Source organism: Diadema setosum, chromosome 14, assembly GCF_964275005.1.
Source record: "Diadema setosum chromosome 14, eeDiaSeto1, whole genome shotgun sequence".
NCBI lineage: Eukaryota > Metazoa > Echinodermata > Echinoidea > Diadematoida > Diadematidae > Diadema > Diadema setosum.
Window position 1 is genome coordinate 34,848,660 of NC_092698.1, and position 121,896 is coordinate 34,970,555.

General features: G+C 38.4%; 2 protein-coding genes across 6 annotated transcripts; one reads left to right on the forward strand and one right to left on the reverse strand.

Annotated features, from left to right (window-relative positions):
- The first annotated feature begins 51,880 nt into the window (after nucleotides 1-51,880).
- LOC140238048 (methanethiol oxidase-like) lies at nucleotides 51,881-83,778 on the forward strand. The gene is made up of 10 exons (XM_072317971.1): nucleotides 51,881-52,018; nucleotides 56,600-56,775; nucleotides 63,619-63,804; nucleotides 65,791-65,917; nucleotides 68,311-68,493; nucleotides 71,499-71,680; nucleotides 74,496-74,574; nucleotides 77,894-78,015; nucleotides 80,692-80,903; nucleotides 82,457-83,778. Exons 1-10 carry the CDS (start codon nucleotides 51,997-51,999, stop codon nucleotides 82,653-82,655), a joined length of 1,488 nt encoding a protein of 495 aa, XP_072174072.1. The 5' UTR covers nucleotides 51,881-51,996; the 3' UTR covers nucleotides 82,656-83,778.
- A 3,067-nt stretch (nucleotides 83,779-86,845) lies between these two features.
- On the reverse strand, nucleotides 86,846-120,963 carry LOC140237718 (paired amphipathic helix protein Sin3a-like). 5 transcript variants are annotated; one of them, XM_072317644.1, is made up of 25 exons: nucleotides 120,871-120,963; nucleotides 107,763-107,999; nucleotides 106,751-106,889; nucleotides 105,783-105,967; nucleotides 105,272-105,437; nucleotides 104,211-104,396; nucleotides 103,078-103,296; nucleotides 102,220-102,465; nucleotides 101,356-101,478; nucleotides 100,745-100,831; nucleotides 99,958-100,076; nucleotides 99,473-99,591; nucleotides 98,979-99,193; nucleotides 98,227-98,384; nucleotides 97,837-97,917; nucleotides 97,520-97,652; nucleotides 96,975-97,158; nucleotides 96,388-96,498; nucleotides 95,571-95,677; nucleotides 94,661-94,847; nucleotides 93,854-94,020; nucleotides 93,218-93,400; nucleotides 92,740-92,912; nucleotides 91,075-91,522; nucleotides 86,846-89,888 (listed from the first exon to the last, which is right to left on the reverse strand). In XM_072317644.1, exons 2-25 carry the CDS (start codon nucleotides 107,951-107,953, stop codon nucleotides 89,646-89,648), a joined length of 4,170 nt encoding a protein of 1,389 aa, XP_072173745.1. In that variant the 5' UTR covers nucleotides 107,954-107,999; nucleotides 120,871-120,963; the 3' UTR covers nucleotides 86,846-89,645. The 5 variants fall into 5 exon arrangements, with proteins under 5 accessions (XP_072173745.1, XP_072173743.1, XP_072173744.1 ...); XM_072317642.1 differs by having other exon boundaries at nucleotides 102,205-102,465; XM_072317643.1 differs by having other exon boundaries at nucleotides 103,078-103,299.
- Nucleotides 120,964-121,896: the final 933 nt, after the last annotated feature.

Here is a 121,896-nt window from a genome sequence, read left to right on the forward strand (position 1 = left end):
GGAAAAAGGTCATACTCATACCCCAAAGATTAAAACAGATTTAATGAACAACTAAGTGATGCTCGTTGGGAATGCATAATCCAGTGATGTCTGCATCATTCACAGTTTACGAAGTATTATGTGCCTGTTCATTGTACATAGGCAATCAATCTCTTCATCATCATGTAATGGCAATCTGTGTACCGGTTCATGTACTGCACAAATATGCAATAGTATGTCATTGTATTGCGAGCTCTCTGTATTGACAGTGATACTGTGGTATGCCTTTACCGCGAGTAGCTACTGTAAAATGAGGATTGTTTGCATGCATTTTAATTTTGCGAATTTCATGAGCGCCGACATTCACAAAATTAAAATGCACACGAAAATTCTTGCCTACACAATATGTATTGGATGCCAGTTACAATTCACAAAAATTTCATGCTGCGAGAAAGGCCATTGGCTGCAATTCACGAAATCTTCATGCTGCGAATATATCATATTTGGATGGCAGTGGATGGGATATCAGGGAATATTATGCAAGTTAGGGCCAATATCGCACAAATCAAAGATGAGTGCAATATTCCCCCGTATTCCATGAAAAATAGCAATCATAATCACCTACTGTACGAGCTGAAATTTTCGCGGTGGTTTTATTTTCGCGAATTTCGCGAATCGCCTTTGAACCGCAAAAATAACAACACGCGAAAATAACAATGCGCGAATAACTAAGTTCAGTTAGACCCTCACAACCACGAAATTAACAACAAGCGAAAATGTCCTCCAAGTAGCAATTCGCGAAAATATCTGTACGCGAAAATTTCAGCTCATACAGTATGTTAAATCATTATATAGAGAAGGCCTATAAACATCTGTAAAAAGTAGCTACAAGGTCCAAGACTTTGAACGAGACTGATATGCCGCAAGGCCCCATTCACAGTGATGGGCCAGCCCGAGGCCTGCCTATGTTGCAGTACTCGGCCCCTACATTTTCGTGCGTTTACATTGCCTTATTGTGGAGCTGCACCCGACGAGTAAAGATTACATTTGCACGCTCTTTTTTTCATCGTAGTGGCGATCTTCATACATGCAATTTTTTTTTTTTCAGCGATCTCCACAGTACAGCTGAGTGGGTTTCGCTGCGCATTTGGGTCCAGTTGCATTTACATTGATCAACAAAATGCCATCCTCACTTTTGGTATATCTACTGCCTTTTGATTTTTGTGTGTTTGCATCAAAGTGAAGGCCAGCCTTTTTGCCCACTGTAAACGGGGTCTATTTTATATGACTTGCACTTGTACCTGTAGCAAAGAATTTGGTCATGCAGCAAGCGTTCACACAGCAGGCAAAACAAAACATGGTGTATTAGTGCTCGGCCACTTTACTGCGGTAGCCTGGATGTTGAATTACTGCATTTGCCTTTTGTGCCTCATTGAATATGCTTCGCAATACTGTGCATGAAATTGTAGCAGACAAAAAAAAAAAATGTGTTTAATGCACTGCTAAAATGATATGGATGATAGTGTTCCTATGCAGCAGTAGTATTGAGCGGGTCAACAAAGGGCTTGGTTAATTGTATGCTGTGACACGCAGTCAATCAGTCCACAAGAGCATTGTTGAGGGGATTAGCACTGTGTTATGATCAGGTGACCATTAGCACTGTGATACGGTCAGGTGACCTCCTGGATCAATCATTTTAACCTTTGCCTCTATCGCAAGACCTTTGCAAACAAAATGTCCAGACCACGAGTGTATTGGATTGATGGTCAAGCGTCGTGAGCTGAAGGTCAATTTTATTGATTTAAAGGATTGAACAGGGTGAGCAATGTTTTGAACCCCTATCTCAGTCACTTGAGTTGGGCATTATGGTGTCACAGCTGGCATGAAATTTTAGGTCATCTACATTTTTTTTTGTCAGTGATTTTCAGGAATTATTGAATATTTCCTTTCATTTTTGCCAGGCATCAGTGGCAAAAACATTTCTTTTGAAAACACTTGAAGGGATGGTTTAGTTTTGGTTGAGACCTGGCTTCAGATTTCAAACTTTTTTTGTAAGATAGTGAGAAACCTCTTATGAAATATGAAAGAGCATGTAATTACACAAGGAATTCAAAGTTTATTTGATGAAAATTGGTTTAAAATGGCTGAGATATCTAAAACAAGCAATACTAATAAGAAGTGGGGCCCACCTTTGATCAGGATTTTTTGTTTTACTTTGTTTTTTTTGTTTTTTATGTCTTAGCCATTTCAAAACCAATCTTCATCAAATGAACTTTGAATTCCTCTTAGAATGGTATGCTCCATAACATTTCATAAGTGGTTTCTGAGTATCTTGCAAAAACATATAAAGCTCAATCCTCATCCCCACCAATACCATATCATCCCTTTAACAGTACCTTGTTTCATTCTGTTCAGATGAAAGCCAATCTGATACAGTCAATCATTCAGCTTTCATTCCGCTTTGTCTGATATAGACCCCATGTATTTCCACTCCAGCCTACAATACCTGTACAGAAAATTAGAACTCTGTAGAATTGGTGATTGAAGGCTACCAACTTAAAGGAGGCTACCAACTTAGAGGGATTGTATAGTTTTGGTTGAGAACTAATTTCAGGTTTCTAACATTTTTTGGTGAGATAATGAGAAATCTCTTACGAAATATGAAAAAGCATATGTAATTCCCATGAGGAATTCAACATTTATTTGATGAAAATTGGTTTTGAAATGGCTGAGATATCCAAAACAGAGCGATTCTAACAAGTGTGGGACCCACACTTTATTATGATCACTTTGTTTTACTTTGTGTTTGGATATTTCAGTCATTCCAAACCCGATTTTCATCAAATAAACTTTGAATTCCTCTTAAAATGGTATGCTGGGTACTATTTAATAAGTGTTTTCTTGGTATCTCGCAAAAAGTTAAAAGCCCAATTCTCATCTCCGCCAGTACTGTACTATCCCTTTAAATGCATTAGTGACCAAGTCAAATATATATTGAACACATTTGCTAATTATTTAACAGAAAATTTGAGTCAAAGCAAGCACCACTGCCATATTATTTTTGTCATCATCTTGTCAGTTTATGCAGATTCAGCTTGTAATATACTCCCTCTCCACCCCTCCCCTCTACCAAGAATGTGAATTTGATACAAATTATATACTAAAGTATCAAACATTTTACCTCTCATATTGTTATGGGAACATTGATTGTCAACATGATGCTCAAGATCAGCCCTAAGACTAGTTAAGTGATCCAGGTGTTCTATTTCACTCACCCCCCCCCCCCCAGCACTCACATTTCACAGAACAGTAGACCATGCAACATGAGTATAGAAAGTGTAAATGATGCAGACTGCATAATGTTATGGCCAGACGGGATCAGAAACCTTTCATGTTTTGATTGTAAGAGGATATTGATATGTGCAGGCGATTTACTATTTATGGTTAATTGTATGCATGAGGCAACTTGTAATCAGGATGTGTCCATTTTTAAATCAATCATATGGGAACAACCAAGTGCTATGTCTCTTTCCATACCCACACTCCTCAACAGGATACAGTCATTACATTATATGCATTTGCAAATTTGTATTTGCAAGTTTCATAACTTTATCTACAGTGATTGTCTAATGTTCACTTTGTGAATCTCCAGTCTGTGCTGTTATTTCCCTGATTTGAATAGTACAATGTTAACTTTGGGGTAAATCCCTGTGAAAGCCAATATTTGCAGTCTGCTTCTTTTCTCATGTCATGTAATGACAATTTTCCCCAAGGACACTTTAACAATATTTAGGGTGGTTTCCTAGTGATTGGCTGTATGAAGCAATATTCAACGTGGACTATTACATTTTCTGATCCAAGCAGGCACATGTGAAGCAGACTTTGTTGACACGAGGAGAGACAAGGGAAAAAAGGTTATTGCCTACAATATGCAAGGTGCTTTTTTTTTCCCCCCTTCCTTCCTGACTGATGGTGCAACTTCGCCATACGAACAATTCCAAACTAGATGATACACAATACACAGATACAGGTTATGAGTGTATATCTGTGTGTGTGTGTGTTTGTGTGTGTGTTTGTGTTTGACTGTGAGACGGAATGACAGATTTATTGTAAAGAATTGCACCACGTATCAAGTACTACCATGCATTTAAAATGGATGTATAATGTATTGCATTTACGGTTCATATGTGACTTAGTTTCTATTGTAGATTCATGTGGTTTGATAACTGATAGGCCTGTCTCACATTAATTTCCATATTATGCATTGGTGATGCCCTGTCCCGCACATAATGTTCTAGTCTGGGCCTGAGAGTTTTCCTGCCAAGACAGCGAGATATATACATTGTCTCATCGCAGTGTCAAATGTCACACCAGATAAATGCTTTTCACACGTTCACATTATCCTCTCGGACCGAGTCTGCAAAAGAAAGAAGAAACATCTAAATCATGTCTCATCAGAGCCTTTCAAACTAAAATTACCACGACAACGTCCTGGTAACAGTAATCTTTTTTTACCCTGCCTGTTAAAATGGTCTCTGCAAAATGTTGCTTGGACATTGTTGCAGTAACTGGGTATTGCCAAATTCTACCTTAGCTAGCTAGGGTAATTACCCTGACATTACCCAACAACCCTTCTATTATAGTGTTCCCATGGTAACATTCCTTTGATACACTCATCACTCATATGCAACATTGCAGACAGAGAATGATAGACGCACTGCACATTGATCACATGCATGGATTGTAACCACTGATCTCTACGTAGTTAGAGATCAGTGGTTTAACTACATTTTTCTACGTGCGCAATCTAGAACAATAAGCGGTGCTCGCCATTGGGTGTGGTGGTCGCATCAGTGGACACACCCCCTTCGTGAAAACCTACCCGAAGAAGGCTTTTCAGTGTGTGCATGCCTGTTAAAACGGTACCCCTCACTCTCTCATGCAATTTTATTGCCCCAGGTGAGGAATTTTGTTCTCCGGACGTTGCCCTGATATTGTTGGAGTAAGGTCTGTTCAAACAGGGCTTGACTCTTGATCATACCATTGCCAAATGCATCATTATATGCAATGTGTCCATTTGACCTGTTTCCAAGTTCCCCAGAAGAATAATGATGTTGCATATAGGTACATGCAGATTACAATGGCAGGGAGATGCTGTTTTAGTTTTTATACCCCCGCCACACATAGTGTGAAGGGGTATATAGGAAGCACCGTGATGTTGGTCGGGCGTTCGGGCGGTCAGTCGGTCGGTCTGTTGCAAAATCTTGCGTCGTGAACTCCTCCTACAGTTAGAGTAAATGATAATATTGAGGTATAGATGCGCAAGACGTATTTTTTGTGTTTGTCGGACAATGCGTTGCCATGGTAACCATAATTTTACCAAAACCTTGTGGATTGAATAACTTCCATAGTATTTAAGCAATCAATTTCAAAATTGGTATCTATGATGATCCATAGGTGTAGTTATGCAAAACACTCTTTTTGTGTTTGTACTTGACAAAACGTTGCCATGGTAACCGCATGTTTTCTTTGAAATCGTGTGGAGTGAACAACTTCCACAGTTTTGAAGCAATTGAAATCAAATTTGGTAGGCATTATGGCCTTGAGGCATAGATGTGGAACACAAAATTTTTGTGTTTGTCGGACAAAGCGTTGCCATGGTAACCATAATTTACCAAAACCTTGTGGATTGAATAACTTCCACATCATTCAAGCAATTAAGGTCAAATTTAGTATGTATGATGATCGGGAGGTATAGTTATGCAAGACACCAGTGTGTTAATGAGGGAGTTCATCGTTAGCGCATGTCTCATTTGATCCCTACACCACAATCTTTCAAATAACATGGAAAGGACCTGTGACAGAGCATTTTTTGTCGAAGCATGCCACCTTTGTAATCAATGTCAATGAAATGCGTGAGCAGCTTTTGTTAAACATTATTGATGAATCACTTTCACCTGTGAGTTTTTTAACAAGGTAAAACACACAACTTAACACTCCAAATCCTCATTTGCCTGAGGATTCTTTTCGTTTGAAAGTCAATGGCAAATACACAAACATTCTCATTTGACCTTTATTTTGCACATGCGCAAATCGCAACCGTGAACTCCCTTATATAAGAAAAATGTGTTGCCATGGTAACCACTCATTTTTGTATCAAATTGAACCGTTTAATCTATGAAGGTGAAATTTGGTGTGTATGATGCTCTTTAAGTATAGTTTTGCAAAATGTCCTTTGTATTTGTATCGGACAATACGTTGCCATGGTAACCGCATGGTTTTTTTTAATCCTGTGGAGTGAACTTCTTCCACAGTTTTCAAGCAATTGAAACCAAATTTGGTGGGCATTATGGCCCTGAGGTATAGATGTGGAACACATAATTTTTGTGTTTGTCGCACAAACCGTTGCCATGGTAACCACAATTTTACCGAAACCTTGCAGATCGAATAACTTTTCCATCATTCAAGCAATTAAAGTCAAATTTAGTATGTATCATGATCTAGAAGTGTAGTTTTGCAAGACAGCAATGTGTTAGTTTAAGGAAAATGTGTTGCCATGGTTACCACTCATTTTTGTGTCAAAATAAACCATTCAAGCTATGAAGGTCAAATTTGGTGTGTATGATGGTCTGTAAGTGTAGTGATGCTGGGGGAAAGCATGTTTCCATTTGCTGTAAGTTTTATACTCATTGTCAACTCTGTAATTGTACAGTCAACTAAAATTATTCTGTTTCCAATTCGACAAATGCACAAACTTGGTATTAACGTCATTGCCCTCATGACATCACATACTATAAAGCAACACTAGGGGCGGGGGTATTAATCACCTTCAGTGATAATTAGGTGATACGCTTTTAGCGTATCACCTATTGTGATTGTCAAAATCTGTCTTTTTTCTTATTCTTCTTTCTTTCTGGCCTATTTTGTGTCGTCAATATCTCAAGAATGACATTACGGAGTAACATGACATTTTCAGTCAACATGTCTCATGACAATATCTAGCCACAATAAGGTTTTCATGACAGTAACGTATCTATGACGTCATCTAGGCGCCATTTTGTGATTTTCGGACCATGTTACATGATCGATCATAACTTCATAACTAAAGGTCCTTTCTGTATCAGTTTTTGTGGACATAAAGTTCAGGTCACGCTCTATCTTTCTTTCTCTGGTGCTAATTACCTAGGACGTCATCTAGGACGCGTAAGCGCGCGTCAAACATTTAAAAGGCTCAAAACAACTTTCCAATGGGAAATCTCGAAGTTTCAGACAATTTTAAGCGTTTCAAACAATTTTGCGCGTGCGCGTCCGTCCGCGCATTTTCGCGCGCACAGCGCGTCAGTAACATGAAAATGCACATTTTTTGACTGATCTGGATTCCTGATACTTTGAGTAACAATATCCATTGATTTCTGATCGATTTTGACAAATAACAAAGCAATGCACTGGCGTCAAAGTTGAAATTTCGCGTGCGCATCTATGTGCAAATATAGTGAAAAAACATGTCTTTGTTTATTTCGCCATAGCTCTTTAAAACGTCAGGTGACCCTATGTTTTTATTGCATATTACAAAAGCATATGAATTGAAAATAACGTTTCAAGTATCATTATTTCCATAATTACAATATGACGTCATCATATCGTCATCTGAAATCAAAAAAGTGGAATTAATTTTTTTAAGGTACTGTTTCTGACATTCATTTGCTCGTATCTCTGTTGTTTAAGCTCAATATTATCCCAAATTCAGATATGTTGTACTTTGAACATTTGCCTTTTAAGTCCATGTCATGCTTTTGATATTTGATGACGTCATCATACCTTAAATTGTGATTAAAGGTAAAGACGCAAAATCGGAGAAGTTTACGTGTATTGTCTATGGGAGGTGATTTTTTTTAAAAGCATCAATTGACTTAACAACGTTTAAGCACCTTTATCTGAGCTGATTTTGCTTCATTTCCTCTGAAACTTTAATATGTTGTAGCTGAGACAATAAGCTGCAGTAATCATGCATTTTATTCTTTTAAATCTCCTCATCAGATTGACAATTTTGCAGTTTAAAACTGAAAATGAAAATGGAATGTGGACAAAACGATTCCCCATGTATCTTTCACATACATAAGTTTACGTTCCCCATATTTTCTCGTCGAGAGGTATGGCCGAGTGGTTAAAGGCGCCGTCTCAGAGACGTGAGATTGCGGGTTCAAATCCCACAAGATCACGAAACATTTTTTTTTTTATTTTACTTTTTTTTCTTCAATTTTGTATTACATATTCGTCCATGTAGAAATCACGTTCGTATATAAACGCACCTATACACACACACAGACACACACACACGCCATATCCCTCTTTTTTGTGTGTTGGAGACCACATTGCTTCGACTGCAGCAACATTTTGCAGGTTGACTTTGTCAAACCGATCATAGTATGTAATGACGACGACTGAGGTGTTGTACTTTGAACAATTGTCTTTCAAGACGATGTCATTGTTTTGTAATTTAATGACGTCATTACACTGAAAATTGTGATTAAAGGCAAGGTATCAAAACCAGCCGATTATAGGTTTTATGTCTGCGGGACGTATTTTTCCCAAGTTGCCAGAAATGGCATAGTGACCTCAGTCGTTACAGGGCCGCTTCTCCGTCTAGCAATGCAATAGATGTTCACCAGGCCACGTTAGTTGAGTGGGCATTGACTTTCCCCCTGTTATATCTATACATTGTTTTTTTTTTTGTCTTACCATTTCCGTGGATGACCCGTGGCCGAGTGGTTACAGAAACGGTTTCGCATGCACGCTCAATATAACTTCAAGGTGCCTATATCACATTCTTTTCTTTGTCGATCACAGATGACCGTCATCTGATGACCACAAGCGTATCACCTAACTCGTCCTCAATGTGACGAGTTTTCATGTCTCGTGCATTTTGATGTTGCAAATGGTGCAATTTGATGCATGTTTTTGCGCGTTTTATCGACGTGAAACAGTCCCACTTGTTTAAGATAGCAGTATATTTTAGTGTAGATTATTATTGAACAATTTGCCTATAAAATGGTATAATTAGGTGATACGCTTTTAGCGTATCACCTATTGTGATTGTCAAAATCTGTCTTTTTTCTTATTCTTCTTTCTTTCTGGCCTATTTTGTGTCGTCAATATCTCAAGAATGACATTACGGAGTAACATGACATTTTCAGTCAACATGTCTCATGACAATATCTAGCCACAATAAGGTTTTCATGACAGTAACGTATCTATGACGTCATCTAGGCGCCATTTTGTGATTTTCGGACCATGTTACATGATCGATCATAACTTCATAACTAAAGGTCCTTTCTGTATCAGTTTTTGTGGACATAAAGTTCAGGTCACGCTCTATCTTTCTTTCTCTGATGCTAATTACCTAGGACGTCATCTAGGACGCGTAAGCGCGCGTCAAACATTTAAAAGGCTCAAAACAACTTTCCAATGGGAAATCTCGAAGTTTCAGACAATTTTAAGCGTTTCAAACAATTTTGCGCGTGCGCGTCCGTCCGCGCATTTTCGCGCGCACAGCGCGTCAGTAACATGAAAATGCACATTTTTTGACTGATTTGGATTCCTGATACTTTGAGTAACAATATCCATTGATTTCTGATCGATTTTGACAAATAACAAAGCAATGCACTGGCGTCAAAGTTGAAATTTCGCGTGCGCATCTATGTGCAAATATAGTGAAAAAACATGTCTTTGTTTATTTCGCCATAGCTCTTTAAAACGTCAGGTGACCCTATGTTTTTATTGCATATTACAAAAGCATATGAATTGAAAATAACGTTTCAAGTATCATTATTTCCATAATTACAATATGACGTCATCATATCGTCATCTGAAATCAAAAAAGTGGAATTAATTTTTTTAAGGTACTGTTTCTGACATTCATTTGCTCGTATCTCTGTTGTTTAAGCTCAATATTATCCCAAATTCAGATATGTTGTACTTTGAACATTTGCCTTTTAAGTCCATGTCATGGTTTTGATATTTGATGACGTCATCATACCTTAAATTGTGATTAAAGGTAAAGACGCAAAATCGGACAAGTTTACGTGTATTGTCTATGGGAGGTGATTTTTTTTAAAAGCATCAATTGACTTAACAACGTTTAAGCACCTTTATCTCAGCTGATTTTGCTTCATTTCCTCTGAAACTTTAATATGTTGTAGCTGAGACAATAAGCTGCAGTAATCATGCATTTTATTCTTTGAAATCTCATCATCAGATTGACAATTTTGCAGTTTAAAACTGAAAATGAAAATGGAATGTGGACAAAACGATTCTCCATGTATCTTTCACATACATAAGTTTACGTTCCCCATATTTTCTCGTCGAGACGTATGGCCGAGTGGTTAAAGGCGCCGTCTCAGAGACGTGAGATTGCGGGTTCGAACCCCACAAGATCACGAAACATTTTTTTTTATTTTACTTTTTTTTCTTCAATTTTGTATTACATATTCGTCCATGTAGAAATCACGTTCGTATATAAACGCACCTATACACACACAGAGACACACACACACGCCATATCCCTCTTTTTTGTGTGTTGGAGACCACATTGCTTCGACTGCAGCAACATTTTGCAGGTTGACTTTGTCAAACCGATCATAGTATGTAATGACGACGACTGAGGTGTTGTACTTTGAACAATTGTCTTTCAAGACGATGTCATTGTTTTGTAATTTGATGACGTCATTACACTGAAAATTGTGATTAAAGGCAAGGTATCAAAACCAGCCGATTATAGGTTTTATGTCTGCGGGACGTATTTTTCCCAAGTTGCCAGAAATGGCATAGTGACCTCAGTCGTTACAGGGCCGCTTCTCCGTCTAGCAATGCAATAGATGTTCACCAGGCCACGTTAGTTGAGTGGGCATTGACTTTCCCCCTGTTATATCTATACATTGTTTTTTTTTTTGTCTTACCATTTCCGTGGATGACCCGTGGCCGAGTGGTTACAGAAACGGTTTCGCATGCACGCTCAATATAACTTCAAAGTGCCTATATCACATTCTTTTCTTTGTCGATCACAGATGACCGTCATCTGATGACCACAAGCGTATCACCTAACTCGTCCTCAATGTGACGAGTTTTCATGTCTCGTTCTAGTTGTTTCTGATCGAAGGAATGGATATAGTTACTTACATCCTGCACCTGTTTTGCGATCAGGCTTGCACACCACTTACTTGAAAATAAAGTAATGAAAACACACAATACAAATAATAATGAATGATGAAATAATAAGTTTTGAGAGTGAGTATTTTTTTTTTTAGGGGGGGGGGTGGTAGAGTGTTTGCTATACAATGTAAAATTTAGATGATAAAACCCAGATAATTTTTGAATGGGTTTTTGCAAATGTTAATAGGTCGAATGTCAAATGAGCTTCCACACAGGAAGCTTCCTTCAAACTAATGTCATCAACTATATATATTTATTTTTTTTGCTTCGTACATTTTATTATTTTGTCTTGAGAGAAGTGTTCTGAGTAACAGGTGATGAGCGATGTCTGTGGAGGCATTTGTCCCTCACTTGTTTGTTTTAGTGTTGATACATTTTTCCCTTGTCTTATCAGATATCATAGACTTAAGTCTTCTATTATCTCTTATCTCACATTGCCTCCCCATAGGATCCATCCAAACCTCTTCCCTTTTCCTTGACTATTCCCTCCATCGTTCTCTCTCACTGCTCAATTGCTCACTTCCTTCTGTAGACAAGTCCAATATGTTGAGGAGAGGCTGTGATAGTACAAATATAGCACTTTTATGTTGACATTTAACTGCTTTGTAAATGTATTTAGACTAGCATATCATGCTAAACAAGTGTTTTTTTTTTATTGCAGTCGTGAATCACAACAAACTCTTAATGTGAAATATATTTCTCCAAGACTGTTTTGCTTGTTTGATTGACAGACTATGGACTTTGTGACTCAACACTGTTTAATGGAATGCCATTTGCAGTTTATTGGTTAAATAGCGAAGATATTTACTGTCGGTATCTGAGTGTACCATAATTCGAAGCATTTCTTTTGCGATTACAAACAAGTTCTTTTGTAAGTGTGAAACCCCCTCATAGTCATTCATTCAGATCAACCCAGGGTCAAAGAGTTCTTGATCAAGCCCTGTTCCTGCTGAGGAATCTCTAGCAATCAATCACACCCACATCATCTGACATTTACAGCTGTTCTGTAAGGCACACCACAACAAGAAATGAACATCACAGTGACTTTGGACTTATAGAACTAGTGATATAGTGATGTCTTATTCCACTCCACATTTTCTCTACTTCCAGGTTTGTTTTGCCAGAAAATATTCTTAATTTTCACATTAGAACAGTGAGAAATACATTGTTGAGTTGATGCATTGTTGAGTTGAATTGAGTTGTTGAGTTGAGGTTTATTTAACATTGTAATATAGATTTTTTTTTCCATCTATGTCCCACTCGAAATAAGTACAGGAGGCTAACAGTTTCTTTGACAGCATGCAATGAATACTGCAAAGTTAAGGGGAAAAAAAGAAAATATAGGCATACACCTAAATGATATCTCTCTTGAAAATTTTGAAGTTTTCTTCAGAGTAACCACCCCTGATACCAGCAGGTTGAATGTGCCAGAGTACATGCATACCAGTAGCCTTCAGTGTGGTATTGTGGTTTTGCTGTCTATGACCAATTTATGTCTCAAAGTCTAAAAATATATGGAGTTATATGGGATGCTACAATTCTACATGCCTGTTTGCCTTTAATAGGCAACTAAAACTCACTGTGGGAAATGATGGATGAGCACTTGCTTGGTTTATATGTCCATTGGGCAAGAAGGAAAAGTACTTTTTTATTTTGTGATACCCTGTAGAAATTTTGGCTGTAATACAATGAATATAAACCACACACATAGTTATCTAAACAGAAAGAGGTGTCTCTATTTAAAAAAAAAAAAAAAAAAAAAAAAAATGTCACCAGTAGCATACACTGGCACTAAAACCATCAATGTTGTGCATATACACTATAAATAGATCTACAATAACAACAAAACCCAAAACCAACAAATCCTGATGCCATGACTTATTATTTGTATTGCAGACTCTGTGATTTCATGTTGGGTTTCTGTTGTTGATGTATGGTTCTTAATGGGAAGGTTGGCAGCTTTCAAGTGTCACAGACACGGTAATCTACTGACCTCATGCAAACGTGCTGAGGAAGGCATGGCTTCGCCTTGATATCATACACAAAGTTTTGAATTAGGAGACCTGAGCAGTGGCCTCCCTATAACAGTTATCAGGCTGAAAAATAGTTGACATGACTAACATACACCCCAGTGTGTCAATCAACAAATGCTGCATGCTGGAAGGTGTCTGGCAAGACTGAATGCATTCTGTAGGAAAGTGTGATGAATGAGAGCTTTTAAGGCATTAATGAATGAAAGGAAAGGTAGGTGCATTTCATGCTTCTTGGACATATTCTACTCTGAAATATTTCATTGAGATACTCCTTTCTGCCTCATGTAAATTAATTGATGTAAATGATACATTAATGTGTTAGCTTTACATTAATGTTATGATTATTTAAATATATAGGCCTACATGCATGTGATTGTACCCAGTTCAACAGAGCCGGAAGGATAACCCACTTATTAATTTGTTTACTATTATTATCATTTTTTTTTTTTGCAGATGAATATAATTCCTTATTGTGATAGGAAATATATAAGGAAGGATGAGATTGCATGAATATGTAGAAAGATGTAGAAAGGTGAATGAATGAATGAATGAATGAATGAATAGATTTTGTCATAAGCACTAACATCTTAAAACAAAACAAAAAATCGGAGCTTTTGCTTCCTAAATCTGCTGTTCTGCAAAGTGCAGAATTGACAAGTTTCCCCCACCCTGCAGGACGCTTCTTGAAAACATTGATATCTTGCCATGTCTGTATGTAAATGTCTCCCTGATTTTGGTATCATTCTTGCCCATTGAAATGCACATAACATCCAAATATCTCCCCCATCGCTCTTTAGAATCTCTCTCTCTCTCTCTCTCTCTCTCTCTCTCTCATTTTGCTGTGTGAATGTTGACCGCCCTGTACCATGTTTGTTGGGTTTGGTTTGTTTTTTTTTTTTGGATTATGGTATATGTGAATGTCAGTAATAAGTAAGTTTACTTGTTTTAAATTTCTCACTTCTATGAATTGTAATGATGGTGCCAATCTTTTCATTATATCGTGACATCTGTGGTGAATATGCCAGGGATGGATGATGTTCCCCACTTCTGTAGGTGTGAAAGAGAAGTATGTTATCTATGATTGGGGGGTGTTGAGACTTGCCATGAATTAGACATGAATAGACTGCAGACAAGTGGATAGACAGATGGACAGACGGAAAGATAGATGAAGAGAGGGATTTTAGAGAAGGAGATGAAAGGAATAAGACAAAGCTCTTTGAGCAAGCAGTTGCCCAAGCATGCAGGAGGGAGAGAAGAAGGGAAGGGGAGAGGGAGAGAGATGAGATGGAGGGAGAGATGAGGGAAGAGAAGAGAGACATATAATAACAATTAGAGCTACAGGCAAATGGATGATTCTCCTCTACAGAGATAATCATTGCTTAGTCTGTATTTCAGACACTATTTGTAACATGTCGCATATGCTGGCATTGTAATACTGTAAAACATGATATTTTCGCGGCATGAAATTTTCGCGAGTTGCCTCTAACATTCAATGTGCATGGTATAGACAAGAACTTCCACGTGCATTTCAATTTCACGAACCTTGGCTCTCGCAAAATTTGCGAAATTAGTGAAATTAAAATGCACAAGACCATTCCTCGTTTTACAGTAAGTCTTGTAAATCCAGTCAAGAATCTCTGCATTCAACCATTGTTTTGTCAGTTATCCTTATCAGTATTCCCTTTTCTTCCTCCCCCTAGAAGTGAAATTGAATTCAATCCATGAGAGCGTTTTTGGCAGCCATGCATCATACTATGATATGTGGCTGCCAAGAATGTTACTTATTCATTATTCATTTAATGTTATAATAGTGGCCATTATCCTTTAACACAGGTTGCTGCCTTTGTTTACTAACCCTCTCAATAATTCACTTCTCTGTTATGGGCAATTGGTTTCAGAGTTGCAAATGCCACATGAATGCCAATGACATTTAGCAGTCAAAATATAACTGGTTTGAATAGTTCCAATTTTATGTTCATTATATGTCTCTCTGAATGCTGTCTCCTAATGAGGATCTCATTGTAAAACAGCTGTAAGAAGACTAGCTGACACAACTAACTATAGGACTTCCCCTCCATATAAACAGATGTCATCTTGTTGCAACTTAATTATCGTATGACAATTTTCTTTTTCTCTTTCAAAACTCAAGTCAGGCCAAATTGAATTGAATTTTGAATTGAATTTATTTCTCATATTTCACCAAAAAATAAGATAAAAATGAAAAAGAACAAACAAATGCATAACATATCACTGGAAAAAATTTCAAAATCATCAGATTGTAATACAATTCAAAACATTAAAAAAAATGTATTGCTATAAAACTAAAATATACAATGATATCAGGACGAATTGATAACACAAGGCTATCAGTGAGTGGAACCAAAGCATTACGTCCAATATGAATAAAAGTGTGACAATGACAATGAGGTAACATTGTCTTCATTATCAAGTGATTGCCATAGATTTGTACAACTGGAGCAGAAAACTTTTTTTTTTTTTAAATAACTTGATGAGCACTTGTTTTTGAGAATTTTTTTTTTTTTCTTCTCCAGATTAGGGCTTATGACTGTAGGATAGCTTGTGTGGTAACATGTCCCTACTTTGAATTCATCCTCAAGTCATCTGTTTAACCCTTTAGCCCCTGAACCCTTATGAAAAATCTAGTATTGCTTGCAGCTGCCCTGGCACATAATATGCTTGATGTCCGTGTGTGTGTGTGTGTGTGTGTGTGGGCGGGTGGGGGGAATATACGCTTTAATGTGTGTGTGTGTGTGTGTGTTTTCAGGGGTTACAAACAAATATGTGAAAATGTGTATGTGTCTTTGCTTCATTCTTAAAAATTCTATATCATCCTGCTCTGCTGTGCAAGTTCATCCTTATCAAACTTGATAAATTTATCCAAACCCATGCAAAGGAATGACATTTACTGTATCCTGCAGTGGCAAATGGTTGACGTAATAAACATTTACAGTGCCACAAAAAAAAAAAAAAATGTTTTTGCTAATTCCATATTTTGTTGGAAGTTGCTAGGCAACTACTCGTATATGAGTGGAAAAGGGGAATTGAAAACCCCTTCTCAGCAGTGTAGTTATTTGAAACTTGGCAGTTTTATTCAAGTTTTTGCCAATGTCCATGCTGGCTTTCTGGCTCACCAGTTTTATTCTGGTTTTTCATCATGTGACATCCACTTTTCAGTGCAGGAGATAGCTTGTCTGCACCACTGATCTCGAAGTAAGAATCACACAGATCAGTAACCCTAACCCTAACCCTCCATACAAAGACAGGGGCCAGACCCCCCCCCCCCCCCCCCAAAAAAAAAAAAGAAACAAAACAAAACAAGGAAAAATCAACAACAACAACAACAAAACAACATGAACAATAATGAATCTGGCCTTTCTGGCAGTGTAAGTAGTACATAGAAAAACTGTGGCTTTTGCTAGTCCAGTTTTTGTTTTCTTTTTGTTCTTTTTTTTTCAGTATAAATGACCCTGTAGCAAGAAACCTCTAGATGCGAATGGGTTAAACTTCTATTTGCATCCATCTCCATTAATTGTCAAACATCAGCCATGAAATATTCTCTTTTCAAATAGACAACCTTGAGTACAGTATCATCAGGGAGGTGGGCCTTTCATCTCCCTAGTATCATCAAGACCTTCAATACAGGGGAGTGCTGAGACATGGCGTAAACAAGTTGTGAAAGAAAATAACTGGAGCAGAGGTCCATAGCACATAACTTAATTTCAGCAAATAATTTGATTGCTGGATTAAATTCACTGCCAGTGTCATTTTGTGAAGAGACATTGGGAGGACCTTATCTGCTATATGTATTTTGGAGATTCGTGTATTCTGTTTCGTCTTTCTGCCCCAGCCATAGTGCCAGGATCATGTTACTTTGGTCATTATTTGCAGGCACGTAGTCTTATGCCCTGTGAGTTTTACCCGGTGAACATTGCAATTTTGTCATACAGGGAGTGATATTTCACTGTGCATGATGGCATCTGGGGAGTGTATGGGATAAAACAGCAAAAGATAAGAACCCATGTTATTGCATCTTCACTTTGAGTTGATAAGTGAGTTGGAATGTCTTCAGGCCGACATCCATTTCCTTGTGTAGAGAGGAGTATGTGTTTGATTTTGGATATTGTAGAGCCATGGATGAACTGAAGGGTAGACTATAAAGCCGAACTGAGAAGACAAAAGTGCATATGATATGATGTTGTCACCAAGAAGGTATGGACTGGTGACTTTTGCATGTACACACACACATGCAAACAAACCAAAACACACTTACCAACTGGAACACATAACTACTTTTGGCATACATTATCCAGCTTTCATAGAGTTCACAAAGATACTGTATACAGCCACATCATCACTTTAATAAAAAATAGAAAAAAAAAATGATACTTTTGCCAGGAATTGCCTTTATATCTGAATGAATTGCCAAGCAGAATTTTTCTTGAACATTCCTTACTGATAGTACATACTCAGAAATAATATTATGAAAAAAAATGATGATAACATGCAAGACGTAATGAGTGATTGTCGACAATATTAGAACTAGAAAAGCACTCTGAGAGCGCAGACCTCCGCCAAGCATGCAGCTCATTTCCACCACTGATCTTGTTCTTCCATAGAGATATCAGTGATTTCAGTGCACCCATACGTACTTATAGCATTGTGTGCTGAAAGTCGCCAGATTTCCCCAATATAGAAGCCTTTGTTACGTCATAAACCCTCATCTGCACGGCGCGCCTCGCCCTAGCAGAAACTAGAGCACGCACTTTAGTGCGCGCATGCAAACCTCAAATACGTGCAGCCTGAACTCCCAAGTTCATTGACCCTACCTGCCAAAATAGCAAAAATCCTTCATAAATTCCCCAAAAATTATTGGATCACTACCAAAATCTAATCATCTGTTACTTGTATCATTCTAAATCTTTCCTGCAAGTTTCATCCAAATCGGTTAAGTACTTTTTGAGTTATTTTGCACACAGACAAACTAACTAACTATCAAAAGAACGAACAAACCAACGGTAACGAAAGCGTAACCTCCTCCCTTGGCGGAGGTAATAATTTATGACTAACAGTGCTATGTAGGTCCACAATACCTTTGTTATGTGTAACAGAAAGAACAAGTTTAAAGTAATGATACATAGTTTTGTTTCCTCAGCAATAGGAGGCTGAATTCCTCAGCAACAGGAGGCTGAATCTTTACAGTATGCATTCCTCATGGCAAGTAAACTCAACTTTAAAGGACAAGTTCACCTTCATAAACATAAGGATTGAGAGAATGCAACAATATTAGTAGAACACATCAGTGAAAGTTCGAGGAAAATTGGACAATTGATGCAAAAGTTATGAATTTTTAAAATTTTTGTGTTGGAACCACTGGATGAGGAGACTACTACAGCTTGTGCTGTCATATGCGTATAACAGTATAAGAAAATATAAAGAAAATTCAACATATTTTCACTTTTTTCCGCATAATAAAAGACCACTTGACTTGCCTCTTTCTAAAGGCAGGGGGAATAATATTACCCATAACATATGTCGGTAACGAGTCAAGGGAATGTGTACTTTTTTCAAAAGATGAAATTTTGTAAAATTCTCTTTATATTTTCCTTATATTGTTGTACGCATGTGACATCATACACTGCAGTAGTCTTCTCATCCAGCGGTTAATGCACAAAAACTTCAAAAATTCATAACTTTTGAACCGATTGTCCGATTTTCCTCAAACTTTCAATGATGTGTTCTACTAATATTGCTACATTCTCTCAATCCTTATGTTTATGAAGGTGAACTTGTCCTTTAATCCATGGACACTGTCTACACACAGCAATCAAATAACAGCATGAGCAACCATCACTTTACCCATTGGCCCGAATTCACGAAGGTGGTACAAACAAAACCATGGTTTAAACCATGGATAAAAACCATGGAGTGCCAAGTGTCGCATGGAATATTTCGTCACGAAATTAGTCATTTCGTTGATGAAATTATTTTGTAACAAAATGACAACATTTTGTAACTAAATGAACATTTCGTCCACGGTATGATAATTTCGTTAACGAAACCTGTTATTTTATCTACGAAATGACCAATTTCGTAACGAAATATTCCGTGCGACACTTGGTGCTCCATGGTTTTTGTCCATGGTTTAAACCATGGTTTTGTTTGTACCACCTTCGTGAATTCGGGCCATTGTGTTTGTCTCTGAAAATTTAAATGAGCCGAGCTGCAGATGCAATTTTCTTTAAAGGGTTTTTGTGGAAGCATACAGGTATATTTTGATAGATTTGTGATATTCCATATTGAGATTTTCATGTACATTTTCATGTGATGACTTGAGATGTAAATTGAAGCCACATTGTAAGTTGACATCTTCCAACAATGCCAGTAAAGGCTGGTACCTTTCAGTCTCTGTGATGAAGTATGCACTTAGTGTGATTGGTGCTTGCCAGGATGTTATGTATTCCTTATTTGTCACAGTTGTCAATTTTATGGTTAGTGCTTTACAAATACAGCAGTATTCATTACGTAGGATAGTCCCTAATGATAATGAAAGGGTTAAAGTTATGTGTATCATGATAATTTTTTCTTTTTTTTTTTAGTGTGAACAGGATATGGTATGAAATGAATGTATTGCCTTCATGCTCTCCAATCTAAATGACACAAGCAATGGGTTTGCATGAATGAAGAATACAGGTGATCAGTATCTGATGATCCCAGAGTAGTGCAATCATGCTTTATGCCTGGTCTGTCAGCAGCTCTCCCCCATAAGCATGCAAAATGAGATGCCATGCATTGCTTCATTGAGTCCCCAATCACCCCTCCCCATCTCCCTCAACCCCCCCCCCCCCCAAGCAAAGAAGGAGGAGGTTATGGGAAAAGACATTTGTGATAACTGTTTGGGTTGTGATGTTGATGGTCGTAACCCTTTTGGTACATGTGTAACATGTTTCTGACAGTATGGGATTCACAATCAGTGCAATGTCATGTCAAATGGGAAGTTGACTTCTGTCCAGGAGTGACCATTACAACAGAGCACACTTCATATCTTTGGGTCACTGTCCATTCTTTCTTGTTTAAGATCATGCAACTCCCCCTTTACAGTCAAAAACTATATGTTAGCACTGGTAACAATTTCAATGGAAGGGTCCAATGAAGTGTCCTCTTTACTATAGTGTATGCATATTAATAGATGCCCTTCATGGCTTGGACCTGGTAACAATCTATTTAACTCGCCTGTTCCATTGATTACATTTCAGTAATCTATGTTCGGTTTGCAGATTCTGCTATGAAGTATCAAGTGCAACGGCTGAAGAAACATTTGAGCCATTTCACACAAATACTGAGGAAAGGTTGTCAAAATATGAATGCCAAGTTATTCAGCATAGCATCTTACAGACATCTGAGAATAGCCATAGTGGTCACATGAGTGTGATGTCCCTTGCAAAGTACTTATTAGTTTTGTATGTGTAAAAAATATCACTAATCTAAATGTTTTGAAGATTATTTTTCTGCTAGACTCTGTCCAAGACATGTGTATATTATTTTGTTCTCCCTATTGTACAAGACAAGGGGCATTGAATCTGACATTACATGGTCTGGAAAAAAAAAATGTCTTGGCTTATTATGTACGCAAAGCATAGATATATTCTAATATCTGTGTGTACTTTTGTTTGAATGTTATACTTTGCCTGCCTTAATTTCATTACCTCATACAAAACAAATTCCACACATGAGTATGCAGATGAGAAAGAATACAAATATTTTTAAGTATGAGATTGTCACAGATATAGGATTGAAAATGTAGTGGATTGATGTGATTTTGTAGGACAAGAATAAATCAAGGTTAGAAGTGAAAGTTTCTGAAAAATAACCTGTCAGTGATGTTGTTATGACTATACTCATCTTCAAGTGCTTTTCTTGTCTAAACTCTTCAGTGTGGGCTTGTTGATGTTTCCTTCATTATGACAGCCAAAAGAAAACCAGTTTTGCCTGATCTTTTCCCATAGTATGTTCAGACCCTAATCCTGTGTTGGAAGCCACATACTGTAAAACTAGAAATTTCCATGTGCATGAAACTTTTACAATTTTTTTGAGAAGACATGATTCGGCAACAGAAGATGCATGCGAAAGTGCTTGTCTACACAATGCATTGAATATCAGTGGCGATTTGCAGAAGTTTCATACCACGGAAAAGGTTGTCGGCTCCAATTCACCAAAGGATTATGCCAGTAATGTTTCTGGTTTTTCAGTAATCAATGGCCAAAATGTTGTTGTTTTTTCAATCAGTCATGTTTTGATTAGCCAAGAAGGAGGAAATTAATGGAAGGACTGTTGATACTGAGAATTAAGAGCAGTGGGATGTAGTGAGACACATTGAATACCATGATTTCATTATTACATCCATTTAGACAGTCTCTTATTTTATGGGTGTGAAGTGGGCTCTCTGCGGCAAGCAATTGGGAAACTGTGTAATGGGCTGGTTGCACAGAAGAGAGTGTGAAATTCATTGATTGAACGAAGGGCAATAATAGGTATGTGTAGGCAGGAACTAACTGTGTATCACTCCAAACACATACTTCACTACACACTTTGTGTGTCTTCACACACACAGCAAGTGTGTGTATGTGTGTCTGCCTCCTCTCCGTGTCAAATCTGGTAGGATACTGAAGTATGCAAGAGGGTTCATTGTAGAGAATATCCCTATGTGGTTGTGTTGGCACCTCTCTTGTTGGTGTTGTTGCTGTTATTGTTGCTATTTCTGAAAGAAACCGCAGAATCCTTTGGCGTGGAAATGTCGTTGCCATGGAAGTTAAGATATGGATGTTAAGGGAAGTTATGTTGTAGGAAGTTAGTTGTCAAATCAGTGTTTACAAAGACCATATGGAAGATGGTTTGATAGGTTGCTGACTGAGCTTGGGTAGGACTACTGCAGGAAAAATGATCAAGGAGGTTCGGCTATACTAAAAGGCTTGCCAAACACCTCCTGTGGCTGAAATAGTCTTCAAATGACTGGCAGTGACTCGACAATATGCCCATGTGATTGTGATTTTGCATCACATAGGCCTATTCCATTACACTGAATGATGGCAGGGAAATGCTGGCATCAGTTCAATAATTTATATTTTAAGGGAAATATGTTAAAAGGAGAATAATATTGTGAATTTTGATGCAGTAGCTCAATCATTCGCTGCAAGTGTGGCATAGATGAAAAAAAAAAAAAAAAAAAAAAAGCAACCACAAAAACCCCATGTGGTATGGATGGTCCAAGCCAGGGTTTGATTACATTCTCAGAGGGCTATGTCAAACCAACGAGGTACTAGGCGAGCAAACTCATGTTGGAGTGAACATACTGGAGAGGATATGGCATGTTATATATATGGGATTGAAGCAAAGTGGCTTATATTATACAGAATATAAATTTTGTATGGGACCGAGACGACACTGATTGGGGTGGGGCTATGCCGTGCCATATCCCTCCCTCCTACTGCCATAGCATGATCCAATATTATTTTCAATATCTGGTTGCTTTTTAGTCATCTTTGAAATTTCCAATTAGTTTCAATTTATTTTCATGAAGACCAGGAATCATTCCTCACACACACACACACACACACACACACATATATGCATATAATACATATCATATGGAGAGAGAGAGGGAGAGAGGAAGAGAAGGAAGAGAAGGATAGGAGAGGGGAGAAAAAAAAAGACTCAGAGATAGAAAAATTATGCCCCCTTTTGCCTTCTTTGTGTGTATGAAACCTGGATCTGCAAGCCAAAATCTGAACAGTTTAGATAATATACAGTACCATGCATACAATCATGATGTTCCTTAATCCCTTCCTTCCGCCACTCTTTCACCTCCCCCCCCCCCCCATTCTAAATCTCTCCCTCCCTCCTGCTCCTCTCTCCCCACTCCCTTTCTCTCCCACTCCCTTTCTCCCCTGTGTGGTTCTCTCTCGCTCTTTTTCGCACGTAGACTTGCACGTCTCTCACTGCCGCAGACAACTGCGCTGCTGATTGTCCCTGTAGTGTTTTTGAAGCAGTGATTCTGAAGGGGTTAATGTCGGCCAATTCCCTTTGTGGCTGTCTCCTTCTCTCATCTTTCACCCAGACAAGCCATCCCACCCCCCCCCCCCTTTTCTCTCTCAGCAGTTGGCTGCAGACTGTACACAGAGGATTTGATGACTGTGTGGTAAAATTGCCTGAATATAGAAGGCATTGCGCTGTGAGGAACGAGTCTGCCACTGACTGGATGCGATGTAATCATGAGTGTGGAGCTCCTGTAGTACGTGAGTCACACCTGATGCATCTTAAAGGAATTAACCTGTTCCCTACGAGACTCTGAATTCCCCATAGCCTTTGTACAGGATCCAATGGTTTCAGAAGGCAATGACTTATATATAGAGTATGTCCTTAAAAGAATTACTATCAGATTTTCACATTGATAACACCCAATATGATTTAACTGTCTAAATGCTACTTCAGGGTCTTGGAATATAACAGCTTAGCTCTATTTTGCAGGAAACCCCATTCAATTTGTCACAGAGAAATGTGGATTGTTGTAAAGCATGATGTCATGAGCCTGATTCTTCCAAGTTTAGCACTTGGATGCTCTTGTGTGTGAACACAATAGACAGAACTTGGAGGGAAGAGATTCGTGACATGCTCTACAAAATCCCTCATTTCTCTTTGACCAATGAAGCAAATCGAATGGGGCTTTCTGTAAGATGTGGACAATGAGTTATAGTTTTGTACCCTGAAATTGTATTTGGATTGATTCACTATTTTTAAAGTTATCATTGCGGACGGTCCCATAGTAATCTTATCTATCTATTTATTTATCTATCTATCTATCCATCTATCTATCCATCTATCTATCTATCCATCTATCTATCTATCTATCTATCTATCTATCCATCCATCTATCTATCTTTCCATCTTGCTCACCTTCATCAGAAGATGACAGACATGTTAGGGTTAGCTGCATTGTCATTCAAGTTGCAGTTCAGACTTAGACTCTGATACCACAAATCAAAATCTTAAGGGCCATTCACATGCCTTTTTTCCTTTTTGCTAGGAAAAATATTTTGTGATGATTTGCAGTGAGAATGCTGACCACAGGAATATCCTGATTATTTGTCACATGCTTTCCATTGGATGTTTGAATTTCTCACCATGACCACAGATCATGCAGCTAGCCACCCCTCCCAGCCAGGCTGTTGTTAACGTCATATTGCTGTATTGCAGGCAGCATGCTGCCATGAAGCTTCAACATGTGTTGAAGTTGAAGTTCTTAAAAGGTAAAAGGGTCCCCCCCCCCCTTTTTTTTTAACACAACAGCAACTTCTTTGGTACTTATATTGTACATAAACATATATTTTTTTACAAGAAGCAATTTTTCTTAAAAAGTTTTCAGGGCAGTGCAAACAGAAAGGTATAACATCACTATATTCTTGGATAATATCATGATGTTTATGTATGTCTTTATTCCATTTTATTTCAGCAGAGTAGTCCTTTCAGCTCTCTCAGAACTGCTCTGCCAAGGGGCCTATAGCACACATACAAAATACAATTTGAGTGAAAAAACCCCAAACAAACATATATTCAAACATTGTAACAAAGAGGAAACACAAATACAGGCTTATGAAGAAAAAACATACAAAAGCAAAACAAGAGAATTAAAAAGTTGTACACAAACCATTTACAAAGCCTCATGAAAATGGGCCTGCCCATCAAATTGTTATTCTAATGCAGTTAATATATCAAGCAGATGTCTTGTCCAGATGGAGAGTTAAAGCTGTCACTTTAAGCTGCATTAGTCCATTTCAATATATATATATATATATATATATATATATATATATATATATATATATATATATATAATATGTGTGTGTGTGTGCGTGTGTGCATTTTTTTTCAAACAGGATATGTAGGACCCTATTGTGTTTCAACATGTTTGGTGACATTCAGGGATTTCTGACTGTGCAACAGGTATAACCATGTAATAAATGTGTCTGACATAATGCAGGAACCTGATATGCATTCATAATACAAGCTGTAATTCATGGCATTTAGTGAATGATATCCATCCTAATGTGTCATACATGTTACCTCTCTGCTGCTAAATGAAAATTTGAAAGTTCATTTTGCCAGGAGAAGCCCCCCCCCCCCCCCCACACACACACACACTTTTTTAGCTTTCTAAAAAAGGAGAAAAAAAAAATCAGAAAAAAAAAATCACAGCACCTTGAACCTCACATTCAGCACACCCTGTTTTGTATGTTGCCTATTTTAAGAATTAAGGATATTTATCTTACTTAATGTTAGTTTCAGACAAACAGTTGGAAATGAGGTTGCATTTCCCCAAATGATGTGTAATTGCTTTGATACAGTTCCTATACTCCTGAAAGCTTTGTCGATAATTTAAGTTTTGATGTCATGCAATGAGATAGTTTCCAAAGTAATATCCATTGTGATATATGTGTAGTGTCATCATGTTTCACTTGATGGATGATGTCATTGGTGCCAGTGATGGAAATTTTATGAAGGAGTAGAGTGTCCAATAAACATGGTTCTATTTTGCAGGAAGCGCAAAGTACATCTCTATCATACCTTTGCCATAAGTAGAGCAAAATTAATGGTGTCTGAAATCAGGGAGGTGAAATGAAACTTCCCTGCTGAAATTCAGTAAGCAATCACAAGCTGGATATTGTAGTCTTTTATTACCAATGTAAGCTTTTTCTTCACAACAACAACAAAAAAATGAAATGGAGCACAGGCAAATAAAATACATTGTACCCGATAATATGCTGTCAATTCACTAAATTATGTGGAACTGTACATGGTAAGTGAGATGTCTGTATTAAATGACGAAAATCATTGGTTGCAGGGCTGCCAACATTGGAAACTAGTTGAGAGTGAGACTCCCATAGGCCAATGCTATAATTTAGGAGTCAAAATGAGTGAGATCGATAGAAATGCATGCAAATGAAATAAAGTTTTAGAGTGAGAAAGGACCAAAATGAGTGAGTCTCACTCTCAATGCGTGAGAGTTGGCAGCCCTGTGGTTGTTTTCAATCATATGAAGATGTAATTTATGGACATTGATATTTTATATGGTCACTGATGATGTAAGTTACTCATAATATCATAACTGATTTGAAAATGTTAGCTGTGCTAAGAGGAATAATCAGGCTGAGTTTACAATGTTTCCTAGTATCACAATAATTAGGAAATGGAGTCAAATCACACAAATACTTTGAAAAGAATTACTTTCCATATTTTCATACATGCATTCAGGGTTGTGTTTGAAATGGTTTCTAAAAGTTTTCAAGGATCAGACTAGACAATCGAGCATAGATATAGCATTCCTCTTGGAGTGTTGACAACAAAATATTCATTGTTCTTTTTATTTCTATCTTGATATCATAGTATATAGTGGAGGAATTTTACTCCAACTTCATGACTCTAACAAAGAATAACAGGCATTGAGTCCATATAGTATAGGTTTGACTAAATAACTACATGCAAGTAGTTTATATCTTATGTCCATCATGTATCAAGCCTAGCACATTGCAGGATGTTTACGGTTTATGTCACAATAACCATTGCTGTTGTGTATTGTATATGTTTCATATTCAAAAGAAATGTCAACAAGTTCAGGCATTTTCATTATGGTGTCAAAAATGTGTGAGCCAGGAATCAAATGAAACTAGCATATCATTAGGCCCGTTCACACACAAGGGAAAAAGTGCGATTTAAAAATCGATTTTCTTATCGCGATCAAAATTTCGAAATTTTTTCCAGTGTGGACAGAAAAATCTCACTAATTACCGCGATCCTTATCGCGATCCAACTCGCACTATTAGTGCGATTTTTCAGAATAATCGCGATTATTTTGCCAAGCGTCGTGTGTGTGAGCGCGATCGAGATTCGGAAATCGGTATTTTTTGTCCCATCGTTCGTAGCGCGTGCGAAACTCTATTGAGACTGCGGGGTCAGTCTTCGGTCATGCAAGATTCGCGCATGCGCAGTTTGGCCACTGATCGTTCTTTCCTTGCTGCGAAGTGCGATTTTTCCCTGTGTATAAACGGTCGAAAAAAAAATCGAAATTTGGATCGCGATTGAAATTTCGATTTTCGTTGTTTGTGAACGGGCCTATTATGACAGAAAGTCATGGGCATTCATGCCTCAGTTTCAGATAGTGACCCTGTAGACAGCTTTGTTGTATTACCACCGTATTTAGTTTACGAAACTGCATCTTTCTCTTGCCACTGCCCTCCCCCTTCATGTTCTGTTTTGTTTTGCTTTGCTTTTTCGGGGGGGGGGGGGAGGAGGGCAAGTTATCACTTGTTAACTGGGTATTAGAAATCTGACAAGTATTTTATTACCATCTTGATACCATATTATTATACACTTTTGAACCCTCCGTCACTCTATGCACACAAAATGCAACCCCTCACCAGCTACTACCAAGGAGCTTCAAAGCCCCTTATCCAATGTACTACTACTTACCAGACAATACATGCTGAATCAATCCTGATTCATTTGAAAAAGACCCTTGACAGCAGTAACCCATGACCCTGTCACATCCTTTGTCATGAATTAATGCTATATACTTCGCTTGAAAGGAGATAGTGTAGTGATAAACTGGGAATAAACATGAAACTAGACAGTGGTGGACCAAGACCTCATTCACACACTCAGTTCAAGTTTAACACCATCATATAAATTGACTACATTTGATAGCTAATGTACTTTGTCATTATAGGGCACTTACTGGAAGAGACAAGATTCTGGTTTTATGCTAGCAATAATTACTTTTTAATCATGCCATGATGCAAATCTTATCTATTTACCAGTGCTGTCATGTCTCTGGGTCATGTCACTTGTATGTCAGGAAGAAAGTTTGGTTTGTTTGTTTGTTTGTTTGTTTGTTTGTTTGTTTATTTTTAATTCAGTCAACTCAGTAAAATGCCACAAAGGAAGTGCCCTCTTCACATTGAAATGATTCACGCTGAAGTGATGAGATGTGATCGGGGCCATGCCATGTCGGAGGAAGATGGGGATTATTTGACACTGTTCCTTGACATCGACCGTGCCTGTGTTTTAGTAGTCTGGATTTCAGCCATTTCACAGAATGTCTATCGTCAGTGCAAAAAACGACAACGACAAAAGAATCGTCATTACTGGTCTGATCTACCAGTCATAATCTTCTTGGAATCGTGCCAAGCGCTCTGCAGATGCATGAATCTACACTGTGCTCTACGGAAGGTGTTTGACTATCCGAGTGTCTACGGACTAGACTAATTTTGACATTGGTAGAGAGCATGTGTGTATACGATGTGTATAGTAACGAGAAGTGTCTCGCCAGTAGTCTACTCTGCGTTTATTTGTGCGAGGATTGTTGGTAGGGCCGTAAAGACGACAGGACATACCACGACGTATCGTGTGGCGAAGCGACGATTCCCCTATGAGCTCTCCTACAGCTGCAAGGTGGCTAGTCTTTGCTCAAAGAGAGTTTGTTTGTTATGGTCCAACTGCCAAGGGCCTGTAGTGGGCCAGATAAGAGTCGAGACGTGAAACTACAACTAGCATTTATTTTAGTTATCTATTGCATATTAGACAAAGGGAATATGAGCAGGTAGAAAGACATACCTACAGAAAGAGAGAGTGTTATTCAAGTGAGCAAGCTCGAACGAGATTAGTTGGAGGAAAAGGGTGTTATGTGCTGATTGTCAACAGCCTGCAGAACGTTGAATATGGCATGGTCAACACAACTGTAATAAGTAGTTATAACAAAGACTTATCATTTCTGTACACCACGTGTGCTGGACCATAACATAATAGGTATCCATTGCCATTGTGCATGCCATATTATGAATATTAGTATAATACTTCACACAACGGGCGTATTCTCTGAATGAGCGCCGTGAAGCTGTATTGAAATGGGTCCCTTCGGTACCGTCTACTTTTGTTATTTGTCCTGAAATTTTGGTAATAGAAGCAAATTTCATGGCACTTTTGGAGGTTATTTGGGAGATCTGGAGAGAATTGTGCACATGATTATGGGGGGGGGGGGCATCTTGTGGAGGCTGCATATAGTCTGTTGGTCTCCCGTAACAAGTGTTTCTTCTCTCCTCCATATACAATGACAAATACATCAACTCGAGTATTTGCATTCCCCTCTCTATCTATCTATCGATCTATTTGTCTATCTATCTATTGCCTTAAACTTGAGTGTTCAATGCTCTCAGACCACTGTCAGTACACTTTCCAAATCAGAAAGCTATCATGTGCTCTTGAGATAGTTTCCTCTCTCTACTACAGTATACAGACACACTACTGTAATCTGTGAGGAACGCGCACGCACGCATCGGTGCTTGGCTCTGATCGGTTTTGTCACTGTCGAGCAGGAGCTGTGTTTACATGTCAACTAGAATACTGTCCGCATGCATTCATGGGGCGTCCTCCCATAGAGAGCGGTTTGGATGGGTTTCACACTTACTTAAAGCGTGGTTTTGAACGTGTTTATAAATACGATATACTAGTCGAGTTAATAGTTAGTTCATGGTTTAATCTTGAAAGCAGAGTCAATTACATTTCTCCAAGTAGATTTACAGATCATGTGTGGCCAAACGTGGTCTTCCTGTTAAATGAGTATAGGACTAGAGATTGTTTTTATCGCTAAAACATGACTGTTAAAAAAAAAAAAAAACTCTTCAAGAGTATAAGACGCGTCAGTGGCTGCACATGACCTTGTATTCATTTTCCACGTGGTACGTGCGTTATCCCAGATTGAGACTGAGAGTTCACGAACCTGTGTGCTTTATTGACAGAGTTCTAACAACGCTGGTGTGTGATGATGAAAATAGGCCTATATCGATTGCGGATCGATAGCCATCGATGAAGAGGGCGAATCAATCTGTGATCCAAAGAGATTTATACCAAATTTGTAAATATCTCTTTGGTGTGATCACTCCTCAGCTGTGCGCATAAATTTATGTCGTACGTAACAAGTCTAAAACCACCGTAGTACCATTCTGTGCAGTGAGCGTTGTATTGTGACCTCATCTCTTGCTCGACGATTTCCATGAGAGCTAGAGCACAACAGATTCTTTGAATGCTACTGAAGGCTCTCTGTCCTTGGTCTAATGAATTTGGCATATAGTGACTGCCTTAGCAACTAACGAATTTCCATATGGAAAATAATTAACATGACAGCGTGAGTATATAATTTCGTGATTCCTAATTATTGTCTTCCTCACTCGTATCATCATCATCATGCATCATAGGACAAGTCTACCTTCTGGACTGTCCCCCCCCCCCCCCCGTAAACTCCTCTGGATTGCGCAATCATACCGCAGAGCCGCATGAAGTGGACTATGAAAGAGATTCAATATAATTCAGTTCAATTCAGTTGTTTTTCAATTCTCATTTTTTTTTCCAACAAAACATAACAGAATAAATCAGGAATTATATCATAAGCATTATACTAATACAACGCATACATTAGAATATGCGGAAGATCACATACATACACACATACATACATTTATGTATACACAGAGATGCTTTGGTACGGACTCCTTTACGACCAATAAGTGTTTGCGACTACGTGAAGTGATTAAACGCCGGAAAAAAATAAAACAATCCATGCGATGTCTTGTGGAAGAGCCTATATACCAAAATAACTACAACTACAATCCAGTTGGATCACGTCCAAATTTACACTGCAGTGAGCACGCTAAACATAGTCTTTATATCTAGACACGATGTCTAGTTCCTGGTACTATTGTGAGTCTTGAATTTCTGATTGTATGCTTTTGTTCTTTCCACTAGTGTCGGGCTAGTGATATCATATTTATCATATTACAATCAGTCAGTCTTTCTTTCCACAGGCTGTGGGTGACACGACATTAAATTTTGCTCCTGCGTTATGCGACAATTAAGTCCAAGGTTTAGGGTTGTGGTACTATAGGGGATATGTTTAATTTGATGTGAGGATTAGGATTAGGGTAAGGATTTATGTTTTGTAGGTGGAACATGTTTGGCTCAGACTGATAGATATTTCATGGGAGCAATATCGTCGCAGGAGCAATTGTTATGGAACCGTATGTACAGGAAGGTCTGGCATCAAATGAGAAACCAGGGAGGTGAGAAGATTGCCTCCCTGGAGAAACAAGGTACAACGTATTTCCGCAGACTGTGTAAGGCCTGTGCGCGGCAATTGTATGAAATCGTGCACATCATCCGATGGAGCTTTTAGGCTGTGTTTCTACGGAAGCTCCTTGGCGAATTGCTATAACCAGGGCGGTGGCTATAACCAGGGATGTGGTTCCCTGCTTGTAACCAAGGAGGGGCATGAGAGTACATGCTAGGAACAGGGAAAGTGCAAGGTATTCCAAATTTACCCAATCTGTTTGGTCAATATGCCCTTTGATTGTTATCAAGTGACTCGTCGCTGTAGGAGGGAGACACTATTCCTCCATGGTACCAATTCCTGCATGACGCGGGTCTATGCCTGAAAGGCCAAGAGGAAAGAGCGAGTTAGCTTTGCCCAGGGTCTGTCCCGCTTGTGATGACTATCAAAGCTTCTTTCGCTTTTGAGTAAGAAGTGAATTATTTGTTTTGGCGAACGATCTAAGTCGTGCTCGTTCTATTTTTCAGGGTTTTTTTTTTCTTTAATTGCCATTCTTTGCGGGTCTCCATGATTTAGCGGAAAAAAACAATAGTCAGTGCACTCTTGGGCGGACAGTTTTCCATGGGATGACACTATAAACAGTTTGCAAAGTGATACTCCAACTAGACCTTACTTGACCCCCAAAAGCATGATAACGATATGATCGCGGATGATATAATAACAGGCAAGGGACTAATTATTTCTTGATGCCATTTCGTAGACATGCAGGCTACTTACATATACCTAACAAGGTTTGAAACTGCAATAACGGAAATGAATAATATTGTCGAAAGCAGACGACGGAATTGTGCATCAGCTGTAGCTGATGGTACTCGAGATGCCCGCAAACCTCACAAAACCGCGATGCGTTTTGCAGCATGTGTGTAGGGGGTGGATAAGTATCTTATAGGGAGGAACCCGCACAATTGCATTTACCTACAAGTGCCGCGTGCAAGGACATAGCCGGTTGAACATATCCTGAAAAGATCATTTTACAATAGAAACTTTAATCGTTCCAACAGCTTTTCCAAACTATAACAAAAAGCCGCGCGTCTAAAAGGCTAACAAAATATACTATTCGTGGATATCTTATCCACCGGACGCATTATTTTGCAAAATCAGAAGTAGGCCTCATCGACGATGTTGACACGCATGACTGCTTGACCTGATCGAGGCTCGTGTCGACACAATCTGGAAGTTTAGGAGCATGTGATTTTTATTTCGATTATTGAAGATAACGACATGCCGCACAACTTTAGCAGTCTCGATATTGGATTGATACTCCCGTGAACTTGTATTAAAGTCGTCAACAAACTAATGGAGGAGGTAGCAACGAAAGATAAAACCTGCAATACAGGAATGACTTCAAGGAATAAACGACCGTGTTTTGTTTTGTTTTTTCTCGTTGAAACAAGTGACATCTAGCACTCATGTTATATTTGTGATGGGCGTGTACCTTCAGGAGGTCCTAGGCCCAAGTGTTGTGATCGAAATCTGGTTAACAAAACAGCAACCAAGAAGAAAAACAAAAAATGGAATGAGTCATCGAACTCGACGTCTGTCATCGGGAGCATTACGTAGGCACTGCTTGGATTGTGCCGCTTGCGTATTATCAGTATTCGTCGTGTACTTTTTCCTCTCCCGTTCTTTTGAAGAAGCAGATAAGAAATGTGAGGTTTCTTGTTTGTTTGTTTTTTTCTGAAAGGAACTTGTTTAAATCTGTACGATAATGATTATTAATGTTCTTATCTCGAACAGATTGAATAAGCTGGAAATTGGAAGAAACTGAGATTCCGATGTACCCCAAATCAATTAGGGCCTAATCGCGTCGCAGAAACGAAGATCGTTATGCTTCATGCCGTACTGATATATACAACTTCTGTCATTGTCAGATTTCATCCAGTATACTGTTATGCCGAGTGTCACATTTTACCTCTCAGGTGATAAGCTCTCTTATAGTCTTAGTGGGGGAAACCGTCTTCGAAGAATATAATTCCTACTGTAATTACGCTAAAGGGATGATACAGTTTTGGTTGAGAGAGGGATTCAGATTTTAACTTTTGCGAGACAGTAACCACTTTTGAAATATGGAAGAACACAAAATTCGAAAAAGGAATTCAAAGTTTATTAAATTGATGAAAATTGGTTTTGAAATGACTGAGATTTCCAAAAGCAACGTAAAACAAAGTGGTCCTGACAGTAAAGGTGGGTCTCACCTTTTCTTAGGAACTCTTTGTTTTTGGATATCTCGGCCATTTCAAAACCACTTTTTACCGAATAAACCTTGAATTCCTTTTAGAATATTGTGTACTCTTTCATATTTTAAGAGAGTTCTCATTATCTCACAAAATAAAATTGGAAACATGAAGCCCCATCTCAACCAAAACTGTACAGCCTTTAATCCCATCCTTCCCAAAGCCTCTTTTCTTACTCTCTTCCACGATCCCTGTGATATCAGGCGAAGTGATTTGACTCGACATGAAGAAAAAAACAACAACCCAAAAACAACATGATGTGGCGATGAATGAAAGAAATTTTCCGACATGTTTGTTAATTTACAGAATCAGCAGTTGCGATCCTAACAAATTTAATTTGTAGAGGGAGACAAACTGAAGAAACTCACACCTGAACATGATACCCTTGTACAACATTCCTCTCAATATATCATCTCTGTTCATCTTCGTCCTAGGCATTTTCATCTTTTGATTATTCTTATTAGAATATTGCATTTTATTCTCTATCTTCCCTTCCTCCTTCCTCCGTACATATTTTCTTTCTAGTTGTAAGTTCTTCCTCTAGCGTTCCCACTCTCCTATTGTTTCCACGGTCTCAAAGATATTACCACATCTTTTCGACACCCCTGGAGCCTTACCGCATTCAGCTCTCACATGCACTAATGATATTCAATCAGCCGATCGAGTCAGAAAAAAAAAGAAGAAATCAAACATATTTTGATAATAGATGCACGCTCATATGGTCATTGAAATGTTAATGCATGGTTTTGATATGCAAAAAACAGGCATAGCACACGTGCACCCATCCCCATCACTCATGATGAAAACCCTTCTGAACGATGATGGCGCTTAGATTATGTACAGTTTTTGCACGAACGATGGTGGCGCTTATACGTACACTTATGACAGATTCACGATATAAAAAGTAACAACGATGCAAGTACCGTACCAGCATATTAACACACCCGAATGAGACAAGGTGAAATATGATAAATGTTAATTTCAAGGAGCATGACACCAAACTCGTCATAAAAAGCAATTGGCCGTCAACGTAATTTTTATTACAAGAAAAATAGACAGGATTGCCGAAGTATAGTTTGCGTAATAATTTGATGACAGTGTATGTAAACAGGGGACTGGCTACACTAACAAGAAGGTAAACCACCTCCCTGCTTTTATGCATGCTGGAAACTAACGGAGTAGTCGTGTGGAAACCCGATTCATTGATTTTCCTTTCGATACTGACAGACCATGCTAATAATCGATTTATTGTAACATCAGATTGGTCATTACAATGAAATACATATAATAGTGGTTATACATCATTCTACCTTGAGACGTAGCGACGTCATTCGTGTTATCAAAGCAAATAGACTCCGTGATGGTTTGATATAGTGTCTGCGTGCGATGTGTGCATTTTCTATAATGACATGTCCCTCAATGCTATTACTACAAGTAGGACGTAAAGATGAAATTAGCAGAAAGGCATTGTAGCTTGGGCAAACATTATTATCCCATAAAAATGGGTATTCTACTCACTATTTGAGCGCTTCATGTTGTTATGATAATAGAAATGTCTCCAGTGCTAAATATTTATGACATTGAGTGCTTATCGCCCATAGATTATGAAATCACATGAATTCAGGATATTTTATGACTACTGAATCCCCTCTTGAAGTGTTTTTAAAGAGCTATTTAACGAAGACAATGAATAAAAAAAGGAACGTTTATATTCCAACTTTGCAGACGGCGCATTTACAATTACAGCACATTTTGGGCAGTCTTGTTTTGTCGCATGTTCCAAAATGAAACTCGACCAAGTATGTAATTTACGGCGTTTTATGCAGACCACATTGTCATGTCGGTTTTATCTAATTCGGTCTTTGGTTTTCAGTATACGTAGTATTGTTCAACAAATTATTATACATCCACAGGCCTTGCCTGATCGCAACGAGATCGAGAGGGATTAGAGAAAATTGACATGGGATGGTTTGATTCTCAATCGCCTAATCCGGAGTAATGATGTCATATCTGACAAGGAATCGATGCGAGCATTTCCGCCATGTGGTATAGGTCACACGGCCTCTATGCATGATGTACAGGGTGTTACAAGAAATGTGTGGTCGCACGGTCTCACACATACTTTATAGGGTGTATACGGTGTTTTAAAGGGACTGTACAGTACTGGTTGAGGTGGGGATTCATGTTTTGAACATTCCTAAGTGAGATAATGAAAAGCCTCTTATGAAATATGAAAGAGCATGTAATTCTAAGAAGGATTCAACGTTTATTAATTTTTTTGATGTAAATTGGTTTTCAAATGGCTGAGATATCCCAAAAAGTGCTAATAATAAAAGGCGACATGCCCCAACTTTATTAGTATCTCTTTGTTTCACCTTGATTTTGGATATCTAAGCCATTTCAAAACCGATTTCATCAAATAAACTTTTGATACCCCTTAGAACTGCATGCTCTTTGACATCTCATAGAGTGGTTTCTGAATATCTCACAAAACGTTGAAAGCTAAATCTTCACCTCGACCAGAACAGTTACTGTACACACCCTTAGCAGGTGTGGTCACACGGATACAAATAGATGGTAATGTTTAAAACGGTACAGCTTTACATTGTGCGATAGATGCGACTATACTGTAAACGGCCCTTGAAGTATAGTCTTTGTCAAAGATCTTGCTGCTGTACTTGCGAAATAAAGTCATATCAAGGCACCAACACTGCAGCAGGAAAGCCTAATATCCAGCGAGTCCTTGGAGGCATGACCCATTCCTTCACGTATACCTTTGAATTACCAAATACTTCTGCAAGCATTTGGATGTAAAAATATCACAACAGATCGGCTTACTCAATGTGAAAATCTTATACATTATGCACAATTAGCACTGACGATCGATTGGCGATCTTGCTATAGCAGAGGTAAAATTGACTTATGATCTACTGAATTAGTATTAAAAAAGTAACAGTGGTGCGCTAATTACGCCTTTTCGCTAATGAACAATAATCACAGTTTGCAGATTTCACCACTACCCTTTACAACTGACTGTTTCGGCTCGCGACTGCGTGGCCCTTTGAAAACGGTTATCTCTGCACGTACAAGAGGATGTGCGGATATTTCAGTTCCGCTCTCCCGTTTTGTTTTTCCCGACTGTTTGTGTCATTCATTTTATCCGCTTCATAAGGGACCGTTTACTACAAGGCATATATTTCAATTACTGGATATTGTTGGTTTTGTTGGGGGTTTTCCCTTACTGAACTATATAGCATCGAGCTATTTCATCCACCGGTACACGTTCAAAATAATGTATTATCAACTCCGCGTGGACTTCTGCGTGTACATAGGAATATTGTTCATCGACTAAGCCAATAATTAGACAATGTCATGATGTACGCAGAGTTATCTGTATTTCGATTATTTATACAATGTACGTGGAATAAGCTTGCGTGCACTATATTGCCGAGTCGGGCAAGCTTCGAACAAGCTTGCCAGGAACCCCTTCGTGGTCATGATATAGCAATTGAATGTGCTCCAGAACTGATCTGTAGAAAGAAGAAAATCAGATCTGCGATTTGAAGGAATAACAGCGAATCCCGTTCCATTTATCAATTATAAAGACTTAGATAGGTACAGTAAATCAAAGTAATAAACAAATCTGAAAGTTTCTCATGCATCGACAAAACTAATGTTCGGGAATTTCAAAGTTCACATAACACATGGTTTCCAAAGCACAGATATCCATAAATTTCACAATAAAGTGAGTAGGCCCCTACCCTTCGCCCATGTGGATGTACAAATCAAAATAGGTGACTTCATCTCTTCATAAGGTTATTGTCCTATTGGCTTCCGCACAGATAAGAAATTACGCCCTTCACATCAGATTTTTCTTTACTTGAAACCACACGTATAAAGAGTAATGAGTCGAAGGTTGTTGTGATCATACACGTGTAATTGTTTTTTGCGATATTTCTTACCTCACTAGATTGTGACCGACAAATTGAAAATTGTATAACGTCAAGACAATGTGCAGAAGCTCAACTTCACCATTGTATTTGTTTTAATGCAGATCTGTATAACACAGACGACGAGAGCGCTAAAAATGTCTATATTTCGCCTGATTTCATTTCTGCGTAGTTCTATGTGTTGCACGTAAAATCGGGACTGGAGATCAAGACTAATACCCTTTCAGGTAATCGCGGTTCAATTATCCGCATCCAAATAATGCGGATGAAGTAGTCAAAATCGCGTTCATATATCCCATGAAGTGCGCACTACTTTTACGAGCACCCGTTCATATAATGTGGCGAGTTATTTGTGCGAGTTATTTGTCATGGTTACTGCGCACGCCTCTATAATGACGTAATGTTTCCGGTGAATATCCTCACGTGTATGCACACCTCTCGCGCGCTCAAGCTCAGCAATCAGGCGGTTGTGCGGGAAATCGAGTGACCTTTGACCGAACTGTGGAATGTTAGTGCGGATAAGTCGTAAAACGCGTTCATGTATTCTCGATCTACTCCTCATGCTGCAATTATGCGCATAATAGCAGCATAAAAATAATGCGCACTTTTCTACTCCTCTCCCGTTCATGTAATCGAAATTTTACGACTTGTGCTCCTATTATCCGCATCCACGATTACCTGAAAGGGGTATAAGATATTTAGACTGATGTACCCAGCTGTGTGAATGTCGTATTTATCCTCTGTCAAAGCAGGGAGGTAACTAGCCTTTTGTCAAGGCCCTCTAGCTGTATGATGGCCATAACGGGCGAGCGAAGCGAGCCCAGCCAAGCGCGATCCCATTCAGCTGGGCTCTTTTCACCATACAGCGACAGGGCCTTGACAAACGGCTGGGGGAGGGGGGGGGGGGGGGGGGTAACCCGGTCAAAGTTAACCTAAGTTCTCTGTAGTAACAAATTGCAAGCAATAACGCTCCTTGTTGTAGGAGAAGTGATCACAACGCCGAGACATTGCAGTGACAAGCTCCAATGACGAAACTGACTATGGATGCGTTTATCCTATGGATGCGTTTATCAACTCTTTTTCTCGGCAGAAACGGGTTTTCCATACGGCTTTCAGGGAATTTTTACGAGATGATAATCGCAAAGCTGTTTTGATAATGGGGTTCGTTAATCAACTCTTTTTCTCGCCAGAAACAGGTTTTCCAAACGGCTTTCAAGGAATTTTTACGAGTTGATAAACGCAAAGCTGTTTTGATTATGGGGTTCGGAAAGCCTTTTCGAAAGCCGCAAATTTGTGCTTTCAGAAACAGGTTTCCGAAACAGGTTTCCAGAAACCTGTTTCTAGAAGCCCTTTGAAGCAAGATAAACGCAAAGCTGTTTTGAAACGGCTTTGTACTGCGGTTACAGTTATTATGACCCCTTCTCCTCTCACAATATTGCGCAACGCAGCTGCGAAGTGACAAGGCCAGTTTTCGTGTTCGCGATGAGTTGATAAACGCAACTATTTTGGAAGCCGTTTCTAAAGGGCTTTGGAAATGGCTTTTGAAAGCCGTTTCAAACAGGGGAAAGATGATAAAAGCAGCCTTTGAAAACCGCAAATTTGTGCTTTCCAAAACAGGTTTCCTAAACAGGTTTCCAGAAACCTGTTTCTAGAAGTCAGCTGTTTTAAATTGTACTGTGGTTACGAACCTAGTCCACTTCCTGGACTGTATTCGTAGTGTGCCCGCGTGTGTACGGACGTACGTTGATGGTGTCTGTATGTACACTGTATTACACAATTCACCCCTCTATGCTGAATTTTTTTCGGGAGTACCAATTGGCGGAGTGTCGCAATCAGCGGTTGGGCGCATTGGGTGGGTGCCGAGTGTGTGGGGACTTCGGATGATAAAAATCGTCCAGTATCTGGACTATTACGAACCATGCGGGTCAAAATGCGCGATGCAGCTGCGCAGTGACAAAGCCAGTTTTTGTGTTCGCGATGAGTTGATAAACGCAACTATATTGGAAGCCGTTTCTAAAGGGCTTTGACAACGGCTTTTGAAAGCCGTTTCAAACTGGGGAAACATGATAAACGCAGCCTATATCGTACGGTTTTGTTAATCAGGGATGTGAGACACTATTCATCAGTACCTCCCTGTTTTAATTCACTCACGACTCTCAGTGATAACAATAAATAATAATAATAATAATAATATGAACACTTGTAATGCGCCGGTATCCATCATGAAAAGATGCTCATGGCGCAAGAAAGAGAGGCAGAGAGAAAAAAACCAGTGAAAAGGAGGTATGAGAAAAGGAATAAAGGAAATAGCGAGAGTGTCTTTGATAAAGGCCACCTCGTATCGAGCATACATCAGAAATACAGCTGTGTTTTTGTTGTCGAATGTTGTCGTTTTGATTTTGTAAGAATATCCTACTCCTGAAACGTAGACTATGCTTGGTGGTTGAACCTGAGCTATTTCTGAATTTGAGGGCAAACCGTGGGCGGATGATAAGGAACCGATTATGAGCTTCCCTTGTGGTCTCCCTCCCACCTCCCTGGTCTGATGATGATGGTATAAAAATGGTAGCTGGTGGGAAGCGGGCATGTAGAGTGGTGAATTGATTCTATCATGGACAATAGTTCTATCAAGAAGGAAACCTTCTTGGTCCTCAGTGAAGATACTCTTGTTTATGTATAGCTCCACCTATGGTTCTATCTACCCGTTATTATGGTACTTAACCATCTCAAGAAAATACAATTGACTTAATGCGACACTGTATAGTTACCAGCGGGACTTCTATAGGGTTAAAGGCATTGTTTACCATTTGCAGGTGGAACAAAAAACAGCTTTAGTGCTTCAAAATAGTTCTGAAATGTGAGTTAGGGATAGAAATAACCAGTGTAAAAAAAAAATTAATCAGTAAAATCAATGGAAAGTATTGTAAAATATACAAAATGTGAACAATAGTTATAATAAAATTGTTTCGATAGACTAAGCCGTCTACAGTAAACTGTTATGGTTTAGTGAGAAAAATAGTGACATCTCCTTATATTTTAGGCTTTCATGCAAAATTCTTATATGGGTAGGATGTTTTGTGATACAACTGACCTACACATTATGCATCAAAATAATGTAATAACTCGAGCATTTTTAAATCACTGCTCCTAAAGGTAAACAGTACCTTTAACCGAAAGAAATGCTAATGTTTTTCATGAAATGCTATTTTAATGAAGATCATGATCATCAGACTGATAGCTGTTAGTTATCTCATCTCGGTCTCAGGATTGTAAAAGCAGCAGTCTGCCAATTTGTCATGTATTCTAGATAATTCTGATGTACGTCGTCCATCAGTAGCCATAACGAATACAACTGCCTCACTACTTCGTGTAATGAAATCTGGAAACAAATCATAATCATGGTTAGCATGCATATCGTATTCAGAGGAGAAGTGACTTTCATATCAATAATCATGTTCTTTTTGTCAGATGGGGTATTATCTTTTCGAGCCTCGACTCACAGATTGTGAATGAGTGTAGACCTTTTTGGTATTCAGGTGAGTGAAGAGTATGGAGACAAACACGTCAACACAAACTGAACGTGAGGGGTTACTCAGCACTGATGACTAGTCTGAGATCTAAACGTTTTTCAAGTGTTTTCTCGATTTGACGTAGGTAGAAATTAGATGCTATTCGTCACTGGTTTCCACGCGAATATCGAGATACTTGGATTGATTACCATCTATTTAAGGGTCTTGATGATTATGAGTCGTCCCCTGACATTATGTTCGTGTGATTGTTTTTAAGTTGTGAAAGTGGTAATGATGCAAAGTTTAAAGGGATTGTACAGTTTTGGTTTAGATGGGGCTGCAGGTTTCTAATTTGTGTGTGTGTGTGTGTGTGTGTGCGCGTAGGCTAATATTTGTGAGATAATGAGAAACCTCTTATGAAATATGATATAACATGTAATTTTTAGAGGAATTAACAGTCTATATTTGATTAAAATTGGTCTTGAAATGGCTGAGATATATCCAAAAAAGCGATCCTGATAAAATGTTACAGGCCACGACTTTTACTAGGATTTCTTTGTTAATTGTTTTTGGATGACTTCGTCATTTCGGAACCGATTTTCATCAAATAAACTTTCAATTCCCCGTAGAATTGTATGTTCTTTAAAATTTCATAGAGATGGTTTCTAAATATCTCGCAAAACATTGAAAGCTGAATCCTCACCTCAACCATTACTATACCATCCGGGAGTTAGTATACGAGCTTGGCTTTCAACACGACAGACGAAGACAAGCCGGTATGGAGCTGAGACTACTAGTACATCGAGGGCAGGTCTATTCTCCCGCAAGACTGTATTTGACTCGTGGCTTTGACCTATATTTCGTTTTCATGATTACAGCCTCTTGTAGTTGATGACACATGCCATGCATTTTGTTTCTTCGAGTTTGTCTAAACAATGGCCGGAATGAACACACGCATGGCGATGGATCAGTGTATTCGCGTGTTTGTTGTGTGTGTGTGTGTGTGTGTGTGTGTGTGTGTGTGTGTGTGTGTGTGTGGGCGGGTGGGGGGAATATACGCTTTATTCCGATGATTGCCTCCTGTTCTTTTCAAGAAGTATCATCAATAATAATTATGATCATCAGGATACCTTAATGTCCCAGCAAACTGATCATGCTAACATAATACTATGCATGTCATTGTCGATATTTATTTATATAATATATATATATATATATATATATATATATATATATATATATATATATATATATATATATTTATGTATATATATCAAAGCGTAATTCCACAACATGTAATGTGAATGTGAAAAACGGTAAAACCAGACAAACAAAATGGCTAGGAAGTACGCTTTTTAGTCTAGTATGGCTACATCGTCACAGATATGTGGAATGAAAATGTCTATTTTCTATTGAGTTCTACAGATGATTCCAAAATTCCACCTTATATTCAAATACTTTTTAACTTTGGTAAACAAGTAGCCAGGATTGGACTAATGTCTGAGTACTGATATAATGTGTCAACAATGCTATTGATATTTCTGAATTGCAACTATTGTGATTACCTGTCAACCTGTCGCTGGCGCTATCGCATGTCTCGAGTAAAAGTTCTCTATTTCAGTATGAGAGAGGGCGCTAAATAAAGTATTTCAAACAACTGCGTTGGTCCCGTGCGAACAAAAATAATGACTACTAGCTGGTCATGGACTTGACAGATGCTCGGGCCGTGCATCTTAAGCAGACGCTGAGAAGATTATTTAAAAGAAAAAAATAAATGATTTAAATACTTCAAGTTATATTATGGAGTACGTTTAATGTTCCATGAGAACCACGATTCTACAAAGGAACGACGAAAGGCGATTATTTTGTGACAGTTGCAGCTGCCCAACTGCACGCACCATGTTTGGTATAAAATATGAATGGATAAATACAGTGAAATAAAGAAAATGTACCAATATTAGAATTTACATTTGAAGAACTCTAAGAGTTTGAAAGACAAAAATGATAAACGAACCGCGATATCTTAAAAAGCATATAATGTTCCATACATAATACGTGTCAAGGAAATCAGCGAAATCTCACAGACTATCAAGATACTGTAGTATGCTTTTGTTAAATAGCTGTTTCAGCTTGTTTTGACTTTCTCCCGACAGACACGCGTACTTGCCAATATTACGCCACAATGTCATCCGAAATTGAGTGGAACTTGATTATAGTTTGCGCGGAAAGACCTCGAGTTACAACACAATGAAGTCCGCGTACGTTCGGTGATATTTCCGTCACACATGTTTCGTCTTTCAAGCACCTGTCAAGTATTGAAGGGAACGAAGAAGGGCTACAAACAACCATCGATAGACCCCTCCCTCTCCCCTCCGACCCTATCCTCCTCCTTCGTATGACGAAAGTTTGTGAAAAGAAAAGTGAATAAAGAGAGAGAGAAAAAAAACATGCCAGGTCTTGGGGTACAATGGCAAAGCACTCAACTCGTGCATGGAAGGTTTCAGGAGAAACTTAGGGAGGAAAAGGGAATGGTGAATGAAAGGAGAATGAGGTGGAGGGGAGGGGAAAGGAAGAGAGAATGGTATGAGTAAAGTAGAGAGGGATGATATGACACTATCACTCCATTTGCGATGCAGGAACTTCACGCGGTCACTTTGCAAAACCTTTTGAGAAGCAATCCTTCAATCTTGCTCTCTATACCAAGCGGCACGGAGTCCAGTCGTTGGCTGGAGAAAAACAATAGACTACAGGTCACATAGCATTAACCCATTCAGCGCTGGAAGGGTTTGCGGAGGAAATCATAGAAGTCAGCATTAATTGGCATCTCTTTTTTACTGCATTGACATCTGCCAACGTTCAGACGAAATTGGTCACAAATGATTTCATTTGAACAAAATAACGAATAGATATAATCGAAGAGGAATTTGGCAACCTATATCAGTGAGAAACGGGGCCTTAGAACTTCTTGAAAGCGTTGCAAATTTATGACTCATTGATGACATCATTAATTCAAAAGCTTTTGAAAATTCCTCAACCGAATCAATTACAATGAACTACAAAACACTTCAGTAAATAACGTTTTATTTTTCACTCTCCTTTAGGAAACCATGACCACATAGATAGTAAAATAAGTTATAATAGTACAAAAAACCAGCACCAATCCACAGAAACGTTTGGAGGACTTCGCGGGTCGTTCCTGTGGTCTGGTGTTGGGACAATAATATTCATACTTTACTAATCTAAATGTTAAACAAGCAATCGGGCAGATCGCGTGAATCATCACGACCGGTCCTAGCTTTCCAACAATTTTGATTCGCAGCATTCCATTTTAGGACATGTCTTTGAGCATAAAATAGAATGCTTGCGTGTATGTATGTTCTTTTATACAATAAATGTATCTCTGTAACCAGTGGTAAAAATATTTCCGCGTGTTACTAATACTCACTTCAAAATTACGGCTTAGTATTGTTGCTGTCATTTTGCAATTGAGTGTTAGTGATGCTCATGTGGAAATGTTTTTACACCACTGGTTAAAGAGCTATCTATATAGTTGCAAGTAATAATGAAGTGTACAATTTTAGTAACTAGTCATATTATTAAGAACATTATTATTGTTGTACCGGATTGGATAAAAACCATGACTTCTATACAGAAATGAATTCAAATTAAAAGATAAAGGAATAAAGGCCTTATAGATCAAGCTATCAATTCATGTCATTATGATTATGATTATGATTATGATTGTTACATCATCATCATCGTTATCATCATCGTAATCATCTTTGCCGTCGTCGTCTTTGCCTTTATCTGATCGGGTTTTTGTCTCCCTAAAATTTTCTGTCCGTCCTTTTTGTGTATTCATTTGAGATTGAGGACGTGACGGAGTGTTATTTTGTTCATTGCATACGGAGGCGTTTGTGCATAGCAAATTTCTGGTCATGGATAACATTCAAGTCTCCTGTTATAAGCAGACAGGACGATAGACCCGATGAGAAGAGAAGGAGACAAACGAGGTGATTATCCCTGACATCAACGTCGTCGCGGGCCCGGAGTTTCGCATTGCACCGCAGAAAAGATAATAGGCGCTGACAGGTCTTCGATGATGAGTACGGTACAGCGCTCCTCCCTCGGGTAAAACAGGGAAGTGATTCATACCCTGACCTGGGAATTTTATCAGTTGCAGAGCGACATCGAGCTATAATTACTATTTAAAGAGAGAGCTGGGGAAAAGCGTAACAGATGGTCTTATTTACAGCCGTTTTAATTGCTCGTTCAACGCCAAGGCCGACATGATCTCATATCTGTGTAAAGCCGTAAGCTTGGAATGTTTATAGTATGAGAAGCTGATGAACAACGACAACAACATCCATTCAACGCCCCCCCCCCCTATTCAAGAGATTGTGAAGCATTACAATGAACTCCTCGAGACCGGCAGATTTCTTTCGTTATATCGAAATTTCGTTGTAACAGAACAAATAAACAACAACAATAATAATAAAAACATAGGTAGGATAATGTTACGGCCTATTTTTTTTTTTTCGTTATAACGGGAGTGCACTGTATCTCTCTCGTTTTCTTTTTCTTTGTTTCCCCAAATGTTGAATTAAGCAGACTTTGTACTTGTCAGTCCCTGTCATAATCGAAGAAGAAAAAGTCGAAATGAAGGTTGGCCACAGGTCTGTTTGTTTTCCCCCAGCCAGGAAATATGACTTTGCAACAAATTTGCAGTGCCGTCTTCTGCCCCCCCCCCCCCCACGCACCCTGGCAAAATGTTCTCAATTTGCCATTTCCGTGAAAACTACAGATGAGGAATTGCAGAAACTGGAGCTCCAACAGAGAAGAGAGGGGAAAAAAACGTCGGCTCTGATGATTAATGCTATATACATGCAGTTGTATTTCGTGTTTCTGTGGAGGGGATGTTGAAATCAACATGTAGACCGATAGGATGGACAATGAAATCACTTTTATGTGTAAAGAGACTGTAGGCAATAAACAGTATTATATGGTGCTTGGTTGTATTCTCGAATGTTAGTGACGCAACACAATAGAAAATCATAGCATATAATTTAAACATATCAGCATCAAGGTCAAAGATCACACATTCACTTTTTTTATGATGAATGTAGATAACGATTCCAATGAACTGTATCATCATATCCATCCATGCATAGGACACATGACAACAATATTAGTTACAAAAGGTCAACAATACACTTCTTAAGTCTCAGATTGCAGTGCGAGTAAACAATGTCAGGAGGCAACTTAAAGCATCCAGCCAAGTATAATTGACACAATAATGACAAGGACAAAACAAAAAGCATCAAAACAAAATCATCTGAGGCTTTTCCCGCTGCGCTTCCCCCACGCGGGTGTTTTATGCCCCTAGTAACCAGTTTCTATGTGTGCATGCACTTGCTTGAATTAAACACAGCAGGAAGAAAACTTATTCAGTCTCAATCCACATCACATGTATTACATTGCATCTGATTTATATGGGATTACAACAACAGACAATCTATCACCGCGTCTGAGTAGTTTGACAGCACCAGATGCCAATCTGTGCTAAGTGAAGCGAGAGGGATGACTCGCATCCCAAATTTCTTTTTGCAGGATGACATGCATTATGCGCTTGCTGATTTCAGCGTGTCCGGCCTTCCTATACGACAGTCACACTATCAACGTAAAGAATATTCTATGCAATTCCCTTTACCTGTTGCATGTATACGTCAGTCTGAATTACATTTTTTTTTTCTGCTGGCTGTCGTTCATGGCGAGAACTTACTGGTAACATGAATCCACTATGATGAATATATAAGTTTTAACTTCACAGGACAAAGCAGACGTGTCTTATATTCACACTCAACATGTGCTGATGAGAATAAGAAGACAGTTGTACACAGGACTGCCATCTCAAAATTTATAATTGACATTGTAGCCAAACAAGTTAGCCTACTGGTAGTAAGAGAAGAGATTAATATGGAGGGCGGATGCATTTAAGAGTTTCGATGAAAGCATCTTCGCGCAAGAGCAGTTATGTCAAATCAAGTCAAGCCATGTCAGCTAAGAGCAAGCCCAGAAATAGGACGCGTTTTTCTTCGGCTGTTCGGATCGCTTCATTCGGGATTGTCGGCGCTACGCTATTCGGAATTGTCTTCGATGATGAAATGTTACCCTGAATAACTGGCAATGCAGGACTGAAATGATGGTGTATTGAATAGAGAGGAAAGCTGGATGATACCTCATAGGGGTTCTAGGGCAATTACCCCCTGCACAATTACCCCGGACCCTTCCCCTGACCCTAACCCTAATCCTTATCCTGCACCTAATCCTAACCCTAACCCAAACTTTTACCCTAAACCTAACCCTAACCCTAATATTTACCTTAATCTTATCACTAGCAGTATTTAGTCGGGGGTAATTGCCCTGATACGCTCATATAGGGTCTACTCGAGAAACAATAAATTGAGATGTATAACCAGAAGGACCGTAAACAGAGCTTTGATATCCTACATACTGTTAAAGGAATGTCGTATCATCAGTGATGTTTATAATCATGATAGAGTTATGGTATGTCGTGTTTTCAAGACTTATAGTGATTTGTGCGTGTTCATCCCACCATCATGGTAGCCTTTGTCAACAACCCCTTCTCGCTGCGACATATATACATGAATGGCGAGTGAAGCAAGTAGAGGTAGCAGATCACCAGCAACCAAGCCAATTTTCGGTACTTAAGAAAACAACAACAACAAGAGGGCCCACAGGGTAAGGCTACCTCCATGGTCGCCCACAGATGGTGACGCAGACCATATCAGGTAGGTTCTTCCTATCAAAGGTTAAGTCAGGGTATGAACTTGACAAGGGGGTCGCATCCGTGGTCGCATCTCGCTCTTTGTTGCCAAGTAAAGGGAATGAATGAATGAATGAATGACTGGCCAATCATGAGCCGTGATGAGCCGTAGATGGCGCTAAAGCTCTATGACACCACTGGGGCCCCTGCTCTTCCTTTCTAGTGAATCGTCATGATCAGACAAATTGCCCTCGCGGGCTGAAATAGACACCAGTTCAGAAGAAGAACATCATGGGCATACACACTCGGATTGGACTCGAACCAACAACCGTTGATCCTGATTGATATAAACAGGCATCATTTCCACTCGACTATCGAGCTTCTGCCCGATAGCCAGTGATGGTTCTATGGCAGTACGTAAAATTAGGGAGGTGGAAAACCACCTCCCTGGTATACTAGGACTCTACTGCGTATTAATTTCTGTTCAAATTAATTATTCTTCCGTCGAGTTGTTTTAATTGCAAATGACTGTCAAATCGCCTTCATCGACGTAAAAAGTAACTTAAATAAATCCGCAGTACACGTGGCTGTCTTCTGTCTATCAATGAGGATGTCGTTTGTTCGACTCCAACCCGAATATGACTATTGTATGTCCACAATGTTTATTATGGCTATACTAATAAAACATTGAAGAATCGGTGTTTATTAATATCGTTACAAAACAAACAGGAAACAAACAAACGAAAAACTCGATGCATTCAAGAATTCTGAATTTGAATATTACAGACTCCTAACACAAATCACTCAAGGCCTTGGTAGATATCACAGAACTTGAAGACGAGTTCTGTGGTAGATACAAGTATTTAGCCTATAGAGGGCGGACTACAGGAGTCTTTGCCATTGTGGAAATGTGAAAGGTGAAACAAAGATCCTAATAAAGTTGTGGCATGTCGCCTTTTATTATTAGCACTTTTTTGGATATCTCAGCCATATGAAAACCAATTTTCATCAACATGCTCTTTCATATTTCATAAGAGGCTTTTCATTATCACTTAGGAATGTTCAAAACATGAATCCCCACCTCAACCAGTACTGTACAGTCCCTTTAAGAAAAGTGGGATATATAGTTACGTTTACAGTTCAACGAAAGACGCATAGGCTTGAAATCATTAATTTGTTTCATATTGTTTCATATTGAATGTCTTATTATTTCCATTATGAGTCATGAAGTCTAACATTTCTCGGATTTCATGTCTTGTTTGCTGCAACGTTGTTCTGTTTGTTTGATTTTACTTTCTATCTATCAACAATGGCGAGTGGAAAATTACTCTATAAACAAAGGGATGCTCAGATTTCTAGATCATAGAGGGAAGATGATGGCTCTATTTATCAAGGATATCCTTTTAACTGGCTTTGGAGGTAGGATTTCACTCCAGATCCCTATAAATGTATGCATAAGCAATCGACATTTGCAAAAACCATCTGTAGTGAAGAATGTACAACTATTGTAATGACCCCAAAGCGTCAGAAAGACGCATACTACAACCGCTTACTATAATTTGACATGCTAATGCCCGTGTTATGGCCTATATATATATATATATATATATATATATATATATATATATATTGATTTACATATTTTGTTTTTAGTATTGAACTCACAATATTTTCATTTGTGTGCACTACCTCAAATAGCACGAACGTGGTTTCGTAAAACCGCCCTCTTGAGTCGAAATGTAACGGCCGATTGTCGACAAATTTAGCATAGTCACTATTGTTTCTCCTGTGAAACCAAGCCAGTCATAATGATATTTGTTTAGGGTTCAGTTTCACAAAGCCTGTATTTTTTGTGCTTCTCATGATTCCACCACAGTGGCGGATCCAGGTGCGCCCCCTCTTTTTTATTTGCTGTAAACAAAAGAAATAAAACAAAAATATGGGGGGGGGTGCACCCCCTTTAATTTTGTAAAGGTGCCTCCCCTTTACCGAATTCCTGGATCCGCCCCTGCACCACTTTGCTATCATGCATTCTTGATTATTTGTCTGTCTGTTTGTTTTTATGTAAACTTTGTAAACCAGCTATGAAAGTGGAAATGAATAAGCTGAGTAGCGATAATTAGATGAATAAAACAAGGGCCAGAACTTTTTGCATTCATTTCATCAATACTGGCCATCTGTCAGTGCACAATGTCATTTTGAGGTCGCGATCACGAGAGGATTGAATTGATCCTCATGAGAAAAGTGATCTTACGACTTTTAGAGACTTTTTTGTGTAAGAACTTGATCGGATGATTTTCAGACATAAATTACTTTTGAACAACTATAAATTGGCTATAATGGGTACAGAATTTTAGAACTTATAGTGATTGACACACCATATAAGGAATAAAAATGATTTCAAAATCTATTACAAAAAGGATGATGACATACCAGATTCACCATAACAATGCATAAGTGGGAGCTCAAGGAAGTAGAACAAAAGAAGAAAGCAGGCATAAATTCTACGCAGGAAAGCGGTATTGTAATGAAATTCCATTGCTACACTTTTGAAATATGTGAATCTCATATTACTCATGCATTCTTACGGTGAGCCCCCACTCGCCTATGCATTCTTTTGAAGCTGCTATCTATATGCCATCATCTTTGTTCAGTGTAATTTGTTTTAGGTTTTCAGAATAGAGCATTAGGTTCATTGCTCAAGGACCACAATTGATTTCACAAATCTATACATGGACCTGTCGATTTATGAACTACATGATGTGATATTATGAAAATCGCCCGTATCTTCCCTTTAAGCAGGAAGAAAAGACAGGTGATCAATGAGAGAAAATCGCGCTCCACGATCCCTGTTTTTTTTTTCACACTGAGAATATCGATGAAATTTACGAAGCGATGAATGAACACAATACACAGTAATGTACTGAAGGACATTGACAGAGAGATCTGAACTGAACTGAACTTACTCAGTATTGATCGTCCACATGTTATACGGAAATCTGTTTGTAACTGGTTACAAGGTTGCATAGATTACTCTCCTTTTTGTACTCTTACTTCCTACGGAAATATTTTCCCCTCCAGTTACTCTTTTTATTTCCTTTTTCATTATCATTATTCCTCTTTCGAATTGGCGCTTTTCTCGAATGCCATTCTCGTAATCCTAGACCAGGATGGTGTCAAAAGTATGTCAATCATTGTTGTATATACCCCATCTCCCGCGTTGGAGGCCCGGTACACGATGTCATTAAACATGCAATAAAACTATTTTCCCTTCTGTATTTTTTTTTTTTCCTACAATTGATTTTTTTTTTAATTCCTACGGTATTATCACCGGAATGAGTAGCACCGTTTATTTGGTATTCAATATACAATGAAACTATTTTCCCTTCGATGTTTTTGTATACGGTCTTTATGAGTAACGCGGTGGATTCATGTTCTCAGTGTTTTGCTCAATATTGTACGTCGATCGTTTCTACACCATTGTCTCATTTGAATGCCATATTCCATGCAGAAAATGTATAATATTTCAGTAAGTGCATTTCTTTTTATAACAGTTTGATGAACGAGGCCGTCTCATTCTATGTAAATATATTCAGATTAAAAAAAATAATAATAATAAACCCTTATTGGGAATGTATTTAGGGAGACAATATTGGTTATCATACCAGGGAGGTGAGACGAAACTGATGTACCATGGAACTACGGTTTTTTGTTTTGTTTTTGTTTTGTTTTGTTTTTTCTTTATATTCGCACAGCAGAGTACGAGTGTGTATGCCCCATCCGATTCGCGCCCACTTGTCTCCCAAGGCTGTTCGAAGGGTCCAAAGTTCTCAACATAACATGCGGTAATCACGCTATCACTTTCAAGTACACGACAGCTCTATCACGAATCGCTTCTTCCCACTTTACTCTGAGACCCCTTGGACTGGACCTGGGAATCATTTCAGGCACTACCGCAGTAGCCACCAGCCGGACAGGTGCAGAACGGACAGACTGGAAGCTGGGACTAGATACACGCAGGTGCTTAGAACTTGTGCCCAATCGACGGTGAAGAAATTTTAACGAGCAATATGCAGGCCTCTTCCGCAAAAGGTACACATACTGTTGTATTATATTTAGAATCAAGGAGGCGGAGGCCCCTAGATGTCCTATATATTCGAATGTGTATATGTGTGTGCGTATGAGTGATTTACGGAGTATTTGTTTCGATGTCGACCTCCCGGCCTCTTTTCAGGATCTACGCATCGGTCGTTCGCTCCCTTTGAAAACATTCTCCTAATCTCTGCCTCTGCGCAGTCAAAACTTCTGAACCACTTACACTTGCAGTTTTTATCCAGCCATGATAAACAATATCTCTTAATCGGGAAACAATGCTCAATGCACCTCTACCTCATGTGAGCTTTCATTCCAACTCCTGAGACACTGCCTGCCCCGCACCTTGTGCATATAAAATGGAATCTCAGAACTTGTAAGAAACCAAGCAAAATGAAAATTTTATGACATGAATGTTTGCTTGAAAAAAAAAAAGCAGAAAATAAAATTGAACTGAACACAACTGAACTGAACTGAAAATTTTGGACACCAATATAAAGAAAATTTAGATACCCCAAAATGCAATGTTATTTCTCAAGAAAAGTACATATGTATTCCATCAACTTGTTAGTTGTTACCTGACTTAATGTTTGTCTGCTTTCTGAAAGAGATCAGTCAAGTGCTCTTTCATTATGTATGAAAATTGAGAATAAGTTGAAGTTTTGAAAAAATATTTTCTCTATATTATCTGTAATTATGTTGTGGAGTGTAGTAGTCTCCTTGTCCAGTAATGATGGCACAGAAACTCCAAAAATGTAAAACTGTTGAATTAATTGCCTGATTTTCCTCAAATTTTCACTGATGTGTTCTATTATTAAATATTGCTGCTTTCACTCAATCCACACATATATTTGGGCTTTGGTTTCCTTTAAATAGCAAAGCTTTTGATCTAGATTAAATGTCTGATAGACTGTTGTGTCGAAAATTTGCCTGTGATTGTCATAAAAATTTGTTCAAACGGCATTAAATGAAGGGATGAGTCTTAGAAATGCAGAGATTTTGGGGAACATTTTTTTTTTTTTTACTCAATATAAAATCTGAAAGAGAAAAATATACCAAACAAACAGATGCTCCCTTTCAAAAGAAATCTCAAGTGAAACCTACACCCCACTGTTTTTATTTCAGTTTTGAGCCATATTTATAAAGAAAAAAACAACAGCCACAACCAGGCACCCCATAAAGGAACATGTATGTGATCCCATTGATCATGGAGTGGAGGGACCAAGGAGGGCCCCTCTTCAGTTGACTACTGTGGATTAATTATCTCCGCCAAGGGAGGAGGTTGTTTTCGTTACCGTTGGTTTGTGTGTTTGTGAGTTAGTTTGTCCGTGTGCAAAATAACTCAAAAAGTAGTGAACGGATTTGGATGAAACTTGCAGGAAAGGTTGAGAATGACACAAGTAGCAAATGATTAAATTTTGGTAGTGATCCGAGAATTTTGGGGGAATTTATGAAGGATTTTTTTATATTTTAGCACGTAGCTAGGGTCAGTGAACTTGGGAGTTCAGGCTGCGCGTATTGAGGTTTGCATGCGCGCACTAAAGTGCGTGCTCTAGTTTCTGCTAGGGCGAGGCGCGCCGTGCAGGTGAGGGTTTATGACGTAACAAAGGCTTCTATATTGGGATATCGAGTGACTTTCAGCACACAATGCTATAAGTGCGTATGGGTGGAAATCACTGATACATGTATCTCTATGGAAGAACAAGATCAGTGGTGGAAATGAGCTGCATGCTTGGCGGAGGTCTGCGCTCTCAGAGTGCTTTTCTAGTTGTTGTATGTTTTACTGAGCACAACAATTGTGACAGAAGATACCAGTATTCAATTGCTCTTTATTAGTGCATAATGGTGAGGCAGAGACCTAAATACGTGGATCCAGTGGAGCTCAAAAAACAACGGGGGCTGCGGAACTTTTTTTTTTTTTTTTTTTTTAGGGTGAGGGGCTCTGAGGGTCACGGGTCAATGGAATCTCTCTCTATGACATAGAAGGAAATGGGCAATTTTTTTTGGTGTTTTTGTCTATATATCATGAATATGAATGAATGCAAGGAGTGCTGAAAGCGTTCAGACCTCACTGTGACCTCATAACCGAGAGCCCTATTCAGTCATACAATGTGACCAGTATACCATGCACCCTAGTAGGATCCATGCTTATATACAAAGGGTGTCTTCTCAAAGCCTATTCAGGCCCGGCGATGCGGTACAATCAACTCCGCGAAAAGGGGCGTAAGCTTTTAAATTCGTAACGGTCATCGAAGCACTGTGCGGAGCGAAGGACAAAAAAATCTCGAAAGTTCACCTCATATATATCTCCCTTATTTTACCACCAAATCCCTTGAAACTTCACATATATCTAATATGTCATCCTTCATCTGAATTTTTGGCAAAAATGCTGATGTATCTTTGGAGATATTTGTATTTTTCCGTTTGAGTTGATCGTGGGAAAGGATTATGATTATTTCCTGACACAACTCTGCTACACCATGAATATATGAAGAGTTTGTTTGCAAAAACCGATAAGTCCATATTTGCCAAATGGAGATATTTGCGATTAAAGGTCAAGAAAAATAAAGAGAATAATAAGAAAATGTTTGCTTCTTTTGACCATAACTTCAAAAATGTACCTCTATGTAGTGGCCGATACATCATTTTAAAGGCATTATTTTGTACTTCATGACAGAGACCGTACTTCAAAATCTTCAAAAATGGACTTATCGGTTTTTGCGAACAAACTCTTCATATGCATTTGATTAACATATTGCTAGTCTGTATACCCCAGACTCACTACCTGCGAAGTTTCGTGTTTGCGCAGTTAGTAGTTAGGTTAAAATCAGAGCAAAAAGACAACCAAATTTGAGAGAAAATATTGGACATGCACAACTAGATCATCCTTCTACGCATGCATTCTCTACTGGTCAGCACACGTTTAGCCAATCGGCGGTGTCGGGTTCGGCACACAGCGACAGGGTTCGGTTTTAGTCCACAGGATGATGAGTGGGTGAGAGACGAACCCTGCAATGTGCTTCAACTGTTTCAAGCAGCACGAAAACTGATACATCGGACTGCGTAACGCTTACACTATGGATTTTATGTGGGTCACAAATGACAGTGGTCTTGTTTTTTCCCCAACATAACCGTGCAACAAATATTACAGAAAAGATATTTGGAACGCAATGTGGACATACTACCACAAGTCATATACAGAAGTTTCATATTTGGGCAATAAAGGAAAATGTGAAAAATAAACACTTTTTTAGAGACCAAATTTTCTTTCTTGGAGGCTAAGTTTCGACTTTATTTTCACAGGTTTATCCTCAATAAAACCCAAAATAACTGACATTGTCAGAGAATAGTTTCTCCTTCAATTTTCTGTGTAGATTTTATCATAATTGATGGCTTCCGAGGTGAGATATTGTGATTGTCCTGCAACACTTCTCCAGCGGTTTTGCGTACACAAGCTGTTTACTTTATGCAAATGAGGCATCGAGGTCATATGCTTTTGGGGAGTTAATTGCACCGTATCGCCGCGCCTGTATTGGGAATGCCTTCAGCAGTTGCTCGCATGCTCAAAGGCAAAGGTCAAAGGTCACAGTAAAATGCCTAAAATTTCACTATTTCCCCATTTCTCCACAATGCCTGAAGTTATTCTCATGAAGCTTAGTGTATACATGAATTACCTGGTAAAGATCCTGTAGGAAATGCTTTTGGACTATTATAAAAAAAGAAAAATATGCATTTGTGTCATGGACCTTTTGTGAATTTGTAATTATTGGCATTTAATGCATTGTGTAGACAAAAACTTTTGAGTGTAGACAAAAACTTTTGAGTGTATTTTGCTTTCTTGAATCTTGGCTCCTCACAAAATAAGTTTCATGCACATGAAAATTTATACAAAGGCCATGTGAAAATGTCACCTTCTCCACGTGTCGGAAACGGCTCAAGTTATCGTCATGAAACTTGGAACATGTACTGCTGACATTAGTTTTTGTGGGAAGTTTTGGGTCATGGGGTCAAAGGTCAAGTGAAAATGATGAATCTCCCTATTTTCCCATAGTTTAAAAATAGCTCAAAGCATTAACCGTGAAATTTAGTTTAAGTTTATATTACCAGTTAGTGATTATTTTACAAAGAATTGTGGGCAATGAGGTCAAAGGGCAAAGGTCAAAGGTCAGGTAATAAAGCTGAAAATCCCCAAATACTTACTGTATGAAACAATTCTGCCATCCAAATTACACTTGGTTCAAGGAATATTTAGCCTCTCAACACATTTGTGGTTGTGCCATCAAATGTTCAAACAAGCATTTCCATTTTCCTGCCAGTCATAGCCATGGAAACTTGTCTCACAATGTCAATATGTAGACCTTTTGGGAGAATAATGCGAGAGTGCTGATGCATACTAGTCACCATGGCAACACTTCTAGTTCTATTTGTTTCTCTTTATTTTGTTGGTGTTTTTTAAATCTGTCACATTTCTTTCTTTACCCATTTATTTATGAGTCTGAGGTAAAGACATGTATTCCACATGATATTATTATGTGTAGCAGAAAGTTGTGTTCATAGAACCATCTAATGTTTTTCCTCCAGCGAGTTGCTGTGGGGACAGTGGCCCCGGCTATCCCACCCCAAAGGCTGCCCTGAGCGCACCGAGGGAGAAGTTGCTCTATGTGACGGCGGTCCGAAGGAACACCCCTGCAGGGAAGAAGAAGCCAGACTTCCTGGCCACTGTTGATGTGGACCCACAGTCTCCAACCTACTGCCAGGTGAGCTCATTGTTTGTACCTCCAATGGTTTTATGTATCATTCAGTTTTAAAGGAATCGTATAGTATTGGTTGAGACCTAATTTCAAGTTTCTAACATTTTTTGGTGAGATAATGAGAAACCTCTTATGAAATGTGAAAGAGCATGTAATTCTATGAGGAATTCAACGTTTATTTGATGAAAATTGGTTTTGAAATGGCTGAGATATCCCTAAAAGAGCAATTCTGATAAAGTGTGGGACCCACACTTTATTACGATCGCTTTGTTTCACTTTGTTTTTGTGTGTTTCAGTCACTCCAAACCTGATTTTCATCAAATAAACTTTGAATTCCTCTTAAAATGGTATGCTCTGTACTATATCATAAGTGTTTTCTTGGTATCTCGCAAAAAGATAAAAGCCCAATTCTCATCTCCACCAATACTGTACCATCCCTTTAAAGTTTTATTCATCATCTTCAATTAAATTGTATCTAAAAGGCATAAACTTTAGAAGGAAAGGATCGGATGAACCACAGTCTGTGCTTGGTTGTATCATATTTTTGCTTTGATGTCCTTTCACTGTGTATTTTTGTGCTTTTGTATTTTCTATTCTGTCATTAATTGTTTATGATATCGATCAAATGTCTCAAGTGACCTCGTCTTGTGTGGTCTATGAGGGTACTATATTCTAAGGGACTAGCTCAACAGAACACCTGTGTAGTCATAACTGTAGTATTACTCGGAACACCTGAAATAAGCAAGTACGATTTGTATGGTCTTTACTTTGCATTTACTGTGCAAGTTGTATTCTTCGATCAGGCCATTATTGAATATTCCCACATAACCAGTGCCATATATATAAGACATCCAAACAACACTGTATGTGCTGAATTGGTTGAAGCTGTGCCACTTGATTTCATAATGTATGCTCTTTAGGAGTGGCAGCTTGCCAATATGGCTATATACCATACTCATGTGTCAGGAAGGCACTTACATAAGGGACATCTACATAGCAACAACAACAAAAACAAAAAACAAAAAAAAAGAAAGAAAAGAAAAGAGAAGGAAAACCCCCCACAAAACATACCAGCAGTTTTTGCACATTCCAGTTTTTCCTTGGAAGTTGCTAGGCAACTACTGATGTGAGCAAAAAAAAAAAAAATGGAATGGAAAAACCTTCCTCAGAAGTATAGAGTTTCAAATCTTGGCAATTTTGTTCATGTGTTTTTCCAATAAAATGCTCATTCCCCAGCTCATCAGTTTTATTCTTATTTTTGGTCATGTGACATCTATCCTTGATGCAGGGATCTCCTGCCTGCCCATCTGCCTGTACCACTGATCTCTATGTACGAATCACACAGATCAGTGGCTTCTGCTCTAAGACATTGGCATGTTGTCCATATGCAGTACTTGCAACAACAACAAAAGGAATAGATTCTGATATTTCCTGAAAAAGAAAGAGAGTTAAAGGACAAGTCCACCTTCATAGACATGTGGATTAATGCAGCAATATTAGTAGAACACATCAATGAAAGTTTGGGGAAAATCGGACAATCTGTTCAAAAGTGATGAATTTTTAAAATGTCTGCACAGGCACTACTGGATGAGAAGACTACTGCAGTGTATGATGTCACATGCATAGAATAATATAAGGAAAATATAAAGAGAATTTCACACAATTTTATTTTTTGAAAAAAAAAAGTGCACATTTCCTCGCCTTGTCACGGACATAATGTTAAGGTAAATAGTATTTCCCCTGCCTTCTGAATGAGGCAAGTCAAGTGTTCTTTTATTATGCGAGGAAAGTGAAAATATGTCGGATTTTTTAATATTTCCTTTATATTGTTCTACATGTGTGACATCACAAGCTGTAGCAGTGTTCTCATCCAGCAGTGACCGCAGAAGAAACTTCATAACTGTGGAACAGAACAGCAATTTTCCTCAACTCTCACTCATGTGTTCTACTAATATTGCTGCGTTCACTCAATTCACATGTCTATGAAGGTGAACTTGTCCTTTAGGATTCTTTCTACTTTTTCCTGTGCATGGACATTTCCTGCCCCAAAATGGAATATTGTGTGTATGTGTGTGTGTGTGTGTGTTTGTGTGTGTGTGTGTGTGTGTGTGTGTGTGTGTAAATGCCGCTATATTCTGTCATACCCCTTCATGAAAGCCCTGGTGGAGTCGCATGCACCTGTTCTAGGTTCACGCTACCAGGTAACTTTACTGTGCTCAGTGGACCTTGGCAGTCTTGTTCATGACTGCTCTCTTGCAGAGTAAATAAATGACATTATATATTTCATCAGAACACTTGGGGGAAATCTTGAGAATCAAACCATTGGAAGGGGTATTCAGTTTATTGAACATTGTTCAAATGTGGTGATCTTTGTCCTTATGAAACAGAAAAAGGTTATAAATGTCATAATTATCATCATTGTGATCATTATTGTGATTTTATGATCGCTATGAGTCAAGTGGGCGGTGAGTTGGCTCAGTCGGTAGCGCATTTGCCTCCGACCCAAGTGATCAACCCGGGTTCGAACCCGAGTCTGGACTGAGCAATGTTGTGAGTTATCATACCGTCTTCTCCAGCAAGAGGCAAAACACTCTGTCCCTCGGATAGGACATAAAATGGAGGTCCCGTGTGTGAGAGAGTCACAAGAAAAGATCCCGATTCATTCATTCATCGCAAAGAGCAGGGTGTTTAACCCAGTGAAGTGGTCCCGCCTCACATCCAACTGGACACAATGGAAGACCAGCTTAGCATAGCTGAATATGGGCTATCCAGCCATCTTCTCAGATGGAAAATGAACAAACAAACAAACAAACAAGTGATGATGATGATGACGATGATAATGATTTATTGGTTTCCTCTGTAATGTGTAGCAGATACATCTGTTTCTGTGATGGTTGACATGTAAATTGCATTGTCTCATATTTCAAGTAAAGGTGGCCTCAAATAAATCAGAGAGCTGTGTTGAATCTAACCATTCCCTCCCCACGTGACATGTGAGAAAGTTTACTGTGTGCCATGAATTAAAAATAGCCTGATGCCTTTAGCTCACTATTCTAAGAAGTGGGAAGTAGGTTAAAGAGCTCCCCATATCCTCAATTTCCAGCTCAGTTATGCTCTGCAATCATTGGCTAATTGCTGGAAACTCAGTTAAAGGGTGTGTACGACACTTCTGGTTGAGGTGAGGATTTAGCTTTTAACGTTTTTGCGAGATATTCAGAAACCACTCTATCGAGATCTCAAAGAGCATGCAATTCTAAGGGATATCAAAAGTTTATTTGATGAAAATCGGTTTTGAAATGGCTGAGATATCCAAAAACAAGGTGAAACAAAGAGATCCTAATAAAAGGCGTGGCCTGTCGCCTTTTATTATCATCACTTTTTGGATATCTCAGCCATTTGAAAACCAATTTTCATCAAATAAATGTTGAATCCTTCTTAGAATTACATGCTCTTTCATATTTCATAAGAGGTTTCTCATTATCTCCCTTAGGAATGTTCAAAACATGAATCCCCACCTCAACCAGTACTGTACAGTCCCTGTAAGGACCATTATCTTAACTAGCCAATGAGTCCCCCCCCCCCCCCCCCCCACCACCACCACCACCTCTGCAATTGGTGTACTCTTACATATCCAACTTTGTGATTCATGAGCGTTTTGGTATGATGAGTATGATGAGCTTTTTTTTTTTTATGTTAATGGGGTACTAGGATCACTCAAAATGAAGGTTTTTGAAAATTGATATTTGCAATGTGATGCAAACACTCAAATAAACATACACATATCACATATTATTGTGATCAGCATCAAGATGCAGATATTGTTCTGTTTTGACTTCTACAATGTGTCTGAGCAGCAAGTGAAAACAAATATCTTTTTTCATCTCATGATTCAACTCAACTTTGGTCCTGGTGAGGTCAGAGTGTTATAGAGAGGAAAAAGGATGTCCAAAAAAAAAAATATATATATATATATATAATATATACATCACCGAGACAAAAAAAGAAAAGGAAAGAGATGAATGCATCTTCTTTTTATCATGTGAATGGATATATCTTTGTATTTACTCTGTACCAGGACATAAATGAGGGTATCTTAGTGAAGTTCTTTGGACTTTGTCGGGTCTGTCCGTGACTGGTTTCTCCCAAAGTAAACATATATATAGATATTTTACAGCTCATTTGTAAGCATGAGTGCAAACACTTCACATTTTTATAGAGGAGTCTAGTCACTTGTAGGGGAGTCATTGTCAAGGACATAGAGTGATTTCCGTTTCTCCTAGGTACCAGAGACTGAGGTCCCCATTGTTTAGAGTCCTGAATATCTTTTACTGAACAATACATGGAGTTGTAAGCCGTTGAAAAATTCACATATTTCTTGAATGGTATTGCAACCTAAATCTAATCACTTAGATAACATTCACACATAAAATGTTTGAAAACATTTTGTCATCAGAGAGTCTTTATATTAACTTGAAATTTGTGTTGATGAAATCAAAGGTTGGATGAGCAAAAATCAACTAAAGTTGAACGACAATAAAACAGAGTTATTGGTACTTGGGTCAAGACACATGCTGACAAAGGCTAACATGAAGAAGTGTCAATTGAGAATTGGTAACAGTGTTATCAACTCTTCTGAAAAGGCATGCAATCTTGGTGTTGTTTTTGATAGTACCATGTCCTTCAAATATCATGTTGCATATGTATCACAATCTGTAAGGTTCCAGTTGCGTAATCTTGGTTTTATTTGGAAATATCTCACTAAAACAGCAGCTGAACAGCTTATACATGCTCTTATTTCCTCTCGTATAGATTATTGTAACTCTTTGTTTTTCGGCATGTCACAACAACAAATCAAAGCTCTACAACGTCTTCAAAACTCTGCCGCAAGATTACTGACCTATAGTAGGAAAACTGCTCACATTACGCCAGTGTTACATTCTCTCCATTGGCTTCCTGTTGAAAAGCGAATTATTTTCAAAATTGCTCTTCTTGTGTATCATGTAGTTCACTCAACTGCACCTGAGTATCTCCAGAATTCTTTATATTGTTATAACCCTCCTCGCAGACTTCGATCCTCTACTTCCTTTTCATTTCAGATACCTAAGGTTAAGCATTCATGGGGAACTCGTTCTTTCTCCCACATTGGACCAAAAGTTTGGCAAGATATCCCTGTCACTGTTCGCCAGTCTTCCTCTGTGGAATCATTTAAATCATCCCTAAAAACATATCTCTTTAACATGTTGTAGGAAACAAAACAAAAGTGAAGACGTCACATAATTCCTTTTCTCTCTCCTTCTCTCTTCTTTCTTTCTTTCTTTCTTTCTTCTCCTAACCTTAAGACTAAAAGCGCCATGAGCATCTTTTGATGGACTGTTGCGCTATAAAAGTATACACTATTATTATTATTATTATTATTATTATTATTATTATATGTAAAGTCTCAATATATTACCAAAACCTGTTTATATAATGATTATTTAAAAAAAAATGTAATAGATAGGTAAACTACAAAAATAATGTGTGCTTCTCTTTCTGTCAATTCACCTTCAAAAGGAGAATTTCCAGTGTCCCCTTTTTGATGCCTTTTACGTTTTATATATCATTTTATTTTAGTTGCCGTGGAAAACTTGTGTTGCATGTCAAAGAGGAATATGAGACATATTACATGGTGTATCAAGTGAAGTCAACATAAATTGTATAGACCTTTGCCAGTGTCCACCTTGGGACTCACACTAAGTATTCATCAGTGTTAAATGGCATTTTATAAAAATATGTCCATGGAAGTCTACTGACAGATATGGTTCTTTGCTGCCCATTGTGTTGAACCGTCATTGAAGAAGAGAAAAGAAGGCCTACAACCATGTATGCATTGTGTTTGACTAGCTGTTTACAACTCAGTCATGCAAGCTTAACCTCACTGCAGTGCAACTTGTAGTCAAATAAGAGCAAGCCAATGATAACTTGCAGAGTCAGCATGAGTTGCAGATTTTGCCAGCTGTTGAAACTACATGTAGTTTTTAGATATATCTTTTGTTTTCCCCTTTTTTCTCTTTCTCTCTCTCTCTCTCTCCGTCTTTCATTGTTATGCTTCCATTCCAAAAAGTGCCTAAGACAATTCCACAAAATTGCATTAAAAGAAAATGAAAAGTACAAATTTTTTCCACTTTTTACAGACATTATGACAGGAAATTATACCTCCTGCCTGATGAAAGAGGAAAGTCAAGTTCACTTTCATTATGCTATAGGAAAAGGAAACTATGATGAATTGTCTTTATATTTTCTTCCTATCATTATCCTACCGTGACTTAATAAATGATTTTAGTCTTCTTATCTAGCAATTTTGGTACCAAAACTTTGAAAATTCATTACATTAAGACAGATGACTTTTTTTTTTTGGGGGGGGGGGAATCTTTGTGAAGTAAGAATATATGTGAACAAAATGAGTTTCATGCTCAAGGCTTGAGGCTTGGCAGCCCTAAGAAAGATTATTACAGATTTCTGAAAAAGTTACCAGCAGGAATAAACCCATAGTGTGTATTTATAATTGGGTACATGAACACTACTTGCACTGGTTTGGTTATGTGAGATTAGCAGTTTGGGTGAGCATAGTTTGCATTTATTTGGATGTTTGTGCTGGGATTTAAATTGTTTGTCTAAATGCCCGTGTGGGTGCTATATATTTTCACATATAGTCGCATGATTTGATGTGATGTACTCATGTTTTATACCAGCGTGAAATACGAATGAAATTTTGAAACCAAATATTTGTTTGTATGGTATTTACATAACTTATTCATAATTTTTCACGCAATACTGATAAGAAAATGTCTTTGGTTTTATGTTTTTCAGATCATCCATCGCCTGAACATGCCCTATGTTGAGGATGAGCTGCACCATTCCGGCTGGAACACCTGCAGTAGTTGCTTCGGTGATTCCACTAAGAACAGGAATCGTCTCATCCTACCATCCCTCTACTCCTCCCGTGTGTATGTCATCGACACAGGCTCTGACCCACGACGTCCGGGAATCTACCACGTGAGTTTCAATTAGTACCGTAACCATGTGTTGTCATGAGATTCAGCTTCACTGTCTAACAATTCAATGCAACATGTTGCAGTGAAAGGGAAATTGTGGACCAGTTACAAGGTAAAAGGAAAGAGTACTGGTTTAATTTCATAAGCACAGCAGTGAAATTCTGATCACAAATGAATTGAAATTAGAGTTATATTATATGAAGTTTTACTGATTTTTGCAAAACAGTTCTTGAACAGATGATATGAATATGTAAACGAGTGAACTGAATATGTTGTCACCTCACAATATTCAGTACCGGTATGATCTCAAAAATGGCATGCAACACACCACCTCAGCATGGTAAAATAAGTCGAATACCCACACCATCTGAACCTATACACTGACATACACTGACAGCTTTAAACTTCCCCTGTGAAGGACTGGGTAGTATCAGGATAAATTGCATTATCTAGAGGCACAACCACTACTGCCAGGGGACATGAACCAAGGACCTACTGATTGAGAGTCAGTGGTCTTATTTGCTCTTCCATATAAGCTGTTTTGACCATATCTTACCACCTTAAATTTGTATTCTATCAAGTATTATTTGGTTCTTTGAGTATTGCCATTATCCTTTCATGTATACTCCGGGGCTGTGTAACTTGGAAATTTAATTTTGTTCACATCAACAGTTCATGGTTTTTGGCTTGTACAGTAGGACTTCTCTTTTTATTCAGGGCAACCAGAAATCCTCAGTAAAATTTAGGGAAGTTATGAAATTGTGAAATTTGGCTAATTTTTTGGCAAAATAGTTTATGAACAGTTGATATGAATACCGTATGCATATGAGTGAACTGGTATTCAACTATATACAATACTTGAAGAAGCTATTGCTACCTTAATAGCCTTTATTCCCATCTTTTGTGCACCTCCAATGGCCTTAGACACAAAAGGATGGGACTGTCCCAAGTTACTGGCCCCACATTCATTTCTGTTCAGGTGGCTGACCTGGGAGGTGTAATTGCAGATGAATGCAGTAAAAAACACATTCCCTTGCTCCTGTGCTTTCAGAAAGTGCATTTAGTGCATACTTCTTAACCATGTACATTGTTATACAATGTTATATAACAATACACCACATCTTGTTAATAGTACACCACAAAAACAAAACCAACAATATATAGATGTTTTTCCAAAAGTTCACCCAGGTACAGTAGTATTCAGGTTCCTTGGGTGAAATATATAAGAATAAAAGAAGCAAACTATGAAAAGTTTACATATGGTAAATAGTATATGCCTAGTTGCTTCAGTGTTAAAAGAGAATTGAGGAGTTTTGTAGAGGATGTCAGAAATCTCTTCCCTCCAAGTTCTGTCTCTTGTATTCACACACAAGAGCATCGAAGTGCTAAACTTGGAAGAATCAGGCTTATGACATGCTTTACAACAATCCACATTTCTCTGTGACCGCTTCACCAAATTTAATGGGGTTTTCTGCAAAATGGAGCTAAGCTGTAATATTTTAAGACTCTGAAGTAGCATTTAGACAGTTCTATCATATTGAGTGTTATCAATGCGAAAATCTGATTGTAATTTTTTTGGGGACATACTGTACAGTATGCTTGACAATATATGTTGTCCCCGTGTGCTATATATTTGATCAGAACAGTGTGGTATGTCAACTTTTCCAGATAGATTATGATACTTCCATTGTCTCAATTTTTTTTCCACCATACAGTGCCATGGTTTATATGCTGTACTAGATTGAAAGCAGAATGATATTGTGGTGTGATATGTATCAGGTTTTAGTTCAGATTTAGCACACAATAATTGTCTCCCACCCCCACCCCATCCCCCTCCCCATCCCAGCAAGAGGAAGGTCCAAAAGAAATGATGGTAAATCTTATATAATGTGCGCAAGACTGTGCTTCAAATGAAACCTCAAATTGTGGTTAGAATACTACGTCCTAGTATTTTTGTTTTGTTTTGTTCTGGGGTGTGTCTTAATAGATTGTTGAGCCAGAGGCCATTGGAGAAGTGACCGGCTTGACCACACCCCATACCAGCCACTGTCTGGCCAATGGGGAGATTATGATCAGTTGTCTTGGCGACTACAAGAACAAAGGAGAGGGCAAAGGTAAATTGTCTTTTCCTCACCCTTCAAGCGTTTCCCTTACGTTCAAACGAACTCTTTTATTGTCATGAAAATGATGAAGATGATAATGAAATTGAAATTTACCTAAAATAAGGACATTACTAATAATTATGATAATATTCTTCATCATTTTCATCATTGTTTTTGTCACTGTTATCATTTTTGTCATTCCTGTTATAAAAAGTATGATAGTTATTTTAACCTGTTGCATGCTTGGCGATACTGTGCAATTAACTCCGCGAAAAGGGGTGTAAGCTTTTGAATTCGTAACAGTCATTGAAGCACTGTGCGGACCGAAGGACAAAAAAATCTTGAAAGTTCACCTCCTCGTATCTCCTTTATTTCCACCAAATCCCTTGAAACCATATGGATATGTCATTCCTCATATCAATTTTGGGCGAAAATGCTGATGTATCTTTCAAGATATTTGTATTTTTCTGTTTGAGTCAATCGTGGGAAAGGGTTATGATTATTTCCTGACACAACTCTGCTACACTGTGAATATGCATTTGATTAACATATTGCTAGTCTGTATACCCCAGACTCACTACCTGCAAAGTTTCGTGTTTACGCAATTAGTAGTTAGGTTATAATCAGAGCAAAAAGACAATCAAATTCTAGAGAAAATACTGGACATACACAACTACATCATCTTTCTGCACATGCGTTCTCTACTGGTCAGCGCTTGTTTGCCAATCAGCAGTGTCAGGTTCGGTGCACAGCGACAGGGTTCGGTTTTGGACCACAGGGTGGACCCTGCAATGTGCTTCAGCTGTTTCATGCAGCATGAAAACCGATACATCGGACTACACAACGCATACGCTATGGATTTTATGTGGGTCACAAATGACAGTGGTCGCGTTTTTTTTCCCGACATAACCGTGCAACAAATATTACTGAAAAGATATTTGGTACACAATATGGACATACTATCGCAAGTCATATACCGAAGTTTCATTTTGAGGCAATGAAGAAAAATATGAAAAATTAAAACTTTTTTTAGAGACCAAATTTTCTTATTTGAGGCTAAGTTTCGATGTTATTTTCACAGATCTATCCTCAATAAAACCCAAACTAACTAACATTGCCAGTTAGAGAATAGTTTCTCCTTCAATTTGCTGTATAGATTTTATCATTTGATGGCTTCTGAGGCGAGATATTGTGATTGTCCTGCAACACTTCCCCAGCGGTTTTTGCGTACACAAGCTGTTTACTTTATGCAAATGAGGCTTCAAGGTCATATGCTTTTGGAGACTTAATTGCACCGTATCGCTGCACCTGGTTGAGGACTGGCTGATTTTCCTATAACACGCATTTCCCATAGAAGTATACTCGGGACTTGACCTCAATGGGTTAATCAGTAGGACTCTATTTATTTTTAGTTTTCACAAAAGATTTAAGGTGGTATGCTATATGCCTCTTGTCTGTTCTGTGCAGACTATTGTGCTGATCTGGACTAAGAGCTTTTACAAGCATTGGCCTGTGTGGTTTGAATCAATGTTGAAACTGGAAAAGCCCTTGTGCAAACAGCCTATCAGTGGGGACAGGGTTTAACAGGGTTTACGTGGTGGCCTGGTTGGCTTGTGAACCCATATTCCTGAATGAGACACTCTATCTCAAAACCTAAAATGAGTATCCATGGCACTGGATTTTAGATTGTTATTCGAATGAGAATGTGCCACAAAATTAGTTTATTCAAATTCATTAAATTCTTCCGTCAAGTCGTTAATTGGACTGTGAATGTGCCACAAAATAGATTTATTCAAATTCATGAAATTCTTCCGTCAAGATGTTTTTATTGCAACTGATTAACGTTGATGTTGGGCAAGTTGTCAATCAGTTGCAATAAAATTAGTTGAGTTAAAATTTAGTATGTTTCTTTCAAAATTATCAAAGCCTGCTTTTCAAAATGAACTGCTTCTTGGCAAGACTGTGCCTGAAAATGTTGGAATAAATTGAATATAACACAAATAGGTCTCACCATTCTGCTGTTCATTCCCTGTGTGAGGACAGACTTTTTTATGTGTTTTTAAATGTGATAATGGGTGTCTCTTATGAACTGATATTTTCTGTGAAGTGAATGATATATGACCTCTTTCTTTCTTTCTTTCTTTCTTTCTTTCTTTTTCTTTCTCTCTCTCTTTCTCTCTCAGTTAGAGCTCAGAATTAACACAGTAGTAAACGCAATTGTTAACAATCAAATCTCTGTCTTTGTATGGCACAAAGTTGATCTCGATGTTTGTACGTCTGCACTGCCATGATTCAAGAGTTTGTTCGAAAGAGAGCATCAATTCTCAGGGTATCAAATGGAATGAAAGCTACAGCTGTAGCATATTTGATGATATGTGAACTTCTGACCGTACGATCCTTTTCAGGTGGCTTCCTGCTTCTGGATGGACAGTCATTCAAGGTCAAAGGTAACTGGGAGCTCCCCGGGGAGAGTGTCCGCTACAATTATGACTACTGGTACCAACCCTACCACAACGTCATGATCAGTACCGAGTGGGGCGCCCCCAAGGCTTTCTTGAAGGGATTCGACCCCGCTGACTATGCCAATGGTAAGATCTGGTGTGCTCGCATGTGCACGGTGGCAGTGATAGCGAGTGTAAGGGCTGATTGTGATGGGTAGACAGATCAGAAAAGTGATGATGCTTCCTATCCCAGGTCGAAAAACCAGTTGGCTAACTGGCACTGGTACCAGTTGATTCCAGTTAAGGCAACTGGTTTCAATATGGAAAATGGGACCTGGAATCAACTGGTATCAACTGGTATTCATCCAAATGGAATCAACTGGTACCAGTTGGAATCAACTGGTACCAGTTGGAATCAACTGGTATCAACTGGAATCAACTAGGATCCAGTTGACAAAATTAATTTAGTGTTGAATTATTTGATGTATGGGTTCATACCAGAACATGTGTATATGTCACAACATTGTTAATAGCTACCCTATCATACTCCTACAGCTGGACTTAAAGCCTATACCTACAAGTACATCTAGGCTTAGCCTATGTCCTAGACCTAGTTAGTGCAAGGGATATTTCATTCATATATATAGGGCCATCTAGTTGCAATACTTTAAGACATGGTTACCAAGTAGATTACATTTTTATTATAAAAATATGAAAATACCCCATCAAAGGCACAAGTGGATATTGTGAATATCACGGCAATAATATTAGGTAAATTTCTAATTACATTTCAGATATTTAAGAGTTTATTGAAATCATAAAACAATGAATTTAACAATATTCTATCTTTTTCACATAGAGGATTTGAATAGCTTATGAATATTCATGCGCAGTAGAACCAGTAGAAACCAATAGAAACCAACTGGTATCAAGTGGTATCAACATTTCAATGTTTTAGTTACTGGGTTTTAATCTAGAATGAAGTGGTAAGCAAGTCCATGCAGTCAGGTACATGGGTTTCAAATTGTGTCAACTAACCATTTGCACACAAACCGACACAAACACGCACACACAAACACACACACAAACTGGTCGAAATACAGTCTGTCAGTTTAAGTGTCAACTGATCTAAATTGGTTCCAGTTGAATTAAGTTGAAGTCATTAAGAGTCCAAGTTCAATCATGTCAAATGTTTTGCATCATTTTGTTTTGTTTACTTTTTAATTTGATGTTTTAAAACAAGTTTAATTTACTTTTTAATTCAGTTTGATGAACTGATCGAATTCAAAAAGTAGACTCCAGGTAAGACTCAAACTGGCATCAGACGCAGTTGCCATTACCTTAAGATATCAACTGGTACACAATGAGACTTCAACTGGTATCAACTTGTGCCAGTAGATTGCAATTGGTATCAAGTGGCACCGTGGTACACATTGAGACTTGAACTGGTATCAACTCATAGACCAGAAGAGTAGACTTTCAGTTGATATCATTTGGTACACAGTGAGACATGAACTGGTATCAACTGGTATCAGTAAAATTTCAACTGGCAGGAACTGTTACCAACTGGTACAAAATGATATTTGAACTGGTATCAACTGGCAAACAGTAGACTTAATGGCTCCAACTGGACTGGTAAGTAGTGCAACTTCAACTGGGATAAACTGGTACCAGTAAGACTTCAACTGGTATCAACTGGTACAAAATGACACTTGAACTGGTATCAACTGGTACCATAAGACTTCAACTGACAGAAACTGTTACCAACTGGTATAGTGATACTTGAACTGGTATTACAACTGGCCATCAGTAGACTTTTACTGGTTTCAACTGGTAAGCAGTGCAACTTCAACTGGTATAAACTCGTACCAGTAGGATTAAGCTGGTATCAACTGGTACCAGTATGTCTTCAACTGGTTTCAATTAGAATTGCTCATTTTGTTACTGGAAAGTTGGAATTACCTTGCTGGTTTCAACTGGTACCAGTTGAAACCATTTAAGACCAGTTGAGACCAGTTAAAACCAGTAACGACCAGTTAAAAATGCTTACTGGTTTCTACTGGTTTCTACTGGTTTTTTGACCTGGGATAGGAGATCCATTTTGGAAAATGGTAGAGGATTGAGGATTTAACCCATTCCATACTGAATTCTGAAATCCCAATAGACTTATTACACAGGCCACCAGGTTCCTGTGGGAAACAGGTTAATATATGCACTGCCTCTCCTGTTGTAACAACATTACATAGTGATATCAGGAATACATTGTGTATGGTCTCATTATTTACCTAGAGTGACCTCTGTGGTGTTTGCCCTGCTCTTAAAGAAGGTCCTGCCATCATTGTTATACCCCTGCATTTCAAGATACCCAGTTTAACTCTTGGATGAGGAGAGACATTGTAGAGAAAACATCTTTTGTTCAGGGATGTCCGTACCATATATGTCCGGGATTGTGGATGTTAAATAAGAGTTCAGTGCCTTATCTGCTAAGTTGTCATCTTTCATGTGTTTCGATCATAAACACACTCTCTGGCCACAAGTTTTCCCATCAAAGAAATATCTGCCTGAAGTTCAGTTCTCATGGCTCAATCCAATACTATAGTAACCTTGATCTGTAGGTAACTAAGATATTGTGTTCAATTATTCAGTCTATAAGAAACAACTGGGAATTTAAATCTTTTATTTTTATTATTGTTATTGTTATTATTATTATTATTATTATCATTAGTAGTAGAAGTGGTAGCAGCAGTAGTAGTATCGTCATCATCATCATCATTATCATTATTATCTATTCAACCTGATAAAGAGCATATACATACCATTAACATGACAAACATAAAACTTAACTAGGGAGAACATTACAAAAGGATCATATACACTGCTGTATAACACAAATAGATAGAGGCAAATATTGTGACAATATGCGGGACAGGGCACACAAAAGTAAAGTCATTCACTATTTTCACCTGTAAGCATGTGAACCCACACACGTTGCCCCTAGAGAACATTGATGAAATACATACAATTTACAGACCTAGAGTATACATGCAAATTTGATTTCAAATATTGTATCGTAGACACTGTCACAGGTATTATGTTTTTGTCATATGTTTCATACAGTTGGATCTTATCATGTTCATGATTTGATTTAATAGGTCTGTATGGGAAGAGCATTCATGTGTGGGACTGGACCACCCACAAACACCTGCAGGAGATCAACCTTGGCGATGACGGAGGCATTCCCCTTGAGATCCGCTTCCTCCACAACCCGCGGGCCGCCGAGGGTTTCGTCGGCTGCGCACTGGCCTCCACCGTCTATCGCTTCTTCAAGAATCCCGTGAGTGGCTAATTGTTGTCTTCTGTGCAGGGTGGTTGATATCTCGACTCTAAAGAGAGATTGAGACTGACAATATATGACTGGAGGATTTTCATTATCTATCTCATTCTTGTATTCTTCATTTCAGGCCATGTTCGAGTGAGAAGTGCAGTTAGACATGCAAAACAACAAACCTGCCGAAAGATACATCATTCTCTTTTCATCATTACTTTGTTCAAAATTGTTCTTGGCAGTCCATCTAGTTGCCTCTGTGCCTGAAGCTGCACTGTAAAAGTCATGTGTAATGGAACTGAGGCTATTATGCAATGTGTATGTTTTCTGAGGATAATGCAAAGTAGATAAATTTACTTATGCATTGAAGGATTTTGCCTCTGTAATTGTTGATGGTATGCCTGAGAGTGTGGATTAAGGTGTATAGGCAGTGCAGAGTAGGATTGCAATGAAAGATGGTGTGGTTACAATTAGGGATAGGACATTGTATGGGTGGCATTGTTAGGGGGATTTTTCAGTAATCATAGAGGAGAATACTTTTCCTTTGTTGTATATACTGTAAAACATGATATTTTCGCGGCATGAAATTTTTTGCAAATGGGAGCTGACGGCCTTATTCCTAGCATGAAATTTTCATGAGTTACCTCTAACATTCAATGCATATAGTGTAGACAATATCTTTAGCGTGCATTTAAATTTCGCAAAATTTGTGAAATTAAAATGCACGTGATCATTCTTCGTTTTACAGTAACATCTTGAATATTCCACTTCACTTAAATGTCTGCTGCAATTGTGTGTGAAAGAAGAACATTGCAGATCTCTCTCTGTTTTCTCGTCTAGAAAAACATGAAATCATGTAATGTTAGTTACCGTTTTATTTACTTGATTTATTTTAGTAATGAACAAAATGAATTAGTGGTATAAAGATGCACTGAATTAGGAAAAATCATATTGAAACAATTTAACTTTAAATAGAAATCATGAAAATTAATTAATGACCAAAAATAGAAACAGACACCATGACTTATCTTGGTCTTCTTTTTTTCCCCCCTATGAACCAAGCATACTGCTTTAGAAGAGGTTTTAATCCAATCCAATGTCTGTCCCTCCTGGCTGTTAAGATATATGGTTGATACAGAACGTGCTGTTAGCTCTGTGATTTTTTAATTGTGCTGAACGTAGATAACAGTCATAAACAAATTTTGAAGGGATTTAGGGTAGATGAAGGGCAAACTCAATCAGAATCCTTTATTCTTGCCAGCAATCCATTTCATTCTGACCTCGTGTGTGTGTGATGATGATGAAAGAGCAAACAGTAGTGTGCCAAAGATCAAGACTCGTATTCAAAGTCGGTCAACTGTATTGGTAGGAAATGGGTTTTATTACGAAGCATGGCTGTGCTAGTTCAAGTCATTTGAACAGTGACAAAAGTGTACACAAAAGTGTTTATACAACATTACCGGTGCGCTGATTGTGAAAAACCAACAGTGGGTGGATGGGATCATGAGCACAAACACAAAATGGTCTCTTATGCAAACTCAGCAGATTTAGCAATCTAGGGTGACTAGCTTCTTTGACTGAACATGTTAACAAACGAATGAGATTGAAGCATTTCAAAAAAGGCCTTGTTCTCGGTTGAGTTGGTACGAAGTGTAAGAGATATTGCTGTGTGTGCCATAAATTTCATGGTGGTTGTTACCCTTTACTTTGGACAAGTTTACTGGCATTCGTAAACTCACCCAAATATTGCCCGTATATTAGATATATTGGTGTATATTGTCTCGAAAGGTGAGGGTAGGGGAGGGGAAGAACCAACGTTGCTTCTTGAAAAAAGGATCGTGTGTATGTTTTCATTCCATTCCTTTGGTTATAAATTGCAAATTTCACTACTTGCGACTTTGTGTCACAAGTCAAAAATGAAATCTATGAATGTGTAGAGTTATACAGGGAAATATATCCGAAACTGGTGCTTTAGTAATGAAAGGGAATGACGTGTGGGAATGAGTTTCATGAAGAGCCAAGGTTCATTGTTGTGTTGTTGTTTTTTCAAAATCATATGAATATTTCATATTCATGTGATTTAGTATGAAATCAGTCCTGAGGGATGTATATCTCCTTTGATGTATGAATATGGCAGTTAATCCAGAATTTCATGCAGCTAGTCTGTGGAATAAGATCTGATTTATGTATATTTCTTTTAAAGTAAGAATGGCAGTAAATCCAGAATATCGCACTGCTAGTCTGTGAAATCAGATCTGATTGATGTATATTTCTTCAAATGTAAGAATGTAGCAGTTAATCCAGAGATTTCAAACAACTAGTCTGGGATAAAATCAGATGTAAGCTTGAGGGTGAATATTTCTTTTAAAGGGATGGTATAATTTCGGTTGAGATGGGGCTTCAGTTTTCCAACGTTTTTTGATGATGGTTTTTTTTTTTGTAGATAATAAGAAACCTCTTATGAAATATGGAAAAGCATATTATTTTAAAAGGAATTCAAAGTTTGTTTGATGAAAATTAATTTTGAAATAGCAGAGATATCCAAAAAAAATAAGTGATCCTAATAAAAGTTGGGACCCACCTTTTATTAGTATCGCTTTGTGTTACTTTGTTGCTGTTGTCTTTTGGGGGATATCTCAGCCATTTCAAGACTGATTTTCATCAAATAAACTTTGAAGTCCCCTTAGAATTGTATGCTCTTTAACATTTCATGAAGCGATTTCTAAGTATCTCCCAAAAGTTAAAGGCTGAATCCTCACCTCAACCAATTCTATACCATCACTTTAATGTATAAAGTGTGATGTTAATTGTTCCACCACTCCAGGAGGGAAGCTGGTCGGCTGAAAGGGTGATTGCTGTCCCTCCCAAAGCTGTAGAGGGCTGGGCCCTGCCCAACATGCCTGGTGAGTTTCTGACCTTTGAAATACTACCAGGTCATAGAGTAAATATTACATAGTGAGGCTTTAAATATGGGAGTTAGGGAGAGAGAAAATGAGAGATCCATGGAGAGAAAGAGAGAGAGAGAAAAAAAAGAAGAAGAAGTAGATACTGGTAGACAGTAAGATAAAGGGAGAGGGAGGGTGAGAGAGAGAGAGAGAGAGAGGGAGGGAAAATAAGAGGAGGGAGGGGGAGAGAGAGAGAGAGGGATTAAGCCAGAATCAACCCAACCCAAAGTTAGGAGGGAATGAGAGACTCTGTTAGTGGTATAATCTGAATTGATAGCATTATTTGCAATAGATTTGTACTAGGTGACATTCAGCATGCTGTACGTGTCAGAAAGAAACCTGGATTGCAAGTTACATTTACTGAGTGGGGCCAGTCGTGATCAAATGATATTCACTGATGACTTATGAATGAACCATGACAAGATTGCATGAATTTGAAGCTGCATGACTCCTGGCTATATGTCAAATATTTTGCTTTTTAGGTTTTTATTTCTGGCAAATTTCGTGAGTCCAATGCTATTCGTAAATTTAAAAACATGCAGGCGAAAATTTTAACTGTGATCCAGACATGAGTGTGATGTACACTCATACATTTCTCTGTTCTACAGTGCTGTTCTCCACAATCACGAATTTTCACCACTCGAAAATTGTCAGGAAGTCCCGATTCGCTAAAAATTAGACTCGCTAAATATATCGCGTATACAGTATTATTTCAAATGTGTTACATCTGTGTCTGTCATGCCAACTCTGTAGATCAAGCGATGCATCAAGTCAATTAAAGTTGGAAAAGAACTGTCAAATTCCGTCCTGTTAGTCTGTAAGCAAGTAGGAATGGGAAAAGAGATAGAGATACTGCAGAGAACAGGGTTATCACACAAAATAGAAAAATATATTGTTGAACAAAGAATGAGGGTTGTAGTGCTGACTGTACATCAATTCATCGGTTGAGAATGAGAGGGCGTTAAGTTGTCTTGAACGCTATGGGTTTAGTGGCAACTTAACGCCCTTATCATTCTCACCCGACGAATTGATGTCCATTGCAAATTGTGCATCTTACAACTTTTGTACATATTTTGACAGTGAGTTAGCCCATATCCACCGGTCGCATAATGCAGTCTAAAGGCTGTTGCTGCCTGAGGCTATTTCACATACATTCACTAAACTGTGTCATCTCAAATTCAAGGTGATGTCACCAACACTTATGACAAGAAAACTATGGAAAACTGTATCTCAACTGAAAGAGAAAGTAATGGTCTTTAATATAAGATGTAAATCGGCTTCATATGATGAATTATGTAATGTCATATGATATAAATATTTATGTATGAATTCCACATTTATGAATTTGATAATGCTTATACAAAAAAAAATGACTAATGAAAACTATTCATAGTGTTTATGCAGGAAAACAATTATCAATTATGAAATTTTCATAATGTAAGCTTTCAAATGGTTTATAACTCATAGGGTATAATGCTTACAAATACTTAGAAATATCAAATAATAACTCAAAGATCTGTGCTCTGCAGACTAGATGTAGACCTATTCTGTCAGCAGCCTGCTGTAAACTTCCAAAGTGAATACAATGCCAAATTAAAATATTGGTAACAGTAAGTGATGCAAAGGACTGTGGGATATCAGGTCAGAGTTCACAGGCTATAATAAGCTATATAAATGACATCATCGTCTAAGCCATTTCTGCTACGGCTTATCCCATAGATCGGCGCTCGCAGAGTTTCCGCGAACTATGGGATATCCTGTAGATCGGCGGATATGGGTTAAGCAAGCTTTGGCATGTTTCATTGTTGCTTTAAAGAAAAAACACAGGGATTCATCAGAAAACAGGCTTAAGATAGGAGCTCCTTACCTGATAACCACTATTGAAACTACCAGGTAGGTATATTAGTCTTGCGAAACAATAGCTGAATGATTTCCCACTCATTGTGTGTTTACCCTGAGATCTATTTGTCAGATAAAAGAAGACTCAACAGCTAGGGGTATTTGCCGTCATCCAATGTTGCAGTGATTCTTGTGGTGTGATGTAACCCTTTGTGTAACCACGTGTATGTCTCAAGCTGATTTTATTCTTATTTAATTTTTTCAAGGGGGGACTGCATGATATGCCATTTTCCTTCAGAACTGAGAAATCGAAGTTGGAGCGAAGTGAATGGGTGGGGGGGGGGGAGATATTGAAAGCCATATATGCTTCTGAAACAGACAATTCTCACTTTGCTGCTACAATTCAAGTCTTTGATAGTAAAAGTCAGATCCTCCACATTCACAAATCCAGCGATTGATGTAAAATGTAGTCAGTTAAATACCTCATTGGAGAGACATTTGTGAAAGGGATTTTTGAAATGGAAAATGTGAGGGATGTCAGCCATATGTGAAGATAACTATTAAATATCAATATAAAGTTATCTGCTGTGGTGTGATGTGGGAACTGTAGGTCATCATCTTGATCCTGTGACTATGACCAGCAAAGAAAATTTTTGTGCCTTCTCACATCTAGAGGCCAGAAATGAGATTGCTTTTCGAGGGTTGAGGATCATTCTCTCTGTCTTAGAAGATGTGTTGCAGTGAAATTTTTTATGCCTCCGCCACGAAGTGGTGCCGGAGGCATTATGTTTTACTATTCAATTCAGAAATTGCACTTTTTCTCCACACCTGTACCTTGAAAATTACTCAATGCCTAAATGTATGAATGGGTCAAAGTCAAGTTAAAGTCCTTAAATCCCTAGATACATGCTCTCCTATTCATCCAATTAAACCTAGGTCAAGGAAGGTGAACATTCAACACATTTGTGACAAACTTGTCATTTCAATATTTTGCCAATTTTGTGAAAATGTAATCACACATTGTCCACATGTACTATCTAGACCTATTGGGAAAATCATGCATTATGGCGGAGGCATACCAGTCGCCAAAGCGACATTTCTAGTTGATGTATATTTTGATCAAAGTTGTGAAGAAAATATGCCCTCTGAGGATATTTGCAGTTGGTTTCATTTCCACACACACACACACACACACACACACACAAAAGTTTTCATCATGTAAGTGATGCAACAATCGCAGAGTAGAACTCAGCTGTGTCATCAAGTACCCATCTACCTTAATAAAGTGTTTAAAAAATTACCAATCTTCAATTACATTAATTGGACACAACCTTTTACTGGCCAATCAATTCAAGCTTTCAGTGACTATACATGAATACAACAGTGGTCAGTGATTCATTTTTTATGAAATCGTTTGCGATCTTAATTGAATGGACAGGCCTCATCACCGACATCATCGTCTCCATGGACGACCGCTTCCTCTACATCAGCAACTGGTTGCATGGTGACCTCCGGCAGTATGACATCTCGGACACCCGCAACCCAAAACTGGTCGGACAGGTGAGCTGGGGGGTCGTGCCTTTACCTCAAAATGAAAGATCCTCAGTAAAAAAAAAGTGCTGGGAAATCAGTTGTGTAATGTATGGTGTAAAAGGAGAACAATGAGATTTTCCCTGACAGATTTAAAGTGGGTACGAAGTCTGTTGATGTTTATGATAGAAAAACTGAAATGCAAGACTCCTCCTCCAACAGTCTCAGCAATAATGAGGTGTACAAACTTTGAGCTAAGAGTTTATTTTACCGTAAAATGCTAAGTCCCACCAGTCTGCTCTCTGAGATGTAAGCCATTAAAGGGGCCCTGAAATCAAATGCATGTTGATTTATGATACCCTCAACATCACTTTTGCAGTGAAACAAATATTTAGAAACATTCCGTATATTCTTAACGATTTTTTCTTCTATTTTTCTTCAGATTAATTGGGAACGCCCACAAAAAAATCCTTCCAAACCAATATTCTTGAGATGACATCATCTGTCAATCATTGCTAAAGTACTGAAATGTTTAACAAAAGACATTGGAATGCACCTTCCTCTCGACTCAGCATAACTTGCATGTTTCTGTGATATTAATGTGACTAACAAAAGACATGGCGAGGGAACATGCATGTCTTTTGTTAAACATTTCAGTACTATGATTGACAGATGAGGAGCTTCAGGAGCTTCAGGCGATATGAACAAATTGTCATTTTCAACATGAAGGTGTATTTTTCAGCCAGTGGCTGGTGGTTCGATTCTCTAGAGCAATGTTTGAAGACCTAGAGGAAATAACTAGTCCACTTCCGCAAAAGACTTCTTAACCAATTCCTCTCGCAAGTCTCTGAGAACCTTCAATGCCCCCAAAAGAGATATGATCTTTTGGCTGTTAACAAAGAACAGACAGGCTGGTATTAGGCCTGTCTGTGTAAAAGCAAGCAAGCAGTACATGTAGCCCCTTCCCATAGTCGACTGCTTGTGCCATTGAACAATGCATATTTTCAATCGGGTGTGAGATATGAATAGAGCATGCACAGGCCTTTTTTTATTACACACTTTGATCAGTCATTTTGGTGGTCAGCATAACACAAATAAACATGAATTTAGGTCACAAATGTGGACATTCTTTTGCACCTTTTGGGAACCTGGTACCATTTATGAGTTGTGTCACAATGGGAAACTAGTATACCAGGCTATCGTAAGGAATGGGTTAAGAGATACTGTAGTAAACTCGCGGGCAGGGGTAACACCATAACAGTGGAATCAGTCCTGTAGTCAATTCAATCCACCTGGAACTATGGGACCATGCAGCTCCTTCGTGCTGAAGACAAAGGATATGTGAACTTTGAACCTTTGCCAGGGGCTAGTATATACATGAATGTAGCACTCCTTTGTCTAGAGGCAAGTACTGTGTGAATGTGGGTAGGAAAAAATGTTTGGAGGCAAGTACATATGAATGTAGGTAGGGAAGAATGTTTTGAGACAAGTACATATGAATATAGGTAGGGAAGAATGTTTGGAGATAAGTGTGTATGAATGAAGGTAGGGAAAAAATGTTTGGAGAAAAGTATGTATGAATGCAGATAAGAAAAAATGTTTGCAGAAAAGTATGTATGAATGTACGTAGTTAGGAAAAAAATGTTTGGAGAAAAGTACATATGAATGTATAGGCAGTGAAAATGTTAAGAAACAAGTATGTATGAATGTAGGTAGGAAAAAGTTTTGAGATATACGCTTATGAATATGCGGTTGTAGGTAGGGAAGAATGTTTAGAGATGAGAATGTATGAATGTAGGTAGGGAAGAATCTTTTGAGACAAGTACATAAGACTGCGGTTAGAGGGAAATGTGTGAATGCTTGGAGGCAGATACAGTTGTGCATATATCAATAATACACTTAAGCAGTTAATTGCAACTCATTACAGACTCATTTCACAATCAAGCTTTCACTAGTGTAACTTTTTTTTTCTTTATGTGAGAAATCAAATAATTTCAGATTTCATACAATATCATATGGGCAACAAATATTTGCATATTGTATGTAGACAGAATTGGAAGAATTTGAGGTTACCATCACATTCAAAATGGGCAGATCTTGATAGCAATATAAAGCCCTGGGGTACTTTTATGGAGATGTTAACTGATACATACTTTTGGAGGATCAAAAGTGGAATCTGTTATGGAATCACCTTTGCATTTAATGTGTAGCCTGCTACATGAAAAAACAAACAAACAAAACCCAACAAACAAACACCTCTGCTGTGAGAGATAGATGGCATAGCATTGTGCACTCTATCTGGGGTGCCACAGCCACTGAGAAGAAACAGTAGAAGTAGGAGGAGGGTAGTAGTAGTATTAGCATTAGTAGAAGTAGCGGTAGTGTCAGTAGTGTCAGTAGTAGAAGTAGTTGTGGTGGTGGTGGTAATTAGTAGTGGTATAGTAGTAGCAGTTACCGTGTAGCAGTAGCAGTATAGTAGCAGTACTGTAGCAGCAGTAGCAGTAGTAGTAGTTGTAGTAGTAGTAGCTAGTAGTAGAAGTAGCAGTTACTATAGTAGTAGTAGTAGTAGTAGTAGTAGTAGTAGTAGTAATAGTAGTACTAGCAGCAGCAATAGCAGCTGCTGCCGTGGTGCATTTTTTGCGGACAACACCAGCAAGGAGTAATCGATAAGTTCTAGGACGTGTCTCATCTTTGTGTCCGAACCAGGTCTTCCTTGGAGGGTCCATCGTGGCCGATGGGCCGGTCAAGGTCACCAAGGATGAGGAGCTGACCAGCCAGCCCCAGCCCCTCTTTGTCAAGGGTCGGCGGGTGACGGGAAGCACCCAGATGGTGCAGCTGAGTCTGGATGGGAAGCGACTCTTTGTCACCATGTCACTCTACAGCAACTGGGACCAGCAGTTCTACCCTGACCTCATGGAGTGAGTCTGGCCATGTATTCTAGCCTTTCTTCTTCTCCTTCTTCTTCATATCTGCCTCCTTCAAACCTGAAGACTATTGGCAGATTGTGTATTTGTGTTTAGGGGATTGCTCATGTGCCAAGTGCCACGATGTAGGTTGCGTGAAGGTGCAAGTAAAAACAATCTTTTAGCAGGCTGATCCACTGCCTCACTGTGCAGGGGAAGAAGAATTATATGCGCTGTTCAGTCCTGGAGCAGGGTATGATATAGCCGAGTAGGTGTGAGTTCCTTGAGAGTCTGCGGGTTGATGGTGTTATGCATCGGCTTGTGTTGAAATATATATAAGGGATTTGTGCATCTTGTAGATCCTTTCTTTTTCCGTCTTTCCTCTTTAAAGGACGAGTTCACCTTCATAAACATAAGGATTGAGAGAATGCAGCAATATTAGTAGAACACATCAGTGAAAGTTTGAGGAAAATTGGACAATCGATGCAAAAGATATGAATTTTTAAAATTTTCGTGTTGGAACCGCTGGATGAGGAGACTACTAAGGCTCGTGATGTCATATGAGTTCAACAGTATAAAGAAAATGTAAAGAAAATTCAACATATTTTCACTTTTTTTCGCATAATAAAAGAGCACTTGACTTGCCTCTTTCAAAAGGCAATGGGAATAATATTACCCATAACATATGTCAGTAACGAGTCAATTGAATGTGTACTTTTTTCAAAAGATGAAATTTTGTGAAAATCTCTTTATATTTTCCTTATATTGTTGTACGCATGTGACATCGTACACTGCAGTAGTCTTCTCATCCAGCGGTGACTGCACAAAAACTTCAAAAATTCATAACTTTGGAACGGAATGTCCGATTTTCCTCAAACTTTGAATGATGTGTTCTTCTAATATTGCTACATTCTCTCAATCTTTATGTTAATGAAGGTGAACTTGTCCTTTAAAACTAGCTGTACATCCTTTAGGGTTAAGAGGTACAATGCTTGGCAAAAGACAGAAATCAAACAAACTTGATGCATTATAGTCATAGATAATCACTGCATTTTGAAGCCTGTGTGGCCATCATTAGGACCACTGAAAGAATGTACCTCACATGGACTTGTAGTAAAATTCATAACCAGTGTTTGAAGTTCCACATTTTCTGTTCATGTGAGATCAATACACTCACGAGAAAAGTGAGAGTCCTTGCCCCTTTAATCCAGTTTTGAGTATAACATTTACATGGTAACAGTTCAATTTCTCCATTTCATCAAACACAAAGTTAATGGAGATTGGACATTGGCGGTTTCACTTCAGTCAATTTGCAAATTGACTTCAGTCAATTTGCAAAATGTCAAAAAGAAAACTGTTTGATGAATTCCCACACATGTCTATGTGAATCTATGATGTTTGTTTTCTTTTAATTCTATGCAAAGATTCTCACACCTCATTAAAGAGAGAGGAAAAAAGTAGTATGTGTCATGAAGAGGGTTAGAACTATAGAGTTGACTCCTATCGTAGAGCAGTGTCCAAGATGGCATCTCGTTACCATGACGTTTCATCTCCCTCGTTTCTCTTAGCACTGGCTCCGTGCTCCTCATGATAGACATTGACACGGACAAAGGTGGCCTCAAGGTCAACCCAGACTTCCTGGTGGACTTTGGAAATGACCCCGAAGGCCCCGCCCTGGCCCACGAGATGCGCTATCCAGGAGGGGACTGCACCTCGGACATCTTCATCGTCGACACAGAGTCGCGTGAAGTTCAGTCCCAGCTGTAAATTCTGTCTCACAGTGAAACCATGCTTCAAATCACAAGGCTAACTACAAGGCGGCTGCCTTGGTTGAGATATTTCCAAGGCATAACTAAATTCTAGTATTGATGGAAGTTGATTGCAGGACAGTATGTGCTATGACAAAATTAGACTGCCCTGTCCATTAACATCTGGAAAATGGCTTTTGTGAACTCTTCTGATACTTCTCTACAAGTACTCATGGCATGTTGTTGCCTTCCAAAGATCCTTTGTGAATCCTTCAGGGACTATTGCATTGAAACCCTAAATTGAACTAAATAAATTGTTGTCCTGGGTTATTCAAAGATTCCAAGAGTATTTCTGCTCTTCACCTCTTCCAAAGTTATGCTTTAGCGCTTTAGCTACCCCAGACATCACATTCGTACTATCCAAGATGAGTCCAACCAAGATGTACTCCATCATGTTTTATGTATATGTAAGCCATACATGTAGCATGTCCCTGTGGATGACGAGCTTCATGCTTTGAGAGTAAAAATGACTTGGAAGGATGATTCTTACAATGGCAGGATACCAGGGTCATGTCACATGTGTCCTTGGCTGCATCTTTTTCATGTTATCTGTTTTAATCTTTGGCTTTTGATAAACACAGTTCTCAACATCATTCAGAGTGTACTCGCAGTATGTACTCAAATATATGCACATATGGCTACTCAATATTTTTACTAACATTTTGTGTACTAGCTATGCGAACTCAAATTATGTTTATATTAAGCTGTTATTGTATGTGCATAATGTGTGCATTAGTGGTTAGGCTTACTTACGTTATATGGGATCAAAGAAAACTGTTTTTCAATGAAGAGTGTGAAAAATGTATCTCGTAGATTTAACAAACAGTGTGTCAGTCCTAACTCACTACATATTGCCATGCTAAATCACTTGAAAGATGGAATGATTGAATTTGAAGCTCACTTGTACTACTGTAGATATACATGGAGAAAGTCTTTCTTGCTTTTTTTTTTTTCTCCACATGTGGATTCCTTTGCCTTTCTTCCATCTTTTCTTTTTTTGTGTGCGTATTTACATCCACAAGAATCCATGTAGGTCATGTTTTAGTATGTACCTAATTGTTTTTTTTTTTTTTTTTTTTTTTTTGGGGGGGGGGGTTGTCATGAAGAGCCAAGTAGTTTTTGCTAGACACTTGGCTTAATGTTGACGTACGATCATGATCCTTGTTTGACATTGGTACAAATGTCAGGAATTTGCAGAAATACAAATGTAACATGCACACACACATATTTTGTACTGCTCCTGAAAATGTTGGATGAAGTCAAGAATATGTTGCTAATAAGCGATCACTCCAACTATGAGAACTGAATTAGAGTAAATTGCGGGGTATTGCGCACATGATACATTTTTCCACTTTCTCCAAAAGAATGATTGGGGCATGAATTGTGTTCAGCGACATGATCGTGCTTTAATTTGCACTACATGAATCATTCTATTTTCAATGAAATTTTCTATGATAATGAAAGAGAAAGTAGACACTAACTGTTATGTAAAAAGTGGCCTGAAAGGCTAAATGTTAACATGTTGTATGTGTATGATATGCTTTGAATGAAATTCACTGGGGATTAAAAAAAAAAAAAAAGTACTTGCACTTAGCAACTGGAATATCTGTTAGCCTGGATATGCAGAGCAAAAACAAAAAACAAAAACAAAACAAAACAATTCAAATAAACAATGACAAAAAAAATAACATGAAAAATAAAAATAAAATGAAATATATCTTTCTATTCTTTGTCACATTGCCACATCAAAAATTGTTAAACTACATGGCCAAGATGCAATCATGTAATGAAAAAATGTATTGCTGCAGGGAAAGTTTAATTTGGAATTTGACAATAGGTCACCTGTGTGCAAGACGATGTATCCTCAAGCTGCACAAAATAAAAAAAAAAAAAAAAAAAAATAAGCGATTCACATTATGCCAAGGGAAATTAGACACTTAGGGCCTGAAGGTGTATTTTTATTATATCATGAAATTAATGTTTGTGTCCAAGTGGTCTAACAGGGATACTTTAATTACAATGTAATTTGTTGTCACGGGTATCTATTGATATATCTGTACTTGTTATTGTATGCTATTCAATTGTACAATTTTATATTTTTCAATTACATCTCTATCATGAAGACTTAAAAGCTCTACCTCTGTTCAGTGAGTTTTTATTAATTTCGCCCAGATGAATGTGACTGTTTGAAAACCTGTCTTCCTGTCTATCTATCTACTTACCTATCTATCTATCAATCTATCTATCTATCTATCTATCAATCTATGATACAGTGCACTCCCATTGTAACGAACAAGGTTATAATAAAATTCCGGTTACAACGAAGTAAAAATTCAGACTGCAAAATTATCAACTCTATATTTTTTATTGTTTATTTTTCGGTTACAACAAAATTTCGATATAACGAAAGAAAACTGCCGGTCCTGAGGACTTTGTTATAACGGGAGTCCTCTGTATCTATTTACTTATCTATTTATCTTGCTATCAAGCTATATTCATCTATCTCTCAAATTATGTAATTATCTCTATCTATCTAATTACAATAACTTGTCATAAGACTTTTTCCATCAACTTTTTCAACACAAGACTGCATGGTATAACATACAAATGATTCCATGAGGGAGGTGTCAAAGGAGGAGTAGCGACTCTTCTTCATCCATGAAAAAACATGTTTGGGTTTGATACTAAAGCATTATTATACAAATAGTGAATGTGATGGTACAAGATTTCGCACGAGGTAAAGATAGAGGCACTCTATTCAACTAGGCGAAGCTGAGTTGAATATTGCGCGGTGCCTCATCTTTTACCAAGTGAAATCTTGTTTTAGCGCAGGAGTAAAGACCATACACTATTTATTTCATACAACACCTTGGACGTCAACAGATGTGGTCCACACAGGTTACTGTAAAACATGTCTTCGCGGCATGAATTTTTCGTGAATTGGAGCCGACGGCCTTTTTTGCGGCATGAAATTGTTGCGAACTGCCACTGGCATTCAATGCATTCAGTGCAGAAAAGAACGTTCGCATGCATTTTAACTTTGCGAATCTTCGCGCTCGCGAGATTAAAATGCACACGAACATTCCTCATTTTACAGTATTGAATTTAGCACCGAAATGGCAACCATTTTCTGTGATAGAAAGACGAGTGTGCAAACTGCATCAGGAAAGGGGGGTGGGGGTCTTTTTGGCTTTGAAAAAGCTAGCCCTGATTACTCGCTCATATTTAAGTGCATAACTTCTTGGCTGTGTCACACAGGACTTCAAAGGAGAGCACTTACAATGTAGTTTCTACTCCATCTGTAAAACCTCCCTGATTGCAGAGAACCGCACTGTATTGCCAACATCAAAGGTTTACCAACAATTTTACCCCACCCCCTGGAATAAGTTTCATAAACAAGAAAAATTGGTAAAGTTAATTCATAAACACAAGCAAACAGACAAGCAAGTATTGAAGTACAATTACTGTTCTGGACTGGACAAGTACTGAAGGTGTTTGGTTATTCTAGTTCTAGAGTAAAATACAGTGCACTCCCGTTATAACGAAATTCCGGTTACAACGAAGTAAAAATTTAGGCCGTAAAATCATCCCTTCTATGTATCTTCATTGTTTATTTGTTCGGTTATAACAAAATTTTGATATAACGAAAGAAAACTACCAGTCCCAAGGACCTCGTCATAACGGGAGTCCACTGTAATGTGGAATGCTTACTCTACACGAATGACACACTGCAAGTAATGTTTGTTTGTTTGTTTGTTTTTATTACTACCAGTAGTTGGGTGTTTCTATGAGCATATTCCCTATATCCAGGCATTTTAACCCAGGCAAGACAAAATTTCCATAGGACTGCATTGTGGTCACACGTAGCGGGCTACAAGTGCACTCCTGTCCAAATTGAATGCATTCCTATGAGATTCCTATCAAACCAGCCAGAGGGATGTACTTCCCATAGAATGTAAATGGGTGTTGGTACTGCATAGAGTGATGGCATTTTAAATATGGCACGGGTTACAACGATTCATTCACTGCATATACATCACAGATAGCCGGCATGCATTCACGTCATACTATACACTTGAAGACATTTGCAAACACACAAAACTATGACTGTGTGATATGCTGCAATGAAAAGGCAACTGACAGGTCTCATAATTTTCCCAAACATTTTATTACAAGTAGACTGGCCTTATCAAGTGGCCATATAACACATCTGTACAACCATAATAATATTCTTGCTTTTTCACATCGTTGTAACACATTTCCATTATTCAGATATTTTTCTTTCATTTTCTGTACCATTAAAAAAAAAATGGCATTGTTCTTCTGCATTCATCTCACAATTGAGCAGTCTGTAGAGGCTGAATCAAGAAAATGAAATGGGGGAAATGTATCCACATACCCTCAAATGAAATAAAATCTAATATCAGATTCCTGTTTTGATCTTTTTTAAAACCATGGTTCTGCTCATTTATCAAGATTTTCCTTTTGGTAATGGTGAAGTGAACACAACTGAGCATTCATTTCATCCAGTCTTCCGTGAATAAACAAAGAAATTAATGCATTATCATCATTCCCTATTAAAGCTGTATATATATATCTATTTCTCTCCCACGTATCAGTGTTTTTACTTGCAAATTTTAGCCATCGTCTCAGAAGTGGAGACTGCCCGATGCCATCATCTGGGCAATCTATGAATGGGACACACCAAGGCATGGACTCACAGCTAAAGCCCATTGATACATGCTTGAATAAAAGTCTGCACAACCCAACCGGTTAAACTTGTTGCCAGCATTTCTTGGGTGAATTTCAGTACGTACTGGGTGGATCCTACCTAGAGTGACTTTCTCCCCATGGCTCGCCTCATAATGTTCAACCTCTTTGTCTGTGACTTCACATAGGCTCTCCTATGCAGGAACTACAACAACGACCGCAGACTAAATAGTGGCGAGGGGGAAACAGATTTCCAGATATGCTCGCATATCAACAGAAAGCCCACTCAATTGTCACCGAGGTCAAAAATACAACTTATCCTGACGAACAGATAATTTATATCATAAATAGTCTTTACAATGCTATTGCTACAATCTTGCAAGAACCAGATCTTTCCTTGTAGGCCGTAAGAAGCAATGCGTTACGTAAAAATAAAATACAAGAAAACAAAAAATGGGAAAAAAAAAGTCTTGCTCCCCTTGATTGAGAAATAAATAGATAAATAAGGCTAAAGTGCATCTTATATCTCTCAAACCTCAAAATCTTACAAGTGGAAGTCTGAAATATCAAAAATGACAATAGAGTCTTCATCAATCGAAAAGTTTCTACAAAATAGAATCGGAGTTCTCATGCCCACCTTTCACCAATGAATCCCTGGACATACTCCTTTGCTTGTGCCTTCATGCAGACCACTCTTAATGTCTCTTCAAAGTGTCTCCTATCTACAGCTTGCATCTCAGATTCCATTCTTGAGCCTTTCCACTGTACAAACTTATACCAGCTTGTACAGAAAGACAAAGGTTATATATCACAGATTTGATATGTCACACTCTAAAAACATCATTTTTTTTATTTGTATTTCATAGAAAAAAGGATATTTATACAGAGTATTCTGAACCTGATAGTCACATATTTATATGAATGTTTGAAATCACCGTTTGCATTGTCCTGTACAAAAACCTATTTACAAATACATACGCCTGTATTTCGCACGACAGGTACCAGAATGTAGACATAGAATTGATCTACAATGCACATTTGTACAGTTGGACAGGTCACACAGTGAACACTGAACAGCCACTATATACAAGACTTGGTCCACAGAAGACCTTTATAATGATGTCACCACCTTCATTGTCACACCACCCCTTCTGGCTATTCCAGGAACCTAGCAGAAGAAGGGGAGGATCAACAATCAGTCCCCTCCAAAAACAAAACAAAATAAAAACAACCAAATTGAATATGGTCGTCATTTTCTTCGGCTTTTTCTGCGGAACTAGCAATATTCACACCTACAAAACTATGATTACCGAGACTGAATTACTTGCTTGTGCCTTCAATCTCGGTATCTGTTTACGGAGGATATGTCGGTCTATCCCTGAATTTCCATGTATTTTCCAAATGCCAGCATTGAGCTGATTAACCTGGCAAAGCCAAAGTGAAATCCACAAAGACCAGACACAATAAATAAGGCAGTGAACAGGAAAAATACAATCATTTAACAGCCCCTCCCATTCCCTTGTTTGTGTGCATCGGCACATACTCGGTTTTTGCCTGTTACCAGCACTGTGCCAGTTGTATGCTTACGGACATGAGCTCCTGATAATGTTTCTTTATCTGTGGTAAATCACTGGCACTGCTGTCATGAGTGAGTCCTAGGCAAGCATCATGACATTGTGGAATGTAAATTGGTGTGCTTGAAATCAATCTTGGCTAATATTGGAAGATGACTGCAATACAGGCATTCCTCCAGAAAGGGTCTTAAAAACATAACAAATGGTAACACTCCGAATTCGTGAAGTTATCCCCAAAACGGACAGGACTGCAGTGATCAAAATTACTAGAAAAATAAAAATACTGGATCATCGTACAAATGCAATGTGCTGCCGAGGTAATGGCAAATGTTGCATGATCTTTGCCAGGCCTTTTGACCTGTTTCAAAGTGACCTGCCTGTTCCATTGGTGGACTGGTAAGCATGACCTCCAACTGATTGCAACCAGCAGAGCTCTGCAGCCCCTCCCTGCCGTCGTCTACTAAGCCTGAACCATCAGAGTTTGACGGGTGCTGACGGCTGTAACAACCACTACACACCACCATCTGCAGTAAGTGATTTCTGCTATGAAAGGAACCAGTTACCAGTGGGCAGTGACACAATGGGTGGCTGGAGGGAGTGCACCGAAGATGGCACCAAACAGAATGTGTTCGTGCTCATGGGAAACCCGCACCTCCTGGGGCTGGTCACGACTCTTTACTGCTCTCCTCCTCCGTCTTGGCGATGTAGGTGACTTTGTACTTGTGGTAGACCCCGTTGGGACTGGAGAGGTCCACCCTCTGGGTCTGGCATGGCACCAGGTTGTCCGTCTGGCCCAGGAACCACTTGTCCACCGCCTCTGACTGGGCCTCTGTCACATGGCTCTCTCTCCACTTGTCATGCCAATTGTGGAAGCGCCCAGATTTCCTGGCAGTGATCTTCGGATGTGCCTGTGTAACATACAGCAGAGGAAATTGTCATGAAGCAGTTAGCTAGATAGCTTTTGCACTTACAAGCAGTTTAGGGAGTTGAGCCTGTACTTACAAACTCCAAACTACATGACTGTCATTCTATCACATCTGAATGCATACTTCTTACTCTCTCATGCATGCATACTCAAACATGATGATCTGCTTAACTTTAAAGGTATTAGCCCACATTTGTAAACCTGCAGCAATTGGTCTCATAGTTAGCATGGAGTTTGGGTAGGATTGCAGTAACACCTGTGCAAAATTTCGTTCCAATTAGTCCATTACTTTCATAAAAATAAATGAAAATGCACCGTATGCATGCGTATAAAAACGCTCGCTAGCTCCGGTCCACGCGCGTACTACATGCATGCGATACATGTGTAAGTTAATGTACGTAGCTAGCCCGCGCTCGCAATTTGATTTTTGGGTCGGGTTGACCCGGTTTGAAAATTGATTTTAAAACGATGATTTTCTCTCTTTTATCGAATGGTATGGACACAGAGCAACAGGTGAGGTATGTTACTGTTATAACTTGTACTTGAAGTCATATTGGACCTGTTTTATGCAGTTTTGATTTTCGTGGGTTTGCAAATGTGGGCTAGTACCTTTAAAAGATCGCACTGAAAATGTGATATATACTTTCAACTTTCTTAACCCATTGAGGATGAGTTCCAAGTATACTCGGGCAAGGGTCTATGGGAAATGCATGCTGTAGCAAAATTACCCTGTCCTCAACAGGTTAAAAAACACACCACAAAAATGTCTTTTTTTTTTTCTTCTCTTTTTTTTGTTAATAAAAATGTCACGTGATGAATAAAATATTTTGACAGCTAAGGTGAGGGCTTTCCATGTGCTAAAGCCCACCAGCAGGATTCTTCCTCTGCTTTGGTACTGCTTAGAGGCTCATTACATTCACTTTAACAAAATCAGGACTTTTCATACCAAGTTATCAAATGTGCAACGTGTAATCTTCTTACTTGACAGAAGCTGAAAATAGTCATACCTTCTGCTATATGCATGACATCAATAAGAGGTAAAAGACGATTGAAGAACTTTGCACAAAATCAGTTATGTTTAGTAGGGATAAGTTAAAAGGGTTACATTTTCAGTAGCAACGATGTCATTGTGCCTTAATGACAGGAAAAGAACAAACATGTACACTAACCTGTCCAGCTTTGGAGAGTGACTTTCTTCTGTACATGTAGTCTTCAGAGTTGACCACGTAGACCATCTTGTAGGAGTTGAGATTAAACTTGCACTCCATGTTATTCACCATGTCGACGCCTTCCAAGGGGTTCATGACCCCGCCCACCACCACCTTCCCTTCTGTCTTCTTGTCTCCTTTGGTCACCACTTTTGACAAGATCTTCCTCGCGTCCTTCTTGGCGACATTGGCGTCCATACTCCCACCGATGGCAGGCTTCCCATTTGCTTCCTCCGTCAGTGACTTGGTGTCAGCGCTGGAGTCAGTGTCTTGTGAATTCTCGTTTGTTTTGAAGACAGAGTTTCTGTTGGCATCTGCCTCCGATTCGTGCTTGCCGTCTTTATTGGTGGCATTTTGGGCGGCCTGGTCTTCCCCATCCTGTTTCTGTTCCCGCGTTCTTCTCAAATTCCTGGAAGACAATACGAAATGCTGTCACTATCTAAACACCACAGCCCTACCCATGAATAATTCCAACGAGTTATCAACCATTAGGACACATATATATTTTGCAAATCATACATTAACTGGCACATGAAATAAGGCAACAATACGTGGCCAGTAAATACTATCATATCGAGTCAGAATTGCATGTTCAACATGTTCCATGACATATTATACTAAAGCCTTGCTGTAACAAAAAGCAAAACAAAACAAAACAAAACTTATCATTATTATAATAGGTTCACAATGTTGAACTGTTGGCAAACCATCTCACAATTTTATTATTAGTATTTTTTTTTTTAAAGCAATGAAGGGTATATGTGACCCGCTACAACAAAAGGATCCGAAAGTCGGGGGAGGACAATTTTCTGTAAATGACTTGACATTATTCCCCTACTCTTCTACTTTAATTTCATAAATAACACAACTCATAAAAGTACTTGGTTGCGGAGATATCGACAATTTTATTAGCGTATGTCAAGTGCTTGAGGAAATCAGAGTTTCGAGAAAAACGCCTTGAAAGTTTTCCTTCCGACGGTAACATGATCAAGGGGAGGTATGACAGTTTTCACCGCTTGACAATAGAAGGTATGCTCCTAGCGACCTCCGCGATGTTCATTCAAGCTTAGCACCAGCGGTCTACGCACGACCAATTAGTAATCAGGATGCCACGCACTGACCAATAAGATCACTCCCTCGTTGCTAGGGGCGGAGTCTAGTTGCGGCGCTAAATCCAAATCTTCGGACACGTTTCTGTTACGTTGAAAGTCGGAAAATCATGGCCCAGAAAAACGCTAATTTCTTGCCTTTCGTACGATCATTTAGCTTTGAAATTTCGGCAGACGATAGACAAAACATAAGACTACAAAATTATGCCAAAAACAGAAATCTGATTGTTTGGACCAATTTTGATGATGTGACTTGAAACTCGATTTTCTCGGCTCCGCCGTCAGCGACTTTAGGATCCTTTTGTTGTAGCGGGTCACATATCCAAAAGATTAGGGTAAGATTAGGATCAGGGTTAGAATTTAGGTTATGGTTAGGATTAGATTCAAGATTACAGTCAGGGTTAGGGACAAGGGAAAGGGTCTGGGCTAATTGTCAATGGAATAATCGTTTTAGAACCTACAATCAAATGTAATAAGCTAACATACATGACTAGTTACAGGTAAAAACCATGCTTACCTCGGCAGGAAGACTGGTTTCTTAGTGAGCTGTTCCCTCAACTCCGGCGAGATGCTCTCGGAGAGGACAAACTTCTCCACATAGTCCACCCACTTGTCCACCTCTACTGGGTCATCACTGGGGTCTTCTTCAGTGTCCAGGAGCTCAATGCACAGCTTGCTATCACTCTTTGCCTGCATAGTAGACAGAATATGGGGTGGACCTTCAATAACGGAACACATGACATCAGTTTCTCACCTATCAGATGGTAAATACTCATGAACCAGAAACTCATTTATGAGATATATGGAAAACATTACATCCTTGAAGAGCATTTGACTGGTCTCTTGGCTTGTGCTATATGCCATTCTGTAATTCTATCCCAATCCCCATCCGGGCGTACCCTCCAATTCATACACAAGTAAACGTTACATTTTTCACTTTCAAGTGGAATGCAAAAGAAGCAGCACATGATGAAATGAAAGAAACGTCCACTCACATATGTAACCTTGAAGCAGTTCTCCTCGGACAGCAGCTGCTCAGCCTTGCGTTGGTACGATGCCTCCGAGTTTGCCCTGACCGACATGGTGGCCAGACTTCCGCCCGTCCCACCGGTCTTGATCTCGTTCATGAACAGGTCTGTGACTTGCTGACACGTGTCCTCTGTTACTATGTGTTGTAACTGGAGTGATTCAAGGAGACAAGACAGTCCTGTGAGAACACATTCATTTCTCATACCTTTTCTCAAACTCTTGATCTTATGATGCAGCATGCCTTTCACTTACCGGCTTCATCAATGGAAAAAAAAAAAAAAAAAAGATTTCTATGTTGATTGCATTATGCTAACTGCTTCTGCAACTTTACTGCAGATGTCAACCATGTCATCTTGTGTACACGCAAAAATCATTCATATTACTTTCGTCTGCCAAATACTATCACTTACTTATTGCACATGAAGAACGATTTACATTCACATTTTTTTTTTTTAAATTGCAGTGTACGTGTATGCATGTGACCATGTGTAATATCTGTTTTAAGTGCATAACCTTTGCTACCCTATTGCTGTACCTCAAAAGACTTGATACTTTTAGCATATGACACACTTCCTCCTGCAATGCCTTGAGGCTCCTCTTACCTGTCTGACTGTGTTGGTGACCACCTTGTCCAAAGTGAAGGCCATGTAGGCGTGGATACCAAACATCTCCCTCAGCTGGTCCTCGTACGTCCCACTCTCAATGTTCCCATCCAGGAGACTTCGCACCAGGTCCAGCAGAGAGTTGTAGTACTCACTGGGATCCAGCTCTGAAGTGGATTGTTGTAAGACAGAAAGAATAAAGCCCCCATGGAGGAGAGTGGTCTTTTGTAGCTAGAGCAATTTAGCACACACTGTGAAACAAGAAACGCTGGCGGCATAAAGCATGAAACTTCGTAAATGGCCACTGGCATTCAATGCCTTGTGTAGACAAAAAACTTTGGCACGCATTTTACTTTCGTAAATCTTGGCTCCTCGCAAAAGTTTCATGCATGCAAAAATTTCTGGTTTTACGGTATCTTCATTTCCACCTCAGGCTCATCCCTGTAAGTAAATGAGGAGGACTTGACAATCTAAAGTTCACTTTCAATCAGCAAAAAAGATGACAATGTTTCATGCATACAGTTCATATGATATTGATAAAATACAAATAGAGCATGCAGACAAAAACTAAATTCAAAGAGATCTCATAGCCACCTGCTGCCTACCCCAGAACCTGCGACACCCATGTCACATACCTCAAAGCAGGATCAAGTTAAGTCAAATGAAACAACCACTACAAATTACAGATCACTCTAGTGTGAGGATGGGAAATGATTTGTCATAAAATCTGCCTTGCATGACTCCAGTAGGGAAGGAAAGACGAAGGGGTATGTGTAAAGAGTTATGACAATCAAAGGGCCAACTCACGAGGTTGCTTGAGGCCCAGGGCCAGGGCAGTGGACTCCTTGGCTGCCCGTCTGTTCAGGCCACCCTCTGTCTCCATGATGACATCACAACGTTTCTTCATCTTCTCCAGCCTCTCACACAGAATGTGGTAGAGCCGAATGAACAGGTACCAGTTGTTATTGACAAAGAACAACCGATATGAGTCGGGCTGAGGAAAACAAACAGGAAAATGATTGACACATGTGACTACATTTATAAAAGTAAAAACTGATGTTTTTTTTTTTCTCTCTTTGATTTCAATCACAAAATGGGCTGGTACTCTGAGCAATGAGATAGGTAAACAATGGCTTCATGGCTTCAAGGGTTTTCACAAAAATCTGGACAGAATTTCAAACATTCCATACATTTGTCAAATTCATATGAAATTCTTCCGTCGACCTTTTTTTTTTTTTTTTTTTTGTCAATCAATTCCATACATTCCATCGAGAAACAGGGACATGCAGTCACTATATCTTTTCCATGTCTTTTTTAAAATTTTATACTTTACTCTTTGCTGCATCCATGGAAATGTTTGTTTCTAATAAAGTTTGGAAACATAAGAACAAAGATTACAATACAACTGCTTTTCACATTAACTGCATACATTGATCAACATCCACTCCCCATGCCAGGACAATTATGAGTGAAAAACAAATATTCAACAGAAATAGATGAGCTTTGTAGTGGATTATGTGGCCTCTAAGGACTAGGAGACGTGTAGACTCATGTAGTACTTTGTGCACACACAATTATGAGGAAGGTAACTTGTACAACAGCTGAAACAACAATCTGAGAAGCTCCACATCAGCTCATTTCATATACTGCTTAAAAACTGCACTAAAATACTATTGTCTCATGAATCATAAATGCAAAGATGTGTTGTCAAACTCACAGATTCCCAAATACTTCTGTCGAGGGGTCCGTTGACAATTTTCGTCTTTTTCACCTCCGTTTGATCTTTCTTGCCGCAGGATTCTCCTCCTTCGTCAGTATCCATATCTGCAAAGATGAACAATAAACAACAGTCCAAGGAGGAAGAATCTACCTTCAGAAAACATCTTCATTTTGCTACTGTGGAATCACATGCCAATAAGAATGAAAAACTGATTAAAGACAGACATTTGACAACACATCTTGCACAAAAATCCACAGCCACACTGCAAGAGTAGGCTCAGTCATGTGTACTCACATAATGATATAATAATCTCTGTCTGCGGCATATCTTACATTTGTACTACACACTTTGACTAAGATATTATCAAGGAACAAACTGCCATACATTATCAAAATAGGCAATCTCTAACTATCCTCAAGTCAATAGGTCTCTTTGGGGGGAAAAAAAAATCTGAGTAAAGATCAGATTACTTATGATACAAGTGGATAATAATTCCATCAACTGACTGACAACCAAACACACAAGTTAAAAGAGTCACATATCCCTTTGTGAACAAGGAACGTCAAGGCTGCATACCTGCCAACCTTAAAATTTAATAAATACAAATGAGTGAAAAAGTGAGTGAACATGATGTAAAAATAAGAATTTTCACAGATCTCTCATACATCGCTATTAGCAGGTGTTGACAAAATAAGGAAGACGTAATTGAATTAAGCTTCTGTTTTCCTAAGAAATAGGAATGTTCCTATTAAATGGGAACAGTTGGCAGGTATGCAACTGCATGTGGTATCAAGACGAATGAGATGCTTCTTACCTTCATCTTCATCCTCATCATCCGATAACTCTCCTCGCTCTGAGAAGGTGAGGTCTGGGAGGAAGTGGAGCAAGAGCTGCTTGATCTTCTGCTTCTCACTTTTGTGGATTCCTGGGATTAGTGGGGGAGAGTAACGAAGGGAAAAATACTGCTTACTCTGTCTGGAGGCAATGAAATATGTCAGAATCTACATTAACTGCTGCCACATAACCATCTGCCAACAAAATTTAGTGAAACTTTACAGCAAGTCAGGGCAGTTTAACACATGTGAGTTGCAATCGCAAGTGAAAAATGAAGTAAGCAAGGTTCCACGGCATATATTTTCAAATGTCATATAACAAATTTCAGAAATGCAATGCAAAAGACCATTTTTTAAAAATGTTTTATTTATTATTATTATTATTATTATTATTATTTTTTTTTTTTTGGGGGGGGGGGGGGGAGTTGTCTGGACTTGTGAACCCAACTTACTTTCAATGTTAACAATACATAGAAGATAATTTGGAAATACAGTGTAGTACTATGGGTCAGTGTTTGACAATGGTAGTAGATAGGTGAACAGAGGTGGAGGACTAAGCATCTCATACCTGTCTGCCTCTTGGTATGATGGATGATGAGTGAGGAGGCGTCTTCCATGATGTGCTTGTCCAGGAAGGGGAGAGAGAGGTGTGATCCAGTCGCACCTGCTCCATTCTCCCCGGCACTGAGGCCCTCCTGCCTCTCATAGAATATGGCCTCGATCTCGTTCAGCAAGCTCTTCGATCTCAATGCCTGGAAAGATAAAAGTCACAACATAACAGAGGGATACCATATGACACATATTCCGAGGGATATAGGAAAATTGTTTCACCAACATCAACATGACACACGAATCTATAGAGTACTGGGTACCAAGTTGTTAATTTTGTGCCTTCAATTCTGAAAGATTCTCCCTTCTTTTCATCTGTGGATGCTATCTATTTTACCAACATTGTTCCAACCCATCATTCAACATCAATCTTCACGAACCATACACTCATTCTCTTTTCCTTTTTTTTTTCATCTACTCTATTAGTCACAATTGTGAAATCATTCAGCAGTGAAAAAAGATCTAGCAGAGCATCTGGAGGAGTTAGTGAGGATGATAAAGTACCTTGATGTCATTCTGCTTGAAGTTGAGTCCCTGATGATCCAGTGATTTGAGGTAGTACTTCTCGTTCTGCTCTCTCCAGATCTTGTTGAAATTTCTCTGGGCTTCCCTCCACTCATCCTCCTTCAGTTTTAACCTAGGACAAGCAAAAGTCACATCACATATCAAGGTGAACTACTACAAAATATGAATTCCACTATCATCCTATTCTCACAACCACAGGGAACAAGAAAACCATGTCAAATACCTTCACAAATCAGGCAGTGCATCAACTTATATCTTAAAAAGAAATGGAAAAAAATATTGTTTGAAGTCATTACCTTTTGAGAACCAGTGGTACAGCAACTGCAGGGTTTTTCTTCAAACCTTCAACGATATCTGGTGCTTTGTCTCCATATATTCTGTGAGGCAACAAATATACAAATAATTTTACAATGGTACATAATCTATAAATTGCAAGTTTAAGTCAAATGAAAGGGAGAAGATTCTCACGAGGTGAATTTCCTCCATAGGACATTTCATTTTTTTCATTTGGGATTACTCAAATAAAACAATATAAAAGTGAAAATATAACTGAAAGAGGAATTTTTTTTCTTCCCATAGAAAATATGGTCTTCAAAAGGCACTCTTATGAACAGCAGGGGAGGTGTAAGTTCCCCTACCCCCATGACTCTGAAAGGTCGCGGGATGATAATTTAGGCAACACTGACCTGTGAATGGCTTTCCTGTGGATGACTTCCGAGGTACCTCCCAGAGAGTTGTCCAGCCTGAATTTGGAGGCTTCCTCCGGGGACATCCTCGACAGCTTCTTGGCGACGTGTTCGAGGACACGGATGGTGTGTGCATTGATCTCAATAACAATGTCCAGCTGGTAGTGAAAGAAAGACACTGGTCAGCTGTCTTACACTGTCATACCCATGACAACACAACACTATTGTTTCTAATTCACACTGTTAGAGAAAATATGTTGGAAGGACGGAAAAAAAAAAGTCTTTCTTCTAAATGACACGAATATTAAAGTATCTTCTTACAATGAAAAAGAATTGCTCACTACACTCTATAAAATTTACAGAAAAAAAACTACTGGAATTATGCTGTGTACTGTAATGTACATCTGCTGCTGCTCGACTTTCCATTGAATAGAATGAATTGAAGCAAATTTCTCATTACTTGTCACAAATTGCAATAGAACTTGTATGTATCTTGGGTAATTTAGGACTTATGATGGAGGCAATATGCATGCAAGGTAATGTTGTAGTTGCCTTCTACACCTAGTCAAGCAGAGACTTTCATAAATCAGATTTCCATTAAACTATAACAATGCAAGCAACAAAACTACTTGATCAAAAACTATACAAGGACTTTTAAATCACGGAGAGATTGTTGATGACTTACCTCATATCTCTCGTCCTCACATCAATACAAGGACTTTTAAATCACTGAGAGATTGTTGATGACTTACCTCATATCTCTCGTCCTCACATCTGTAGATGTGCTCTTCATACTGTGTCTTCCTTGATGCGACAAACGTGGAGTCCTCTGACCAGGAGGGGAATGACACCCAGGTGTCGTTGATGACTTGGTTGCAGAGGGAAGTACGCCCACCGCATTTGGGCTGCTGGTAGCTCTTGGGAAGAGCTCGATAGCTGGCACCACATCGTTTGCAGTTGGAGAAGTCTACAACAGAAATCAAGTTGTCCATTCAAATCACTTTATTGATGTCTTTAAAGTGTATCACATGCAACTCTTGTAAGACTTGCTCCCAGTAACTGGCATACCAACATCACAATATACACTATAATTCTATCTGCAAAAGTTGAAAATTCAACAGAAAACTAAATTGTTTACTGATAAGCTTGATGAGCATACACACAGATGACATTAGGAAGGCAGTTAAACAAACTAGTGAAGCAGACAGAGATTTCACCTATGGGATATTAATATTATATGGCTTACCAATTTCAGTGTAGAGTTCTCCTTGTGTCCGTTCCTTTGGTTGGTGGGGTGGCTCAATCTTGTCCGATTCCTTGTAGCCAAGGAACTCCTTGAACCATCGATACAGTTCTGGAAATTTGCTACAGCACAAAATTGAAGGAGAGTAATATCAATGTTAGCAGAGCAACATGAGAATGAAGTCTAGCACTACCAAAGCTATACTCCCAAAACATTGCTCAATTCAGGAAGATTGTTGTAAAGTATCATAGATTTATATTTAAATATTCTAAAATTGCTATAAAACAAAATCTAACAAGCAAAAGCAATGACATCAAATATCTCATTTTCGTGTTTGTGATATTTCAATGAGGAAAAATGAATGTATTGCATTAAACAACTCCTGAAGACTCAAGTAGATATCATTTGTTCAAAACTACAAATTATCTCGAGGTTTGCATTGAAACAAACTTATATATACACAATTCAAAGTAATTAGAATATCTTACCCAAGGAATGGATTGACAAGCTGCACAAGTTCTGCTCTGGACACAATTTCTTGGTTGAACAAAACCAAACACCTCAGAAAGTTGTCATACACCTGCTGACTGTTCAAGGCTTTCCGAACCTATTTTCAAAGAAGACATATAAGCCAAGATTAAGATTAAGAAAGGGGAACAGTAACATACAGAGTTTTGTGCAACATAGACTAAAATGGCACTCATTACAAGTATCTAAATAAACCTTAAAATAGTGATGAAAGTAGAAGGAATACACGCACACACAGGAATGTGAAAGCCTGAAAAATGTACACTAACCCTATTTAAAGATTGAAACTCTTTTGAATTGGCTTTCAAAATTGTGTGCATCAAAAGGTTAAAAATGGTATATTGGACAATAGCTCTTGTTTGCATGGACTGTTATTGATTACATGCTGCTTTACAAACATTCAGAAATGTTAATAATGCTACTCATTTATTCCCCTCTAAAGAAAAAAAAAAGGGGGAAACAAAAAAACAAAAACAAAAAAAAAAACAAAAAAAACCTTCAACACTACGAATTTAGTACCAGGAACATAAAAGGCATTAAAACGAAGATTTCCCATAAAAACAAATACACAAAAATCTACCCAAAAGAGAAATTTGTACGGCATCTATAACGTTTCTTTGCAAACGTCCATTTCTATATTTCTCTGCTTCATGAAGGTGATGACTGAAACCAGCAAAACTATGAACGTCATCAGAGGTGAGTGTAAGATTCAGAGAAAGTCAAGACAGTCCACATGAATACACTCACCTTATCAAAGAATGCAAATTCGCTGAGACTTCCGTGCTTGCCTGCTTCATCCAGAGAAATGTCTTTGGTCGGACCAATCTTTATTTTCTGATTATTACAAACAGAGAACAGGGGATGTAGAAGAATTGTCAGTATATTCATTAAAGAATGAGAGCTGCCTATCAAAGTTGTTTTTCATCTCGGCATACAATTTTGAGACTACTTTATCTTGCAAAGGATTACAATTGCAAATCTTGCTTGCAAATCTTGCAAAGGATTACAATTGCAAATTAAGTCTCAGGAAAAAGAACTTATCAATATTTTGTCTATGGACAGGAAAATAATGATCCAATGTGGAGGCACTGTTTTTGGTAATTTCATTAATTATCTTCTTTCTTTTTTTTTTCAAATCATTATCACTTCTCTGGCAAAACTAAAAACAAAAAAACAACGAAAACATAATGCCTCCGGCACCACTACATGGCGGAGGCATAAAAAACACCTCCCTAAATACATGACAAATATCATAATTCATGTATTCTCACATTATTACTATTTTTTTTTTTTCATTACAGCGAGAGAATGCAACACTGTTTAAGAGAGGAATGAGAGCAAATTGTTAGCAAGTCTACCTTATTTGTATGGTGGGATCCTTGACTTTGTCTCTTCATCTGGCTGGTGTGCTTGGGGGTGGGGCGGGATTTCTTCACCTCTGTGTGGTCTGTGTTGCGCACAAGCATGCTTGACAGATTGTCCTGGAAAAGGTATCAAAATTATCAAACGTGATCAGTGATGACAGCATGTACAGACTGGATTGTACTAGATTGTTCATCATAAACTTACTGTTAGATCTTTGAAGTAGTTATATTCTATTCATTCAGCTGGATTTATGAAGATTGCATCTAGTGGACACATTTTAAATGCACTTTTTCTACCAATAACAAATTTTGAACTTAAGCAAAAATATGATTTAAAACGAGTCTAAAAAGGATAGCATTCTGAGGGTACTAGACAGCTGACATGCATGATTTATATAAGGCAATATCTTTACTGTGAAAGGTATCAATAGCACACCCACACCCACGGATATGTGCGAGTGCTGGAAAGGCATATTTTTTAAGGCAAAACAGTACTTGTACCTTTCCTGCTCTAGACATGTGTTGCAGTACAATTTGGGGAAAACAATATTTCCACAAGACCTGCAGTATTTTTGGCAAAAACAGTAGAAAATGCTGTACAAAATAAACAGCTGGCATCTCTGCACAATCATTTTCTTTTTTCAGGATCCGAGTGCAAAACATGTGACAAACATCTTTACAACATCTGATGAATGTGAGCTTGGAAATTTTCCCAACTACTATACTTATTGTGTCAATCACAGACATAAGTGCTGACATACACTTCTTCACAAGTGTCATACAAAGAGAGGACATACACACACAAGCACACACACAGAGAAAAGAAATGCATTCAGTAATTACCTTTTCCATACTCACCCTCCCCATGACGAAGGAGGATGCTAGGCCTGCAGCCCCATTGGCATCAGGCAGGAAGTGACCAAACTCTTGGAGTAGGTCTTCCTGGTTTTCAAAGAGCTTGGAGACTTGGCTGAAGACCTGTGCTTCGGTTAGGGAGGGCTGGTAGGTTCCCCCGGACTCCTTGACGGCCCGCTGCTCCTTCTGGTACGTGTGCAGGATGCCCAGGAAGGCCTTGTAGATCTCTGGCTGGTTCTGGAATCGGTTCTGTGGAGGCAAACAGGTTCTCAAATTAGAAGAATGTGGATTGGTTTGCATATGTTTCTGTCAACCTGTTGACTGTAAACTGAAAATGTTCCTATTAGATGGCATGAACTGCCTATTTTATTCGCAAATATGAATTACTTAAGTATTTCATTCTGCCCCTCTATAATTTTGACAACCCTTTAAGTAACGCCAAAACGGGTGAGACATTCATGGTTCTTTCAATGCTTTTCAAACAACTACTACTGATGCATATCAAACAATCTTAGCACATTCTGTGTCTACTTGGGAACTATGATTTTGCCAGATTCACAGCCTTTCTATGTTCAACCACCCAAAGTGTATACCAGTCAATGGCACAAGTACTCTCTTATATTCATCTCGTTCCAATGCAGTACATGCTAAGAACTGAAAAATCAGCACAGGATTTATTTCCTTACATACGCGCACACAAAAGTTATATGACTGCACATGCACAGCGATTCTCTCTCAATGCGGTCTTTTTCCGAGACTCCAGAAGTATAGTAAACATATTCAAAGTAGTTCAGTCATGAAAACCAAGTTGTAAATATGACAGAGATACATAGAGGCAGAAGAAGATTTTACAAAGGGTACCTTGATTTTGTTGACGTAAGTAATTGCATGGTTGAACTCCACAGGCTGCCCCGTTCCACCCCCTCCAGCTGCTCCACCAGGTCCTCCGGTCCCTCCATGACCCAGCTGTGACTGGACAGGGCTCGTCTGAGCTGCAGGAGGCGGCTGGGAATAGGTGTGGCCACCAGCGGCTGCCTGGTTCTGTGTGGGATGGCTGCTGGCCATGGGGTGGTGGCTGGGCTGCTGAACGGAAAGTGAAAAACATGGCTTTTATATGTGGAATCTGGACAGCGAGGTCTTGCAAAATATGACATTTTTTCTAAACTGCAGATATAATCTATAACATAATGGACAAGCTCAGGAGCAGACATGCGTAAGTGAAAACGAAAAGACTGCCCTTGAACACTAGTGATAAAAAAATAACAAAATCATCAATTCTGGCATTAAAGAAAAATGTACAAGTCAGGTTCCATAGATTTGCACAAAATCAAGAATGAAAGGTTCAAGTGGAAGTGAATCATCATATCCTGTCCAAATTTTCTGCATTTACCTATGTCCACAATGAATAGTGCATATAAATATATGACTCAATTTATGATACAGTGCACTCCCGTTATAACGAACACGGTTATAACGAAATTCCGGTTACAACGAAATAAAATTTAGGGCTGCAACATTATCAACTCTATGTATTTTTATTGTTTATTCATTCGGTTATAACGAAATTTCGTTATAACGAAAGAAAACTGCCGGTCCCGAGGACTTCGTTATAACGGGAGTCCACTGTATCATAACACAAATTGTCTAATTTTCAGACAAAGGAGCAAACCTGCAATGAATACTGATCCAAGGGTGTGAAAATTGGAAAGCAGTGGATTACAGTTTTTCCTTTACATAGTGCATGGACCTTAAATTTTAGAAAAATCTTTAAGAATGTGTATGTTTATATCAAAACATGTCAACATAGGATGATCACAAGTACAAATTATGACTATTTGTAACTACTTGAAAAATTAACACATCACAAGTGGTTACTGGACATCTTCAAAAGAGGTTTACATATATGTTAAAGTGGTACTGTATGCTGTGTATGCAGCTCCAAAACATTTCACACATGCCATACTTTGCAGTGTCAGAGAGACAAATTTCCTTACTTTTGTGACAGTTGCCTGTCCGTACGGTCCTGGCAGTGTGGCCTGTTTAGCTGTCTGGGACACTGTCTGAGGCTGAGAGCCCTGTGATGGTGGGCCTTGAGCCTGACCTATAGCTGATGGACCATGGGCCCCTGCAGGCCCAGAGGACTGGGTGCTAGTTGGTTGCAGACCAGTAACTGTCAGAAGCTGAGAAAATAATAGAAAAAAAAAAATCACTATACAATGTAGCACTGCAATGTATAAAAGAGCAACTATCACAGTATGAGACAATTGCATAACTTAAAAAAAAATAGACCAAAAAAAATTCTTATTACTCTGCAAAAATATTTATCACAACCATGCAAGACATAGTAAATAAAAAAGAAAAAAAAAAGGTTTATGATACACAGATGAAAGTCAGAAAAAAATATGAGAAGGATGAGAATAAGCACATTTTTTTTTTGATATGAAAGCTGAGAGACACTGGCAAATGCTCTGGATATTGACTACAAGGCTTTGGAAGTTATGCAGACTCCGTTACCCTTGTCCCACTTCACTTTAAAATGTAAATTCATCATATCTGTGAAAATTCCATGTGTTTGGTGGTGCCTGGATGAAATAGAGTTGTGCAATACTTCCACTGGTTTTCATCACATGTAATTAATTACACCATATACATACTTCTGTGAGTGTGCAGATTTACTAAATGATGAGTTTTATTATCGTATGTCTGTCTTTCAGTTACTGTATGCATACATTTCCATTTTGTTAACAAAACTATCATTTACAAATAAACATGACTTCAGAAAATGAAAATGAAATTAAAAGGAAGTTTCAAAGAGAACGTTTCTCATTTCAAAAAGACATGGTTCCTATCACGAAAGTTCAAGTAGGCTAACACATGCAAATATGTGAAAAGGAAACTCCTGAAAGTATACAACAGTTTAGGCATTTATTTTGCAATACATGAGAGCTATGTCTGTAAACCATAAGTCATTCACTGAGCAACACACATAGCTTTTATACTGTAACACTATGCCAACACCTTCACTTCACTACTTTTTACTGTACATGGTCCATACCTTTGGTGTTGGGTGGGCAGGGGTGCTGACATTGATCTGCGAGGGGTCATTGGCCTGAACCTCAATCTTATAGCCTGGCGGCAAGAATGTGTTGAAGCCCACAATCAAGTCAGGATGGCCTTTAAAGAGGTTGGACACACGGTTGATGACACCTGGTGTATCGATGCTGCAAACAAGTACAAAATGAGTAAAGGTTTTTACTAAAACTATACAGAAAATGTAGTCTTGACTTTCACATGGGAAAACAGCTGCATGAATGACTGCACAAAACCAAGCAAGGAAAAAAGGTGAAAATGGACTTTTTCATGGCTATTGTCTTTGTTAGTCTGAGGTTTTGATTCATCCTGATACACAGAATTCCCAAAATATACATACTATTTCCTTCCTGTTGAAAACTGCCAACAATGTGACAGCTTACATGCTTTGAATCATGTACAAACTGGTACAATATTCATCCTTGAAAATGTTAAGATATCAGTATGATGAAATATAATCCTGAAAGCATTATCACCTCTGTGACTTGAATTCCTTCATAATGTCCAAGAAGTCATTGTAGACCTGGGGCTGGCTACCAAACTGGAGCTTGACCTGATCCAGGTAAGACAGGGCATCTTCAACCTTCAGTCTCTGGTACTGCTGCTGCTGTTGCTGCTGCTGCTGCTGTTGTTGCTGTCCCTGGACTTGAGCAACATGTGCCTACAACACAAAATAGCATCCAGTTTGCCAAATTCCGTATTCATTGTGACCAACAACAGGGAATAATTTCCCTTCTAGAAATGGAACAGCAATTTTAGTTGATGGACATAAATTTTGAACAAAATGATGGACAATTCCATGTAATGCAATTGCCAAACAAATGACATTTTGTATAGCCATTGTACCAAAATGCAAAGCAAACTGCTATGTGATACCAGGAAAGTCATTCCCTGAACAATATTCAAATCAATTCTTGCTATCTATTGTGATCAACATCTGAAAACCAACAACGAGTACCTTCTACTTGGTTTCATATGAAATAATGTAAGTTTTGGTTTAACAAAAAGGTATGCATTGACAAAGAAAAAAATACACACAAAAAACATAATGAACATTACCTGTCAAGTATGAAAATTTGGCAGTCAATCACATTATGAAATATGTGACCTGCTTTAGATAAATACAGTCACTCATGACCACTCATTCCTGTTGACTCATGGAGAAGAAACATACTCCACCTTATCTAAATAGTCCATTAGATCTGATATTTCTGGGGTAGGTTCCAATGATAGGCATACAAACTACATTTTTCGTTATCTTCATAATCATTACTTCTTTTTAATAACCTAAACATTGTCATTACCATCATCATGATCATTATACAGTGTAATTGTCTAGATCGTCCCTTGTGGACAAGCCATGCATATGAAGTAAGAATTTCTGATCTCTTCCATTAGTATAGAAAGCAGTTCTCTAAACACACGTGAGGAACAGCTACAGTACCTGGGATTGTGCTTGAGCCTGATGAATGGTCTGCTGCTGATGGGCAGCTGCCTGTTGAGGGGTGGGGTGGCTTGGATGGGGGTGGGGTTGATGATGAACCCCACCATGGTGGCTCACTGGCTGCCCAACAGAAGCCACTCTGTCCAGATCAAACATGGCAAGAGACTCATTTAAATACATGCATGAAAACGTGATCAAAATGTATCACAGAGAAGTGTAGTATCTTAACCCTGAAAAGACTTAACATTTTTTTTTTGCCTCTGGGAGGGTGGGTGGGGCTCACATGTCCCTGCAGATCTTGTGAACTATGAGCTCTGCACACATAAACATTAGCACATGCATCAATCAATATACAATGAAAAGGGTTATGGTATATACTTGATTAATTACATTTAGTCTACAGTTGTTTTAATAACTTAATGAAACTTAATAAATGCATGTTGTTGTTTTTTTTTTGAGGGGGGAGGTGGACATATTAAACAAAATCTCACAAATGCTATTTTACTTTTATTTGGTCATGCACAATACCCTCAGAATTGATCACTGGACATAGCAGTTATTCCCATATAAAGAGAATTAGTGTGCAGATTTTTAAACCATCAATAATTCTTTTTTTTTTTTTTTTTTTTTTTTACTATTATCCATGTCATATGTCTATCTTTGGGTTTGTTTCCTTTTTAAGTACAAAGAGTAACATGAGACGTAAACAGTGTCTGATCTCACAAATGTGGAATCAAATATGTGCAAGAACGCATTTGGTGTAAATAACACTGGTAACATGGTAAAAAGAAAACCCAACACTTCGCTTAACATCAATGAAAACTACTGTTTGGACAAGTGGAACTGGATTTCACATTTACACTGTACATTGCTTCTTGTTGTTAACCTCCTTTCAGCATTACAATGCTGCTCGTCGGTGTTTTGATTTTTAATCAGTGATTCAGTTTATGTAATTTCCTAGTCTGCATCTGTGCATAGCTTACAGGAAAGGGGAAATACTGCAAGAACTTACGAATAGCCAGGCATTGCTTGGTAGTGTAACCCACTGGCCATATTCTCAGATACACCCTGCTGCTCAAAGACGGGGACTGAGGGTGCAAGAGGCACACGCTGGTTGCCTATCACCCTCTCCACTGGCGCAGTCGGGTTGACTCGCTGGGGCGGGAACGCACTCTCTTGAGGTTCCACACCAGCACGTTTCATTCTGTTTTGACACTGGTCAGGAAGAGGTGCGAGGGCTCCTCTGCCACTACTCCACGGAAGAGGGAAAAGTTAAAAAACAAACAAAACAACCAAAAATTTATTCACATTCTTACTACATAGGACTGGAATCTCTCACTGGCACAGCCATCTCTTCCAGTGGTTTACACCGGCACCTGCAGTGCATAGTCAAACTGTCCAATTCATGAAAGACTTAAAGGGGATGGCTAGTAACTGATCAGTGGGAATGCTGGGGATGATTGTTCCAATCCTTGTGGGATTCATTTAAGAGTACATTACATGTATATATCTATTGTTGTGTGAAAATTGTTTCCTTCAGAATGGTCTCATATTCAAGTAATGTGAAGTTCGATGTTTCCAGGCTAGCATGCTTGTACAGTGACGGGGCGATCATTAACGGCCCGTTAATGATCGCCCCGTCACTGTACAGGCATGCTAAGAAACATTAAACTGCACATTACTTGAATATGAGACCATTCTGAAGCAAGTAATTTTCACACAACAATAGATATATAATGCACTCTTAAATGAATCCCACAGGGATTGGAACATTCATCCCCAGCATTCCCACTGATTCCCACTGATCAGTTACTAGCCATCCCCTTTAAATATTGCGAGGTAATTTGCAACGCGTCCATCTCCCAAACGAAGCTACCCTCCTATGCTCGTTCTTATTATCAACCATCCTGTACATGCATAATAGAGAGGGTGACATCCATACAATTTTCTGAAAGTTAATTAAGAGAAATATTTATTGCACTACGCAAAATATAATTCTCTTAAATTATGTCTTGGCACTGCGAGCATAATAGACATTGAATAAATTGAATACATGACATTGAGCTTAATTAATACTGTCAATGATCTTTCAGCCGAGAGCCGGTGAAAAATTAACATGAGGCTGGCAAAAAATTTTCCAGAGTAAAATTTTGATAACCCAATGTGGCAAATGAAATTTTAGAAATACAGTAGAATTACATGTCGTACAATCACATAATGTAGAAATACAGTAGAAAAGTATCGAATTTGTAGAAATACAATTTCACAGGTGTTTACCTCATCATATAGCTTACAAGGATACTGCTTCCTACAGTGTGACTAAAAGAATTTGAATTCTGCGGGGCAGGCATCAAGATGATGCATAAAACATACTGCTGTACACCCGCCCGCATCAATGCACTACAAGGCTGCAGGGCAAACTGAACCAGCACTGGCCCTTACAGCATACAAGCTTCACGTACAGCAGTGCATTTTTTTTTTCTTACAACATGTAACCATTAACTCAATGTGGGGAAAGCCAAAAAGACATGAATAAAAAGCCGTATTTTCTATCAGCCAACTGATACATTATCACTTTTGAATTTTGTAGTGCTAATTCTTTGAAGAAATGTATGTATGTAATGAGACCCACTACGTACATGGAAAGGAGAATCAGATTCAATACAGTACATGTACTGTATTTCACAAAAACATATATTCCATATGCTCCTCTGCTGCTCTACAGTATTATAAGGGGTGGGGCTTTTATATATACTACATTTCATGGCATTACAGCAGCAAAAGCATATTCATCAAGCTGAAGCGATTGCCATAATCATCTTACAGTCTACCAAATGAGTACATATGAACAAATTCATAAACCGTAGCTGACTACATTGTCGTTGCAAATAGCAAACCCATATATGATGTGACATAACACAAGGTCATCATGAAATGCTAGGCAGTGTTCTATTCAAAATCCAGTCTTACTGCGCCTCAATAACTATTCATACACAAAATGTAGTTCCTACAGTGCCTGTTTGCTGCCATTACACATTCAATGTACAATGTAAACACAGATTGCATCCTTAACTGCAGGTTTACAGATGTTGGGGAATTTTATGGGAAAATGCATACAACATGTACAGTGTACACTGTTGTAGCACTACAATGGATTTGGGATCTCTGGATAGTCTACTATTTATGGCATGTCTATAGACACATGTGTGTATGGTGTGCTCTACCCAGAATTATTAGAGAGCAACAGACTCACTGGAAAGCCTAAATGATCAAATCATGAAAAGCAAGCATCAAATTGGGTAAATTAATGACTTATGACAGAAGGCATTTTCATTATTAACTGAATGAAGTATTTAGAAGTCAAACATACTGTATGAGAGCGTAGTTACATGTATGTGTTCAATATTTCGATGAAATTGACCCTTCTATACCTACAGTTAAACTCGCCTAAGTCGACGTCGCATATGTCGAATAATCGCGTAAGTCGATGATTTTAAAAAGTCCCGATTTTTCCCCATTGACTTACGTGTATTAATTCACTCACAAGTCGAATTTTGTAAGTCGAATACTCGCCTAAGTCGATGAAATTCCAAGAACACTTTCGCGGAAAAACCATTGAATTCACTGTGCCTAAGTCGAATAAGATTTTATTGTGTAATAAATCACTGTCATTTATTATTCATTATTTATTACTCATTATTATTTTGTTTGTCAGATGAGTTTGAGGTGACAAAAAAAATGATCTAAAGTATCAAAATTCAAAGCGATCGCATGCGATCGTTGAACTCTCTTCGTGTTTGGAGGTCTGCGCGCTGGTACAGCCCTGTCAGCTGTCGTGCTACGTACGTACAGGGACTGGGCTGTGTATTGCTCCACTCGCAGTAAGGCGCTCGTACAGTACACATGCGTTCATTTACATGTACGGTATTATTGAACTTGCAGCGTAGCTTGGCATTTGCAGCGCTGTGCAGTGGAGTGGTATGGATGAAGCTGCTGAGTTTTCAAAGCGGAAAGTAGGGGGAAAGTTACGGGCACGGGTAAATCAGAATTGCACCTCTACACGCATTTCAAGACACGGTATGGTAAACTGGAATCAATCACTGCTCAAATATCGTTCATATTCACTTCCCCAAGGTTTAACAAGTTTGTAAAGTAATCGGACCTGTGCCAATACTAATGCACTGTCCATGCAAAGTTAGCCGCGGCCCTGCCGGGCGACCCGTGCTGCGGCACACCGCTCCATCTCTCGGCTCCAGAGTAGACAACATACATGTACATTATACATTATGTACGTGTGGTGTAACTGTAAGTCGATTTTTTTTCGACTTACGCACAAGTCGAAAATCGCCTAAGTCGATGTGTTTTGCTCAGTCCCGAGAAGATCGACTTATGCGAGTTTAACTGTATATAGACCATTTGCTTATGGGTTCCTTGTGCAAACGAATAACACAAGAGTACATTAAATATATAACATACATTATTCTTAATGAAATAACACTGTTGGAGGTTTAAGAATGCCATTTTATTTCTGCAAACACAAATATTCTATTGCACTTTGATGTCTTTAAATATTCTGTCCAAAGAATGAAATATGACATACACTTCAGTTCAGAAGAATGCACTGGCAGTAACTACAATAAGAGCAGAGCATTGTAATATGAGCATGGTATGCAGTCACAGAAGTAACTTGGGCACTCAAGGCAACATACCTGACAGACAGATATGCAACCAGAAAAAAGGGAAATCCTTTCATAACCTTTTCCCACCATCCTCTTCATTCTACACTCCTTCCCACTACACCCTTATTTTGGACATGCTGCAACTTATTTACATAGTAATGCATCAAGCCAATTTTTATCTACCTAACCTAGCTTGGTACAACTACAGCACAGGAGTCAGTCTTGCCCATTTGCCAGCAATTCAATGCACTGATGTTATCTATGTGTCGTCATTGGCCTGAGCATGTGACATGAGGGAAATACCCTCCTTTATATTCATGCACTTTAGTGCTTTTTATATCTGGGGAGTTCTCACAACACAGGAAAAGACCCATTATTGCGAATACTCACTTTGTACAGTACCTCAACAACATTCGTAAATTTGAATTTAACTGCCATTTACATGTATTTCTTCTTCTTTCTTTTTTTTTTTTTTTAAATCAAAACCTTTTTCCTCAGCTGAATTTGAAAGGAGAGTTAGACAGCTTCAAGTAGCCAAAAAAGTAAAAACAGAGACTGAAACAAACACATCCAATTGAAAAAATTAAAGATACATTATCAGCTCCTCTTAACAGCACTGTATGGGAATAACAAACACATCTTTCAGCTGTTTGTGGTGGTTATTTAGTCACAGCAAAACATGCTTACATGTACCTTTACAGCACACATGGTAATTCAACTTTACAACCAAAATCCTCTCTCTGAAGTTGAAAATTAAACTGAACAAAAAAGCCAAAGGAACCATCTCATTTCACAGTCAGAATATAGCCAAAATGATATGTTTTGCCAATTATTCAAATTCACAACACCTTAAAAAAAGAAACAAACAAGCAATATAAAACAAAATGAGAAAATAACTGAAGGTTGGCTTGATTACTTGTACAATAGCATGTTACATCAGTCTTTGAACACCTACAGTGATGTCTTCTAGGTAATGTCTTGTTGTCTTGAATACTAGGACACAGTACATGTAGTACACATGAATGTGACAAATTTACAGGTCTCAGTATATCATTGATGCCAATTGAGCAAACACTAGACCATATGCGCATATCATGAAGCATGATACATTGTACACTGTGTATGAACAAAACCAGAACTCATGTCATTTTATTTTCTTAATCTATTAATAACTACTGTAGATCGGGATGATGGTGCACAACATACTCATAGTCAAATAATGCCTGTAAAAGTCCTCTAATCTGTATCACTTGTTTCTAGAATACACATTCGAAGGATTCAATAAATAATATATTTCATAAATAACAGTAAATATCCCAAACTGGCATGATGAAGGCATGTTACAATATTGTGTGTGTGTGTGTGTGTGTGTGTGTTTAAGTTTCAGTACAGACCAGGGAACTACTGTACATGTACACTGTAGTACGGTTTAGTATCCATGTTTATTTCATGTACATCTCTTCATACATTCCATGAGAGAGAGAGAGAGAGAGAGAGAGAGAGAGTGGGAGGGTACAAATGAACAATAACAACAACAACAACAACAACAAAAGACAGAGCATTTGCATTTACAAAGATAAGTGTGTGGGGGACCTGGATAAAGCAATCTTGAAGAGAGAAGAACTTCAATACTATGGAGAGAAGAGAAGGGAGTGAATGATGTGCAAAACCGAGGGAACACAGTTGAGACTGTTCATGAATAATTGAGAAAGAAAGGAACAAATTGAGCATAGTACAGAGAAATTGAGATAAACAAGAGGACATTTTACAGACGTTCACTCATAATCTCAATGGACTGTATGCATGTGGAGACTGACTTGTAGAAACCACAGATTATATACTGTCGAATTTCGCGAGGGCCAAGATTTGCGAAATTAAAATGCACACGAAAGTTCTTGTTTACACTAATGCAATGAATGTTAGAGGCAACTCGCGAAAATTTCATGCCGCGGAAAAGGCCGTTGGCTCTAATTCGCGAAAATTTCATGCCGCGAAAATATTGTGTTTTACAGTACTGTGTTCTGTATGTTGTGAGGACTAGCATCTGTTTACTTATTGTTTTAATTTACGTGTAAATTCTAATCATGCCACATGCATACATTGCACATGTACAGTATGGTTTCATGTAAACCATGACTACAACTGTATTAATAAACTGTTTACTCTGCTTCATACACTGTATTTTCAAAGCTGGAGTGTAACTGCACAGTTAAGAATGACATTGACAATGATGGTTAATCTGGGAGTACAGACAGGAGATGAGAGAGAGAGAGAGAAAAAAAAAAGATGTCTGTCCATGGTTATCAGTGTACCTATTCTGCAGATGTCAGTACTCCCACATACTACCATATATTCAAAAACAGTATTTCGTATCATCATAGTGACAAGAACAAAAGGATTTAAAGATAAGATGTCATGATAAAACACATGGTAATGGTCATGATGGCTGTTTGTCTAATGCCATAAAATTGCTTAGCTGACATCCATACAATTGATTCCAAATACCAGGACTGAATAATGCTAATCAAACTTCAATTTAAGTCCTAGAATGTAACAATTATATTCCTGAAAGCTGATAATGTCCCGAGGTCACAGATGAAAAGGATCTACTACACCTGGTAAATGTCACAGGGTTATGACGATGTAAATATTAGTACTTGTAATGTCTATGATATGAGCTTTTATCAATTTCATGCTACAATGAGCTAATATCTGTTCGAGAGCCTGCAATGTTAATTTTATCTCCTCCTTTCACTTGATTTCTGCTATGAAGCTTAGCGATCAAAGAAAATAAGCAAATCTCGTACCTCAAAATGTATTTCGTAGTCACTTACAGATCTCTTTTATCTATTTTGGATGCCTACTAATGTGCCTTAAAAAGTAATTGGCCTTCAATTAATAATACTCTGAAAGCATCTCAAGAAAAGGTTACTGTATGCGCACCCACAAGCTACAATTGAATGCTGGTAGGTAATCCAGAATAACAGATTGTACACTGTACTTTCATTTCAATACAAAGTCACGATTCCTTGTGGTAAATCACACATGTGCTAAATCACATAAAGAATGGAGAATAAAAAAAAAAAAAAAATTTTAATGTGGAAAATGTTTATCTGTATAACGAGTCAAGGACATACAACCTTAGCACTTAACTGGTCTCTGAAGCATTTAGAACAGGGTCTTCAATGCTAGTGCTAATAACATGACACAAAATAAAACGGTAAAAGCACCTCCCCTTTTGCACATGCTACTGTACATGTAGGATTGAACAGCAAATGCTAATAAATCAAACATCAAGTAAAATTCTAAAATGGAAAAATTATTTTCTTGAATGCTGATAATGTCCTGAGATCAGAGATGTAAGTTACCTGGTAAATGTCACAGGGTTATGACGACGTGAAAATGAGCACTTGTGATGCCTACGATATTTCATGCTACAATGAGCCAATATCTGTTCAACAGCCTAAAATGTACATATATATCTCCTCCTTTCATTTGATTTCTGCTGTAAAGCAAAGAAAACAAGCAATTCTCATACCTCAAAATGTATTTCATAGTCACTTATGGATCTCATTTATCTGCTTTGAATGCCTTATGAGTACATGTAAGTAACTAATTGAATTGTGTAAAGTAGCTGGACTTCAATGAGTGATGCTCAGAAAGCATCTCATGAAAAGGTTACTTTATGACCCATACAGTGTATACTGTATGCTGTGATATATGAGTACTGAATGTGCACCCACGGGGTGCCATTTGAATACTGGTAGGTTATCCACCATAATAGAGCTACACTTTACTTTCATTTCAGTTATCCACCATAATAGAGCTACACTTTACTTTCATTTCAATGCAGTCATGATCTTCAAGTGCTAAATCACATAAAGAATGATGGGAAAAAATATGGACATACGGACATATAAAATACGTCAGGGACATGCAATGTAGATCACAAAACTTGGATCTTGCCTATACATTGTTTCTAAAAACAAACAGCTTCTTTCACATGATTATGTTTTTCAACAAATGTCTTTAAGCACAATACTTGTTAATGTATATCCTACGTGTACACTGTAAAATGCATTTGAGAATCGATCTGCTTGGTCCTCTCGTTACAGCACTTTGAAGGTCGAGGTGACGTTTTGAAGGTATTAATGGCAAGGTACTCCTCCCTGCTTTTCATAGTAATTAAGGGAGTTTTTCTCTCATCATCGCCTTCACCACTGTCGGCAAACAAGACCACTGCTGTTTAGTCAAAGCAAAATTTCCAATTGAAATTGCTTGAGCTTGAATGTGTACAATTTTGATCTCGAGCCAGAGTCTGTCTGGTGCTCTCAAGGTATCGCTACATTAGTTTCACTGGTGGTTACAAATTTTTTCTTCTTCTCAGATTATAGGATATAAAGAAAGGAAAACAATAATAAAACATTTCATCGAGGGCAACATATATCTGATCTCACTAGTTACAGTAGTACTTTCACATTTGCAATTTGGGCCAAACAGACTCTCAAGGAGATATTGGCTTCACTCTTTTATGGTTCATATTCCTTTCCAATCTCATATGGGGCGCCATAGTGCCATTTACAAGGGCTACATCCTGAGGTTGTTGACAAAAAAAAAGGAAAAAAATAACGTGGTAAGATTTAATTTTGATCAAAACTTTCATCACTTTTCTAGATATTGATGACAAATTTCATTTGTATTTCTATCTGTTTTTGCACGCTAATAACCATTTGGGGGGTTTGTTTAAGTTTTACAGGCATGAAGCAAATGATGCAAGCTCTTCATCAGGATTTTGTGACTTATGCATTGTTGTGAGATTTTCATTCGCACACGCTATAACTAGTATAAGGCTTGCTATTAGATACAATTTGTAGCCCAGGTATTGTGTGAAATACCTGTAGCGCTACCTATTGTTAACGCATACCTGTCAGTTTGAATACCGTATTGCAGTCGCTGCCGTGGCTACGTACTCGTTTGCCCAGTGCCACAACCTCAAACAAACATGAGTACATATCCCGCAGGATATAAACTTATAGTACAATTCTATAGAATGACCACATTGATTTACAAAACAGCACCAGACAAGGACGTTGGTTAGACACATGTACAACATGTGGGTACAATGTAGCTACATTATCTACAAACCTTTCTTACAACTTTTTGCAACCGCCTTGCTTTGCATGCGTGATATACAAATTGTACATGTACAGCAATACAGTTGTAACTACCTACTCAGTACTGTGCAATGTACGTGCATGCAGCCAGTGCTTAAATACTATTTTCGATACCCTGGACCCAATAATCTAGAAGCAACAAAGTGAATATTCATAAATCATTATAATGCACAAGACGAAAGTCACACACAAAATTTATACACATTGTACTTTTATAAGTTCAGTTGATGTTTTGTCTTGGTTCAGAAGTCACAGCCATTTGAAGGATATTTCCCTGACATACAGCTGGATACTTTTATGACAAACCCAGATAAACAAAAGTCTTCCTCAGCCTGATGGTCCCCTTTAATAACTCATTATAATTAACCTTGGGGATTTACATGTAAGGCCTTATGGGAATGTTATGAGTTAATGACATCCCCTCCTCGAAGTGATACATTCTTGCCCCTAATATCACCGTTTTGCTGTGACTTTGATAACTTTCTTGTTTTAGATGCAATTTTCAAACTTCTACTATTCTGTTCAATTGATTACACTTTTTTTCCCTAGTCTTTACACCCGGGGTGAAATTGTGGTGAATAATAATCTGGCAATATGCATACATTTCTATCTTCGGAAAACAGCTCATTCACAAAGGTCATATCTTCAAACACAAAGATAAAATGGTACCAGAGAGCATTCATAACCCTACACCATTAAAGACCCGCTCAAGAGCCCTTCACACACGACATACTGGTACATGCCATACATTGACATGCAACATCAATTTTTTGATTGTGTGTGTGTGTGTTGCATGATAAAATTCTAAAATGTGAACCAGCCTGCAGGTTTACTGAAGTATCCAATTCCTGACACCACACATACAATTGTACATGTAGTACTACTGAAGGTGCATCTACTTTTCCAAGAGAAGAAATTCCCAAACACGATATCTAGTCAATCTACTTTACTTTTTTTTTCTCTCTCTCTCTCTCTCTCTCTTTTTTTTTTTGCGAATCGGGACTGTATGACAATTTTGTGAGTGATTAAAATTGCGATCATAGAGTACAGCAATAAACAAAGAAATGTATATGTGCAAGTTGCACTAATGTCAGGATCACAGTTAATATTTTCGTCTGTTGTTTGACTCACAAAAAGCATCTGATTTGCAAAATCTAGGGAAATAAAAACGACACACAACATACAATGTATGGCGTCAGCTCAGAGGGGGCAGAATTTTCTTCCCTCATTATTTTGCCCAAAGGGTGACACCAGATGATCATGATAAAGCTTGGAAAAATTTTAGCTGCAAACATGATGGGATTGCTGGTGTCAAGCATGGAGCATGTGCAATACAACTTCTGCACGTCATCTTATTGCTATGAAATTTTGTAACCATAAAAACTGAAGAAACGCAGCAGGCTGCCGAACCATACAGCATGTTTGTGCCATATTTTCTCATCTCTCAGTGGGTTTGAGTTTGTTTCCCTACGATGAACGCTGGTAAAAAGGTTTACATCGTAGTGAGCACAACATGTATAAAATAATGTACAGTAATTTAAGTGTCATAGGGAAATAGTTGATTACAAATGAGGTCTCCACAATAATTCTCTTGCACATGGCACCATTTGCACACATTATTCACAAAGTGTACTGCAAAGCAAGAAATTCTGGTGGCATGAAATTTTCACAAATTGGAGACGACAGCCTTTTTTGCCACAAGCAATTTTTGCGAATTGCCACTGGAATTCAATGCATAATATACAGTTTATAAAAGAGCTTTCATGAGCACTTTAATTTTGCAAATCTTGGCTCCTTTTCCTGTCACTAGCTACTGGCCAGCATATTTTCATTACAAATGATATTGCCACTAGATGGCTTGTAGGCCTAATATATAAATTATACCTCTGTTACAAAAAGCAATCTTGTATGAAACTGTATATTAACAATATTACATTTTCACCCTGCAAATAACCATCCCTGGTGTCAGGCATTCAACTCTTAATGAGAAGCCCTTTGATACTGTATAAGCTGCTATTTTCAAGTACAGATATTTTCGCAAATGAGGTTACAGACATTTTAGAGAGATGTTTTCGGCACTGACGCTATCAAAAATGCACTATTCCCCTAGCACATGGCAACATTCTCGTTCTTAAATTCGCGACCTAACCATGATTCGTGAAATTAACGAAAATTAAACCCTCATGAATATAACAGCTTTAAACAGTTCACAGAAACTTGCACTATCATCGCACTGGTAACATGAAGAACCCAGAGGATGATATGCACATTGTAGGCCTAGGCTGCGGTATGGTCCCACCAGCTGTCTAATTTTATTGCTAACACTCCAGCAAATCTGTGTTAAATCTACATGTACAAAGAAACAGCACCTACATCAAGGACTATTGAATATAATGTACAGGCTGTAGGGTCTACATACACTCCCAGTGTACAGTACACTCCCATGAGTCCCAGTGTACATGTAGTTGTACATATGACATGTACCATACATAGGGCCTACATTGTACACATGTGTACCAGTACTTGGTCAAATCAACATAGTAATAGTATTGAAGACTTTCTCATTCATGTTTCATAGAATTGATGAAGGAAAAAAACCCACTTATTGTAAGTACATTCCCTGACTAATGCTCTACCATTTGTGCCATGTCATGATGATACTCAGCCTACACTGTACATGTAACAACATGGCCCTTTTTGAACAGGCTAGATCATTTTACTCCTAACGTTACAGATGGTGCATACACTTATAAAATACTTGCACCACTTGTACACTACAGTCTTGACTAGATAATGTGAAATATCTAACATGAGCACAGATTTAGTAGGTCCTAAAGCTACTGCTATTTTCACCAGTGTCTGAAATGTTCATAGAAGTCTGTAAATTTCTAATAATCTTTCAAAGTATGAATATACAATGCCGGTTAATCTCTTAGAAAAATAAAACTGTGTGGGAAGCTAAGTCTCTAAATCTGCCTGCCGCACTCGTTGATGTCAGCAGCATAGTTGTTGCTGTGTCAAATATGGCCGACGCAAACCATCAGGTTGAGCAAGCATGAACCATTTTAGTACAGGTATAGCGAATAAGAGTAGCATTTTATTGGTTATATATCATCTTACACTTCATATCAATGTGCTGCACAAAATACTCCTAATCTAATAGAAACATGACTACAACAAACCTTTTTTTTTTCCACCTCATGTTATTGGGAAGAATAAATCTCTAAAATGATAAGTTGCACACGAGCTCAATTCCCTCTGAAAAGCTGATTTGATATAACACCCCTGCAGATTCAAAATGGTTTCAACCGATAAACAAAATCCAAGAAAAACCAGGAAGCCGTAATCAGCTCCGTTTTGAAAAGACATTATGCATTTGTCAATTGGATTGCAAATAACAAGCATTATACAGTGTCTTAAGCTTCACCTAAGTACATAACATGATCCTTAGACTTGAGAGTACGTAATGTACGCATATCTCCAATTTTCACAGCCCAGAGAGCAGAATACAACACTCGAAAATCGCGCACCTACTGATCTGTGCTGTCCTGCGTACAATCATTCTCATTCACCCATTGTGAAAATGTGCATACGTTGTGCGTCTTTTGCGTCCATCTACTACACGCCGTATCAGATTTGGGGCACAGCAAACATCAGAGAGAAAAGCATTTCGAGTGAAAGCGATTTGGAATACATTCATTATATTACACTTCAAAACCTTGAGATACTTACCTATTAGATACATACATACTAGACATTCACTTAGTAGAAAGTGAGTGCAAAATAGCTTGCGAAGAACAACGTAGGACGATTTACTTTGGACATGGTAAGAACGGCACGCATTTTCGAAACGGGCTTACCTGTACAATCCGGTCGAATACCACCCTCCTGATCATCAAAACATTGACTTTCTGGCGATATTTTACCACCTGTGTGAAGTGACAAAACTACCTCTCGAAGGCTGGTGTTTACAAAATTGGATTGCGGAATGGAATTTACCACAGCTACGGCAAACTTTCTGGCAAACATAAAAATATGAAGGAAAACAAGAACTGGTTGATCACTCGACCAGCTGGTCGTGTACGGTGGAACCTCGCAAGCAGTGGGGTTTACTACGCGAAACTCCGGTGACGAGATCCAACGATCTACGCTCACAATACCAGCAGATAATATTCACAGGCAATCCTGAACAAAATATTCCCAAGAATACACTTCACAGAACAGTAAATTTCCACACTTGAACAAAACTGAAAAAATGAATCATTACCGGTGAAATTTATCCGATGTTAAAGATTCCGTAAGATATTAGCACGAAGCTGACAAGGCCTTCTTCACTCCCGTATTTAGCTGCATACCTAATTTGCATATATAAATGAAGAGATGACCCCAAACGTCATTTCGATGTACGTCAAACAACCAATGGCAGTCAAGTATTTAGGCAGACGAAATGCGCGCCCTACGCCCCCTTTCCTTAACAAACCAATCAAATGTAACATTTTCAAGACGGCAATCCATGTTCAAAGCACACGGCGCGATACCGTAGCAGTAATGCTACAAATGACACAGACCACGATGACAAGTATTCGAAGATTCTATTAGTATCTTAAATCAGATCTTTGAGCAAAACTATGAAGTTAACCGCCAATCATGCATGATTTCTATCATATTCATCGAGACCTGATAATAGTTTGCCACTAGCTAGGACAACTACATGTATGTGAAACCATACATACATGTACTTGGAGGCTGGACAAAGATTGTGGTCTACCTACATGGTAAGATCAATACAAAAATGTACAAGACTAAAAAGCCAAGACAACTACTGTACTAGTATAACATAAAGAGAGAGAGAGAGAGAGAGAGAGAGAGAGAGAGAGAGAGAGAGGAATATAATTATATCAGTATGTAAATGCAAAAGTACATCTAATAGAGGCTGCATTGTATGTGGGTGTGTGTGTGTGTGTGTGTGTGTATATATAACTCAAAAGATTTGATTATGGTAAATATATATTTGCTTTTGTTATATTGGTATATTCACCATATTTTGTATAAACATTTCATGAAGTGGGACTTGCAAGATATACATTGATTGAAAAATCAATACTCTTATGTATATCAGATATATACCTAATTTCATTGACCCACTTTGACAGAATGAGCAAAATGTATCGTCACTTTCAAAAGAAAAAAATACAGTGACTTCCAACAAATACTAATGCGCAGAACCTTTTGTGCTATTGAGGAGCCTTCAATTATTTGTAGGTTGTTCATTTTTGTGAATGATAGTTGGCTT

What these genes read in the sequence shown, in the direction of transcription:
- LOC140237718 (XM_072317640.1), bottom strand. Translation starts at nt 107,953, where the DNA reads ATGAAACGTGCTGGTGTGGAACCTCAAGAGAGTGCGTTCCCGCCCCAG. An exon ending in GATCCCACCATACAAATAAG is followed by an intron (nt 100,832 to 101,355) that starts GTAGACTTGCTA and finishes TGTAATAATCAG; the next exon opens with AAAATAAAGATTGGTCCGAC. An exon ending in ACAGAAGTATTTGGGAATCT is followed by an intron (nt 94,848 to 95,570) that starts GTGAGTTTGACA and finishes TGTTTTCCTCAG; the next exon opens with CCCGACTCATATCGGTTGTT.
- LOC140238048 (XM_072317971.1), top strand. Translation starts at nt 51,997, where the DNA reads ATGCAGGCCTCTTCCGCAAAAG. An exon ending in GCAGGCCTCTTCCGCAAAAG is followed by an intron (nt 52,019 to 56,599) that starts GTACACATACTG and finishes TTTTTCCTCCAG; the next exon opens with CGAGTTGCTGTGGGGACAGT. An exon ending in ATCGCTTCTTCAAGAATCCC is followed by an intron (nt 71,681 to 74,495) that starts GTGAGTGGCTAA and finishes CCACCACTCCAG; the next exon opens with GAGGGAAGCTGGTCGGCTGA.